Source organism: Schistocerca americana, chromosome X, assembly GCF_021461395.2.
Source record: "Schistocerca americana isolate TAMUIC-IGC-003095 chromosome X, iqSchAmer2.1, whole genome shotgun sequence".
Classification (NCBI taxonomy): Eukaryota; Metazoa; Arthropoda; class Insecta; order Orthoptera; family Acrididae; genus Schistocerca; species Schistocerca americana.
In genome coordinates, this window is record NC_060130.1 from 13,100,419 (window position 1) to 13,244,597 (window position 144,179).

Below are 144,179 nucleotides of genomic sequence, written 5' to 3' on the forward strand. Positions count from 1 at the left end.
CCCCCTACAGCATAGTCGTCTGTTGACAATACTGTACATCCTATTTTGTTTCCCTTCTTGGCAAGCCATACATTGCTTACATTTCAGCAAGATAATGCCTGTCCGCACACAGCTTGTCCTCATGCTTGCCAAACCCTAGCTTGGCCAGCAAAGTTGCTGGATCTCTCCCCAATTGAGAATGTAAGGAGCATTATGGGCAGGGCCATTAGACCACCTCGGGATTTTGACTATCTACCGTGACATTTGAATAGAATTTGGCATGATGTCCCTATGTTGGACATCCAACAACTCTATCAGCCAGAGCCAAGCTTGTATAAGGGCCAGAGGTGGACCATCTCATCCAATTTGTGATGCTCTTTCTCTTGAATAAATCATCCAGTTTTTTCTGAAACTGTAATTATTTTTCTGTCTTCACATGTATGTCACATTTACTGATTTCAGCCCTATTTGGTATTTGGATAATTCCTTCAGTACCTAAGTGTTTTTTTTGAGTATATAGTATTTGACAGTTTTTTTTTTTCAGTATGCTTGTCTGCTGCCCATTGCCTGCTCTAACTGGTTAGTAGCAATCTGTCCTATTTCATATTGTTGGAATTAACTTTTGACACTCAATATTTATGATGCAAGCAAACTGTTATTGCCACTTGACATGATGGTGAATGGTACTCTGTTAGCCATTGGCACAAATGGATTGACATGATAAAACAAGGGTCCACAGCTTTTACAAACTTTTTGGATGTGATAAATACAGCTTACTGCTGTCAATACTTTTCTTAATTACAATATTGATCGTTTGTTATTTTCAAGCATACATTTCAGGTGCCACGACACCTTTGAATTACTGCAAATGGACAAAGATGACCAGACTCATTTCTCTTCAGTAGAAACAACTATTGACAAGAGAAGAAACTTGATGTCATTCAAATCTACTTTTTCATTGGTAGAGATCTTTCACTCATGGGATTAGCAGCAGAGATTAAAAAGAAGCAGCAGCAAACAGATCCAAGGCATCCATTGTTTGGAACTCATGTTCTTCCATCACAACTCCTTATAATAGTATCAGCTCTGGAGAACTAAGTCCCGATTCATTTTCTTGTAACAAAATAGACTGCCATTACCTTGCAGTTAAAAATGGGAAGCTTTACATGAATGTCCTACATGCAGTTTTTTTATACTTGTGCTCTTTGAGTTCCTGTCCTAGAATACATTAAAATATTAAAAAATGTGTAAATTAATCTTTGAAACAATCCAAAGCTTTCAATGGAAACCAGGAAAGACTTAGAAACATTATCATTAAAAAAAAAAAAAAAATCAAGGAAAGGTAATGTAAGGAACAATCAGGAAAAGTCTGCTGTACCCTTCCTGTTGTGTACTGTTATTGTTATTCTTAATTTTTTAAAATTTGATAATGGCCATTAAAGACCACGCAGAATAGCAATTGCACATTACTAGAAGCTGGCTTTGCATTCTTCCTCCAACAGCCCGTTGTATTTGCTCAGCGTAGAAGCCTTTAAAGTTGTAACTCTGGTCGGTCTGAGACGCCGCCTAGATTTAATCCAGCCTGTCAAAGATCCCTTTGTCATTCCCCTGAACTATGTCAGAAACTTTAGGGTTCTTTCCAAGAGTATTAAAAATCTGTTTTGTCAACCTGACCTTCAAACTTTCGTCTTCCTGACTCGACAGGTGCAGGCAGTATTTCTCGATTTCTGAACAGCTTTTGACTTAGTGCCAGATTGATGCTTATTATCAAAATTGCTACCGTGAGGGGTATCGAGTGAAATTTGTCACTGTAATTGAGGATATTTTGGTAGGAATGACTTACATGTTATCTTGGCTGGGGAGTCATCATCTGATGTAGAAGTAACCTCAGATGTGTCATAGAGAGGTATGTTGTGACCATTGCTGTTCATGTTCATGTACATTAATGACTTTGCAGACAATATTAATAGTAAAGCACTCTTTTCACAAATAGTGCATTTATCTAGAATAAAGTGCAGTCTGAAAGAAATTGTACAAACATTCGTCAGATCTTGATAATTTCAAACTTTCTTTTAAATGTTCAGACATGTAAAATCGTGCATTTTGCAAAGTGAAGAAAACGCAGTGTGGTATGACTACAGTATCAGGGTGTCTTGCTTGGATTAAGTCTATTCGTACAATTACCTGGGTGAAGCACTTTGTAGGGATATGAAATGAACAGTCATATGGGCCTACTCAGGGGTAAGGCAGGCGAAAGAGTGAGATTTTTTTTTGTAGAATACCATAGAAATGCAGTCATTCTACAAATCGTTTGTATGATCCATCCTAGAATATTGCTCAAATGTGTGGGACCCATATCAAAATGGATTAATGGGGAATTGAACGCATGCAGAGAAGGGCAGATCAAATGGTCACAGGTTTGTTTGACCCAAGGGAGAGTGTCACAGAGATGCTGAAATAACTGAATTGGCAGACGCTTCAGGATAAGATGTACACTATCCTAAGAAAGTATGCTTACCAAAAGACGACTCTAGGAATAAGCTACAACCTTGTAACTATTGCTCCCATAGGAACCATGAGGACAATATTAGATTAATTACAGCATGCAGAGAAAGATTTAAATGGTCTTGAAACATGAACAAGCTTTAATATCTGGTACAGTGAGATGTACCCTCTGTCATACTCTTCATAGTGGTTTGCAGAGTGTGGATGAACATGTGGATAGCATCATCAAGAACGCAATCGATGTGTATCTGAAACTTGAGCTTCTCCTAGATGTGTAGTGTCACAAACGTTTTGACATTATTATACATACGTCTGCCACTGGGGCAATCACAGGTAATGACTAATTTGGCAGTAATATGCAGTGCTAGATTTGTTAAAAGAAAAAAAATAGACTTCTTAACATGTATTTATGGTAAGTAGCACTCTATCATTTCCTATATTTCTAAGTTCCTACCGAGAGTTTCCGTAGTTTGATTTAGACTTCTGAAAAAGTTATAACACTTTTCTGAGCTTTTTAAAAGTGTGAATACAACATTTGCATCTTACCGCTTCAACTAGAGCAAAAGTTCTATTGTACCACATCTCAAAATCTTTGGGTCCAATTTTTTTCGTCATCAGCGGTATACTGTCACAAATCAAGCCTTGGTTATGTGTATTGTTAGATTTTGTTTATTATTATTTATGTGGGGTGCATGAACAATGCAGCTGACTGGGATTCACCTGCTGCAAGTCATAGACTGACCGCTGCTGTGTTCACTGCCTGGGTCAAAGGTGCTGAAAGGATGTGCTCATTGATGCTATGGAGACACTGTTCTGTGTTTTATTTTAACGACAATTATTGTCAGTTTTTTCTTGTTTTGTTTATAAGAAAGGAATGAGGACATCATTAGATCTTTTGAAGAGTACACAACATAAATCACAAAATGTTATTTCTGTATTAGCAAAAAATTGGACTACATTGTATCAATATAATGGAAGGAAACATTCCACGTGGGAAAAATTATATATAAAAACAAAGATGAGGTGACTTACCGAACAAAAACGCTGGCAGGTCGATAGACACACAAACAAACACAAACATACACACAAAATTCAAGCTTTCGCAACAACTTGTTGCCTCATCAGGAAAGAGGGAAGGAGAGGGGAAGACGAAAGGAAGTGGGTTTTAAAGGAGAGGGTAAGGAGTCATTCCAATCCCGGGAGCGGAAAGACTTACCTTAGGGTGAAAAAAGGACAGGTATACACTCGCACACACGCACATATCCATCCACACATACAGACACAAGCAGACATATTTAAAGACAAAGAGTTTGGGCAGAGATGTCAGTCGAGGCAGAAGTGTAGAGGCAAAGAAGTTGTTGAAAGACAGGTGAGGTATGAGTGGCGGCAACTTGAAATTAGCGGAGATTGAGGCCTGGCGGATGACGAGAAGAGAGGATATACTGAAGGGCAAGTTCCCATCTCCGGAGTTCGGATAGGTTGGTGTTGGTGGGAAGTATCCAGATAACCCGGATGGTGTAACACTGTGCCAAGATGTGCTGGCCGTGCACCAAGGCATGTTTAGCCACAGGGTGATCCTCATTACCAACAAACACTGTCTGCCTGTGTCCATTCATGCGAATGGACAGTTTGTTGCTGGTCATTCCCACATAGAATGCGTCACAGTGTAGGCAGGTCAGTTGGTAAATCACGTGGGTGCTTTCACACGTGGCTCTGCCTTTGATCGTGTACACCTTCCGGGTTACAGGACTGGAGTAGGTGGTGGTGGGAGGGTGCATGGGACAGGTTTTGCATCGGGGGCGGTTACAAGGATAGGAGCCAGAGGGTAGGGAAGGTGGTTTGGTTATTTCATAGGGATGAACTAACAGGTTACGAAGGTTAGGTGGACGGCGGAAAGACACTCTTGGCGGAGTGGGGAGGATTTCATGAAGGATGGATCTCATTTCAGGGCAGGATTTGAGGAAGTCGTATCCCTGCTGGAGAGCCACATTCAGAGTCTGGTCCAGTCCCGGAAAGTATCCTGTCACAAGTGGGGCACTTTTGTGGTTCTTCTGTGGGGGATTCTGGGTTTGAGGGGACGAGGAAGTGGCTCTGGTTATTTGCTTCTGTACCAGGTCGGGAGGGTAGTTGCGGGATGCGAAAGCTGTTTTCAGGTTGTTGGTGTAATGATTCAGGGATTCCGGACTGGAGCAGATTCGTTTGCCACGAAGACCTAGGCTGTAGGGAAGGGACCGTTTGATGTGGAATGGGTGGCAGCTGTCATAATGGAGGTACTGTTGCTTGTTGGTGGGTTTGATGTGGACGGACGTGTGAAGTTGGCCATTGGACAGGTGGAGGTCAACGTCAAGGAAAGACGTTGACGTTGACCTCCACCTGTCCAATGGCCAACTTCACACGTCCGTCCACATCAAACCCACCAACAAGCAACAGTACTTCCATTATGACAGCTGCCACCCATTCCACATCAAACGGTCCCTTCCCTACAGCCTAGGTCTTCGTGGCAAACGAATCTGCTCCAGTCCGGAATCCCTGAATCATTACACCAACAACCTGAAAACAGCTTTCGCATCCCGCAACTACCCTCCCGACCTGGTACAGAAGCAAATAACCAGAGCCACTTCCTCGTCCCCTCAAACCCAGAATCCCCCACAGAAGAACCACAAAAGTGCCCCACTTGTGACAGGATACTTTCCGGGACTGGACCAGACTCTGAATGTGGCTCTCCAGCAGGGATACGACTTCCTCAAATCCTGCCCTGAAATGAGATCCATCCTTCATGAAATCCTCCCCACTCCGCCAAGAGTGTCTTTCCGCCGTCCACCTAACCTTCGTAACCTGTTAGTTCATCCCTATGAAATAACCAAACCACCTTCCCTACCCTCTGGCTCCTATCCTTGTAACCGCCCCCGATGCAAAACCTGTCCCATGCACCCTCCCACCACCACCTACTCCAGTCCTGTAACCCGGAAGGTGTACACGATCAAAGGCAGAGCCACGTGTGAAAGCACCCACGTGATTTACCAACTGACCTGCCTACACTGTGACGCATTCTATGTGGGAATGACCAGCAACAAACTGTCCATTCGCATGAATGGACACAGGCAGACAGTGTTTGTTGGTAATGAGGATCACCCTGTGGCTAAACATGCCTTGGTGCACGGCCAGCACATCTTGGCACAGTGTTACACCATCCGGGTTATCTGGATACTTCCCACCAACACCAACCTATCCGAACTCCGGAGATGGGAACTTGCCCTTCAGTATATCCTCTCTTCTCGTCATCCGCCAGGCCTCAATCTCCGCTAATTTCAAGTTGCCGCCACTCATACCTCACCTGTCTTTCAACAACTTCTTTGCCTCTACACTTCTGCCTCGACTGACATCTCTGCCCAAACTCTTTGTCTTTAAATATGTCTGCTTGTGTCTGTATGTGTGGATGGATATGTGCGTGTGTGCGAGTGTATACCTGTCCTTTTTTCACCCTAAGGTAAGTCTTTCCGCTCCCGGGATTGGAATGACTCCTTACCCTCTCCTTTAAAACCCACTTCCTTTCGTCTTCCCCTCTCCTTCCCTCTTTCCTGATGAGGCAACAATTTGTTGCGAAAGCTTGAATTTTGTGTGTATGTTTGTGTTTGTTTGTGTGTCTATCGACCTGCCAGCGTTTTTGTTCGGTAAGTCACCTCATCTTTGTTTTTATATAGGACTACATTGTATGATAGAGATGAAAAAGAAACTGTGATTAAATTCTTTCTGTGTTAGATTCCTGAACCTGCCGATCTTTGAGAGAGAGAGAGAGAGAGAGAGAGAGAGAGAGAGAGAGAGAGAGAGAGAGAGGGGGGGGGGGGATGGGATTTAATTGTATCTCCCCATGCAGCTGTAGCATTTTGGCATGTCGTACATTGGTCAGATCATCAGTAGCTTGGAGGACTCGTATGTAGGACAAAAATCAGCAGCTGTAAAAGGCAGATTTTTTTTCCAACTACAACCAATTCCTCCATTTTACAACAGCATAAATGAATGCAGCTCTTTTTCCCCAAATTTGCTGCTTCAGAGTATTAGTGTCATAATGAAGTCTTTTAAGAATTAGGGGCACAGACAGATTAATAAATACAAAGGAAAGCAGGAATATTCAATTTGCTCGAGGCTACCAAATGAAAGAAGAAAGGGGGGTAGGGAGGAGAAAACAAGATCACGTAAGAAAGAAATAAACTGCTGATTGTTTGCATCATTCCTAGACTCAAAACCCTAAGCAAAAGAAACAGTGATGATAGCATTGATTTAAAATGATGTCAGAAAAGACGGCAGCTAATTCTAGGTGATGCTCCATAAAGCCATGGTCTCACGTTGTCAAACCCCTGCAGGATTGTTTGAGGGACAATGATTTGACATTGATTGTTAAGTCAGAAAGGCAATGCATCTTTGACTGAAGAAACAATCAAAAATATATTCTTTTAATGGAATATTTACATTGCAGTGTACTGATCTGAGAAACATACTGAAAAGAAACATGACTATGTTGAGAAATTTTCATTTTGTATTTTCTTATATTTGTAATCACAGTACATGAAAAAAGTGACACTCGACATTTGAGTTAACTGAAAGATGAAAGATTAGGGTTTCATGCCCTGCCGATCCTTGTCCCCAAACGGGGACAGCCCGCAAACAGAATTCTACCAACCAGCTTGGACTGAAAACATAACACACAAGAATCGTGCCCGTGAGTGTAGATGACACTCGGAATATCACGCAACACGGATACCCGAGGATGGTGTCTGTCAGAGCACATTGCAGATGAAGCACGAAGGCAGAGGGAACAAATTACAGACCTGCTCCATCTGACGGTCAGTCTCAAGTAGCACTTTGTAAAAGCAACAACTAATGTCACCGAAATATGCGAGGAAGACAATGATGTCCGACTGTGCAAAGGACAACTCAGGAATTTCAGCAAACTTCTGGAAAAACCTGAAGAATTAAATTGACAGAAACCTGTTCTGGATTGGTAACTTACAAAATAAAACATTTTCAATCTCTGGACAAGTCACACACAAGAAAGATAATAGGCCTTTAAAAAAGAGGATACCATACAGTGTAAAGCTGAAACATGTAAATTGGTCTGGCCAATATGCTCTACACCTGAGCAAAAATGTCAATGAAGTGGTGCACCTTTTAGGAACTGTTAAAAAAGTGTCATTTTACATCAATGAACACAGCAATGACAACCTGATCCTAGGAGAAAAGAGCTGATACACACTATTTATTTAAGAATGAACACTTCACCTCAACTTTTCACAGCACGGGACCATCAAAAATTGAAACAATAGAGCAACACAGAGGACACTACCACACAGCTGGGGGAGGGCACAGAGAGAGAGAGAGAGAGAGAGAGTTTAATGACCTACTTACTCACTTTTTACTGGCAACAAGATAAGAGTGCAGGTGGTGTCATATCAAAATTGTAGAGAACATGCACGAGAAAAAGTTTTTAACAATAGCAAATTAACGTACTTGCTAGTGCTTATTTTTTGTTTTAAATATCTCTCTCAAACTGATCAGGTATTGGAAAAAGAAAGATAAATATTTTGAATTAAGACTTAAAACAGGATGGAAACGGGTACCATATTGGCCTGAATATAAGATACACCATTTCTACAAAAAATCTCCCATAAAAACTGGGACTTTTATGAATCATAGAAACCTCAACTGTAGTGCTTTTTCTTAAGTTTGAAATGAAACAAAAATATCACTACAGTTTGTAAATCAATTGTTGTGTATGAGGTAGCAATGCAAACATTCTCTTTGTTGCTATCCCATTTAGGTAGTGACTACAGAGGGATCCAGAGAAGTGTAGACATTTTCTGATTGTTATTACCTTTGGAACAAAGTGTTATATGGCTGCAATTTTGAGTGGTAGCATAAACCACTGTTTTCCCAACAGATCTTGTCGTGTGGGTTTCCAGCAGATGACAATGCAGCACTGAATGAAATACAACTATTGTTTGAGCAATGCAAGGATGTACTGAAACAACAATTTATTGTATTTGGTATAAATTTTAAGCAGACAATACTGTTTAAAATGTGCACAAGGAAAGGTCCTCCGAACAAGAACATCAACCTCCAGGTTCCAGCACTGCTGTATTGCAACATTTTTCTAGATCATCTCAAAAATCTATGAAGCAGGATCTATGGGGAAGTGGGGTAAGCTGATCAAGTGCATGATAAATTCTGAAGACTGCAAAGTGGAAAGTGTACATTCCAAGATTATTTCACACTATGAATGAGGACAACCCGAATCGAAGGATGGAGCACTACGAGTGGTCTGAAGGCATGCTTCACGAAGATGATGGTTTGCAGGGAAGGTTATCTGGCCTAATGAGGCACAATTCAACCTGAATGGTAATGTAAACTGTCATAGCTGCATGTATTGGGCTGCTGAAAATCCTCATGTTCACATGGACAAACATGTTACTTCACATGGTGTTAATGTGTGGTGCAGTCCGTCATAGTATTGTTTCTCTGACCCATTCTTCTTTGAAGGTACATAACTGGTGAGGTGTATCATATGCTGCAAACATTGATTTTATTAGCCATCCAAGAGGTGTTTGGAAACAAAAGATTTTTACCTACAAGACTGTACTCCGCCTCACCACCACAGAGATATCAGATTCTACTTAGATGAAAATCTACGTGGGTGACGGATAAGTCGAAGAGGAGCTGTCAAGTGCCCACCAAGGTCACGGGACCTTACAATTCTCGACTTCTACCAATGGGGGACCTCGACAAACAAAGTTTACCAACAGAACCCAGCTACACTGAATGAGATATGAGAAACCATCAAGACATTCTGTGCAGCTACCACACTGGCAACACTGACAGCTGTACTTCAGTCAACAATTCAGCAACATTGATGTTGCTTGGCTGCTAACAGGTGTCACTTTGAACACACAAAATGATCTTCCTCCCATGCAAGAATTTTGACACTATGCCATTTTGTTCCATCAATATTGACTATCAAAGAGAGTCTACATTTTTCTGGACCCCTCCGTATTACCATTCTCACAGTTTCACTATTTTAGACAATGGGACAGGCACAGTTTTTCTCTAACTAAAGAATATAATTTATTCTTCACCAATGAAGCACAACATTGAGAGAAAATTTTGGAATTCCGTACAGTTACGTTGCAAATTTCAAACTCACAGTTATTCATCTAACAGATGTGCTTTTTAAAGGTACGGTTCAAGAAATGCTGCACATGCAATGCCCGGGATTGTAGCGACGGCACTGTACTTTGGGAGGAGAGTGACAAAAATACTGACAGTGACAAAACAATGAATGTTAGTGAAGTTAAGAGTGTCTTACATGAAAACTGCAACTGAAAGCTTTGTTTTGGTGTGTAATTTATCTACAGTGTACTACAAAAAAAAGTGGTTAAGGGTAAATCACATTTTGAAAAGCTTTTGTAAATGGGCAACTTGACAAATTATTTTTAATTAAGTTTCTCTCTTTTTCGAAATTAAAGGTGCAACTTATATTCAGGCCAATTCGATGTGTGTATAATTTATGATAACTACGAACAGACTTTGAAATTTGCCTACGTCACACCAGGTATACTTAACTTATTTCACTGACCCACACAGATGCTCATGTCCGGTGGAAGTCTCCTCTAGTTCCCCCACTTTTGGTCAGAAGCATTATTTCAGATATCACAATGTCATGACTCACAGCTTTGCACATATCGTACACTGTTAAGGCAGACACCGATACAGCAGTGAGAGCTTCCATCTCCACGCCTGTCTGCCCTCTACACTTTGCTGTGCCAGTTATAATCACACAGTTGAGAGCAGAGTCCAGTTCAATGTCCACAGCCACAGAGGAGAAAGATATATTATGACACAGAGGGATAAAACTGGACGTCTGCTTGGACCCCACAATTCCCGCCAGGCGAGCAACGCTAAGTACGTCACCTTTCTTCAGGCCATTTTCTCGTACGAGTTTCATCAGTTCGGGTCCCACAAAAACCTTTGCTCATGCTGTAGCAGTCCGTTCTGTCACCAGCTTCGAACCCATGTCGACCATTTTCGCCCTGCCGGTCCGGTCAACATGAGTCAGACTTCCAGACTGTGCTCCCAAACTGCAGAAACGGCAAGAGAAGACAGAGGGCTGTGCTCTGTGTGTTTGTCTTGTTAGGAGTCCTGCATTGCACATAATGCTTGGGGTACAGGGAAGCAAAAGAAACTGTTTTCTAGATTCAGTCACTACACTCAAATTATGTGACAACAACTGAGACATCTGTGTTTCCAACACAAACAGGGGCGAAATGTTGGTGTCTGAGAAGAAGTACTTTTGAAAATCTTGTTTCTGAAGGTTTAACAACTTCCAACTCTGTGCCTTCATGACATCACTACAGCCATCAAGTTCAGTGCCACCTGGAACAAAAATACAAGCTGTAACAAAGAACTCTTCATAATCTGAAAATAGGTTAACTACAAAAGAATTTTTAAGCATTTGTGTTGAAACACCCCCGATTAATTCCTTTACTGGATTTTGGGTAATTTACCGAAGCCACCAAACAGTTAATTATTATGATATATGACCGTGTGCTTAATGGATGAAAGGCTATTGGTTGTTCTGCGAATGCGGCTGTTCTGAGACAGAATAGCTAATGATTGAAAGTTTGTCTATTATTAAGTATCACAAAGGTTGCGATGTACAACTGATATATATTTCCTACTAACACACAAATTCTGAGGCAGTTGTTACCTTTGCCTTACACGTCTAATTGCGGTTATCTCTTTTTACTGATTGCTGATTTTCAGTACTTTGTCACACGCAATGCTGATGGTTAACATTCACAACAATCCTCACTGCAATCCATGGTTGTTGCTGGCCGACGCGGTTGACGTGAAACACGTAATTCGGCACTTGTCACTTTCTGTTTCTTATCACTCGCGAATCGGCATTAGTGAGAGTCAACCCCACGACGATCAGGGGGACGTGCTCACTCGTCATACTCCAGTGAATTTTACCGTTTACAACTCACTCGACCACCATTCTTGCCCGTCTTTCCCACTCTACTTCTCACTCGACACTCTACCATACTACTGCGCACTCAGCACTAGTCTCACTGCCTACTGCAGCGCTCGACAATCGACTCCTGTCCGCTATCGACCTGGGCATCAGATACTAGCATCTATGTTTGTGGGATCACGGATCCCTTACAGTGTTCAAGACAAGTTCTTTGAACCTTAATGATCTGTGATGATTCTTTTCTTTCCTAAGCTAAGGTCGAAAATCTGTTTTGTCTGCAGAAGTGTGCAATATGAATATTACATAAAGTTGATAGGAACATCTCACATAAATCTCCTCAGTGGCTGTAGATTTCACAATCTTGCAGGAGTGGATACAAGTGGAGGTCATAGCAATGATGATAACTACCAAACACTTCCCAAACAACATACTATACTGGGGTGCCCTTAAGAAGGCAGCAGTGTGGTGCATTCTGTGCAGAAAGAGATGGGGAATGTTTTATGGTGCTGTCTGTGTGTTCTCTCTCTCTCTCTCTCTCTCTCTCTCTCTCTCTCTCTTTCTCTCTGTCCCACAACTCACATTTCAGCCACTTCCAACCCTCGTATCTGGCACAGGCCACTGTGTCTGCTTCTGACTCTGCCTAGTAGAATTTATGCGGTCGGAAAGCTATCGCTGTTGCTTTCTAATGTAATACTTGTCATGTTTCCTTTATGCCAGCCATTGTGAACACTAATGGCTAAGTAACCTCACCATACCTAAATGCCTTGTATCGTACACGCACTGCAAAATGCACACTACAGACAGATGTGGCAGAATGACACGATGTCTTTATATTTTTTACTTCACCAATTTCCAAATGCACACATAACTTTTGGAGAAGGAGGTAGCGTGGAAACAGAAGTGTGTCAAAAATGCCAAGTTCTTCCAGCAATGACAAGCTACATGTAATAAAGGACACTTTTCAGTTGCTCGTGCTAGGGTCTGCCCACAAGGACATGCTTTTGGTCTGATTGACAACATTCCAGCTGGGTAAAGCTGCACACCACTGGGTTGAACATACCAGCTGTCAACAACAGATCCGATACAACAACAACAGAAAGAATGACTTCCCGAACACAGTTGGAAATCACTGATAGAAACAGCATTCCCCTCATTCACATGTGTTTGCAGACCTCTGTTCAGTCATAATGTTTATTGAAATAATGATGGTGAGCACACACTTTGACAGAGTTCAACTTGGTTGTTACGTGATTGTTCAGCTTTTTCCTTCTTTCCTCCTCCCTTTTCTCTTCCCAAAATCTTTTCATTCTTTGACTGTGTTCTTGTTTCCTTTGATATGTACATATTTTCTCTGTTTTCTTCCTTTCCTTTACTTCAAGTTTTATGTTCATAATTTTGTTTCTGAATTTGTCTCTTTCATTCATCATTTCCATTCTGATTCCTGCTTGTTTGTAGCCTTCTTCTATTTCTTGAAACCAACTGGTTTTTTTGATTAAGGCATTTACTACATCCTAAATCCCTTTGTGAATCTGTCGCTATTCATTGTGTGTATGTGTCCACAGAATGTTAGTCGGTGTTTTCTGATTGTGACTGAGTCTGCCTCTGTGTTCATATAATTCTCTGGTTGATCTCTTCATTCATATACCATCTCTGTGCACTGCTCCTAAAAATTTTCTGAGGATTTTGCATTGTATTCTTTCTGCTTTGTGGTGCCTGGTCCTCAGATTGTGGTCATTTCTGATGCGAAGAGTGCTTCTGATACTATAACTGTATTGTAGTGCATGTGTTTGCCTTGTACTGAAATGTTTCTTTTATTATAGTGTGTCCATGTCAGTTTGTACACTTTCTGAAGTTCTTTTGTTTGTTCTATGTTTTCTTCCTTCTTTGATCCACCTATTTGTATTGTTACTATTATATTGAATAATTTAATATATTTTTGTGTGTTTATTATTGTTATTAAAATTGTAGATGTCTGTCGTATGCTAACAGCGAGGTTGCTAGCGAGTTGCATTTTTGAGGGAAGCTGGGCGAGGGAGGGTGGAAACAATAACAAATCGTCACTCCCCCCGTAGCAAGACTGCAGCACAAGAGGCAGGAGTGCCATCTGTTCCCTTCGACGTTTCTGTCTTGCTTTGCCACCTATCAGTAAGTGATGAACCAGCTAAATCTGGACTTTGCTGCCACAAATCAAGAAGCAATGGCTCGGAGACAGCATGAGCTCATTGTCCAACTGACGGGTGGAAGCAACACAACAGCAACAGCAACACCAACACCAGTCACACCACCAGTGAATATACTAGAGAGGCCCTCAATATCACCGCAGTAGTCCTCGAGCTGGAAGTGTGAGCTCCGTGGAACAAAGATGGACCTTGGAAGCTGGTGGGTCCAAAATGCAATCAGCAGCAACATACACGAACAACTGAGCCTACTGACTCACACGGCAAATGCAGCGTGCTTTTACCAACACCAGTTCCGAGCATCGGTAATATGAGGGACCATACAAACAATTCTGCAGCACCTCAACTACACAACACTACCCCAGCCGCTACGCAGAACACTACACCGACTGGCTTCCCACTGGTCAAAGTACACAATTACACTTGCCTTGGCAAGCTAAACAATACATTTGTAGAATCCCACGAACGCTGACTGCAAATTTGTATGTCCGTCTGGTTATTTGACCTGTTGTGCTGCCATTCGCAAACAGCATTCCTGGAGGTGTTTTCCTACAGGATAACACTTGCTCACATACTGCTGTTGTAAGCCAACATGCTATAGTGTGTCAACATATTGCCTTGGCTTGCTCGATAACCAGCTCTACCTCCAATCGAGCACATATTGGACATCATCTGATGACAGCTTCAACGCATCCACAAACATCATTAACTGTCCTTATATTGGCCAACAAAGTGCAACAGGCATGGAACTCCATTCCACAAACTGACACATGACACGTGTACTACAGCGTACCAGAATTTACATTTACATTTGCTGTGGCTTATCTCACACTTACATTGATCCCTGATCCTGCAACATTAATCACTTTACATATGTTGTCTCAACAAATATATTCCTGGTATTTCATTACTCTACATTAATTATTTTTTGGTGTTGCAAATTTTTCCGTCAGTGTACCTGGCCTTTCTTTAACCATCCCTGGTGCAATGCAGAATTTTCTTCCCAGTAGCGAGAAAATGCTGTTATTCCAATTTTGAAATCAGATAAATTGCCTCTTCAAACGGACAGCTGTCGTCCAGATTGTTTACTCAGTGTCCTGCAAGTTACTTGAACATATGGTTAGTCGAAGGCTGTATTGTGTCCTTGAATCCCCGGGTCTTTTGGCTTCGATCCAGTGTGCTTTTCGCCAAGGGCGCTCTACTGAAGATAATTTAGTCCACTTGAAGTGTGTTATCTGAACAGCTTTTGCTCAGCATCAGTTCCTTGTTGCAGTTTTCATTGATCTGCATATATATCTTATGATACCACATGGTGCCATAACGTCCTTGCCACCTTAAAGGAGTGGGGCCTCCATGGTCCACTCATGATTTTTATCCAGAACTTTCTTCCATGTCACACTTTTTGGGTACAGGTTGGTGCCTCCTGTAGCATCCCCCCCTGCAGGAGACGGGGCTTGCACAAGGTTCTGTTTTGAGTGCCGCTCTCTTTTATGTGGCTATCAATGATCTGGTGGCAGCTGCATGACATATGGTGTCCCCATCTTTTTTGTTCATCCGCGACGGCTATTGCTGGAGGCAGAATGCAGGGAGCAATACACTAAGCACAATCCTGCGCTTTCACTCATAGCATCCATTTTTTGGCTGCCATGACCTACGTTATGCATTTCTGCCATTGTGTTTTTTAGGACCGGTCTTTTATGCCTAGTTGACATGGCTTCCCCGTCTTTGTCAACTAAAGCAGACATGTAGGTCGCACCTGAATGCTCTTCTATGCCTCAGCGGAGTGGTCCACTCTACTTTGATATGGCTGTATGCAGCATTGGTGCAGTCACACCTAGATTACAGGAATCTCTCATATGACTTTTTATCAGCTACGACATTACGCCTGGATTCAATACACTATTGTGGGGTAAGACTGGTAACAGGTGCCTTTGGACTAGGCAGCAGTTCCACTATTGTGGGTTCTGCACCATCAAAAATTGATGGCAGCTGCTCGCCCATAGTACCCTAACTGTCATCTCCTCTTTCCAGATACGAGATTTACCTCCGAAAACGGCAACACAGGTCTGGGGTTACGATCACCAAGTTTGAGCCTTGGTCCAGCACACAGTTTTAATCTGCCAGGAAGTTTCATATCAGTGCACGCTATGCTGCAGAGTGAAAGTCTCATTCTAGAAAACTCTTTAACTGTAATTCTCTTTACATATTGGCTATTTTCTTCTTATATGGGGGACATGGTCTCATCTGAGAAGTGAAAGCAAGCCTGTAAAAGAAAGGGGGGTGGGGGTAGTTCTCAATTCTTGAGCAGTGACACTTTTTTTTTTTTTTTTTTTTTAAAAAAAAAAGAAAGATCCTTTGTAATTTGGGTGAGTTTATGTTCAATCCTTGCACCCAATTTACTCTTTCATCTACCTACTTTTTTTCTCGTCTAGCAGAACGATATTTATGACCGTTGCTTGATACCTGTTTGTATCACTTACACTGCTGGTATTTATGAATTCTTTAGCATTTGACTCCGGAAAGACCATTTTTCTTTGTAGTGAGGTCTTGCCAACAGCAAATTTTCTGGATGGAAAGTTGCCAATCTGCTCATATACTTTGAAATTTAAAAGTAAATCTAGCAATGCTAGAATGTATACAAAATACTGATATACCCATTATCAAGTTGTTGTTTAAAGATTCGTGACTTTTAAAACTTACGTAGATTATCTTTTTCATGATAGAACTTTACATAAGAAGTTATTAAGAACATTGTGAATATCACATGATGAACAATTGAATGACTAAAGCAGTGTTATCAACCCTCATTCATTGACACATGTAATAAATTCATCGAGGCAGTGAAGTCCAGAGCTGTTGTAAAAATTTCTGAAATTAAAAGTATATATTACCTAATGAAGGTAGTATTTTGGGGTGAAAGAGCACAATAACTATTATTTTTGGAATGTAATAATTCACTATGGCTTCATTTTAATTCTAATAAGTTTCACACTGTAATGAAACATTGTCTAAATGCCTCTCTCTCTCTCTCTCTCTCTCTCTCTCTCTCTCTCATTTGTTATAACTTACCGCTGTTATTTTGTATTTGTATTGCAGTCATTACATTAAAATTGGCTATATTGATTCTGCAATTTATACTATTATGTTATTGCTAAGAATTGATTTAAAGAATAAACGTATATATTTATTTGTAAGATTTTGTAAATTTATACCACTGGAACTCTTTCAAAATATTTGATTGCGTAATACTGCCAATAAATACAATGACTTTCTTTCTTCTGTTTATGATTGTAATAGATGTTGGACACGTTGATTCCAAGTATGTTATACAGAAACGCAGTGATTTTTTACAAAAGGCAAAACTATGTGTTCGAAGAATTGTGGAGAGGAGGGTACGTGATGTATTTTAAGTAGGTTATAAAGAGTGACTATAACAACAAAAACAATATATTATTGATAAAATTATTCAATTGAATAGATAAAAAATCTACTCACCAAGTGGCAGCAGAACATACACATAAAAGACTGTTATGATTGGCAAGCTTTCGGAGCCAGTGGCTCCTCCAGACAGAAGCATTGAAGGGGAAGAAAGAAGGGTAAAGGAAAAGGCCTGGAGAGTTCCAGGAAAAGGTGTAGATTTTGGGAAAGTCACCCAGAACTGCGGATCAGGCGAAAAATAGAAATGACACATGTCATATACCAGCTATTATGTAAACACTGTTCAGCTTTCTACATCTGCATGACTACCACCAAATTATTAGTTACGATAAATGGGCATAGGCATAGTGTATATACTGGAAACTCACAATATCCTGTTGCAGGGCATGCTCTACAACATGGCATACGTGACCTCGACACTTGTTTCACCACACATGCCACCTGGATTCTTCCGCCATACACCAGTTTCTCAGAACTCCGCAGGTGGGAACTAGCACTACAACGTGTCCTTGGTTCTCACCACCCACCTCGCTTTAATTTACGTTAATTTCTGCTGTCTCAGCCTTTCTTCACTGTAATTACTCTTTGCTTCACTCCGTTTTAGCTTTCTACATCTTTCATTGTCTTTCCCGTCTATTTTCACTACCCCCTCCCGCAGCTGTTGTATACAATACGCTTAGCTTCTCACTCTTATTAACTCATGTACAGTTTTAGTAGTAATCTCTGTCTTGCATATTACCCTGTCTTCCACCTTTAAGCTCTCAGGTTTCCGAATCTTGCCCGATGCAGTCCCCAACAATTAGTCTTTCCTTCTCATCCTGTACGGTAAGTCACCCATGACCCACGGTTCTGGGTAACTTTCCCAAAATCTACCCCTTTTCTTAGACCTCTCCAGTCCTTTTCCTTCACCCTTCTTGCTTCCCCTGCAACCCTTTAGCCTGAAGAAGGAGTCACTGGCTCCAAACGCTTGCCTATCACAACAGTCTTTTATGTGTGTGTTCTGCCACTGCTTGGCGAGTAGATTTTTTATCTATCCAATTAAATAATTTTATAAAGAGTCTCTGTGTGTCATGTTTTTATTGGTATACAACTTGTTATAAACAAAACTTATTTTTACCATTTAATATGTTTCCAGATATTTACCAGTGGGAAAGATGAAATTGGGTTGATTGTACTTGGTTCTGACAAGACACAGACTCTACTTGATTACCCAAATGCGAGTGTGGAATTTCCTCTTGCACTGCCTACATGGCAGATGATATCCTTTGTGGAGAAATCTTTACATGAAAGAGAAATAAAAACAGATTGGATAGATGGTGTTGTTGTTGGCATGCAAGTCTTGAAAGATGAGCTAGAGTAAGTATTTAAAGCTGTCTGTTTCATGACATTCCTGGAACATGTTCCAGAATGTGTGTTACACAAATCACAGCGACATAGTTGTGACTTTATAAATTTGAATCAATATGTTTTTGTAATGAAAAGGAAACAGAAGGCACAATACCTGCAGAAATAGGAAATTTTTTTGTGTGATTTTACTGTATGAATGTTTTTTACAGTTTTTCAGCTCAATAATTAAGGAGGTATTGATACAAGGCTTTGCCAAAAATCAATTTGTCACCTACAATTCCAGCCCTGTCACTGGCATTCTCTATCCCCACAACATGACTGGGCCACCATGAAAGCAGCCACATCATTGTCAAATTCACTGAAACTACTGCATAGCAATTTACTTGAGTATGGCTGCTGTTGTGGTCTTCAGTTTGGTTTAAGCACTGCGTCAATACCTTCTCTTCATAGCACTCGGAGGTCGCGATCTGCGACTGTTTTTACAAATGGCAAGAGAACTTTTCCTCTAGTTGCTTGTTTTTCAGTGAAAGATGCAAATATTTTAGAATGTAGTGCCTTATGTATATCTGTTAGAATAGCCACAAGGTCTGAAAGTTATTTTCAAATGATTGAGCTCTTCTACAGAGTATTGAAATTCACAGATTCTTCCAACCTGGTCCACCAATGTCTTACATACTCCTCTTCCTCCATGGATTGTTTCCAGCATTTGGAGATGAAACATTAGGCACCAAAACGTGCCTTATAACCAAAATCTAATGAACATATAATTAAATTAACCAAAGATGTAATGTTGCACTCTCAGGTAAGACTGATCTTGAATGCAAAGCCTAAGTGGAAATTAAATGTACGCTGCAACATTCATCACACTTTTTGTTATTGAAATTATTCACAGTGCCATAGGGAGAACTGAGTTTATGTGTTTTGTAGAGTCAGATACACGCTGTGGCGCAGGGTGCTGTCCGTTATTCTCCTGACTATGATGTGCAGGAATGGTAGTCTTCCTTCTTCTTTGGTCTCCATAGTGAATTTGATTTTGTGGCGTGTGGAGTTCAGATGTACAAAGAAGTCAAGAAGTTTGTCTCTTCCATGAGGCCAGATGACAAGTGTGTTATCCACATAACAGAAGAAGAAGAAGAAGAAGAAGAAGAAGAAGGATTTCCATTTGGATGACATCAGGGCCTCTTCCTCAAAGTGCACCGTAAATATATCCACAATCTCTGGTCAGAGTGGGCTGCCTATTGTGACTCCATCTGTTTGCGGGAGGGGGGTGTGCCACGAGTCAGTGAAGTGGGAAAGCTGACCAAGTAATATGTGTGACGTGTCATACCTCGACCGATATTGAGAACAGAATAAAAAATTCAGAGGCATTACTTTTCAGCACTCCCATGCATATTCTGTATGCAAGATAAGCTTATGGAGCAGGTTTCTCATTCAGAAATTCTATTTCGGTGTTGATTGTTTACACGAAGACCGTGTTAAGCACAATGGAAGAAGGAGAAATGTTTATCAGCATTCCAGATTTGGCAGTGGCAGGCTCATGGTCTGCTGAGACTCTGGTTTATTGTTTCACTATATTGCTGCTTGCATTGCTCAGAATCTCATTTTGTGCGAACATAGAATTGGTAGGTTCAGGAGGGCCATGCTAAATGCCTTGCAGGGCCTCAGTAGTGCCACCCAACTAGAACCTGAGAGGGCAGACAAGTGTTTGCTCATGCGTACGTGATCCTGCAGTGAAGTTGTGTACATTTAGTCAGGAAGTGGGCTTGTATACAGTGAGACAAGTATCCACACAGACAATGTGATGGCATCTGGAGCAGCACAGACTGTCAACCCCTTAATGCAGCTCTAGAGAGAGGTGAACTGACAGCGGTGCAACTAACAACAATGCCAGACACAGGAATGGCACTGTGTCATTGTACCAGATGAGTCTCGGTTCTGTAACATCGTCACAATTGATGTACTTGTGTGTGGAGGCTCTGATGCCAACAGACCTGGCCAGATTGTACCTGTCATTCCCATGCGGGTCCAGCATGTGATGTGATGGTATGGGGTGCAACTGGATACATGTCACAACCTGTGGTTCACATAGCCAGTAATTTGGACAGCAGCCACTGCATTTGTGTTTTGTTAAGGCCTATCGCTGTGCCGTATTTTCAAGGGCTCCATGATGTTATCTTTTAACAAGATAATGCAAGACTACACATCACCTGAGCTGTACTGAGCTACCTCGATACAGAGAGTGTTCCACTGTTGCCATATCCAGCATTTTCTTCAAATCTGTCACCTGTGGAGAACATCTGTTCACAGGATGCCAAGAGATGGGTATGCCACCAGTCGCCAGCCACCAGTCGCCAACCACTACAGTTGATGAACTCTGACATATGACATACAGTTGAGTAGCATGAATTAATGTACCCATGGCTGTAATCCAACCTCGATTTGATATCCAGTGTGATGAGAGCTGTTCTGCTGTTCCAGTTTCAATACTGAAATTCATATATTATTTTTATGCTATCCTTACCAGATTGGACTGTGGTGTCATACAGCATAAAATACCTTACAACATGTTGAATCAGTGATGAGAAGTGTAGAACAGCCAGCAGGGGAAAGATGTTGGCAATGAGACAGCTTTTATGTAGAACAGCAGTACAGTGTTTTACAGTGCATAATGCTTCCTCAGATTGAGAACAAAATGTGCGGTTTGCTGTCATCCATTTTCACAAACATAGCCTTGAAAAATAATGTTGACATTACTGTGCATTTCACTCTGAGGCATATTGCACTCTGAGAATGTTCATCGAATTCAGTTACTTTGTATTATATTTCAGTAACAGTGACATAATAGCAAATTGGACTGTATGAGTTTTTATGGATTTTTTTTCCAGAGACACACTACCATTTCTTCAGATTTATTTAATTTGGGTATAAATCCTTTCCAGCATATATGCTGTACACAAAATGTTGAACATAAAATATAGCTATCTGCTGATTTAACATCTTGCTGAGTATACCAGTACAATGTTTTGTTGTAACAAATAGTTCAATGTATTTTACACACTTATAAACTTATTTATACAGTTATAGTAATTTATACCATTACATTAATGTTGTACCTTAATGTTCTGGAAGACGATATTATAAGGAACCTCATACTTTTCCTGGATGATAGAGTTGTCTATAATGAATTATTGCCTGAAAAAGATCTGTACAAATTTGAGTCAGATCATAACATTTCAAATTGGTCCAAAGATGGGCAACTGAGTTTAAGTTTTCAGAAATGTAAATTGGAGCACATCACAAAACAAATAAAAGACAGAATTGTATGACTACATTATCAAATAATCACAGTTTTAATTGGTCAACTCATACAAATATCTGGATGAAATGAAATGGTGACATAGACTCACTTGTAGGCAAAGCAGAATGCAGACTTCAATTCGTTGGTAAGATACTGGAAAATGCAATCAGTCAATAGAGGACATTGCTTACAGAATACTTGTGTGGCCCATTCTAGAATATTGCTTAAGTATGACCCATAACAAATAAGGCTAATGGCAGACATTGAATGTATACAAAATAGTGTAGCATGATTGATCATAGATTTATTTGATGCATGGGAGAGCACCAAGAAGCTACTAAAAATTGGAAATGCCAGACAAGTGAAGATAGACGCCAAATATATGACAAAACCCAACTTATGAAATTTCAGGAACATGTATTAAGCGAGGTATTTAGGGATTATACAATAACCGCATATGTATCACTCCTATAGGGACCATGAAGGCAAGATTAATTACAGCATGCACAGAACCATTTAAAGAATCATTCTTCCCACACTCCACATGAGCACTGAATGGGGAAAAACCATAATGTGTGGTACAACAATGTACTTTGTCGGACAAACCCACAGTGGTTTATACAGTGTGCATGGAGACATGGAATCAGTTGACAGTAGTGGTAATGGTTCATATTGATTCCCATTTCTCTGTTTCAGTAGGTGATCTTATGCCTCTAATTATTTTTTCATTGCTATCTTAACTTGCATTCTTCAATTCAGTTTATTAACCCTTCTTATCTCTTTGTATTAGGGCAAATGTACAGTTAACTTTTAAGGAATTTGTATTTTCAATTTATCAACTGGAGTTTTGTTTCATATGCAGCAGAAATGTTACAAATTATTTGTTTCAGTTTTGCTGTTTCACAGGTGCCCTGAAAAAAATAAAAGATTGCGAAAGTGTCTTAATGACAACCGATGGCCTCATATTGACAAGACAGCTGGTTGCCTTGCAGAGGGCAGGGCTTGACGGTCTGAACATCTGCTTAGACACCCTGCAGTCCCAATGCTACAACCAGATCACGAGGAGGAAAGGCTGGGAGCGTGCCATGGCTGGCATAGATCTAGCCTTGCAACTTGAATACGACCCTGTGAAGGTATTACTAGTGCAGCTGTCATCGCATGCAGACTTTCATAAGCAAGAGATATAAATCTGTTGTTAAGAATATCAATACAAGAATCACCATTTTAAAGCAGTACGCCCTCACCCTCGACTCCATCCCCGCTCCCACCCTCACCCCTGTCTCCACACTGCAGCTGAAAGTGAAGGAAGGTATATTAAGACAGAAGAAGTAAATTTTAGCTGAAGATGCTAACAGTTTCGTAGTTTATACAACATAAAAAAGTATGCCTTGCAAGTTTACCTATTAAATATCTTATATTTTCCTCCCAAGAGAGTCTTATGAGACTCAAGATCTTTACAGTTTCTCTTTTTTTCTTTTGTGTCTTTAGTTTAAAATAAGTTTCCTCTATTGTGGTGTTGTTTTGAAAAAAATACTCAATTGTTTGGAAAAATTATTCTTAATTCTGTAGTCACACTTTTGTTGTGTCTAAGTACTACTGGTTTCAGTAGCGAGTACCAGCATCAGTTCATCTTATTATCAAAAATTTCTTTGCAAAATAAAAGCTGACCACTGTGGCCGAGCGGTTCTAGGCACTTCAGTCCGGAACCATGCTGCTGCTACGGTCGCAGGTTCGAATCCTGCCTCAGGCAGGGATGTCCTTAGGTTAGTTAGGTTTAAGTACTTCTAAGTCTGGGGGACTGATGACCTCAGATGTTAAGTCCCATAGTGCTTAGAGCCATTTGAACCATTTTGCAAAATAAAAAGCTTCTGTACAACTGCAAACTAGACATACCATTTTCAGGGTGCAGTTCACATCTATTGAAAGCACAACAGTGACCTTTACTTTTAGTAGATAAGACACCTACTGGGGTAAGTGACTTGATGAATGCACACAAGAAGTTGTCATTTATTCCATATGTAGCTGCCATGCAGAATCATATTTTGTATTAGTTTGTCCTTACTCTTCCAAAAGGTTAAACCTTGTCTCTGCAGCCACAGCTTCCTCTCTTCAGCAGTTGTTTTCATCTCCATGTGTGAAGAAAATCCCATTCATTGATCATATTGTTTAAGTAGGATGTTCTCAGTCATCCCCTTGTTTTCTTACCTATGATCTTGCCTTCAGAAATGTTTTTTAAAAGATTATCATCTCCAGTTAAGTGTCCAGTGTATTTTGCTTTGCTCTGGCCTATAACTTTCAGTGGTTCCTTCTTCTCTCCTATTTCCTTTAATTTTTCTGTCAATGCAGCTAGTTCTTGTACTTCTCCTCCAGAACCACATTTCAGCAGGTTTGAGGTGAGCTTCCTTTGGCTTTTCTAATGTACAGATTTTGCATCTGTGTGTCAGAACACTCCACACAAAGGTCTTTACAAATATTTTCTTAATGTGGGAGCTGATATGTTTATTCAGTTGCAGCTTCTTCTTATTTTGGAAGGAACTCTTCACCTGTGCTATTCTTTTCTTGAATGCCTTGAAATATTGATTGTTTTCTTGCAAAATGCTACTGAGATAGTGAATTTCAGTTCCTTTCTTGAGTTGCTCATTGCCTGTTCTTGCGTCAGTCCTGCCTCCACCTCCTTTCTTGTCTGTAGCCATAAATTTTGTCTTCTTTGTATTCATTTTTAGCTTTAGTTTTACCATTTCTTGATTTAAGGCCTGAAACATTTTATTTAGTTCCTACTCTGATTTACTATTGTGATGTCGTCAGTCTGCAGTGTATATGCATGCAATTAAGTCTCCATATCGACATCATGCTCCAAAAACCACCTAACTGTGTGTGACAGGGGGTACGTCTCATGCCACCAACTGACCCCCTCTGCCTTGTTCCACTTGTGAACAGTGTTTGGGAAGAATGACTGTCAGTACGCTTCTGTATTATCTCTAACTTCTCAAATTTTCTTCTCGTGATCATTTCGTGAATTGTATATGAGAGAAACTATTATGTTGTCAGACTCTTCTCGGAAACTACTCTCTCGAAACATGGGTAGTAAATCTTTCCGTGATGCACAACTGCTCTCTTATGGCATCTACCACTGGAGTTGCTGAGCATCTCTGTAATGATCTCACAGTGACTAAATGATTCTGTGACAAAACACTCCACACTTCATTGGATCTTCTTTCTCTCTTCTGTCAGTCGTACAGGGTAAGGACACAGGGGTAATTTACATTCACTTAAGATTCTTCCTGTGGATGTTAGTCTGGCATCTGCTTTTCTATTGCTGTTTTGTGTGATCATTCCGCTTTAAGGTTGCTCTGAATAGTTACTTCTAGATATTTTGTGGTAGATTCTGTTTCCAGCAATTTGTCATTAATAGTGTAGTTGTACAGTATTGGATTTCTTTTCCTGTGTGTGTGTGTGTGTGTGTGTGTGTGTGTGTGTGTGTGTGTGTGATATGTTACATTTATTTATGTGCAGGGTCAACTGCCAGAGCCTGCATCATTCACCAATCCTTTGCAGGTCATTGTGCAAATTGATACTGTCTTCTGTTGTTGACACTTTCTTATGGACAAGTGTAATACCTGTGAACAATATTAAGGAGCCTCTGACACTTTCTACTGGATCATTTATATACATTGTAAATGTAATGGCCCTATCACATTTCCTTGGAGTATTCCAGAAATTACCTTTTGATTCTTGTCATCTTTTCTTTGTTGTTGTTATTACTTCCTTGATGAACATATTAAGGAAGTAAGGTGATAGAAGGCACCCGTCTCTCACTGCCCTTCTGGTTTTCCTTTTTTCATATCCGGTTCAGTACTCTGACTTTTGTATATACTCAAAATTAATCATCTGTCCTTCCAGTTTGGACATTACTTTAAGGAATGATGATATAATGGTAATCTGTTTATTAAACAATATTTTAATGATACACTATGCTTTCTGATCATATAGTGGCTTGATGATGGAATTTGATACTGAAATTAGTAATCATTAGACAAAATAAAAGTGAAGCTATAATAAAAGAAAGTAATATTTTGGATCATGTCAGTCGTTGTTCCAAACAACTGCACGTCAGGAATAGGTTCAAATGGCTCTGAGCACTATGCAACTTAACTTCTGAGGTCATCAGTCGCCTAGAACTTAGAACTAATTAAACCTAACTAACCTAAGGACATCACACACATCCATGCCCGAGGCAGGATTCGAACCTGCGAACGTAGCGGTCACTCGGTTCCAGACTGTAGCGCCTAGAACCGCATGGCCACTCCGGCTGCCTAGGAATAGGTACTAAATTATTTGTCCGCTGATGACCTCACAGCTTAGAACACTAAAAAACAAATGTTAATTGTTTGTTATGTGCCCTGGTAGAGTGTACAACTGTTTACAGCTCACGATTGGTTGTTGGAGCTTGGGCGTTACTCACATAGTGTATTTGGTGCACAGTGCAGAAAAAGGCAGTGTCCAGAAAAAAAAACAAGTGTAAAGGCAAAAGTTTCATGACAGGATGTTGTGTCACCATACTTGGAAGACAATTATAGCCAAAGACAGAAATTTAAAAGAAACTGGCTCATTTGAGCTGTGGAGACCTAGTCGAGGATTCTCAGTAGATAATTGTTAGCACAGTAGAATTTATAAAGAGACAATGTCAGTTCATGTGAGGGAAGGTTGATTGGTAAGTACCTATCAGCTTTCTCATAAAACTCACAATTTGAAGAATACACATCAAGGAAAAGGTAGAAGTCCAACAGTGTCAAATCTAGACAATAATATCGATCATCCAACAGTTTTGCAAAATCCCCAGTTGTACTTACTTTACTTACTTACTTACTAACTTACTCAGATTTGCTGTGTACCATACAAGGAACTGGTTTCACAGAGTTCACTCGATCAGCTGCCAAGTTCTCACCTTCCTCCAAGTTTGTGTCCATGCATTGAAGATTCATTGCAAAAGTTCCAGGTGTTAAAAGGTCTTCCTGTACATCTGTATCTGTCCATTGATTTCCACAACAGTGTTGATTTTGGGATTCTTCCACCTTACATGTATAGAACATAACCTGCAATCTTCAGTCTTCTTTCAACAATAATTTTGTGCAGGCTGTGTAGACCTCGTATTCTCAGCACTACATCGTTTGTAACTTGGTCGGGTTAACATCTTCAGAATTCATCTCTAGCATTGTTGGTGAAAAATATGGAGACTGTGTGCTGATTTTACTGACATTTTCCAAGTCTCACAAATATAAACAATAAAGGAGTACAGGCAAAGCTTTGTTGACATATTACAGACCTAATTGCCATATGGACTGATTTTCCAGTTCTGCTGGTGATTTCTGCATCTGTGACCTCATTATTACATATAAAGCTACCGAGATATGGCAATCTGTCAACATCTTGTAGTATCTTCTATTGCACTGTAATCGGGGAAGAGACGAGTAATTTCCACTTACTTTGCACATTCTGTTTGCCTTATCTCTATTAATTTTCAGCCGTACACAATAGGGCATTTAATGAGAAAGCAGATAAAAATTAACTTGATGCCTTCCAAGGTGACGGTCTCTACTAAGTATCTACTCCTTCAAGTCTGACTATGTAAGTGTAGACCAGAGATGGTTTAAATTCAGAGAAATAGTATCGACATCAATTAAGAGATATATACCAAATAAATTGAATGGATACCAAATAAATTAAAAGGGTGGTGCACAAAATATGTCAAAACTCAGCTGCAGAAGCAATGAAAAAAAGCATGTCAAAATTTAAAAGAATGCAAAATCTCCAAGATTAGCGATGTTTTACTGAAGCTCGAAACTTAGGGTGGATTTCAGTGGAAGATGTGTTTAATAATTCCCATAGTGAAACTTCGTTTTGAAATCTGGAAGAAAATCCAAAGAGGTTCTGGTTGAATGTATAGTACACCAATGGCAAGACTTAACCAATACCTTCACTGCGCAATAGCTGTGGTAATGTTACTGATGACAGTGCTACTAAAGTAGAGTTACTAAACACGGATTTCTGAAATTTCTTCACCAAAGACAACAAAGTAAATATTGCAGTATTCAAATCAAGAACAACTGCAACTGTGAGTAACTTAGTAGTAGCTCTCCTCAGTGTCATAAACCATTTATGTTTCTTTCAGAGAATGTTGATACAATAGCTCCATTAGAAATCATATATAGCCGCTCATTTGATAAAGATCCATACCTAGAGACTGAAAAGTTGCTCAGGTCACACCAATGCTCAAGAAAGAAAAGAGGAGTAATCTACTAAATAACAGACTCATATCACTAATGTTGATTTGCATTAGGATTTTGGAACATATATTGTGTTTGAATATTTTGAATTATCTCAAAGGTAATGATTCATTGATAAATAGCTAAGATAGATTCAGAAATATCGACCTTTTAAAACACAGCTAGCTCTTTAGTCACACAAAGTAATAAGTGCTGTCGACTGGGGATCTCAAATTGATTCCATATTTGTAGATTTCCAGAAGACTTTTTGAAACAGTTCCTCACAAGCATTTTCTAATCATATTGTGTGCCTATGGAGTATTGTCTGAGTTGTACAACTGGATGTGTGGTTTCCTGTCAGAAAGGTCACAGTTCATAGCAATTGATGGAAAATCGTCATGTAAAACAGAAGTGATATCTGACATTCCTCAAGGAAGTGTTATAGACCACCTGCTGTTGCCGATCTACATTAACAATTTAAGAGAGAATCTGAGCAGTCCTCTTAGATGATGCTATCATTTACAGTCTCGCAAATCATTTACTGTCTTGTAAAGTGATCAGATGATCAAAATGAACTGCAAAATGATTTAGGCTACCTATCCATATGATGCAAAAAGTGGTAACTGACCTTAAATAATAAAAATTTTTATGTCATCTGCACGAGTAGTAAAAGGCATCTACTAAATTTTGTTTACATGATAATTCACACAGATCTAAAGGCTGTGAAGTCTACTGAATACTTAGGAATTACATTTACAAATAACTTAAATTGGAATGCTCACATAGATAATGCGGTGGCAAAGCAAACAAAAGACTGTGATTTAATAGTAAAACATTTAGAAGATTAGGATTACTAAAGAGACTATCTACAACTATACTTGTCTGTCCTCTTTTGGAGTATTCTGCATGGTGTGGGATCCTTACCAGATTGGACTGACAGAGGACATCATTTAAAAGTTCAAAGAAAGGCAGCTCATTTTGTATTATTGGGAAACAGGAAAGTGCATGCCACAGATATCACATGTGAATTGGGGTGGCAGTCATTAAAGCAAAAGCATTTTGCTGGAGCAGGTTCTTAAAATTTCAATCATCAACTTTCTCCTCCGAATGTGAAAATATTTTGTTAGAGCCCTCTTACATAGGGAGAAATGATCATTGTAATGAAATAAGAGAAATCAGAGCTTGTACGGAAATATTGAAGTGTTTGTTTTTCCTCAAATGCTGTAGGGGAGTGGAATGGTAGATAAATAGGTTGAGGGTGGTTCTCTGAACCCTCTGCCAGCATTCAATTGTGAATTACAGACTAGTCATGCAGATATAGATAATGTAGATAGGCTTTCAATATTGTGCACCTATTCTCTAATTTTATACATTGCTCAAATACTTTCGTGGCGCTTTGGAGTGACCCCTTTAAAATAAAAATTTACCAGTCTTCTTAATATGTATTTTGGTAATGAGGTTGATAAGAAGTTACAACAATACTTTCTTATTACTCCCCAGTTTTGGGTTTTATTAATGAACAAAATCGCCACAGTGTTCCACAACAATTACGGGTTGAAGTTTCCTGCTGATGGAACCAATATGATTTTCTGTGTTTCTGAGCATACAGGTTGTGTGCGCTGTTTGGAGTCTGGTGTATGCTGAATCAAATGTTTTTATTGTTGTGATCTTCCATCTGAAGATTGGTTTCATGGAGTTGCCCATGCTAGCCTATCCTGTGTGACCCTCTTCACCTCTGCGTAACTACTACAGCGTACAATAACTTGAACTTGCTTACTGCAGTCAGTTTTTGGTCTCCTACAGTTGTTACCCCCATTATATTCACAGATGACCACATATTGTGGAAATTGCATATTGTAATGTAGGATGCAATAATAACGTACGGAAAGTTTCTGTTGAAAATTACGAATTATTTAGGAATAAAGCAGATGGCTCACCAAAAGGCAGAAGCACTGTCTCATTGATAGGCACACGAACAAAAGGTTTGTAGAATGAGATTTTCACTGTGCAGTGGAGTGTGCACTGATATGAAACTTCGTGGCAGATTAAAAGTGTGTGCCGGACTAAGAGTCAAACTTGGGACCTTTGCCTTTTGTGGGCAAGTGCTCTACCATCTGAGCTATCCATGCATGACTCACGACCCGTACTCACAGCTTTACTTCCACCAGTACCTCGTCTTCTACCTTCCAAGCTAAAAGGTACGTTGCTTGGCGAGCTTCCACAATGCACTTTCTTTTTCTAGCTGTAGGGAAAACATGCGCGCGCGTGCACACACACACACACACACACACACACACACACACACACACACACTCTCACTCACATGCACATGCATGTCTCCTTATGTTGTGGTCGCTCAACTGCCAGCTCTTTACTGGCCCATGGTGAGTGTTCTGGAGTGAGGTAGGGCTTTAGAGTGGGGTAGGATGGGGTGGGTTGAGGCAATGTGAGGGATGGAGAGAGATGGGAGGGGTTTGGAGGGCAGCATTTAGTGGCTCGTGGGAGAGTGGGGAGCCATCTGTGGGTTAGCTAGGGGTGCAGGTAGAGGGGTCAGGCGACAGACAGCTGGGCACTCATAGACTAGGGTGTGACATGAGATAACAACACACAACTAGCTGATTGGGAAGGGGGGAGAGGGGGGGGGGGAGGGGGGGCAGGGGCGTGTGTGTGTGTGGGGGGGGAGGGGGCAGGGGGGCTGGTAGTTAACTTGGATTTAGGCCAGGAAGCAAAGGATGTGCTGTAAGTATGGCTACGAAAGTTGAGTATTCTTAAATAAGATCAGCTGGTGGCAATGTATTGGAAAGTAACTGGCACACAAAGTGCAATTTTGGCTCCTTTTTCTTTGTGAATTTTAAATAGTCTGCAGAGCAAATTGAATTAGGAGGATCAGGCATTTGTGTGGGTCTAGGAAAGTAAATTGTAGAGCCAGATAAAAGGCGCGCAAGACAGGAGGGGTACTACTGCTCATCACTGCTGTATCGTGCTACTAGTACATGTCAGTGTGAGTGCACCGAGAGTGGTGTTGCCGTACATGCGTCTTTAAATTGGTCACCCACTGATCATTGCAGGCTGGCTGCTGGATTCTGTCTCTGGGAGCCAAGCGTGTGGCGCGGTCGCTGCCATGCCATCTGCTGGTGACTCGCACATATATTAGTGTGGAACAGTGCTGACTGATTCTCTGTGTGATTCTAGTTTGTAATGTGCACATCAGTGTTCTGTGTCTTGTTGAGTCCTTAGAGGCATATTGTTCGGAGGTTATTATTAAAGCCATATTTGTGCGACTTGGATCACACTTCAGTATTACTTGGTTATTACATCACCACAAACATATGGACCGGGAATGTACATGCTTTGACAGTTTGCTACGTCTCTCTCTTCTAGGACTGACATGGTAGCTGCCTTGCATTTCTTAATGACTCTGACCTTGTCAACCACAAACCGAATCTTAGTACAGTCATGATTTCCCTGAAGAGATTACATGACAGCAGAGACTTGTAAAATTGTGTTACCCATTTCTCTAGCCAGTGAAGATTCATTCTGTACCTTCAGATACAGTGTCATGTAGGAGTAGAACAGCAAGAAATACGTAGCTCCTCTAACCGTAATGACAGTTTATCACCTCCCAACACTACATGTGCCAATGTTTCAGTGCATTTTTGAATATGTTTGTTAACAGATTCATCAACACAACAAAAATTTACGATCTCAGTAGCATCTTATTTCTTAACTCATACTTTACTATTCATCAGAATCTTCATCGCTGCTCTTTGATTCGTCAGAGCTCCCTGCCGTACTTTGTTTTATTTCATAGTCAGAATTAGGTGAAATACCACCTACCGTATTTACTCAAATCTAAGCTGCACTCAAACCTGAAAAATGAGACTCGAAATAAAGGAAGGAAAAAAAAAATTCCCGAATCTAAGCCGCACCTGAAATTTGAGACTCGAAGTTCAAGGGGAGAGAAAAGTTTTAGGCTGCACCTCCAAATCGAAACAAAGTCGGTCCATTGTAATATGAGACACAATTTAGGTCGAATGAATGACGATACAGCTACAGTAGTTTGGTTCGAGTCGTAAGCTTAGCACTTAAGCTTTACCAGGTAGCCTTTGCTATGCGTCAGGCCCTCCGTCCGTATTTATACTGGTACCCTTCCTTTTTCACGTGCTTCGTCTGGTTTGAATCAATTGCTTATTTTGCTTTGATCTGATAAGTGCCGTTTTCCTTGTTATAGGCGTTTATGTCACTCTAAGCTGAAAATACATTACTGTACTGTGTCATGCATTGTTTGTCGCATTCTGATAGTGCGTGTTTGCGGCCTGTCGTCACTCGCGGCATGGCTTGCTTTTATGCACGCTACCACCGCCTACAATTAAAAAAAAAAAAAAAAAAAAGAGAGAGAAATCATCTCATTAGCGAAACAATGGCAAGAGACTATTTGTTGTTACTTACACTGCTGCTTTCTTTGATAATGATCAACAAGAACCAAATAATAGACTGCGTATGATAGAACATGTTCTGAACGAGAGTTAGGCGAAAATTTATCTCCGTTTGAAAATCTTTGCGGCCGCTTCTTTAGTACATCAAATTCTGCACAGAAATTAGAGTCATCTTAGATTTAAAAATCTAGTCAGTTGCTGTGCTTCAGTTCTGACTGTATCACTATTAGGCATAAGAATAATACGAATATAAACATGACACGATACGTATATTCTTCCACATTTGCTGTTGTCTCACTCTAGTTTCGTAGTTTATTAGGCAGACAGGATTTAAATAAGATAGCAGCAAACACGAAAGAATACGTGGCAACATGTTTATATTCGTATTACTCTTATGATGAAGAGAATACTGCATGTGATTCACATTTCATCAGGTTCCTATAAGCAACCATCTCTTCTCACAGGTAGGAAAAAATTCAGAACGTAGAGTTGGCCATATTGACAAACATCTGAAACAGTCTTGCCAGTCGGATTTTTGTAATACATTGAAGTTCTGCTACATTCGAAGATGAACAATGCGGAATTTATATTTACTTCGTTGGATAATGTGTGAAAATCGTCTTTCACCTTTTTTTTTAATTTATTTACTGACGCAGAGGTTTTGGCGCAAGTATTTATCTTTGTGCCTATGAAGCATGCCTGTGTTGCGCTACATATATTCGACGGCAAAAGTTAGTTGTGGCAGCACCTACCGACATTTTTCAGAACTTCCACTTGCTTTGCACTCGATTCTAAGCCGCAGGCGGTTTTTTGGATTACAAAAACCAGAAAAAATGGGGCTTACATTTGAGTAAATACGGTACATCCTCTCCTTTGGATTCAACTTCTTAAGTATTATCTTTCAAGTCAACACCTGCTAATCTGTGAGACCGAAATGATGAGCCATACTACTCTATTTCACTGTGCCTGTTTGTTTCATTTGTATAACATTTTATTCCATCATAGATGCTGCACTTACAGTTTCATATATGCATTGCAGCAGCAGACACAATAAAAGTAGCAATCAGCAGTGCTTAGTTTGTGAATGGGTAAAAAATATGCCGTTGTCCCAGTTCCACATATCCCCAAAATTTGATTCTGCCAAATTCTGTACTCTCTGAAATCGAATGTTTAATCCAAAGATGAAAGTGAACAAGTTTGATGCAGTATTGCTAATATTGTTTATTACTCATCTTGCTGGATGAAGTGCATACTGTGTCCTTTCTGAAAGGTTTGCAGAAGTAATGCACATACCAGTTTTCTAAAAACTTACATTGAGATTGTGCTCTCCTTCCTCTTGTACAAATTAGTAGAGCCCTTCGGATTACTCCACAATATGCCTCTTGGCAAGGTGGTAACGACAGTATTATGAAAAGGATAGATTGGCACTCACTGTATAGTGTAGATGTTGTGTTGCAGGCAGGGGAAAAAAAAAAAAAAAATACACCACCCATTAAACACGTAAGCTTTTGGTGCAAACCTCCCCCCCCCCTTCCCACACACACACACACACACACACACACACACACACACACACACATGCGCGCAAATGCAGATCACACATACATGACCACGGTCTCTGGCTGCTAGGGCCAGACTGGGAGCAACTGCGCATCATGGGAGAAACAACAGTCATATGTGTGTGTGTGTGTGTGTGTGTGTGTGTGTGTGTTTTGTCCACTTACGAAGAAGACTTTCTGATCGAATGCTTACGTGTTTAGTAGTCTTTTTGTTGTGCTTGTCTGTGACCTAACATTTCCTGTGTGCAGTGAATAGCAATGGATCTTTTTTATAATATGGTCATTATTCCAGCCTAGATTTTCTATTGTTTGTTTCCTTTTAAGACCTTATAGAGACAGTTACTGACAATTTCTTTTTTCTTATTGGAGAAAAGTAAAACCATATGGGGGCAGACGTAGATTGTGAATGAATATGGAATAGAGTATTTTTATTCTCCCTGTATGCAGTGTCAATAACGTCACCTCACACACTTCATTTCTGGCAGCACCTCCTCCTCAACACATGACTGTCCCCCACCACCTCACCATAGTCTTCAAGTTACATCCTATAGCACTTCTGGGTGGACAAATAGATGAAGGATGTAGTTTAAAACAGTATAACTAAACTTAAAAGCCGAACTGCCCTTTTATAGAGCCTGCCATCATTATTTAAACATACTAAACAACATCAAAACAGTCAAAAGAAATTGTTTTTCAAAAGAGCAGAAAATTGTAATGAAATTCATGAAAGGATTGTTTTAAATTGTTATATCTTAAATCTGTCAGCATTTCCCAAGATTTTCTGGCTTAATTAAGACTAGGTCATGCCACCACAGTGGTCAAACAGTGGACTTGCCTTCGAGAGGACAACGGACCCGAGTCCCACCGGGCCACCAAAATTTGGGTTTTCCTTGATTTCCCTAAATGATTTAAGACAAATTCTGGGATGGTTCCTTTGAAAAAGATGACATTCAGCTGAGGAAGCTACACAGTGCTGGTGGAAGCACGAGTATTTCAGAGCACACCATCCATTGCACATTGTTAAACATAGGGCTCTGCTGCAGACAACCCCTGTATGTTCCCATGTTGACAACACAGTTGAATTACAATTTCTGTGGCTCAGGAGCATTGAGATTGGGCAGTGAATCAATAGAAATGTGTCATCTGGTTGAATCATTCGAGTTTCGCATTACACCTGCGTGACGGTTTTGTGCACATACACTGTCAACAGAGTGAATTGGTGCTTGAAAGGTGCACTTTGCTACAGACTTAGGCCAGTGGGAGCAATATTATGCTATGGAGGACATTCACCTGGTCTTCTATGGGTCCTGTGGTAGTAACTGAAGGCTCCATAACAGCTTTGTTCTGTGTGAACATTATTGTGCACTGTCCGCACCCTGTCCCTAATGAAGGTGACATGTTTCAACAATATGACTTTCAGTGTCACGAGGCCAGAATCAAATTCACCCCTTCTGAATCTGATGGAATACATCTGCAATGCTATCAGATACCAGTTCTGCACCCAGAAACCACTGATCTGCAATTTATGGGAATTACATGACCTGTGCTTAGACATGCGGTGCTGCATAATGCTGGGAACATACCTCACATAATGCTGGGAACATACCTGAAATTTGTTGAACTTGTCCCACACAAAATCACTGCTGTATTGTGTTCCAACAGTGGACAAACACATTATCAAACATGAGGTCATAGTGTTTTGTCTCATCAGTTTATATATTCAATGCTTGAATGAAAGGTGTGCTCTTTTCCTTTTTTCTGCCATTGCGTGTATGTGTAAAGCAGGATGTTCTACCATTTGGGCTTGTTTATATGATGGCTGTCAGTATTACCACCTGCACAGATACTAAATGCTCCTTTTGTGAAGACCTTTTATCTTGAGAACACTTTTAACTTTGTTTCACAAATGGCAGCACAGTTTCAAGAAAGCTTCTTAATTTCATGTAATAGTTAAAATAATACCTTCAGCAAAAGATGTGTGCATTGGAGTGGGGAAAAAGATTGAAGATGTATGTAGTTTAATTTTCATAAATTGTTAAGAAGGTTAACAGCTTGGCATGCTAAGATAAATTCAGACATTCTCTAAAAAGAGAGAAAAAGATTAATTTAACAGAATCAGTGAGGTATACAAATATAACAACAGACTTGTAGAACCATTATTTTGTAGGTTAGATTAGATTAGATTCAGCTTTTGTTCCAAGACCCAAAACATGAGACGATTCTCATGGGTGAGTAACATGCCAGAAAGTATAACATAAAAAATATAAAACATTTGAATACCCTGATCATTTGTCAGGAGATTGTCAAACTAGGTGAATACAATACAAACTGGAACAGCTAATATTTTCAGAATTGATACGCTGTCAGACTGAAACATTGTTATGCACTATTAATAAATTTATCAAACAAAAAGTACATAATCTTGACTGTTATGGCAAAGTGCTCTCAGAACTGAAATCTAACAGACATTCTTATTTAAGCTGGCCTAACAGCCACTGTTAAGATATTCATCTATCGAGTAGGATGAGTTATCTATCAAAAAGTCTTTCAAACTCTGTTTAAACCAGGCTTTATCTGATACCAAGTTTTTAATGGTGTCTTTCTTCCACAGATAAATTGTGTTGTAATGCGAAGTTTTAATGAAGATGAAGTGTGCAGTTTTGTGGAGTTAACAAAAGAGAAAAATGTTGATGTAAGATTTATCGAGTACATGCCTTTCAGCGGCAACAAATGGAATGATGGGAAGATGGTCTCATTTTGTGAAATGCTCCAAATAATTAGAAAGCAGTGGCCTAATTTTGATCCTCTTCCCAATAGGCCCAATGATACCTCAAAGGTACGTGCAGTATTACGTATGAACGTACATTGAAAATAATTTAATGTTTATGACTTACTACCAATCACAAGAATACTTCACATCTGCTGGTGGTATGAGAGATAGACTGGTTTAGTTACATATTTCTCATCCCATTCAGTAAGTCTGTCCTGGCCTGGGTTTCTCTGCAGCTTTTCTGCAACTCTCCCCATTTCCTAAACCTTGACAATCCTTTTCTTTCTTCCCTTTTCCTTCCCCTTATTGTTTCTGCCAGAAGAAGAAGCCACTGGCTCCGAAAGCTTACACATTTCCATAACTTTAAGGGGAGTTAGAAGGGGAAAACATTCTTTTTCACTTTTTCGGGTTTTTATCTGATTATAAAATTTGCCATTTTCCAAATAAAATGATATGTATATTACTTATAAACTTGTGTGAGAAGTATTTCATTTTATTTTCTAAAATATAATATACACCAGTTGAAAATGTTAAAATTTTTACATGCATTACTTCAAGACCTAATAAAATCGGTAATTTTTTATATACAGGGTAGTCCATTGATCGTGACCGGGCCAAATATCTCACGAAATAAGTGTCAAACGAAAAAACTACAAAGAACGAAATTTGTCTAGCTCGAAGGGGGAAACCAGCTGGCGCAATGGTTGGCCTGCTATAAGGCGCTGCCATAGCTCAAACGGATATCAACTGTGTTTTTTAAAATAGGAACCCCATTTTTTATTACATATTCGTGTAATACATAAAGAAATATGAATGTTTTAGTTGGACCACTTTTTTCAGTTTGTGATAGATGGCACTGTAATAGTCACAAACATATGTCTCATAATTTTAGACGAACAGTTGGTAACAGGTAGGTTTTTTAAATTAAAATACAGAACCTAGGTACATTTGAACATTTTATTTCGGTTGTTCCAATGTGATACATGTACCTTTGTGAACTTATCATTTGTGAGAACGCATGCTGTTACGGCGTGATTACCTGTGAATACCACATTAATGCAATAAATGCTCAAAATGATGTCTGTCAACCTCAATGCCTTTGGCAATACGTGTAATGACATTCCTCTCAACAGTGAGTAGTTTGCCTTCCGTAATGTTCGTACATGCATTGATAATGTACTGACGCATGTTGTCAGGCATTGTTGGTGGATCACGATAGCAAATATCCTTCAACTTTCCCCACAGAAAGAAATCCGGGGACGTCAGATCCGGTGAACGTGCGGGCCATGGTATGGTGCTTTGACGACCAATCCACCTGTCATGAAATGTGCTATTCAATACTGCTTCAACCGCACGCAAACTATGTGCGGGACATCCATCATGTTGGAAGTACATCGCCATTCTGTCATGCAGTGAAACATCTTGTAGTAACATTGGTAGAACATTACGCAGGAAATCTGCATACATTGCACCATTTAGATTGCCATGGATAAAATGGGGGCCAATTAACCTTCCTCCCTTAATGCCACACCATACATTAACTTGCCAAGGTAGCTGCTGTTCCACTTGTCGCTGCCATCGTAGATTTTCCGTTGTCCAATAGTGCATATTATGGCGGTTTAGGTTACCGCTGTTGGTGAATGATGCTTCATCGCTAAATAGAACACATGCAAAAAATCTTTCATCGTCTCGTAATTTCTCTTGTGCCCAGTGGCAGAACTGTTCATGACATTCAAAGTCATTGGCATGCAATTCCTGGTGCATTGAAATATGGTACGGGTGCAATCAATGTTGATGTAGCATTCTCAACACCGACGTTTTTGAGATTCCCAATTCTCGCGCAATTTGTCTGCTACTGATGTGTGGATTAGCTGCCCCAGCAGCTGAAACACCTACTAGGGCATCATCATTTGTTGCAGGTCATGGTTGATGTTTCACATGTGACTGGACACTTCCTGTTTCCTTAAATAATGTAACTATCCGGCGAATGGTCCCGACACTTCAATGATGTTGTCCAGGATACCGAGCAGCATACATAGCACAAGCCCCTTGGGCATTTTGATCACAATAGCCATACATCAACACGATACCGACCTTTTCCGCAATTGGTAAACGGTCCATTTTAACACGGGTAATGTATCACGAAGCAAATACCGTCCGCACTGGCGGAAAGTTATGTGATACTACATACTTATATGTTTGTGACTATTACAGCAGCTGGCCGAAGTGGCCGAGCGGTGCTAGGCGCTAGTCTGGAAACGCACGACCGCTACGGTCGCAGGTTCGAATCCTGCCTTGGGCATGGATGTGTGTAATGTCCTTAGGTTAGTTGGGTTTAAGTAGTTTTAAGTTCTAGGGGACTGATGACCTCAGAAGTTAAGTCCCATAGTGCTCAGAGCCATTTGAACCATTTTTGACTATTACAGCTTCATCTATCCCAAAGTGAAAAAGGGGTCCAGCTAAAACATTCACATTTCTTTACGTACTACATGAATATGTAATAAAAAATGGGGGCTCCTATTTTTAAAAAATGCAGTTGATATGAGTTTGACCTATGGCAGTGCCATTTAGCAGGCCAACCATAGCGCCATCTGGTTTCTCCCTTCAAGCTAGACGAATTTCGTTCTTTGTAGTTTTTTCATTTCATGCTTATTTCGTGAGATATTTGGCCCGGTCACTATCAATGGACTACCCTGTAGAAAGCTGTGGATTGCTGTGTTATAAAGGTTAAATTATGTGTTTGCATTGGTAGCACTGTCAAAAATAGTATCGTATCTTTTCATAGTATAAACATGCTTTGTATATCAAAGTGCTAACGTTTTTCCGAGGAGAAGTGATGAATAGACTGGTAAATCTCTCAAAAAGTATGACTCCAAAATGAAGTGTTTTTAAGAAATGTGGGTTTCATGGTAATAAATTTTTGAATAAAGAGAAACATTGTGTTCAGCATGTGGTGTGTGAAGTTGCAGACAATGAAATACTGGCAAACTCATGAGTATCTAGCGAAACACCCATTAGTGCTTCGAAGATTAAAATAAAACATAGTGATAACACAGTTATCTCAAAACAAAACTCATGTAAACGGTAGGTTAGGTTATATTCTGATACATTTACACATCCTAACAGGGGTGTTATGTGAATGTGTGTGCTGTATGTATGTGGAGGGCCAGTTAGTTTACATGAAGACATTGAGGTATCAAATGGACTAGCCAGGAAACTTACCATTAATTCTGCCATTTGTAAATACACTCATTCATTTTGGAATTCTGATAAGTGTAAAGATAATTATTTTGACGTAAATGTTAGGTGGTTTTATGGATTGAGAGCTATTGGCAAAGGACACACTGCAGCAGAAACAATGTGTGTCGTGATGTATATGCCACGCCCACTTTGTAAAATGGACAAGTATGCAGGATTTATTGGAGCTGCTGTGAAATCCACTGCATGTGAGTCAATTAAGGGTGCTACAAATGAAGCTGCTGAAATAAACGATGGTATGATTGTCATATCAGTAGCTTTTGGGGCACTTGGTAGAAGCGCAGCTGCAGTTCTAAGAATTCTGTTGCTACAGTGACCAGTGTTGATACTGGAAAGCTAATAGATTTCCAGATTTTAACCAAACATTGTTATAAGTATAAATCAGGGAATGAAGAAGGGCATATCTGTGACAGAAATTATGAAGGACAACTAGTCGTACGGAGGCCTGTGCAGCTGTTGAAATTTATAATCGATCTGTAAACTAAAGGGGAGTGTGTTACACTAAGTTCTTAGGTTATGCAGACTCAAATGCATATAACAGTGTAGTAGCCACTCAGCCTTATGGTGAGAAGCTTATCACAGAACTGGAATGTGTTGCTCATGTCCAGAAGAGGATGGATACCAGATTGAGGAAGTTGAAACAAAGTTTGAGAGACAAGAAACTTTCAGGTGGTAAGACCATAAGAAGCAGGCTGACAGACAACATGATTGATGAACTACAACAGTATTATGAGATTGCCATTAGAAATAATACTGAGGATTTGTTGAAAATGAAGCAGGCAGTATGGGCTACCTTCTTCCAGAGACTGTCAGCTGATGATAAACCAGTACACCATCTTTGCCCTCCTAGATCTGGTTCATGGTGCAATTACCGCAATGCCCAGTACTCAAACAGGTCATACAGCCATAAACATTCTATCCCAGCAGCAGTTGTGGATATCATAAAACCTGTTTACAGAGACCTGGCAATCCTGAATTATTGAAGAAGTGTCTGCATTGTCAGACTCAAAATCCCAGTGAGTCGTTCAATAATCTTATTGTGTCAGTGTCGTTGTAACTGCCATCTGCGTCACGTCTGCTGTGCAGCGAGCTATGCTAATTGAAGTATTAACTCTATTTTTCTTACTTGTCACTTCCTTTTCCGTGTGTTTTTGCTTTTAGGAAGCTTTAATTGTCGGGTGCTAGTAATAGTGTTCCATAGATTTCGTGTTTGTTTTGAATACAGTCAGAGAGAGTCCGTTTAGTCAGCCATAGTGCCAGTAGTGCTAGTGTTTGTTTTCAATACAGTCCAGAGACAGGTAGTGCTATTTTCATTGTTTTCTACAGGAAGTGTCTAGTAACCACAGTTTAGTCAACTATCAGCCGCCTTTAGTGAATTAGCAGTCTAGTTATAAGTTGATTAACTCTCTACAGTAAATTGATTTCTTATGATGGATAGGATGTGTGACTGCTGTGTACGGACACAGGAGGAGCTGGCCACTGTTCGCAAACAGCTGAATGTGTTGAAGCCGCGGTTAGCCATCTTCAGGCTGCTGCCTCAGAGTGTAGCGGCAGTGGGGAGTCTTGTGCGTTGCATGGTACACACCAGGTGTTACATTACATGCTTCACCCACTGACCCTGCTGTCAAGACATCTTTGCGGCTACCGGGCACGGTTGGGCCACCCTCTTCCCAAGGGGAGTGGCGGGTTCATCGGCATTCGCGGCGCATGAGGCGGAGGGTCAGTGTGGAGGCTGGCCGTGTGGCATCGCCCGTTCTGCTTGTGAGTGGACATGTGGCCACTCCTTCAGCAAGGTCCAAGGAGGCACATGGGGGGAGGGGTATATTAGTTATTGGGAGCTCCAACGTTAGGCGGGTGATGGAGCCCCTTAGGGAAATAGCGGAAAGGTCGGGGAAGAAGGTCAGTGTTCACTCTGTCTGCTTGCCGGGGGTCTCATCCGAGATGTGGAGGAGGCCGTGCTGGCAGTGATAGAGAGCACTGGGTGCACCCGACTGCAAATTGTTGCTCATGTCGGCACCAATGACTCCTGCCGTCTGGGTTCAGAGGTCATCCTCAGTTCGTACAGGCAGTTAGCGGAGTTGGTGTAGGCGGAAAGCCTCGCGGGGTGGAATCTGAGCTAGCTACTTGTTGTATCGTTCCCAGAACCGATAGTGGTCCTCTGGTTTGGAGCCGAGTGGAAGGCTTAAACCAGGGGCTCAGACGATTCTGCGGAGATCTGGGGTGCAAATTTCTTGACCTCCGCTATCGGGTGCAGAAATGTAGGGTCCCCCTGAATAGGTCACGCGTGCACTACATGCAGGAAGCGGCTACAAGGGTAGCGGAGTATGTGTGGAGTGCACATGTGGGTTTTTTAAGTTAGAGAACTCCCTCCCTAGGCCCGACGAGACACCTCCTGAGATGCGGCAAGGTAGGAGTAGACAAAATGCAGCAGGGAATAACAATATTAATGTGCTAATAGTAAACTGCAGGAGCGTCTATAGAAAGGTCCCAGAACTGCTCTCATTAATAAACGGTCACAATGCCCACATAGTACTAGGGACAGAAAGTAGGCTGAAACCAGATGTAAACAGTAATGAAATTCTAAACTCAGATTGGAATGTATACCACAGAGACAGGCTGGACAGTGAAGGGGGAGGCATGTTTAATGCGATAAGAAGTGCAATAGTATCGAAGGAAATTGATGGAGATCCGAAATGTGAAATAATTTGGGTGAAGGTCATGGTTAAAGCAGGCTCAGACATGGTAATTGGATGTCTCTATAGGCCCCCTGTCTCAGCAGCTGTTGTGGCTGAGCACCTGAAGGATAATTTGGAAAATATTTCGAGTAGATTTGCCCACCATGTTATAGTTCTGGGTGGAGATTTTAATTTGCCGGATATAGACTGGGAGACTCAAACTTTCATAATGGGTGGCAGGGACAAAGAATCCAGTGAAATTTTTTAAGAGCTTTATCTGATAACTACCTTGAGCAGTTAAACAGAGAACTGACTCGTGGCGATAACATATTAGACCTTCTAGTGACAAACAGACCCGAACTATTTGAAACAATTAACGCAGAACAGGGAATCAGCGATCATAAAGCGGTTACTGCAGCGATGATTTCAGCCGTAAATAGAAATATTAAAAAAAGGTACGAAGATTTTTCTGGTTAGCAAAAGTGACAAAAATCAGATATCAGAGTACCTAATGCCTCAACACAAAAGTTTTGTTTTAAGTACAGATAGTGTTGAGGATCAGTGGACAAAGTTCAAAACCATCGTACAATATGCGTTAGATGAGTATGTGCCAAGCAAGATCGTAAGAGATGGAAAAGAGCCAGCTTGGTACAACAACCGAGTTAGAAAACTGCTGCGGAAGCAAAGGGAACTTCACAGCAAACATAAACGTAGCCAACACCTTGCAGACAAACAAAAATTACGTGAAGTGAAATGTAATGTGAGGAGGGCCATGCGAGAGGCGTTAAATGAATTCGAAAGTAAAGTTCTATGTACTGACTTGGCAGAAAATCCTAAGAAATTTTGCTCTTATGTCAAAGCGGTAGGTGGATCAAAACAAAATGTCCAGACACTCTGTGACCAAAAAGGTACTGAAACAGAGGATGATGGACTGAAGGCTGAAATACTAAATGTCTTTTTCCAAAGCTGTTTCACAGAGGAAGATTGCACTGTAGTTCCTTCTCTAGATTGTCGCACAGATGACAAAATGGTAGATATTGAAATAGATGACAGAGGGATAGAGAAACAATTAAAATCACTCAAAAGAGGGAAGGCCACTGACCTGATGGGATACCAGTTCAATTTTACACAGAGTATGCGAAGGAACTTACACCCCTTCTTGCAGCAGTGTACCGTAGGTCTCTACAAGAGCGTAGCATTCCAAAGAATTGGAAAAGGGCGCAGGTCATCCCCGTTTTCAAGAAGGGACGTCGAACAGATGTGCAGAACTATAGACCTATATCTCTAATGTCGATCAGTTGTAGAATTTCAGAACATGTATTATGTTCGAGTATTATGATTTTTCTGTAAACTAGAAATCTACTCTGTAGGAATCAGCATGGGTTTCGAAAAAGACGATCGTGTGAAACCCAGCTCGCACTATTCGTCCACGAGACTCAGAGGGCCATAGACACGGGTTCCCAGGTAGATGCTGTGTTTCTTGACTTCCGCAAGGTGTTCGATACAGTTCCCCGCAATCATTTAATGAACAAAGTAAGAGCATATGGGCTATCAGACCAATTATGTGATTGGATTGAAGAGTTGCTAGATAACAGAACGCAGCCTGTCATTCTCAATGGAGAGAAGTCTTCCAAAGTAAGAGTGATTTCAGGTGTGCTGCAGGGGAGTGTCGTAGGACCGTTGCTATTCACAATACACATAAATGACCTTGTGAATGACATCAGAAGTTCACTGAGGCTTTTTGCGGATGATGCTGTGGTATATCGAGAGGTTGCAACAATGGAAAATTGCACTGAAATGCAGGATGATCTGCAGCGAATTGATGCATGGTGCAGGGAATGGCAATCGAATCTCAATGTAGACAAGTGTAATGTGCTGCGAATACATAGAAAGAAAGATCCCATATCATTTAGCTACAATATAGCAGGTCAGCAATTGGAAGCAGTTAATTCCATAAATTATCTGGGAGTATGCATTAGGAGTGATTTAAAATGGAATGATCATATAAAGTTGATCATCGGTAAATCAGATGCCAGACTGAGATTCATTGGAAGAATCCTAAGGAAATGCAATCCAAAAACAAAGGAATTAGGTTACAGTACACTTGTTCCCCCAATGTTTGAATACTGCTCAGCAGTGTGGGATCTGTACCAGATAGGGTTGATAGAAGAGATAGAGAAGATCCAACAGAGAGCAGCATGCTTCGTTATAGGATCATTTAGTAATCATGAAAGCATTACGGAGATGTTAGATAAACTCCAGTGGAAGACTCTGCGGGAGAGACGCTCAGTAGCTCGGTATGGGCTTTTGTTGAAGTTTCGAGAACATACCTTCACTGAGGAGTCAAGCAGTATATTTCTCCCTCCTACGTATATCTCACGAAGAGACCATGAGGATAAAATGAGAGAGATTAGAGCCCGCACAGAGGCATACCGACAATCCTTCTTTCCATGAACAATACGAGACTGGAATAGAAGGGAGAACCAATAGAGGTACTCAAGGTAGCCTACACCATCAGGTGGCTTGAGGAGTATGGATGTAGATGTAGATGTAGACCAAAAAATGTTTTTCTTGTAATGAAGACACTAAAGTGGGGGTCAGTCATGCTGTTATTGCTTTTAATGATGGCAACATTGGTAGCGTGAAAGTGCTACAACATATGGGAATTAATTCTGGAGCAAACTGCATCAGAGAATTTGAAGGGATGGACAAGGTTTGCACTGGTAAAGCAGAGTATGCAGCACAGTTGGCCACTACGGAGTCCAGAAAGAAGAAAACAAAAAAAACTTAAAAAAGATCAAGAGGATGATATACAGTATGGTGCAGGGTGCTTCTGAGTGACTAAAAATAAAATGTTAAGCATATATTGAGTTACAGTCTATTGAAACTTTAAAAACTCTTCCTGAAAATTTACATTTTCTCTTGCATTTTTCCCTAAATCTCCGAAACTACGGCAAGTAGCAAATTCAAATTTTCAGGGAGTAATGACATATGTATCCTGAGTCTTCTGAACTAAAAGAAAAGCATAATGTTATGTATAAATAAAATTATTTAGAATAACATACAAAAAGGTACACAAAATTTTAACTGTGTAATTAAAAAATTGTATTTCCAAAAGCAGTGGCTGAAATGCAATTATTGTAAGACTCAGAACATATAGTTTAATGTCCTGTAAAAGTTTCTTGTCAATGGCTACAGTTGTTCCTGAAGTACGGGAAAGTTAAGTCACTAAATGTAACATTGTCAGGATAGGGCGTTCAAACTCCCCTTAATGCACATTTTCTCCTTCCTCCACTTGGTGAGCAACACATTTATAGTATTTTCACAACAGCAGTACCTATTTTCTTACAATTTCTTTTTGCAGGCATACCATGTCCCGGGCTTCAAGGGACGTGTGGGATTTATTACCTCAATGAGTGAACACTTCTGTGGCACGTGCAACCGTTTACCGATAACAGCTGATGGCAATTTGAAGGTGTGTCTCTTTGGGAATTCAGAGATATCTCTCAGGTGAGTGATGAAACATAGAATAATCATGTCCAAGTGAAAATTCATGCGAGGAAACCATAAAATTACTAGAAGACTGACAGACTGATCAGTATTTTACCTTCAGGAGGTGAAATTCCAAAACTTCTTATAGACACATTTGTTCCTCTTGTCCTCACATTAGTTGTGGAGTCCGAGTGACCTTCCAGACCTTCAGAAACTTATCCCTCTTTCCTCTCTCATGAAGGAACTGATAGTTCCAAATGCTGAGTATAGAATAATACTTTCAAACTGTTTGCCATGCACATTAGGTATGTGGTTGGTATATGGAAGAGATAAACTGCAGTTAAATTCAGCAGGTATGAAATGAGTAATCTTTTCTTGAAGTTTTCATCTTGCACCCTCCTCCCTCCCAGACATACAAACCAGATACCTCTAGCTAAATAATTTGTGAGTATATATAATTTGCCTCTGTCAACATCATGTTACACTAACCTATTTGTTAGATTAAATTAAAGGAAAGTAATCAGAACTGGAAATTATGTAAAGACATTTTTAGCTATGTCCCTATGTTGTATTAAAGTTAACACAGTATTTCTGTCCGTGTGATGGTAACTATGATTCGCCAGCCACCGTTGCCGAGCGGTTCTAGGCGCTTCAGTCCAGAACTGCGCGACTGCTACGGTCGCAGGTTTGAATCCTGCCTTGGCTCAGATGTTAAGTCCCATAGTGCCCAGAGCCATTTGAACTGTGATTCATGATTATCAGAGTCTATATGTTCCAAATAAAAATTGGAACTTCATGTGTATAAATGTACAAATTATTAGACAATGGGACCAACAACTGACACTTTTAAATTGATGACTAGACTAAGAGATTAATAATAGGAAAAAAACTGCAAGATACTTGGCGATAAGTTTGTTTCAGGACAAGGTAAGGGGGGTGAGGGGTGGGAAAATCAGCTCTCTCTTTGTGAGCATACCAGAAATCCTTTATCAACCGAAGGTAAAATAAGATATAAAAATACAGGGTCAAACAATTAATTTAAGTATCTTAAAAACCAAATGACTAATAAAATTGGAAGCTAAGAAAAGTAAGTTCGTAGTAAGTAGGGTGAAACACAGGGGGCTGCAACATATTGCCATTGTTGTTTGACTTGTCTATCAAAGAAAAAAGAAATGGATCAAAAGAAAATAAAAGTGAGAATGGAAATGTATCAGAAGCAAATAGGAATAAGCAAGGAACATATTCTTTAATACAAAAAAAAAAAAAGTGACATGTGAGGCAGATGTTCCTACAATTTTATGTTCAAAGCACAGCAGTCTGTGAAAGCAAAATATTTATGACATTGAAAAAAGAAAATCAATGAGTGAAAAGTGTGTGTAGGTGAATTGTGGTGAAAGACTGGATATTGGAACTTCTGTTAGGCTGCCCAGTATTAGTTAACTTGGTAGTAAAGGAGCAAGTTTGCAAGGGCAGATAACTGTTTGGCTACGTAAAATAGAGTGGGAGTATGGAAAAGCTAGTCCAAGATAGGATGAAAAAGATAACAGCAACTTAAAAAATGAATTGATAAGTTACCATGAACCCCATTCCAATCTAGTGAATCCAGTGGTTGACAATATCTTGTGACATTCGCCTATAAGGCTCAAACAATAATTGCTAAATAAAATTACAAAATGTTGACAAGACTGTATCTAAGCTGTCACTCTCTTTTGAAACAAGGGTGTTTAAACCAAGAAACACGCAGGAAAGCAGGGACAACTCGCACACTAGAGGAGGATGGGAAGTATCATTGAAGGAGTGAGCATAAACCGTGTGGAATATGTGTGGTACAAGTAAAAAAAAAAAAAAAAAAAAAAAAAAAAAAAAAAAAAAAAAAAAAAAAAACGAAGAAGAGGAAGAGGAAAAGTCTTGATCTGGAAACAAGGGAATAAAAATTTGCCATGTGAAGAGACAATATGATACTGTGCTGATGAGTGTGTACAAGTGGTGATATACAATATACATAGATAAAGGAACTCTGCATTGGGCCCAGAAGACCACGCAATGCTCTTCGAGAGATGTCCTCTACTATAAATCTATGGAGAGTTAGGGGGTCAGTATACAACTCTCCAGGCTGTTATCAACTTCCAGAAGTTGAAGACACTACTTCTCACTTGAGTATCTCCTCAGCTGGAACTACAAGCAGAGTGTACCCTATTCCAGTCTGTCCACCGAGCAGAATTTCCCGGCTCTACAAGGAATTGAACCTGATCGCTTTCTATGGCACGCCTGTGGCATACTGACTGTGTGGCTGTGGCAAGAGTCATAATATACACTTGTGAACAATTGAGTTATAACTATTCTGTTTATTGGGGAGAGAGTATGTATATAGCCACTGTGAATGAAACAGTTTAGTGTATCATAACTGTAATGTATTCAGACCTCGTACTTGTTGTGTGAGAGCGCAGTGTCTTAGACACTTGTAGTGTTTGGCTTAGCATGTACTAACCGGTGTGCCTTACTTTCTAGTATTTTTAATTGTATATCATTACTGGTGCCTCTGGCACTTTTGTGTTGCAATAGCAATAGCTTGCAATAGCAAACATTGAGTCAACCATGGTTTTTGGATTAGAAGTAGAGGTCAGCTGGGTTGACATTGGGAATAGAGTGATGGGAAGTGGACAATAAGCAGTTATATCAAAGGGTGCATTATTTGATATGTTAAGGTTAATTACAAAATGTGAATTGGAGAATTTTTCACGTTGAGCAGAAGTAACTTTACAGGACCAGGTGTCAAATTACACATGATCAGTGTGAATCCCTATAGTCAGCATGAACACTGGCACACAGAATAATTTATAGGTAGCCTTGCTGTATATAAAAAATCAGATTTGTGCTGAACTGTCATGAACAAACTGTCACTTCTCTGGAATAAATAGACTCTGATTTGTTAATTACATCTGTGTAAATGAAAAATATAGGAAAACATAGATTGCTGCTTACTGCAAAGGAGACATGTTACATTGTAGACAGGCACAATTAAAAAGGCACTTACACAAAGCTTTCGGCCACAGCCTTCATCAGCAAAAGAGATACAGAGAAACACACACATTCATACACACAGGCAAGCACATGTCACACACATATGACTGCCAACTCCAGCAGCTTGCCCCTAGCTGCTGGACTTGGCAGTTTTTTTTCTCTGTGTGTGTGCAGGGAAAGATAGATCACTATTTACCATAAAGAAAACAAAGTTGCACCAGGCACAACACACAAGCAATCATTACGTATCCTGTTTCAGACCTCACGCCCTCCTTTTTTAACTTAGCGCGTGCCTTTCGGCTTCCTCTCATTGTGTCTAGGCTGTCTTGTCTAGACACAACAATTTTTGGCGACAAGTCAACGGAAAGGGTCTTGTTCTTTCAAATTGCTTACATTTACTTGTGTCATGGTTTCGCCAGATGTACTGTCCGAATTTTATCACTTGCAGAATCAGCAGACGCAGGCGTTATTGGATGCCCTTGGACGGCTCGTCCAGGGTCAACGTGAACTGCACAATGATGCGGCAGCCACCGCTCTACTACTACTGCAGCCACAACTCGCAGTTGCACCGCCTTTTAGGCCGTTTGACCCAGCTAAGGAAACATGGACGGAGTGGTCACGCCAGTTTGGATTTCATCTCGCCGCCTACAGAATTCAAGGTAACGAGCGGCAGCCTCATTTATTGGCATGTGTAGGGGTGCAAACGTACCGTGTGATAGTGAAATTATTTCCCCAATGCGACGTAGCAACTCTGTCCTACGAAGAACTTTTGTCTGCTTTAGATGCCTATTTCAAGGAAACAGTTAATGTAGTTGCAAAAAGGTATACGTTCTTTCGTACAAAACGTACGGCCGGTCAAACTAATAGGGAGTGGGTTGCAACATTGCAAGGCCTACAAGGGATTGTGCTTTTGAGTGTGAATGTGGACTCCCTTATTCAGATACAATGGTCCGTGATGCAATTGCACAGAACGTTTCTGATGTTCGTATATGGGAACAGATTTTGAAACTAGTTAATCCCTCCCTTCAGCAAGTGATAGACATATTAGATAGACAAGACACACTTCACTTTGCTCAGGAATCATTTGCAACTTCGCCAGCCGTGTGTAACATTAACCAGCCCGCCGGGCGCGCTGCACGGCCCGGTAAACTGCCCTCGCGCACGTCCACGCAGCTGCCACTGTGCTCTAAACCAGGTGTGCCACGACAGCATACAACTGCAGTAAAATCATGCCCGCGGTGTGCTACTAGACATTCGCGTGAAAATTGCCCGTCACGCCAAGCTATTTGCTTTTTCTGTAATAAGAAAGGACATGTTCAAAGTGTTTGCCAGAAAAAGCTCAGATCAGACAATCACAACCATTCCAGGCCTTTTGCTTCGCGCCGGAATCGAACCAAGGACACTCAGGCTCGTGGACCTTCGCCCATGGACATTCATGTAGTGAATTCCACCCCGTCCAGTGCCACTTTCTCAAACAGTGACAGTGTTCGTCCCACACAAAGTGTGCGTCGTCGTCGCCGGAAATCACGTCAATTAGCAAGTGATGCTGTACCTGTATCAGTTCAAATTGCACGAGACAGTTGCTCTTGTCGTCAGCAGGACAATAAACTTTTTGTAGATTTGGATTTTAATGGAATGGTCATACCATTCCAGCTCAATACCGGAGCTGCAGTTTCGTTGCTCAATCACGACACGTACAAACAACTGGGCAAACCTCCGTTGCGTGCCGCAAATGTTAAGTTAAATAGTTATTCAGGTCAGAATATCCCCTGTGTTAGGACAGTGCAGCCTTCTTGCAACATACAAGGGACAAACAAAACTTGTCTCATTTTACGTTCTTCGTTCTTCTACTGCAGTGAACTTGTTTGGTTTCGATTTATTTCAGTTGTTTAACATGTCTATAGTAAATCAGGTCCTATCAGTGAATCAGACTGTGCCTTCAGACAGTGTTTCTCGTCTGTGTGAAGAATTTGCAGACATTTTTGCGCCGGGCTTAGGTTGCGCTAAAAACTATGAAGCACATTTGGAACTGAAAGTCAACGGGCAACCGAAATTTTTCAGAGCGTGCAATGTTCCTCACGCATTGCATGATGAGGTTGCAAGAACATTACACAATTTAGAATCACAAGGTGTAATTGAACGTGTGCAGGCTTCTCTCTGGGCCTCACCATTAGTAATTTTGCCCAAACCTTCCGGAAAACTGAGACTTTGTGTGGACTTCAAGGCCACTGTGAATCCACAACTAGTGTTTGCAACTTTTCCATTACCCCGCCTGGAAGATCTTTTTGACAAACTGTGCCCGGGTAAATATTTTTCAAAGTTGGACGTCACAGATGCGTACTTCCAAATACCAGTGGACGAAGAATCCCAGCGCGTCTTGGTGGTTAACACGCATCTTGGTTTGTACCGATTCAAAAGACTGCCATTCGAGTGTGCATCCGCCCCTGCATTGTTTCAGCAATATTTACAAACTGTTTGTGCATCAGTCCCAACTGCTGCGAACTATCTGGACGATATTGTGATCTCCGGAAAGACAGCAGACGAGCATTTAGCACACCTACGAACATTATTTCAGGTATTGCGACAAAATGGTCTTCGCTTGCGGAAGGACAAATGTGTGTTTTTTGCTCGTGACTTACCATACCTGGGACATGTCATCAATGCCCAAGGCATACATCCGAGTCCAGAGCACCTCCGTGCCATACAAGACTTGCCTTTGCCGCAGAATTTGAAGCAGCTACAGAGTGTGTTGGGTAAAATTAACTATTATCATCGCTTTCTGCGCAATGCCTCTTCCATTTCAGCTACGATTCATAGCTTACGCCGTAAGGGTGTTCCGTTCGTCTGAACGACGGAATGCGAACGCGCCTTTCGCCAGTTGAAATCGGCGTTGCTTTCTAATACTTGCCTTACGCCATTCAATCCCCAGAAACCCCTTTTGTTGATGGTAGATGCATCAGATTTCGGGATCGGTGCTGTGCTTGCGCACAAAGATGGGTCGCATGATCGCCCTATTGCCTTTGCATCCAAATTGCTCTCGTCTGCGCAAAGAAATTATTCACAGATAGAGAAAGAAGCTTTGGCTCTCGTGTTTGGTGTTACTAAGTTCCATGATTTCTTGTATGGTCGTCACTTTACCATCATCACAGACCACAAACCTTTGATGTCGCTTTTTCATCCGAACAAGCCTGTACCTCCGCGTACAGCGCAGAAATTCATTCGCTGGTCTATTTTCCTCTCGCAGTACCGCTACGATATCTTGTATCGGTCCACTGCTAAGCACGGAAACGCCGATGCGTTGTCCCGTTTGCCTGTTGCTGAGGATAGAGCATTCGATTCTTCTGAACTTGCTTGCATGTTCATTGATTCGGAAACCGATGACGTGGTCGACTCGTTTCCGATTGATTTTCGTCGTGTAGCTACAGCCACAGCTGCTGACCCGGTCCTTGCTACCGTTTTGCATTTTGTTGCTACGCAATGGCCTTTGTCAAAGTCTCGGATCGAGGATCCGTTGGTTTGCTGATTTTTTGCTCACAAGGAGAGACTTTTTGTTCGACGCGGTGTTTTGTTGTTGCGTTCTGATAATGATCAGTCCAGAATCGTGGTCCCACGTTCGTTACAGTCCTCTGTTTTACGGCTTCTTCACCGAGGACATTGGGGTATAGTGCAAACGAAACAACTTCCTCGTCAGCACTGTACTTGGTTCGGAATCGATGCTGCAATTACGAATATGTGTTCTTCTTGCGTGGCGTGTGCCAAAGAACAATCCACACTGCCGCGGAAAGTCTTTGCATGGCCAAGAGCCACTTCCCCTTGGCAACGCTTGCACATCGATTTTGCTGGTCCATTCTGGTATGCTCGGTGGTTTGTTCTGGTAGATGCCTTCAGTAATTTTCCTTTTGTTGTCCGGATGTCTTCCACGACATCAACTGCCACCATCCAAGCGTTGTCTGCATCTTTTGCATTGAAGGTCTTCCGCAGACTATTGTTTCCGACAATGGCTCACAATTCATGTCCGCAGAATTTCAGTCATTCTGCCAGGCCAATGGTATTCAACATCTGACATCCGCGCCGTTTTCGCCTCAGTCAAACGGTGCCGCTGAACGATTGGTCCGGACTTTCAAGTCACAGATGTTGAAGTTGAAAGAGTCGCATTCTCGGGAGGACGCGTTGTTGCTCATTTTGTCTTTGTATCGCTCTCAGCCCCGAGATGGTCGCTCGCCAGCTGAGTTGCTCCACAGTCGTCCTCATCGAACCTTGATGTCTTTGCTGCACCCGCCGCATCAGGTTCCTGTGCAGCGGCAGACTTCTGCTTTTGCTCCAGGCGACGTTGTATTTTATCGCAACTATCGAGGTTCACGGCGTTGGCTCGCAGTGCACATTCTTTGCTGCCACGGCCGCGTGATGTATTTGGTTTTGGGGGCCTCTGGTGAGGTGCGTCGGCATCTCAATCAGCTGCACCTCTGTCGTCGCACGGGTTCTGCCGCTCCCCGTCTGCTTTCAGCGACGGTGCCATCCGGTCAGCGCCCTGGGGACCCATCTACTGGTTCGCCTCATCCCCAGGTGTTACCAACGATGCCTTCCATTTTGCCCCATGGCGACGCGCCGCTGCCGCCTCCGTCGCCGCCGCCTGTCCAGCTGGTGCCGCCCGCAGTGGACGCTTCGCTGCAGCCACCAAGCGCCTCCCTGGGTCACACGCCGCCGATCGCTTCCCGTGACCAGCTGTCCTCCGCCATGGAACTCTTGCCCGCTCCGGACCACATGGCGTCTTCGCGCGTCGGGTACCCCGACGCAATGGAGGTCGACCCTTCGGCCCCTCCTGTCTCTTTACGGGCACATACACCGCATGTTGACGTGCACCCTGGACTAGGTTTTCAGGTGTTTCCTAGCTCCCCTTGGACCAAATGGCCGCGTGCGGGTGGCACAGCCTCGCCTGTTGTTAGGCTCCCCACCTCATCGCATACGTCAACATGGGGTTCTCCCCACGGCGGGCGGAAGCCTTATAACACGACCATTCGCCGATTTGCAGGGGAGGAATGTGGTGTCACCGCCAGACACCACACTTGCTAGGTGGTAGCTTTAAATTGGCCAGGGTCCATTAGTACATGTCGGACCCGCGTGTCGCCACTGTGTGATTGCAGACCGAGCGCCACCACAAGGCAGGTCTCGAGATACGGACTAGCACTCACCCCAGTTGTACGGACGACTTTGCTAGCGACTACATGGACGAAGCATTGCTCATTAGCCGAGCCGATAGTTAGAATAGCCTTCAGCTAAGTCAATGGCTACGACCTAGCAAGGCACCATTAGTAACATTGCATGTATATAAAGAGTCTCACTTGTATCACCACAATCTCCAGATGTACCAAAAGGATGGATTAAAGTTAAGTATTCCAGAAGCTACGTACTTTTCTTTATAGCATTCATTACGTATCCTGTTTCAGACCTCACGCCCTCCTTTTTTAACTTAGAGCATGCCTTTCGGCTTCCTCTCATTGTGTCTAGGCTGTCTTGTCTAGACACAACATGAAGCATGCAGGAAGGTCGTCTGTCTGATGATTTGCGGTACATATTGCCAAGGTGGCAGGGAGCAAAATAAGGAGTGATCAAAAAACTTCCATTTTAAGGCTGCATAGTTCAGATCAGATCAGTATGCCACACACACACACACACACACACACACACACACACACACACACACACACACACACACACATATCCATCCACACATATACCCTGCTTGTGTCTGTATATGTGCGGATGGATATATGTGTGTGTGTGTGTGCGAGTGTATACCTGTCCTTTTTCCCCCCTAAGGTAAGTCTTTCCACTCCCAGGATTGGAATGACTCCTTACCCTCTCCCTTAAAACCCACATCCTTTCGTCTTTCCCTCTCCTTCCCTCTTTGCTGATGAAGCAACTGTGGGTTGCGAAAGCTTGAATTTTGTGTGTGTGTTTGTTTGTGTGTCTATCAACATACCAATGCTTTCGTTTGGTAAGTTACATCATCTTTGTTTTTAGATATATTTTTCCCATTTGGAATGTTTCCCTGTATTATATTATATATCAGTGCTTTCCTCTCCCACAACTATCCTGCAGACCTTGTCCACAAACAGATCTCCCAAGCAATACATTCCTCCCCACCCAACAACAATGGTACTACCCCCAGACCACACAGAAGCATCCCCCTTGTCACCCAATATTATCCTGGCCTCGAATACATCAACTAATTACTCCGCCAGGGATATGACTTTCTCAAGTCAAGCCCTGAAATGAGATCATCCCTTGACAATATTCTCCCCACACCACCCAGAGTTGCCTTTTGCCAACCCCCTAACCTCCGTATCATCCTTGTCAAACCCTACAATATTCCCAGACCACCTTCTCTACCCTTGGATACGATACAAATGTTGGGAAATGTGTCAAAAGTGAATGATAAATGTCACCAGATGATGTACCTTGTCATGCTTGCAGTGGTAGAGCCTCTCGGTCTGTCACACTTGATCATCCCAACCCAAGTCAAGTATTCATATCATTGTGGCTACGGACACACATGTGCGACTTTAGTGATGGCGTTCAGGATTTGAGTCTTGCATCTGGCAGGCAGTATTTTTTCATTGTGTTTAACAATTATGTATTTATATTGAAGTTTATTATTTTATTTACCGATCTTGCAGTTTCCTTGATTTCTTGCAAAGTACAGTACAAATCAAAACCTACCGTATTGCATAAAAAGTAGATGAGTATAAACTTCAGAATAGCATCATTGCCATTAAATGACCTATGTTTTCTTTACTAACTAATGTCTGTAAACAAAAAGAGGACAGAAGCAAAAAACACAAAATCAGAACTGCTTTTGCTTGATTACAGCAGGGACAGTAATTTTGTAACATCTACATTTACAACAGATCATATTTACAAAATGTTTTCGAAATTTGCTCTGTTTGCTCAAATGAAAGTATTGCACTGCTCAATCATTCCTTTACACTCAACCCCGACTGCTGCACATGCTGTGGGGTATGTCATCTGGTTATGTCATATGTTCAGTGTTTCTCGCCAATTTTTGGGGTATTTTGAAATGTACAAAAAGGCAAATGCAGAAAATTATCACATTTGGCTGCACATTACCTGCGTCACAGAAAAATAATGTATACGAATCTTCTCAGATTTTCCACTGAATAACTTTGTGCAAGCCTCACAATATTTCAGCAACACAACTGTTCGTCATCTTCAGGTAGTGGTGGGTCCTGTCATCACTGCTGCAAGATGTGACTGGTGATATTTGCACAGCAGAATTGAAATTTGTCAGGCTAGAAGCAGGAGTACGAAGGCACTCCCAGTTGGATGGAAATGCCATTCATAGTAGCCTTCTGCTTATGTGTTGTGGGCAATGACTGCACTTCTGGACACTCGTGTGGTTAAACGCTGAATTAACTCTCTGCAAGGTGCTGCATCAGGTCATACATCGGAGGATCTGGTTTCTACTGTTTTAATTTCATGGCAGTCAGTGCTGGATTCTGGGCAGTGCTTAGTCAAAATTCCATATTCCTGTTGGTAAGATTGCCCACCGTATGGATACATGCCTCATTCTTAAAAACACAATCCTAGAGTGATGATCCTGAGAATAAAATTTCAGTCCTCTTGGGAAACATGTGGTGCCCTGTATTCAGGCAGTGCTCTGCTACCACTAATTTACTGGGTGGCATTTTTGTCAGCGCTGTTGAACACAGTGTTCTTGCACAATGTGAGGTGTCTGCCCTATATAAGATTTCCCATAATGGCATCAGATCTTATATATGATCTGTGTTTTCTAAGGTCAAGATTGTCTTTAACTGAACACAAACAATTCCTTAGTTTTGCTGGTAGACAAAAAACACACTTGATTCTGTTTCTCTTAGTGATTCTTTCTATTTTTGAAAACATGCCGCTGAAATATGGTAGGAAAGCCATTTGCAGTGCTTGTCTAAGTAACTTCATTTACATCCCTACACTGAACTTGCTTTGCTCAGAACACATTGCAAATCTGTTTACAAGAATAAACATTCTGCTGGAACACTGTTCTTAGGTGTTACAGTTCACCAGGCAGACTGTCGGTATCTGAGATCACGTGTGCTCTATGTGCCAGGGAGTGTAAGACACCACCACATTGTGCAGGGTGACGGCAACTTTTGGACCGCAAATATAACTCTGCGTGTATCAGTTTGCAGTAGAGACTAAGCCCCAGTGTTCTGTCAGCTTTTCTTCTAACCGTGACATCCAGGAATGGTAAGCTGCTATCTTTTTGTACTTCCACAGTGAACTGAATATTTAGATGGACCGAGTGCAAATGCTGCAGGAACATAGGTAGTGTCTGTATTATGTGGGCCACACCACAAATGTCTCTTCAGCATTCTGCCAGAAGGAGGAATGTTGGATATTTACTAAGGGAAATAGAGGATCTCCCATGGGAACACTGTCCACTTGATTAAAGTAGTTGGTGTTACATAAGAAATAGGATGAGGTATGCACATTTTTAAACAGCACCACAATTTCTTTCTCAAACTTGCTGCTAATAACCTCTAATGAGGGCTGCAGGGCACTTTTGTAAGTAATGATATAACATTTGAGCTAACTAAAAGATCTGAAAGTTCTAGTTTAAGCATTTTCAGGTATTCTATGAAATCCTCTGAATTCTAAATATGATGGTCATAGTCATCCACATGATAAATTTCAAAGCTGTCATGTGGAAATTGCCAGTTCCATCTTGCAGCAGTGATGGTGGAAATCACCATCACCTGAAGATGCCAAAACGTTGTGTCACTGAAATATTGAGGGAGGGACTTGCATAATGTTATCTGGTGGGGAACCCAAAGTGTTTTTGCAACAGATCTATCAGGCAAGCCTGAAAAGTCACATATACTCCAAGCAGTAAGTACCTATTGTAAAATGGTCACATTAGTGAGCTTCGCAATTAATTAACAGTTTATCAATAAATTTGGCTTCATTTTGCAAGAAATTGTGCTGTGTTCCACTACTCCCTCTTCAACAAAACTAATGTCAGTTTCTGCTCCACCTCTTCAGCCCGAGATCCTATGTATACTCTTGAGCATTTGTGTAAGATACCTGTTTATTTATAAAAATAAAAGTAACTTCTATCATGACTTTCCCATTTTTGTCCAGTGGGTTTGTTATCCTGCTGTTGCCTACTGCAGACTACAAGATTACTGTTGAAGATTTCTGTAAAGTTTTTCTTCCTTTTTAGTGTACCAACATTTCACTGTGTGGTGTTGGCCTGGTACTGTTTAACGGGTGTTTTAACTGTTGTTTCAGAGATGCAATACGAAGCAAATGCAGTGAGGATGACTTGCTTGCCATGATTGGGGCAGCAGTGAGAAGAAAGAAGAAACAACATGCAGGTAAGATACATTACAGCAAATGTAACTCTATAGATAGAAAGAAAATTTCTGCTTAACAAGTCATAGCAAACATAAGAGCAAAACAGAACGAAAAACAACAGTGATAGAACCTGAGTTTTTTGTGTAAAATTGGATTTAATTTTTTATTTAGTATTCATTCTGATTAATGCCCATTGGTCAACAGTACATTTCAGCCCTAGAATTTGGTTCTGCAAGGTCCACCAGATAACCATATATGGCTGTTGTAACTCCTTTATTGGACTTCAGAAGTTTTCCAGCAACAAATCTTTTTTTTTTCTTTCTTTCTTTTTTTTTTCTTTTTTTAAAAATAGCTAAAATGCAGAAAACATCATAAAGGAAACACTCACAGAAAAGCGTCAGTGTCCTTGAAACAATGGAAACTCCAGTAGGAATATCAACAATGTTGGAAAAGACAGATTACTACTTACTGATGAAGGCTGTGGCTGAAAGCTTTGTGTAAGTTTCTTTTAATTCTGCCCATCTGCAGCCTAAGGTATCTTCTTTATGGTAAGTAACAGTCTGTCTTTTCCTTCATTATTCATTAGTGTTCTTTGTTTTTATTGCTGTTTAGCAAGCATCGTGTGGTACATAAGGGATGTGAATAGCGTCAGATGTTGAATCATCACTCTGGAGGATATGAAGGTGCTGCATATTGGTGTGAGACAGCATTATCTGATGAGAGTTTGAAAGAAACCTCATTGTGGATGTCCATTTGGTCGCCTGGTTAAACCTTGCAACATCTGTATTTTTGGAGTATTTGGATCTGACAGTGGCCTGATGTTGGAAAGTAAGGGCATACTCATCATCAATCTTCCAGTTGACTACATCTGACCGCTACAAGGGAGCATCACTGTGTAGTGTACTGAGTACATTGTAATCTGTTCATGTCTGTGACTGCCATCTGAGAACAAGTACAGTAAACTCTCGTGCAGCTACACTTTTGGCTAGCTAGATTGACGCTTGACAAGTTTCAATTTGCATGCACCTGGAGCCAAGCATTTGCTAGTGTTTTTTGGCAATCTACTGCTAATCAGTGCACTGGTGCGTGTCAAAAGTCCAAGTATCATCAATTCGTGCGTGTGTTGGTTGAAGCTCTAGTGTGTTTCTTATTCGTATGCCACTGCCATCTATTGGAACTCCTTGGAAGTACAGTACATACAGTATTGTTCTATGCAGCGCAACGTAGCCCTGTCGAAACCGACAATTAGAGTGCGCCGCCTAACACTTTCCACTTGTTGTCGGTACACCAAAGCTGAGTGTTTAACAGTGAACGTACAACACCCTGTTGTGTTGCCACGTGGGCTTGGGTAGAACAGAGGAAATGGCATAGATGTATCGAATGCTTTCATTTGATGGCTGCCACAGCCTGGTTTCAAAAATCAAAAGTTTGTCTAGTGCATCTCGAGTGTTGTCAAGTTTTGCATCTGTGTGTTTCTGATTTGAGGTTTTGTGCTCCCACTATGTGCCTTAAAGTGTCCAGAGATAAAAGGGGCCAAAAACCATAAAGGACTCAGTCGAGTGTCTGTAAAAAGAACACTGAACGTGACTACGGGCACAAAACATAAAACAAATGTGATCTTGTTGGAAAAAGAGCTTCACACTTTGCAGAGAATTGATGCTGGTGAGCCACCCACAAAAGTTGCTGCAGAGTAGGAGTACAATTACTGATCGGAAGACAAATCGATCAGGAATTGAAAAATTTTGTTCCATCCAAGCATTGGGCAGCGCAGTGAAATCTTGAAAAACAATGAGAAAAGGTGCACATCCTCAGTTAGAAGAGGCATTATTTTTGTGGCACGAATAAATAAGAGCCAAAGATGTGTCAGTTTCACGTCCTCTACTTTGTCAAAATGAGCTGATGAGCTGATTGAAGGAAAGAAGCAAGAATTCCTCGGAAGTAATGGCCGGCAGGATTGTTTCAAGAAGCGGCATGGCATTCATGAAATTGCCATCAGTGCCAAATCATTATCTGGGGATGAAGCTGCTACGCTGATTTTAAGAAGAAACTGCACGCAATCATTGACAAAGGAGGTTATACTGGCAATCAACTTTACAAATGTGATGAGACTGAGTTGAATTACAAAATGCTGCCAACGAAAACCCTTGCCTCTAAAGAAGAAGAAATGGCTTCCGGGTACAAAAAAATCAAAGAAAGATTTACTGTCCTCACTTGCAGTAATGCCACTGGCAATCATAAACTGTGTCTTACTTTAATTGGTAAATCCAAAACACCAAGAGCATTTAGACACCAACCAACCAGCTTTGCCACTGAGGTACACGAATCAGTCTTAAGGCATGTATGAACAGTGCCATCTTCAGAGAGTGGTTCCAGGCAGAGTTTGTTCCAGCTGTAGTAAATTACATGGAAGGAAAAGGACTTCCTTGAAAAGCGCTACTTCTTGTGAATAATGCTCCTTATCACCCAGGTGATCTGCAAGACGGGGATATCAAAGTTGTATTTCTCCCACAAAATGTCACATCTCTATGTCAACCGATGGACCAAGGTATTCTTGAGGCGATAGAAAAACATTACAGACGCAAGATGCTGGAATACTTAATAGGTGTGATTGATGCTGCAGATGATTTTGTGGAAGCTCTTAAAAAAATCGATGTTTTAAGTGTCATTCATTGATTGCTGAAGCTTGGAATCTAATTCCTCCAGTTCCTCTTGTTAGGTCTTGGAAAAAACTCTTAGATCGTAAGGCAACCTAAGTGGTGGGAAGGAGGAGGCAACACCGAAACTCAAGCTGACATAATTTTGGTGAATTTACTGGAGAAGCTGGTTGTAAAGACACACACTTCGAAGACATTGAAGAGTGAATGGAAAATGGCATTTTTTCATGTGACTGAGGATGAAATCGTCCAAATTGTGACCGATCATAAAGCGTTAGAAGACTATGTTTCTGATGATGAATCAGAGAAAAATATTCCTCACACATTCTGTTACGAAGTGATCCAAACTGCCCTGGAGTACATCAGCCAACAGGAGGAGACGATTTATCCTGAAATAGTTTGATTTCAATGTTGGAGATGTATTGTTGCAGCAATAGTTTCTCAAGCAAAAAAACAAAAAAAAAAAAGACATTCGTGACTTCGTTACCAAAAAATAAACTCTAATGAATCCTAGAACTTCTATGTCCATAACTTAAAAGGTTTCTTTTTTTTAATTTTCTTGAAAGTTCCTCTAGACAGACTTTTCGTTCCTTTGAGTAATCTCTAGATTTGTTTCACAATTTTGTTCAGTAGTTTATTTTTTATTCAAAAGAGCAGGTAATAAAATTAAAACTCCTGTTTTTTCCTGCTGCCAAATAAGGGAGATTTTTTCTGTAAGAATGCAAAATAAACGAGCTTTGTTATACAGCATTTAAAAACTTTGAGTTTTCAATCATAGTTTGGTGCCTTTTTAACATGTCAACACAATTTTTTCAGTAAAAAAGTACAGGGTTATTTGCAACCGTATCAGAAACGTTTTACATACCCTACGCACGTTTTACGATCGTATTTCGCAATATTGACACAATTTGTAGTGTTCACATGTGAAAACAGGGGGACTTTGATTTATCTGAAATTTTCGTTATCGGAACCGGCCACCGTCCTGATCATTTCGGATAAACAGGAGTTCACTGTAATAGACTCCTTGCAACATGCTGTGTCATACAGCTAGGAAGTGGTGCCATGATCGAGAAGTATGGACTGCTAATGAATGGTGTCACATTATGTTCACTAATGAGTCCCAGTCCTGCACTGCTCCAAATGACTATCGTGGAGAAGTTTGACAGTGACCCGGGGAGATTGGGAGAGGTCCCATTCTTCCACATTTTTTGGGGGGGGGGGGGTCACAAAGGAGTCCCATGGTGTGGGGAGCCATTGGGTATGACTTCAAGTCACGGCTTGTAATGGCCGAGGGAACTCTGATGGTACAGCAGTGTGTAATAGTATTGTGGTGCTATTTTTCAACAGGCCAGTGCTTGTCCACATGTAGTATGTGTCTCTTTAAATTGTCTGTGTGATGTTGATATACTCCTGTGGCCAGCAAAATCCCCATATCTGTCCCCGATAGAACATTATGGGACCAACATGGACGTCAACTCCGTCCCACTGCCTGTATCCATGATTGCAATGTCCAGTTACAACAGTTGTGGATCACCTTTCTCAGGAGGGTATGCAGCAGCTTTACGACATCCTCCCGCACTGTCCAGGCCAGACAGGGTGCATTGCTGTATTGATAAGTGGGCTCAAACTGATAAGTTCTGTGTAAATTTGACTCTGTTTTGTTATCACTGAAATAACATCACATACCCTCTAAATTAGCTATGTTTCAATTTGTTTTCTCCCCACCTTCTGAGTGTCTCACTTTTTTTCAAGCAGTGTAATTTAAGACAGACATAAGAATATGAAAATGGGATGGCACATCACATTGCTATTCAACTATGCCCCTAAGAAAATGGTAAGGTAATGGAGAAGAGCAGGTGCACTATTACACTGACTAGAACGTAAACTTAAAGATAGAATTATATTGTGTAACCTATACCGATGACATAATACTAATTGACAAAAACATTACTGTTGTGCTAAAGCAATTTGAAATATTAAGGGAGCAAGCTAGGAAAATTGGACTACTAATTTCACCTGGAGAAAAAATTCTTGGCTGATACCAAAATGGCACTAGTTGAACTTATGTAGGCAACAACATAGTATTTGGTGTTAAAGAGTTTAAATAATTAGGTGAAAAAGACCACTGAACATCATAATGAAAAGAAGGCCATAGAATACAGACTTCAGAAAATACAAACTGTCTCTCAGTTAACTAAAAGTATTTTTCCTGGAACTCTAAAATCTAACATTGTACAACAGTGATCAAATTAGAATTTCTTTATGCATGAGAGAGACTCTTTGTCCAACACAAGACATGAAAACAGCAAACTGAATTAGAAGAATGTAAAATTGTAGTAAAAATCTTAGGCCCAAGAATAAAAGATGGAACACATCACACAGAACCCAGCGTGAAATCTCCATCAAATTCCTAAAAACTCTTGTTACAATGTGTCTCCAAAGAATCCAACTTGTGGGACATACAGAAAGAATGTGTCCAAACAGGCAGCTCATTGGATTCCCACATACTTGAAAAATAAGATCCAACTGATGAAAACAAACAGGAAGAGACCTTAAGAAATTGGAATCACTACATTTACAGTATTCTGATGTAGTGATGAGTCACACAGAGTGCAGTTTCACAGTAGCTTGATCCATGCTTGTACTTGTGTATGTAGTATATGCAAGTGTGTACAGCGTCTATTCTGGTGCACTCACAATATGCTAATTTAGTGGCCGAGCAGTAAACCGGATCCCTACTCGGTTCCAGTGTGCTGTGCTAATTATTCTTCTTCACTTGACATTTATGCTTGGAGCTGCAAGAGAGGTCATTTTGCAGATAGTGCCACAAAAACAACAAATTCTCAGATATCAGTTTAACTTACACGCTTCAACATCATAGACAACATTTCACATTAATATGTTGCAGAACACTAGATTAGTGTTAAAATTGCCAGAGTAAACATTGTTCTCCATGTGACAGATTGTCACCCGACGTCCAAAATCGATAAATTTTATATCTCTGCACAGAGAAGCAGCTGGTTGGTCATTGTCATGTGTGGTGCTAATCAATGGGTCGAGCTCGTTGCTGGCACAGCGCCACCACAGAGTAAGTGGCCCCTCATCCCAGCAGGTGGCGATGTTTTAACACCCGTATAGCTCCCCAGACTTACCACGTCTGTGGATAACTCCGTCTCTGCACAGAACTTCCCACATTTCCCACACAGTGGGCCATAGTGTCTTTTACACACAATAAATCTTCAAACTTATTTCATTGGCTAAGTTAAATTTCGAGTGTGACATGCTATTTAGTAAAAAATAGCAAACGGTAGACATGGATGTTATTGTGACTCTTTCCTAAGGCAACATTTGTGTATTACACTTGTAGAAGTGCACTGCAAAATAAAACAGTAGACCGTAAGTTCAAACAATGGAAACTCCAGGTTGGAATATCAGCAGTGTAGGAAAAGATAGAGTGCTAATTACCATAAAGATGGCACGTTAAAATGCAGACAGGCACAGTTAAGACACTTACACATAAGCTTTTGGCCACAACCTTCATCAGAAAAAGAAATAGAAATACACACCATTCATTCACACAAGCAAGCACACCTCACACACACATGACCGCCAACTCCGACAGCTCAGAGCAGAATGCTAGTCTGTAAGTTTGCTACACAATAAAATAATTATTCTGAGCTACAAGAAAAATGGATTCAAAGAACTAAACTGCTTGAAGAAAAAAAAGGGAAGCTCCCTGAAGCAACGTAGTTTCACGAGTGTGCATACCAGTGGTAAATTATGAGAGTCGCAACTCTCTGAAATGGATACAAAGGCCACCAGATTGCATTAGCTTTGTTTGTGTCTTGGATTGTTACCATGAATGGTAGGAGCTATAAGAGATGTGAAGAGTGTAAGATGTTGAGTGATCCCTGTGAAGGACACAGATGCCCTGTACTTCTGTGAGTCAGCATTATCAGCATGTAATAAAATTTGAAGGGGCCTAATTGTGTGTCTCCATTTGCCAGGCTGATTGAATTATGCAATATGCAGATTTGTGAGACATTCAGATGTGGTAGTGGCCCCATGTTGGACTGCTTGGGAACGTAAGGGCAGCGTGCTTGTCAGCAAGCTTCCAGTTGACCGTGTCTGACGAGCCCATGGGAGAATCGCTGTAATGTACACTGAGCACATTGTAACCCTTTCACACCTGCACCTGTCATGTGATCAGCAGTGAGTCACATTCTGCAAGACCCGCGATTGCAGTTGTCAGTCAGTATGACAACGACATAGGGAGAGGGCGTGTGGGGCAGCATCGGATATGACTTCAGGTCACTCTGACAGCACAGCAGTATGTCATGAACATCCTACATCCTCATTTGCTACCTCCATGTCCAACGGAGTTACAAGAGACAGAGCAGTGAAAACATATCCAGTTGTTGACTCACAAAATGGTTTTGAGCTGTGACGCATATAGTCTTAAGTGAATCATTCATACAAAAAGAAAAGAAGAAGAAGCTAAAGTCAGAATGTGAAAAAATTGGAGAATGGAATAGATATTTGAAGACTTCACACTTGAAACTCCCAGTTTTCCTATTGTGAAAGTGCCTTTGTGACCATATGCATTTCACTGACGATAAACTTTTTTTTTTCCCCCTGGGTCTTGGCTCCATATTTTTTCATCCAGTTGAGTCAGAATACTTGCATAGTATTTGTGAGGTATTGTTTCAGTCTTGCAAGCTAATCTAAAATACAAATCCCTTTTGCATCCTAGAAAACAATGACCACTCTTTCTCTCTGATGAAGTCACCTTGGCTATTTTTGTGCAACTGCTGTTTCATTTCGGTCATCTCTCATCCACGGGAACAGATTGGTGCATAGAATCAGTTGTGTGTCAGATTGTCCCAAATTGTTTTTCACATTAGGTTGTAGTGAGGCTTCAACAGATATGCCACTCACTTTCTGGTACAGCCACGGCATCAACTGTTTTGCACATCTTTTTAATTACTGATCTTGCAATATCACACTGTGTTCTTTCTCAGCATTTTCATATTTGATTGTAATTCTAGGAAATTGTTCATGAGTCATCTTACAGACATATGCCACATATGAATTCAGCCACCCATTCCTTAACTGTTGACTATGAAGGAACTCCCCTCATGAACCATGGACCTTACCGTTGGTGGGGAGGCTTGCGTGCCTCAGCGATACAGATGGCCGTACCGTAGGTGCAACCACAATGGAGGGGTATCCGTTGAGAGGCCAGACAAACATGTGGTTCCTGAAGAGGGGCAACAGCCTTTTCAGTAGTTGCAGGGGCAACAGTCTGGATGATTGACTGATCTGGCTTTGTAACATTAACCAAAATGGCCTTGCTGTGCTGGTACTGCGAACGGCTGAAAGCAAGGGGAAACTACAGCCATAATTTTTCCCGAGGACATGCAGCTCTACAACTAGACTAGAAGAAGAGATCGGTTGGTAGGACATGTTTTGAGGCATCAAGGCATCACAAATTTAGCATTGGAAGGCAGCATGGAGGGTGAAAATCGTAGAGGGAGACCAAGAGATGAATACACTAAGCAGATTCAGAAGGATGTAGGTTGCAGGAGGTACTGGGAGATGAAGAAGCTCGCACAGGATAGAGTAGCATGGAGAGCTGCATCAAACCAGTCTCAGGACTGAAGACCACAACAACAACAACATGAATGAACTGACTCCTAATAAGTAAGATGATGCCTGTAGAAAAGTACAGCAAGACAGTAATCTCAAAAAAGGACAAGGTAGACAGCACATTCTGTAGGACATATTAAAAATGATTGGTAAAAGAGACTTGGCGTGTTAAATGCAGCTTTTGATTACATGATAATTGAATTGGATAGATAAACAATCTACTCGCTAAGTGGCGGCAGAACACACACATAAAAGAAGATTATAATTAGGCGAGCTTTCAGAGCCAGTAGCTCATTCTTCAGGCAGAAGGGTTGAAGTGGAAGGAAGAGGGGTGAAGGATAGGTCTAGGAAAAAGGTTAGATTTTGAGAAAGTTACCCAGAACTGCAGATCAGGGGAGACTTTCCAGATGGGATGAGAAGGAAAGACTGATTCCACATCTACATACATACTCCACTAGCCACCATATGGTGCATGGCTGAAGGTACCCTGTCTCACTACAATAGTCTGAATAAAATTGCTTGATAGTTGACATCAATCACTTGCTGCAACAATGTTGCCATATTGGCTACCAGCTACCGTTTGGTTACAGGTGACAACAAACAAGCGGCTCACTTCACAAATTATGTTAAATGTTTAACACAGAGCAATTTTTCTAGTGGCTGGTGCAAGGTATGTCAGAAATGTTGGATACTCTGTTGACTATTGATTTAAAGTGACCAGTGACTGAACTGGGGCAGACAACGCGTTTTGTATCCCTGACTGTAAACTTGTGTCCTAACCCAGCTGAGAAAATTGTGGTCAACAGTCTGCAGCAGTACTAATATCATTATCGCTTTGTTCATGGCGATTAAAGCTAACCCTTAAGGGTAAACTCAAGACAACAAAAACTCAATTTCAGGGCTGAAAGCAAATTGAAATTTCTCCGTGTCATTTGTTACCTGTAACTATCCTTAAACTAGCTGCACATGCTGCCATGTTTGAAACCAGTGAACAGTCCGTGTGGGCCCTTAGTCGTGGATTATAGATGACTGAGACAGATTCCAAATGAAGAAATAATGACAAGATGAAAAATAAGACCAAATAGAACAGTCAAAACAATGATGAAAAATGATGCAGCGAAGTATTAAAAATAAAAAAATACATTTAAACCAATTAATTGAATGAAAATAATAATCACACTCATTTGGTTAGATTTGGAATTAAAAATTTTGCTACATTGATGAGATTCAAACCTACGACATGCTACACATTAGATTAATCTGCCAACCATTGTGCTATGCCACAGCACTGCATGAAGTATTTATATATGTGAATGTAGTGACCCAGTTCCAACTATGAATTGCAACCTTAAAAATTTCAGTTTCACGCAGTATAGTGAAAAGCTTATCTAATGTAAGATGATCTCTGTGAATATGATAACTATAAGTATGATACTGAATTACACCTTGTGCTGATTTATTCAGTAGTGTTTGGTTAGTGCTATGAATGAAATATGTGTCTTTCATTAGCATTGTTAATGTGTGTTGTTTTTGGTGTAGTTATCATGTGTCATGAAATACATAATAAAAGTGTCGGGCTCATAATTCGGGATACAAATACATCAAGAAAGAATGCTGTACCAGGAATTGGAAGTGACTGGACAATTTTGGTGGAGTTTGGCAACAGCAGACAGTTCAAGTGTGACGCTGACAACTCTTATTGGCGTTTGAAGTGCCAACTATCAAGTAATTTTAATTCGACTGTAGTCAGTTCCTTTCCCGTTCCATCTGCCAATCGAGTGGGGAAAAAGTGAATGTCTATATGCCTCTCTATGAGTCCTAATTTGTCATCTCTTATCTTCGTGGTCCCTATGCGTAATGTATGTTGGTGCAAGCAGAATTGTTCTGCAGTCAGCACAGTGTTCCTCAAAATCCCTCCAGGGATTCCCATTTGAGTTCCAGAAACATCTCCATAATACTTGTATGTTGTTGTTTCAACCTACTGTTAACAAATCTAGTATCCTGCCTCTGAAATACCTCAATGTCTGCTTTAATTTGACCCCTTGTGGATCCCAGACACTCAAACTGTACTCAAGAAGAGATCACACTAGCACCCTATATGTGATGTCCATCACAGCTGAGCCACACTAGTAAAATCCACCCAACAAACGAAAGATGATTATTCACCTTCCCTACCATGACCCTCACAAGTTTGTTCCATTTCATATCACATTGCAAAGTTATGTCCAGATATTGAAACAATATGACTTCTTCATTCATGACACTACTAATGCAGGATTCTGGCATTATGGATTTGTTTTTCCAACTCATTTGCAGTAACTTATACTTTTCTACATTTAGGGTTAGCTGTCATTTATTGCACCAACTGGGAACTTTGTCCAAGTCATCTTTTATCCTCCTAAATCACTCAACAATGACACCTTCCATACACCACATCATCATCAGCAAACAACCATAGATTACTGTCCACTTTGTCCATCAGATCAGTTATGCACATAGAAAATATGAGTAATAGCGCTCCTAGCACACATCCCTGGAACGATCCTAATGATACCCTAGTCACTGATGGACACTCACCGTCGGGATAATGTAGTGGGTTCTATTACTTCAGAAGTCTTTGAGCCACTCACATGTCTGGGAACCTATTCCATGTGCTTGTACCTTTGTTAAAAGTCTGCAGTGAGGCACTATGTCAAATGCTTCTCGGAAATCAAGAAATATGGAATCTGGGTTTGTGAATTTTGTGATGGCAAAGTTAGAGGAGCAATGCATCTGCATTAAATTTTGCGTGAAACTCAAGAAAACCTTTACAGAGACACACCAAATGATGCAGGGAGCCTATAGCGATGAGTGCTTAAGCCATACTCGGTGTTACGTATTATTCACACGTTTTAAAAATGGCTTTACAAAAGTCAAAAATGATCCTTGTTCAGGACGCTCTTAGATGTCCCCTGATGACGCTTGTGTCAGGAACGTCAACGAAATTGTGTGTGCCAGTCGAAGATTCACTGTCCGAGAGATTGTAGAAGAATGTAACATTTCAATTGGATCATGTTATGAAATGACACAGCATCTTGGAATGCATTGTGTTGCCGCCAAGTTCATTCCACGGCTCATGAGTCAAAACCAAAAAAACTTTTTGGATCTCACAAAAGAGAATGAGATGTTCCATGTGAGAATAGTATGACCCCTGCAGACTTCTTTTTATTTCCAAAGTTGAAAAGGATGAAGTTTTGCAATGGTAGATGAGATAAAAGAAAATTCGCAGACAGCACTTTATGCGACCCAGCAAGAGGTGTGTCAAGACTGCTCCTGGAAGTGGAAATGATATTGGAAGCAGTGTATCAATTGTGGAGGAGAGTATTTCGAATGAGACAATCCATAGTAACTAAAAGATAAGCATAGAAAATTTTGTGGACAAAGTTCTGGAATTTTTTGAACAGACGTCGTATGACAAAAGAGCATGCTGAGTTGCCCATGAGTGATGCTTTGTACTGATTTGTGGACATAAACTTATTGGTCACTATGAAACTGATTAGATTCAAACCCAGAATATGTACAAGAATTCTGCAGCAAACTGATGTTACGGATTGGTCTGTAATTTCGTAGGTCTGTTCTTTCGCCCTTCGTATTTACAGGAGACGCCTCTGTATTTTTTTCCCCAGTTGCTTAGGTCTTTCTGCTGGGTGAGAGATTCACAATAAATACAAGCTAAGTAAGGGTCTAGTGCCATATAGCACTCTTTGTAAAACCAAATTGAGATTCCATCTGCAACTGGCGACTTATTTGTTTTTAATTATTTCAGGTGTCAGGGATGCTTACGAGGGTGGTTTGAAAAGTTCTTGAAACAGAATAGAAAAAAAGTACTTATGTCACTGAAACTTTTTTGTTTTTCAATGTACCCTGCTTGTAGATTAATTCGCTTGGTCCAGCAGTGTTCCAATACCTTGATGCCATCTCGACAATGATTTTCCTCCAGGCCTACAAAAGAGTTGTCAACTCAGGCTACCAATTCTTCATTTAAGTGAATCTTCATCCACAAAGAAAAATTTTCAGTTTAGGGAAGAGGCACGTGTGGCAACAATTCATACCTTAGTTTGTGTAATTTTACCATGGCGATGGCACACGCGTGTGAGCGTGCATTGGCTTGATGCTAGATGACTTTCTTCCTTATTAAACCTGGCCTTTTTCGCATACCTTTTGTTATAATTTGTCCAGAAGGTTAGCATAGTATTCTCCAGTAATTGTTTGCCCAGTGGGGAGACAATGTACAAACAGAATCCCCTTCTCATCCCAGAACACTGATGCCATGATCTTCCCCGCTGAAGGAATTTGGTGGCGCATCCCAGAACACTGACGCCAAGTCCTTCCCCGCTGAAGGAGTTTGGCGGCGGAGATTCAGCATGTTTCCACTGCTTTGATTGTTGCTTTGTCTCTGGGGTATAGTAGTAAAACAAAGTTTCTTCGTGGTCACAAACCAGCACAAGAGATCTTGTTTGTTTCTCCTAAAACAGGCCAAACATTGTTGTGATATGTCCATTCTCATGCGTTTTTGACCCAGCGTCAAGAGTCGCGGCACCCATCTTGTGAATACCTTTCAGATACATCTGGCAAGCGTGAGCAATTTCATGCCCTCTAAATTGGTGATCCTCCTTGATCATTATGCGCACTTTTGCAATGATTTCTAGAGTAGTGACACATCTTGGCTGACCTATTCATGGATGATCATCATCTAAGCTCTCCTGACCAAATTTAAATTCATTTATCCACTTGGCAACAGTTGAAGACAAAGGAGCAGAGTCCCCTGGTGTATTCTGGAAATCGGCATGAATGTCCTTCGCTTTCATACCTTTCTTTATGAAGTTCTTAATTACTGCTTGAATCTCGACCCCCCCCCCCCCCCTGTACCGTCCCGTCATTGCAGATCACTACACAGGAACAACAACAGAGCCGTGTCACTGCCACAGCTCTCTTCCAAGAGCACTGACATGGCATGTGTTTACAGGCAACAGTCCAACGAATATCATGTGAACAACTTGTGCTAGCGCTGGCCTCTTGTGGTGATTGTTGTTAGGTGTCTTTGTGCTATTGTCAAATGACGGTATGTTTATATGATTCTCTTGCATGAATGATTTCTTGAATGCAAAATTTAAAACATTTATCTCCTACTGCCACACCAGACTGGTCAAGTGACTTGATGGAAAACTTTGACTCACTTAGTGATTTTACATAGGACAATAATTTCCCCTGCTTCTCAGCCAGATCTTTTGCTGAGGTATGACAGTGGTAGTAACCTTTCCTTGTTGGCATTTGGCATTCTCTTTTGAACTAAGAGTGCAGTAGCTTTTCCTTCCTCAGTATTTTCTGAATTTCATTGTTAAACCACAGTGGCTCTTTTGCATCCATAATTCGTTTACTAGGTACAGACTTGTTGAGAGTGCAATTCACGATCTATTTAAGCTTTGACCATAATCTCTCTATGTCCATCTTAATGGAACTAAGTGATGTCAGTTCTGTCTAAGTGAGATGCTAACATCTGCTTATCTGCTCTTTCTGGCATGAACATTTTCCTAGCCTTCTTGACTGATTTATTAATTTTTGTAATCTTAGTTGTTATGATGTTATCATGATTATTAATCCCCATCTCTATGCTGAAGCCATTGATGATATCTGGGCTGTTTGTAACTACAAGGTCTAAGATATTTCCATTGCATGTGGCATGCCAAACTAGGTGCTCAAGACAATTTTCGAAAACCACATTCAAAAGTGCTTCACAAGATTGACTGCACCCCCTGAAATAAAGCCATAGGCTACCATCTATACTCAGTAGGCTAAATTAACCTCCAACTAGCATTGCATGATCTAGGTATTTACGTGCTACTGTCTGTAGACTTTCTTTGAATGGCTCCAAAACTGTCATAGCAGAACTGGGTGGATGATTAAAACATCCATTAATTAACGTGATTTCACATAGACTTGTTATAGGCAACCAGGTAACTTCACTGTCACAATCAGCTTTGGCCTCAATAGAGACAATGGACACTCCCTCTCCTACAGTGTCTAACCTGCCTTTCCGATATATATTCCATTAATCACTAAATATGTGAGAGCTTTCTACTCTGGGTTTCAGCCAGCTCTCAGTCTCTGAGAATAATTTGAGTGGGAAACTTTCCTGGATGGCAGTAAATTCGGAAACTGTGTTACAAGTACTTTGACAACTGATAAAATTTTGACAATCTACACTGGAGTGAATTCAAAAGATAAACCTCAACCAACATTGAATGTATCTTGGTGATAAAGAGCCAAAATAAATAAATTGATGATTTTATTCCATTTCATCTGATTGAATGAAACACACACAGCATAACTACTCAGAAAACAACTATAGTGCGGATTACATTTACTATCATACATGTAGCACTCTGAGAACATTTCACCTTGTCATAGTAGTCCTGTGTTTTGGAACTAGGCAGTGCTTCATTTCACAAAGCGAAAGGAATAGCTTGTGTAAAAAAAAAAGAAGAGGAAATAGTGGTTGCTGGTGTTTTTAACACTATCATTCAATTTAGTTCCTACTGTGAACTTTGCAGCTAGGATATGTAAATGCTCTGAGACTGCTATTGATAATATCTTTATGAACAAATCTAGGGGAAAAAAGTCATATCACAAAACCAATAGTAAATGGACTATCTGATCACGATGTGCAGCATCTTGTGTTAAATGTTGAAACTTGTCAGGATAAAAAAATATTAAATCTGAGTACAGGAGGATAATAAATAAGCCAGAAATTGAGGAATTCAGGAAATTGCTCAAAGACATGAACTGGAGAGATGTTTACCTGACTCAAATGGAAAATACAAAGCATTTATTAATAAAGTTACCTCCTCTTTTGAAAATTGTTTTCCCCTAAAGGTAACTCAGATCACACAGAAGTCAAAAGATAAACCATGGATTACACAAGGAATAAAGATATCATGTGGGGCAAAAAGGAGACTGTATCTACTATCTAGGAACATTTCTGATATTAGAATTGTAATGCATTGCAAAGAATACTGCAAAATATTGAATCAAGTAATCCAGAAATCGAAGTAACTTTATTAAGAGAAAAAGATGATTATATCTGGCAACAAAATAAGAACTGTATGGGATATAGTGAAGACAGAGAGAAGTGGGGCCAAAAAGGAAGTGGAACAGATAGCTCTAAAAGTAAATGAGACTTTGGTAACAAGTGCATGTAGTGCTGTAAATCTCTTAAGCAAGACTTAATTTTTGTTACTGACGGCTTGGGGTTATCAGGTTCGGTGAATGGTGCAATGGAGTATCTGGGACCAGTCTTTGAAGAACATCGTGTAGAACTTATTCGAGGAACTTTGAATTCCAACCATTGCTTCTCAGTATACTTACTCCTCAATGAAATTTGATGCAAGTTATATATCTATATTTCCAACAAATAGCTCAATACATATTATCAATACTAGGAATAAGAACAATCTACATAAAGACCTAAAATCACTTATGTTGGTCCAAAAGGGGGCCCAATATTCAGGAACACACATTTTCAATAAATTACCAGCAACCATTAAAAACTTGGTTTCAGATAAAGCACAGTTTAAACAGAGTTTGAATGACTTTTTGATAGGCAATGCCTTCTACTCTACAGATGAATTTCCTAACAGAGACTGTTAGGCCAGCGTAAGTAAAAATATGTTAGATTTAAGTTTTGACAGTACTTGGTTGCAACAGTCAATATTAGGTATTTTGTGTATGCTAAATTTATTAATAGTGCATAACATAAATTTATTAATAGTGCATAACAATGTTTCCCCCCCCCCATGAACCATGGACCTTGCCGTTGGTGGGGAGGCTTGCATGCCTCAGCGATACAGATAGCCGTACCGTAGGTGCAACCACAATGGAGGGGTATCTGTTGAGAGGCCAGACAAACGTGTGGTTCCTGAAGAGGGGCAGCAGCCTTTTCAGTAGTTGCAAGGGCAACAGTCTGGATGATTGACTGATCTGGCCTTGTAACAATAACCAAAACGGCCTTGCTGTGCTGGTACTGCGAACGGCTGAAAGCAAGGGGAAACTACAGCTGTAATTTTTCCCGAGGGCATGCAGCTTTACTGTATGATTACATGATGATGGCGTCCTCTTGGGTAAAATATTCCGGAGGTAAAATAGTCCCCCATTCGGATCTCCGGGCGGGGACTACGCAAGAGGATGTCGTTATCAGCAGAAAGAAAACTGGTGTTCTACGGATCGGAGCGTGGAATGTCAGATCCCTTAATCGGGCAGGTAGGTTAGAAAATTTAAAAAGGGAAATGGATAGGTTGAAGTTAGATATAGTGGGAATTAGTGAAGTTCGGTGGCAGGAGGAACAAGACTTCTGGTCAGGTGACTACAGGGTTCTAAACACAAAATCAAATAGGGGTAATGCAGGAGCAGGTTTAATAATGAATAGGATAATAGGAATGCGGGTAAGCTACTACAAACAGCATAGTGAACGCATTATTGTGGCCAAGATAGATACGAAGCCCACGCCTACTACAGTAGTACAAGTTTATATGCCAACTAGCTCTGCAGATGACGAAGAAACTGAAGAAATGTATGATGAAATAAAAGAAATTATTCAGATTGTGAAGGGAGACGAAAATTTAATAGTCATGGGTGACTGGAATTCGAGTGTAGGAAAAGGGAGAGAAGGAAACATAGTAGGTGAATATGGACTGGGGGACAGAAATGAAAGAGGAAGCCGCCTGGTCGAATTTTGCACAGAGCACAACATAATCATAACTAACACTTGGTTTAAGAATCATGAAAGAAGGTTGTATACATGGAAGAACCCTGGCGATACTAAAAGGTATCAGATAGATTATATAATGGTAAGACAGAGATTTAGGAACCAGGTTTTAAATTGTAAGACATTTCCAGGGGCAGATGTGGACTCTGACCACAATCTATTGGTTATGGCCTGTAGATAAAAACTGAAGAAACTGCAAAAAGGTGGGAATTTAAGGAGATGGGACCTGGATAAACTAAAAGAACCAGAGGTTGTACAGAGATTCAGGGAGAGCATAAGGGAGCAATTGACAGGAATGGGCGAAATAAATACAGTAGAAGAAGAATGGGTAGCTTTGAGGGATGAAGTAGTGAAGGCAGCAGAGGATCAAGTAGGTAAAAAGACGAGAGCTAGTAGAAATCCTTGGGTAACAGAAGAAATATTGAATTTAATTGATGAAAGGAGAAAATATAAAAATGCAGTAAGTGAAACAGGCAAAAAGGAATACAAACGTCTCAAAAATGAGATCGACAGGAAGTGCAAAATGGCTAAGCAGGGATGGCTAGAGGACAAATGTAAAGATGTAGAGGCCTATCTCACTAGGGGTAAGATAGATACCGCCTACAGGAAAATTAAAGAGACCTTTGGAGATAAGAGAACGACTTGTATGAATATCAAGACCTCAGATGGAAACCCAGTTCTAAGCAAAGAAGGGAAAGCAGAAAGGTGGAAGGAGTATATAGAGGGTCTATACAAGGGTGATGTACTTGAGGACAATATTATGGAAATGAAAGAGGATGTAGATGAAGATGAAATGGGAGATATGATACTGCGTGAAGAGTTTGACAGAGCACTGAAAGACCTGAGTCGAAACAAGGCCCCCGGAGTAGACAATATTCCATTGGAACTACTGACGGCCATGGGAGAGCCAGTCCTGACAAAACTCTACCATCTGGTGAGCAAGATGTATGAAACAGGCGAAATACCCTCAGACTTCAAGAAGAATATAATAATTCCAATCCCAAAGAAAGCAGGTGTTGACAGATGTGAAAATTACCGAACTATCAGCTTAATAAGTCACAGCTGCAAAATACTAACACGAATTCTTTACAGACGAATGGAAAAACTAGTAGAAGCCAACCTCGGGGAAGATCAGTTTGGATTCCGTAGAAACACTGGAACACGTGAGGCAATACTGACCTTACGACTTATCTTAGAAGAAAGATTAAGGAAAGGCAAACCTATGTTTCTAGCATTTGTAGACTTAGAGAAAGCTTTTGACAATGTTGACTGGAATACTCTCTTTCAAATTCTAAAGGTGTCAGGGGTAAAATACAGGGAGCGAAAGGCTATTTACAATTTGTACAGAAACCAGATGGCAGTTATAAGAGTCAAGGGACATGAAAGGGAAGCAGTGGTTGGGAAGGGAGTAAGACAGGGTTGTAGCCTCTCCCCGATGTTGTTCAATCTGTATATTGAGCAAGCAGTAAAGGAAACAAAAGAAAAATTCGGGGTAGGTATTAAAATTCATGGAGAAGAAATAAAAACTTTGAGGTTCGCCGATGACATTGTAATTCTGTCAGAGACAGCAAAGGACTTGGAAGAGCAGTTGAATGGAATGGACAGTGTCTTGAAAGGAGGATATAAGATGAACATCAACAAAAGCAAAACAAGGATAATGGAATGTAGTCTAATTAAGTCGGGTGATGCTGAGGGAATTAGATTAGGAAATGAGGCACTTAAAGTAGTAAAGGAGTTTTGCTATTTGGGGAGCAAAATAACTGATGATGGTCGAAGTAGAGAGGATATAAAATGTAGGCTGGCAATGGCAAGGAAAGCGTTTCTGAAGTAGAGAAATTTGTTAACATCCAGTATAGATTTAAGTGTCAGGAAGTCATTTCTGAAAGTATTCATATGGAGTGTAGCCATGTATGGAAGTGAAACATGGATGATAAATAGTTTGGACAAGAAGAGAATAGAAGCTTTTGAAATGTGGTGCTACAGAAGAATGCTGAAGATTAGATGGGTAGATCACATAACTAATGAGGAAGTATTGAATAGGATTGGGGAGAAGAGAAGTTTGTGGCACAACTTGACCAGAAGAAGGGATCGGTTGGTAGGACATGTTCTGAGGCATCAAGGGATCACCAATTTAGTATTGGAGGGCAGCGTGGAGGGTAAAAATCGTAGAGGGAGACCAAGAGATGAATACACTAAGCAGATTCAGAAGGATGTAGGTTGCAGTAGGTACTGGGAGATGAAAAAGCTTGCACAGGATAGAGTAGCATGGAGAGCTGCATCAAACCAGTCTCAGGACTGAAGACCACAACAACAACAACAACAACAACAACAACAACAACAACAATATTTCATTCTGACAGCGTATTAATTCTGTAAATATTAGCTTCTCCAGTTTACTGTATTGTATTCACCTATTTTGACAATCTCGTGACAAATGATCAGGGTAGTATTCATTATATTAAAATGTTTTGTGTTATACATTCTGACATGTTCCACACCCTTGAGAATCATCTCATTTTTTCGGTGTATGTAACGAAAACTGAATCAAATCAAATGCAATCACCATCTCTCATCATGTAATAACTTCACTTCTTCTTCTTCCCTTGTCGTCTCCTGTTTTTCCAGTACTCATCCATCTCCTCCTCATGTTTTTCCCCCTTTATTCTATTCGTGTTGTTCTCAATCCCCTATTTCTTCTGCATCGAAAGCCTTTTATTTTTATTTTTATTTTTATTTTTATCGAGGTGAGTCTTTATGGACTGTGTGGTAACAACCGACTTCACTGTAGTGTCCAGGTCTTGTTCTTGCTCCAGCTTTGACTTCCTGCCAGTATCTTCTGAGCCCCTCCAAGAAGTACCTTTTTATGCCCTTCAGATAAGGGTCCTCACTGTCTTTCGGATGTTGATGCCATGTTAAAACCTTGGTAGTTGGTCACCAATCTTCTAAATTTGTTCCTTTCAGGAATTTCTCTCTGAGATACCAATCTGCTTAAGATCTTTTTCACATTCTTTGAACCATCTCGGCCTCGTTTTCTTAGATGGGATGAAACTCTGTATTCTTTTTGATAGTCGATCACCGTCCATTTTCATGAGATGACCATAAAATAACAATCATTTCTTTGTAATGGATGCTGTGATAGGTTCTGTCTTGCTGCACGATTCCTCATTTGCTCTCATTCGCCATTGTCCATCGACCCATATATTACCTTAGGATTTTCCTTAATATCCTACACTCACACTTTTCCAGCCGCTCAGCTTGACCTTGTCTATTCGTGGTCAAAGTTTTGGATGCTTATAAGCCCTCAGGTTTTACAACTGTATTATAATGTTGGAACTTGGCCCACATACTCATAGACTTTTTGCTATAAGTATTCTTTGTCAGTTGGTATGCTTGGTCTAACTTCCTCATCCTGGCAATTGCTTCTTCTTTTAATCCATTCTCCTGGTGGATGACTTCACCGAGATACCTGAAATTCTTAACTCATCCGATTTTTTCCCAGGTTGGTTATCATCCATTCAGGTCCATCACAGATGTTCGTCATATATTTTGTCTTTTGAATAGAGATCTGGAGTCTAACTTTTTTCAGCAATTTCTGACAGCCTATTTATCTTGTTGACTGCTGACTCTATGTTGTTAGCAAAAATGGCCAGGTCAGCCGCAAAATCTAAGCAGTCAATGCACACCCCTTTGTTCTTAGGACCAAGTCTGAACCACTCTTCATTTGTTTCTTCTTGGGCTAATAACTTTCTCCACTCTCGAGTGACCTTTTCCAAGACACAATTGAAAAGGAGAGGGATAGTCCATCTCCTCGTCTTATGTCCGTTCTGATTGTAAAGGGAATTGATACCTCACCCATAAATTTAAATTTTGACGCTGTGTTAGTAAGAGTTTGTTTGATCAGCTTTCTTGAGGTATTATCCATCCCAAACTTTTCCAAAATATTCATTAATGCCTGTCAGTCGATGGAGTCATATACTTTTTGAAAATCAACAAACATGACCACATAGTTATTTCTTCCAGTTTTTTGGACCTGATGATGTTCTTCAGGCTAAAGATCTGTTCTGCGCAAGAATCGCCCTTTCGGAAACCAGCTTGATAGTCCCCAATCAGTTGGTTACAATGACCTTCTATTCTATTCTGTATCACTTTGGAGAGAATCTTATATGGAACAGATACTAATGAGGTACCCCTATAGTTATTGACATTCTATTTATCACCTTTTTTGTGTAGACGATGGATTAAAGCTGACTGCCATTCAGTTGGTATCATCCCAGCTCTCCAGATCTCCTCAAAAAGTTGGACTAGTATATCTAGAGTTTCATTATTTGCCAGCTTCAGTAGTTCCACCACTATTGAATCCTCTCCAGCTGCCTTATTATTCTTAAAGTTGTTGATGATCTCTTTGGTCTCCTCTTTACTAGATGGAGATTAGGGGTAGTTTGTGGATTGGGGCACATGCAGGGAATCTTTCTTTCGGTTCATCACAATTAAGTAGGTTTTCAAAGTAACGAGACATGATCTTGCAGTTTTCTTTGTTGGTCAGGCCGAGTGTGGTGTGCATACTGTAAGACCTTCAGTACACACACCATCAGATTATTTGACTTGTTGCTCTAACGAAGTAAGCGAGTGTCAGCAATATGTCTCGTGGTCTTATCATGGTGTGTTTATCTTCTGCCATTCGGTCAGATGATAGAAATGCCACTTGCATGCTTAGAGTAGCAGATTGACGGTGACCAACTTTAAACAGAATTTGATTAATTTTCACACACATTTACTAAAATAATAACAAATATAAAAATTACTTAACTTGGTTCTGGATGCTATTTACAATTGACAATCTGAAGTTCTTTGGGATTGGTACGTTAATCTTATTCTCACATATATCTCAGATACTTGACAAAAGTGTCTATACATTTATCTTCATGGCTATGTACAGGAATATGGTAATCTTATCAGACGCAGACTGAATCTTGACTATGGACTGGTACAGACAATTGTAGAACTCGACGGACTGGTACAGACTAATGCAGACTGGTACAGACTAATGCAGACTCATACAGACTGGTGCAGACAAATGCAGACTGACTGATCGAAGGTCTTTACACTCGTTATAATACCTCGCACGTTCATGTATCACTGCGCGAGTGTGATGCGCGAGGAGAAAATGTTCTATGTTAGCAGCAATCTCATTGGCTGCGTTACATATTAATACGCGGATCGGCGGAAGCAGAATTTTGTCCGTCTCTATGGCAGCGCCATCTCATAGTGCGGAGATGGACGAGCGCTGCGCCTGCGCTGTTTTGCTTAGCGGGGCGCACTCTAGTGGGAAATTTGTGTACGCGCTGAATATGCGGAACTATGTACACAACACTGAGCTTTCCATTTTCGTCTCTAAAACAAAAACTAGGGGCTTGGTATCCTTTCAAGTTCGATTTGAACGTCTGATAGAAGTCTCTGACATTGTTTATCTGGAAACGCTGATCGATCTATTCTAACTGCTGTTTCTCATGCAATTGCTTAGACCTTCATAGAGTTCTGGCTGCATATTTTCGAACTTCATGGAATACATCAAAATCATCAGGACTCCTGGTAGAATTCCACTTTTTCCATGCACTTGCTGTTTAGGCCACCACCTCACCACAAACCTCATTCCACCATGTATGATTCCTCTTTTTAGCTGTCAGGATTGTAGTATTAGCTGCTTGTTGGATCATGGAGGCAATGTCTGCCCATTTATGGGATTCAACTGTCAGTTACTGGTGGCATTGTTCCAATATGTTTTGATTGATTTTGATCTTCGCAATATCATATTTATGAATTTTATTTCCGGTTTTCACGGTCTTATTGAGAGGGATGAAATTAATTTTGATCTTGGAGAGGTGATGATCCTTTTAAATTCAGTATTTTATCTGTAAAAAGGTTTCTTTCTATTATTTCTGATTGTTTGATGTTGTTTCTTTCTTATTTCTGTAATCCATGCTATCATTGAGTCCTTCTTCCAGTACTACTCATTCAGTAGAGGTCTCTAAAAAAAGATTAATCTTCTTTTAGCCATTACTTCTGATATTTTCTCAAAATTTTTGTAGATCTCCTCATTACTTCTCATTTTCCAGCCATCTGTAGCTTGTATTGCAATCATTATTTTCTAATAATGCTCCTTTGAGGAACCTCTGTTCTGTCCAGCTTATAGTTCATCATTAGGCATCCTCATCCATATAAACATCCTGGTCATACCACTGTGGGATAGTGTTTTAGTTTTGTTTTTTTAGTTGTACATTTCTTGTTGTAAATATCCTTTGTAAAACGATTTGCTCTCTCCAGTTTGCTGACTCTTGCATCTACTGTTAATTCTTCTAGTCCATTTTGTTGTACAGTTTGTCCAATATATTTAAATTTACTTACTAACGCTATTTTACATTTTTGTTTTTCTAAGAATGTTGATGCATTGTTTGAAATTGTCATCAATGTTGTTTTTTCGGCTGAAATTTTGGGACCAGCTCTCTTTGCTATTTCTTCCAAAAGATTTCTTTCAATAACTGTCTGTCAGATTTTTTGAAAGTATATCAGAATCATCTGCAGAAGCCAGGCAGTTTACCTTAATTCCATTTGTTATTCGTCCTAAAATTATTGGTTCAATTTTGTAATTTTTTTTTCTCCAAATTCCAGATACTTTCTATTTTTTCTAGAATGCAGTGTTACAGTAAAGGTGATAAACTGTCCCCTTGTCTAACACCAGTTTTTATTTCAAATGGTTGAGATACTTCTCCCATAAATTTAGCTTCAGTCACCCTATTTGCTAGTGTTTTGAGGATTATGTTTGCTTTAACACAAAATTCTTTGATGATTTTACCCATAATTTCTCTGCCTACCAAATCAAATGTTTTCTTGAAACCAATACGTGATACTATTATTGGTTTGGTGATTAACAGTCTGTGGAGAATTATCAATTTTCTAATAAACATCTGTTCTGTGCAGGGTCTTCCCTTTCTAGAGCTCCTTGAGATTCTCCCAGTTATTTGTCTAAAGTTTCTACAACTCTGTCCAGAGAATTTTTGATAATATTTTGTATACCACTGGCAGAAGTCAGGCATCTCTGCAATTGTTGACATTTTGTGTGTCCCCTTTTTTTCATAGCTGTGGATTAATGCTTTCAATAATCTCTTCAGCTTTCCAAATGTTCTCAAACAGCAGTTGTAGATCATTTGTGTGTTCTGACTATTTCAATAATTTTGCTGTAGTGGAGTCTTCATTTGTTGCTTTGAAGTTTTGGAAGATTTGATGGCTTCATGAATTTATTGCTCTGTTAGTGGAAAATCTTCCTCCAGATGTTGTGGGACTGCTATTATATATTGCTACAATGTGCTGTTATTATTGTTGTTGTTGTTGTTGTTGTTGTTTGGTTGCCTGTTCTTCAGCACTTTCTTTCTGTTTCCTTTATCTATTTGCCGCCATTTTAGCCCATTTACCGGTATTTTCAGCTTGTTCTTCACTTATTTGACCTTTTGGTGGCTCCTCTTGAAGAGATCTTATTTCTCAGCATTTAAAATTACATCATCTGCTGCTCTTTCGCAACTGAATTTCATCATGTCCATCTTCCTTGACTCAAGATCCTGAATTTTCATCCTTAATTCTTGAACAGTCTCATTTCTCTTTTTGTGTTTTCCAGATGAAGAAACTTTTGGTCCTCAAAGCTAAGATTAGTATCAGTTTTTTTATTTGTTTCTGCCTATGGCTGCTATATCTCTTTAGTTAGAATATTTTCTCTCTCTGTATTTGATTATAGTCTAAGTCTGAATATTTTTATAAGTACATTTATTGCTATAGCAATGAGTAAAATAAATTGTATTGCACTGCCTGTAGCATGTAGCACCATTTTGACTTTTAGTCCTCTTGCTGTACAAAAAGTAGCTTTGATGATTACTTAATGCAAGTATTTTGTAAGAGCTGTGGAACGGTTAGTATCTGTTTATATTTTTCTGATTAATTCAAGCTCGTCAATGCACATCCTGTGTTAAGGAAATATTTGCACTGAATTTACTGTGTGTTAAATATAAGCAGTGGATCCATTGGGGTAGTCTGTTTGGTAGAAATATGTCAAGGTGAACAAAACAGGAGATGGTGAAGGAAGAGAGGGAAAAGAACAACATTTGCTTCTCATCAGCATTATAACTGGGTTGCAACATTCAGTGAAAATTATCTGTGACAGGAAGTTGTCATAAATACATTTTTTGAAGAAACTTTATGTTTGTATAAGCATTTATTAAATTTAAAAAGTTGGATTTCATCTGTTAATACAAAAGATAATGTTTTGCATTGCAGGCATGATGAACCTGTCAAAGATGAAGAATCGGCCAATGATTCTTATTGGAGGATAACAGTATGTATAACTTAAACTTGAGATTCTTGAAAATAAAGCTAGTCAGTATTTCTTAACAGTACTGATTTAAATACATCTAAAAGATCGCTGTTACCTAAATGAAAGTTGACGGGCAAAGTCTTAGTGGACATTTGTATAAAATTGTCATAGGTGTTATTTACAAGAAGAGTAAGTAGTTTCAATAGGAATGTGGTGAGACATTTAACAAATGTCATGACCACACATTAATAGGACCTTATAACACTACCATTATGATATTAGTATGCTTTTACGTAAATAACAGAAACCCTGTCTCTATGTTGCCACGTATAACCCTCTTACTAAAATTTAGTTTAGTTTTAAAATAAAATACACTATCGAAGGATAGTCCTGTTTACAGGAAAAGATAATCAATAGAGTTATCCTTCTTACAGGATTTACCGTGTGTTGCGTTTAATGGATAAGTAAATTGGACTATTCACTTCTTTTCCTAAGATCTTACCCAGTGGCAAGATAGGAACACAGTATGAATAATAATATACTGAAGCTAGGAAAACTCATTTCCAAGTTCATTTAGTGGTTTAAAACATGTACTTAATGGTCACCAACCTATCCTGGCAATGAAATAGTGAAGTATTGGAGAAGCAGAAATGTGAATTTTGCCTACTTTCTTGCTACTGTTTAGTTTGGCTCTTCAAATAAATTACCCCACTTAAACAATTTTGGGCTGCATCTTTATACATTATGTTTTTAAAAAAGAAAAAGCCCAGTAGATAACTTCAAGGAAGGTAAAAAAAATTAGCCGGGGTGGGGGGGACTACCTTTAGAAAAGCACTTTCCATAATCAAGAAACTTAAATACTTAGACACTAAAGCACACACTTTTTAACTGAACATTTCACTTAAAGAAAACCTCTTTCTTGGTGGAATTTACTTTCAAAAGCTATTATTGTTTGAAATAATTCTGTGTAGCCATCTAACAGGTTCTAGTAACTTGGCTTCACTCTGATTGAATTTTATGTAAGCAAACCATAACACTTTGCAATAGTTAAGAAAACATTTTTATTATTTACACTAAAGCAATTTAAATGGTGCCTCTTTATATTAACTTGGCACTTCATAAGTCTGTAAAACAGGACACTCGGATTAATCAAACACCAGGAAGGAACCCTATACAGATGTATGATTAGGATGAAATAACAGGGTGAGCCAGTTTCCGTAAAGTTCAAGAATGATTATTAAAACACAGTTTAAATTAATGGTTCATGCTGTACAAAGGTAAAAATAGAAAAAAATCTTATCTGGTGGCTGTAGGCTTGAGTGTGGTGAACAGTTATGATGGCTACACTACCCACACTACGGCCTGCAAGTTTCTTGCTGTATGGGCTCAATTTCTCTTCTTGGCTTCATTCAGTTTTACATACAGTAGCTCAACAACTCGCAGCTATGCTGTAAGCTGTTTGCAGTCTTCAACCGAGGCATTTTTATGAAAATTTGCAGGCAAAGCTTCTGCTCCACAAAGGAGTTACCTCAATCACTGCTGCCTTCAGACTGTGTGACTTACTTCCCGAACTTGCTCAAGGTAGCACGCCAATTCGCCTTTCGCACCTCTTCCGTGCGCCACAGCCATTTTCGTTTCAAACAAAAGCACACTGGTTTTTACATAACACCTATTTCTTACATTGTTCCTAAGCATGACCATTTCTTAAATTGTCAAATTTACATCAACATGAACAATTTATACACACACATATTTTTAAATACAAAATGTTATCAAAACATTATTCAGACACTTGGTATCCTTTGTAGAGGACTTGGGCAGGTTTGTCCCATCCTAGTACACATTATTTTGTTACTTCCCTTCAGATATTCCATTTAGCTACATCTACAATAATTCCCAATGTTCTGACTTTTGAGGTGTCCAGTGTGGGTTGCTCTCCACTTCCTGGGTGTATTGTATCTAGTTAGCTTTTTCAAATTTCCATGAGGGTTTATCAATGTATTTTGTAACTGATATTTCAGCACCAATGATAACTTTTGTGAGCCAATGTACACTCCTTGAAAAATGTTTAGGTACTACTATTGAGTGATTCAGTGGTAATTTGTTCTCATCAGTGGAAAAGATGGATGGGTCAGGTTTTGTATCAGTTTCCATCTGCCTGCCCAAAACTTTTTAAATTCCTTGGCATCAAACTTAGATAATTTCTTGTGTGTTGATCCATTCGAACAATGGTTCTCTATTTTTGTCTCTATTTATGTATCTCCAGGTTGTGTTTTGGAATTAAAATCTTAAACATATACGTGCTGTCTAGTTGCTGTGTGTAAGACTAGTGTCAGACACTTTCCGTTAGGTGATTTGTGGACTGATGTAATAACCAGGCCTTTGAGTTTTATCCTAATTACTTCTACATCACTAATTTTCTGACAGCTTAAGCCAGCATAATCCAAGAGCTGTTTCTTTTTTCATTTATTGTGGATGCACCTAACAATTGAGAGGAGTATTGATATTGCTTTATATTGCGTAATCTTGCATGTAGCTGCTGAATTATCACCTAAATGCATTTCCTTTAGAGCTATAATACTGATGGCATGCTCATCATTTAATTTGCTTTGGTAACTGCATTTGTCACTTGTTAATCCTACGTTAATTTGCATAATATGGACACCTTGCCTGATAATTTTTGACTGTAAGCTCTGAGACGTGCTAGACCATCTTTTGTGTAGAGTTTTTGCTGTCTGCTCCTGCAGTCACACAGCCTTGGTGCACCATCTCAGGGGTTGTCTACATGCCCCACAACAGTCTTTTTGGTGTCCAGTGTGAATGATTCACTGGTAAATATCCTGTCCCATACACTTTTGTTTGTAGACAATACTACTGTGTTAGCTGACAATAGAAACCCTGAGCCAGGAAGCAGTAGTCTCAGTACCTCAGAGAATTAGTTTCAGGTAAAGTATATGGGTCTAACATATCTAAAATGCACATGGTTTAGTTTGGAAACCACACAAACAGCCAAATGTACACACCCGCAGTAGCTGCTAGGGGTGGGGGGGCAGAGTGATTGGAGAAGACAGTACATGGTCTGAATGGGAAAAGATTGGTGGGTACAGAAGAGAGAAGGGAAAAGGTAAAGTGAAACAGTGGGAAACAAATTAGCAGAGGTTTAGGTCAGGTGAATGGCACTAGATGTGCTGGAGAGACAATTTCCACCTGTGTAGTTCAGAGAAACTTGCACTGGAAGGGAATATCCAAATGGTATGTCTAGTGAAGCAGTTGTTGAAGTGGTGTACTGCCTCTTGGCAACTGCAATGTCAAGTCTGTGGTTTGCCACAGTTTGGTGCTAGACATTACTGCGAGTGAACAGTTGGTTACTTGTCATCCCTACATGGAAAATTGTATGGTAATTGCAGCATAGCTGATTTTTAACAGGTTGCTTTTGCACATGATCGTGCCTTTTATATGGTGGGAGATGCCTGCGACTGGACTGCTGTAGGAGGTGGTGGGTGGATTTGTGGGACAGGTCTTGCACCTGGGTCACTCACAGGATTAGTGGCGGACAAGTATGTTCTCTAGATTGTGCAGGCCGTGGAACACTACTTTGCAGGACATTGACCGTGAAAAACAGAGATTGCATCGGGATTGAATACAAAACACACAATGCCAAGTTAAGTACAAGAAGAGTGAATCTTCTAAGAGTTTGTGCTTCCAGCGTCTCCTGGTAGACCAGTATTAGATTCCGATGCACCAGTGCAGGTTTACTGTATCCCTTGGACTTTCATATTGACCGTGAAACACAGAAATTGCATCGTGATTGAATAAAAATGGCACAATGCCGACTTAAGTACAAGAAGAGTGAATCTTCTAAGACTTTGTGATTTGAGCGGCTCCTGGGAGACCAGTATTAGATTCCGACGAACCAGTGCAGGTTTACTGTATCCCTTGTACCTTCACATTGACCATGAAACACAGAAATTGGATCGGGATTGAATAGAATAGGCACTATGACGACTTAAGTACAAGAAGAGTGAATCTTCTAAGATTTTGTGCTTTGAGTGGCTCCTGGGAGACCAGTATTAGATTCAGATACACCAGTGCAGGTTTACTGTATCCATTGGACTTTGAGATTGACATGGAACACATAAATTGCATCGGGGCTGAATACAAAAGGCAGAATGCCGACTTAAATACAAGAAGAGTGAATCTTCTAAGAGTTTGTGCTTTGAGCGGTTCCTGGGAGACCAGTATTAGATTCCGTTTCACCAGTGCAGGTTTGCTGAATCCCTTGGACCTTCACATTGACCATGAGACACAGAAATGCATCAGGATTGAATACAAAAGGCACAATGCCAGCATGAGTACAAGAAGAGTGAATCTTCTAAGAGTTTCTGCTTTGTACAGATTATGGAAGACCAGTATTAGATTGCGATGCACCAGTGCAGGTCTGCAGAATCCCTTGGACGTTCACATTGACCATGAAACTCCGAAATTCCATCGTGATTGAATACAATTTGGCTCTAATCCGACTTATGTACAAGAAGAGTGAATCTTCTAAGAGTTTGTGCTTTGAGCGACTCCTGGGGGTAAAGTATTAGATTCCGTTGCACCAGTGCAGGTTTACTGTATGCCTTGTACCTTCACTTTGACCATGAAACACAAAAATTGGATAGGGATTGAATAGAATAGGCACAATGACGACTTAAGTACAAGAAGAGTGAAACTTCTAAGAGTTTGTGTTTGAGCTGCTCGTGGCAGACCAGTATTATATTCCAATGCACCAGTGCAGGATTACTGTATCCCTTGGACTTTCACAGTGACCGTGTAACACAGAAATTGCATTGGGATTGAATACTAATGGCACATTTACGACTTAAGTACAGAAACAGTGAAACGTCTATGAGTTTGTAGTTTGGGCGTCTCCTGGGAGACCAGTAATAGACTCCGATTCACCAGTGCAGGTTTACTGAATCCTTTGGACCCTCACATTGATCATGAAACACAGAAATTGCATCGGGATTGAATACAAAAGGCACAATGCCGATTTAAGTACAAGAAGAGTGAATCTTCTGAGAGTTTGTTCTTTGAGCGGCTCCTGGGAGACCAGTATTAGATTCCGATGCAGCAGTGCAGGTTTCCTGTATCCCTTGGACCTTCTCATTGACCGTGACACACAGAAATTGGATCGGGATTGAATACAAAAGGCACAATGCCGACTTAGGTACAAGAAGACTGAATCTTCTAAGATTTTGAACTTTGAACGGCTCCTGGGAGACCAGTATTAGATTCCGATGCACCAGTGCAGGTTTACTGAATGTCTTGGACCTTCACAATGTGCATGAAACACAGATATTGCATCAGGATTGAATACAAAAGGCACAATGCCGACTTAAGTACAAGAGGAGTGAATCTTCCAAATGTTTGTGCTTTGAGTGGCTCCTGTAATACGTGTATTAGATTCCCATGCACCAGTGCAGGTTTACTGAATGCTTTGGACCTTCACATGGCCAGGATGCACAGAAATTGCATCGGGATTGAATACAAAACACCCAATGCCGACTTAAGTACATGAGGAGTGAATCTCCTAAGTGGTTGTGCTTAGAGCGTCTCCTGGGAGACCAGTATTAGATTCCGCTGCACCAATGCAGGTTTACTCTATCCCTTGGACTGTCACATTGACCATGTAACACAGAAATTGGAGCGGGATTGAATACAAACGGCTTAATGCCGACCTAAGTACAAGAAGAGTGAATCATCTAAGAATTTGAGTTTTGAGCGGCTCCTGGGAGACCAGTATTAGATTCCAATGCATCAATGCAGGTTTACTGTATCCCTTCGACTTTCACATTGACCATGATACACAGAAAACGCATCGGGATTGAATTGAAATGGAACAATGCCGACTTAAGTACAAGAAGAGTGTATCTTCCATGCGTTTCTGCTTTGAGCGTATCCTGGGAGACCAGTATTACATTCCGATGCACCAGTTCAGGTTTACTGTATCCCTTTGACCTTCATATTGACCATGAAACGCAGAAATTGCACCGCAATTGAATACAAAAGACACAATGCCGAATTAAGTACAAGAAGAATGAATCTTCTAAGAGTTTGTGATTTGAGCGGCTCATGGGGGACCAGTATTAGATTCCGGTGCACCAGCGCAGGTTTACTGTATCCTTTCGACTTTCACATTAACCACGAAACACAGAAATTTCATCTGCATTGAATACGATAGGCTCTACGCCGCCTTATGTACAAGATGAGTGAATCTTCTAAGAGTTTGTGCTTTGAGCGACACTTAATGGGTAAAGTATTAGATTCCGATGCTCCAGTGCAGGTATACTGTATACCTTGGACCTTCACATTGACCATGAAACACAGAAATTGCATCGGGATTGAATACAAAAGGCTTAATGCCGACATAAGTACAAGAAGAGTGAATCATCTAAGAATATGAGTTTTGAGCGACTACTGGGAGACCAGTATTGGATCCCGATGCACCAGTGCAGTTTTACTGTGTCCCTTGGACTTTAACATTGACCATGAAACACAGAAATTGCACTATAATTGAATACAAAACACCGAATGCCGACTTAAGTACAAGAGGAGTGAATCTCCTAAGAGGTTGTGCTTAGAGCGTCTCCTGGGAGACCAGTATTAGATTCCGCTGCACCAATGCAGGTTTATTCTATCCCTTGGACTGTCACATTGACCATGTAACACAGAAATTGGATCGCTATTGAATACAAATGGCTTAATGCCTCTTAAGTACAAGAGTGAATCATCTAAGAATTTGAGTTTTGAGCGGCTCCTGGGAGACCAGAATTAGATTCCAATGCATCAATGCAGGTTTACTGTATCCCTTCGACTATCACATTGACCATGAAACACAGAAATTGCATCGGGATTGAATTCAAATGGAACAATGACGACTTAAGTACTAGAAGAGAGAATCTTCTAAGAGTTTGTGATTTGAGCGGCTCCTGGGGGACCAGTATTAAATTCCGAAGCACCAGTGCAGGTTTATCGATTCCCTTGGACTTTCACATTGATCATGAGACATAGAAATTACATCGGGATTGAATACAAAACACACAATGCCGACTTAAGTACAAGAAGAGTGATTCTTCTACGATTTTGTGTATGAGCGGCTCCTTGGAGACCAGTATTAGATTCCGATGCACCAATGCAGGTTTACTGTATCCCTTGGACCTTCACATTGACCATGAGACACAGAAATTGCATCGGGATTGAATACAAAAGGCACAATGCCGACTTAAGTACAAGAAGAGTGAATCATCTAAGAGTTTGAGCTTTGAGCGTCAACTGGTAGACCAGTATTAGATTCCGATGCACCAGTTCAGGCTAACAGTATCCCTTGAACACTCACATTGATCATGAATTTGAGCAAATGGCATCGCGATTGAATACAAAAGGCACAATACCGGCTAAAGTGCAAGAAGAGTGAATCTTCTAAGAGATTGTGCATGAGCGGCTCCTGGGAGACCAGTATTAGATTCCGATGCACCAATGCAGGTTTACTGTATCCCTTGGACCTTCGCATTGACCATGAGGCACAGAAATTGCATCGGGGTTGAATACAAAATGCAAAATGCCGACTTTAGTACAAGAAGAGTGAAGCTTTTAAGAGTTTCTGCTTTGAGCGGCTGCTGGGAGACCAGTATTAGATTCCGATGCACCAGTGCAGGTTTATTGAATCCCTTGGACCTTCAAATCGAACATAAAACACAGAAATTGCGTCGGGATTGAGAACAAAAGGCACAATGCCGAATTAAGTACAAGGAGAGTGAATCTTCTAAGAATTTGTGCTTTGAGAATCTCCTGGAGTCCAGTATTAGATTACGATGTACCAGTGCAGGTTTAGTGAATCCCTTGGACCCTAACATTGACCATGAAACACTGGAAATGCATCGGGATTGAATACAAAAGTCACAATGCCGACTTAAGTACAAGAATAGTAAATCTTCTAATAGTTTGTGCTTTGAACGGCTCCTTGGTGACCAGTAGTAGATTCCTATGCACCAGTGCTGGTTTACTGTATCCCTTCGACTTTTGCGTTTACCATGAAACACAGAAATTGCATCGGGATTGAATTCAAAAGGCAAAATGCCGACTTAAGTGCAAGAAGAAAGAATGTTTTAAGAGTTTGTGCTTTGTGCGGCTCCTGGGAGACCAGTATTAGTTTCCGATGCATCAGTGCTGGTTTACTTTATCCCTTGGACCTTCACATTGACCTTGAGAGACGTAAATTATATCGGGATTGAATACAAAAGCACAATGCCGACTCAAGTACAAGAAGAGTGAAGCTTCTAAGAGTGTCTGCTTTGTGCGGCTCCTGGGAGACCAGTATTAGATTCGGATGCACCAGTTCAGGTTTACTGTATACTTTGGACCTTCCTATTGACCATGAAACACAGAAATTGCATCTCGATTAAATACAAAAGGCACAATGCCGACTTAAGTAAAAGAAGAGTGAATCTTCTAAGAGTTTGTGGTTTGAGCGCTCCCTGGGAGACCAGTATCATATTCCAATGCACCACTGCAGGTTTGCTGTATCCCTCCGACTCTCACATTGACCATGAAACACAGAAAAACATCGGGATTGAATACAAAAGGCACAATGCAGACTTAGGTACAAGAAGAGTGAATCTTCTAAGAGCTTGTGTTTTGAGCTGCTCCTGGGAGACAAGAATTAAATTCCGATGCACAAGTGCAGGTTTGCAGCATTCCTTGGACCTTCTCATTGACCATGAGACACTGAAAATGCATCGGGATTCAATACAAAATGCACAATGCCGACTTAAGTACAAGAAGAGTGAATCTTCTAAGTGTTTGTGCTTTGAGCGGCTCCTGGGAGACCAGTATTAGATTCCGATGCACCAGTACAGGTTTACTGTATCCCTTGGACCTTCACATTGACCAAGAAACACAGAAATTGGATCAGGAGTGAATACAAAAAAGCACAATGCCGACTTAACTACAGGAATAGTGAATCTTCTAAGAGTTTGTGCTTTGAGCGGCTCCTGGGAGACCAGTATTAGATTCCATTGCACCAGTGCTGATTTACTGTAGCGCTTAAACATTCACATTGACCATGAAACACAGAAAATGCATCGGGATTGAATACAAAAGGCACAATGCCGATTTAAAGACATGAAGAGTGAATCGTCTAAGAGTATGTGCTTTGAGTTTGTCCTGGTAGACCAGTATTAGATTCCGATGCACCAGTGCAGGTTTACTGAACGACGTGGACCTTCACATTGGGCATGAAACACAGAAATTGCATCACGATTGAATACCAATGGCACAATGCCGACTTATCTACAATTGTAGTTAATCTTCTAAGTATTTGTGCTTTGAGCGGTCCCTGGTGGGCAAGTATTAGATTCCAATGCACCAGTGCATGTTACTGTATACCTTGGACCTTCACATTGACCATGAAGCACTGAAAATGCATCGGTATTGAATACAAAGGGCACAATGCCGACTTCAGTACAAGAAGAGTGAGTCTACTCAGAGTTTGTGTTTTGAGCTGCTACTGGGAGACCTGATATAAATTCCGATGCACAAGTGCAGGTTTATAGCATTCGTTGGACCTTCACATTGACCATGAAACACAGAAATTGAATCGGGATTGAATACAATAGGCACAATGCTGACTTAAGTACAAGAAGATTGAAACTTCTAAGAGTTTGTGATTTGAGCGGCTCCTGGCAGACCAGCATTAGATTCCGATGCACCAGTGCAGGTTTACTGAATCCCTTGGACCTTTACATTGTCCTTGAGACACATAAATTACACCGGGATTGAATACAAAACGCACAATGCCGACGTAAGTACAAGAAGAGTGAATCTTCTAAGAGTTCGTGCTTTGAGCGGCTCCTGGGAGACCAGTATTAGATTCCAATGCACCAATCGACTTTTACTGTATCCCTTGGAACTTCACATTGATCATAAAACACAGAAATTGCATCGAGATTGAATTCAAAAGGCAAAATGCCGACTTAAGCGCAAGAAGAGTGAATGTATTAAGAGTTTGTGCTTTGTGCGGCTCCTGGGAGACCAGTATTAGTTTCCGATGCATCAGTGCTGGTTTACATTATTCCTTGGACTTTCGCATTGACCATGAAACATAGAATTTGCTTCGGGATTGAATACAAATTGCACAATGCCGACTTAAGTACAAGGAGAGTGAATCTTCTAAGAGTTTGTGCTATGAGCGGCTCCTTGATGACCAGTATTAGATTCCGTTGCAACAGTGCTATTTTACTGTATCGCTTCGACTTTCACGTTTACCATGAAATACAGAAATCGCATCGGGATTGAATACATAAGGCACAATGCCGACTTAAGTACAACAAGTGTGTATCTTCCAAGTGTATGTGCTTTGAGTGGCTCCTGGGTGACCAGTTTTAGATTCCCATGCACCAGTGCAGGGTTACTGAATCCCTTGGACCTTCACATTGACCATGATGCACAGAAAATGCATCGGGATTGAATACAAAAGACTCAATGCTGACTTATGTACAAGAAGAGTGAATCTTCTAAAAGCTTCTGCCATGTACGGCTACTGGGAGACCAGTATTAGATTCCAATGCACCAATGCAGGCTTACTGTATACCTTGGACTTTCACATTGACCATGAAACAAAGAAATTGCACCGCGATTGAATACAAAAGACACAATGCAGCATTAATTACAATAAGAGTGAACCTTCTAAGAGTTTGTGATTTGAGCGGCTCCTGGGAGACCAGTATTAGATTCCGATGCACCAGTGTAGGTTTACTGTATCCTTTGGACCTTCACATTGACCATGAAACACAGAAATTGAATCGGGATTGCATACAAAGGCACAATGCCGACTTAAGTACGAGAGGAGTGAATCTTTACGAGTTTGTGGTTTGTGCGGCTCCTGGGGGACCAGTATTAGATTCCGATGCACCAGTGCAGGTGTACTGTAACCCTTGGACATTCACATTGACCATGAAGCACAGAAATTGCATTGGGATTGAATACTAAAGGCACAATGCCGACTTAAGTACAAGAGGAGTGAATCTTCTAAGAGTTTGTGGTTTGAGTGGCTCCTGGGGGACCAGTATTAGATTCCAATGCACCACTGCAAGTTTACTGTATCCCTTGGACATTAACATTGACAATGAAATACAGAAATTGCATCGGGATAGAATGCAAAAGACAGAATGCAGCCTTAAGTACAAGTAGAGTGAATCTTCTACGACTTTGTGCTTTGCGCGGCTCCCTTTAGACCATTATTACAATCCGATGCGCTATTCTAGCTTAACTGTATCCCTTGGACCTTCATGTTGACCATGAAACACAGAAATTGCACCGTGATTTGATACAAAAGACACAATGCCGTATTAAGTACAAGAAGAGTGAATCTTCTAAGGGTTTGTGATTTGAGCGGCTCCTGGGAGACCAGTATTAGATTCCGATGCACCAGTGCAGGTTTAATGAATCCCTTGGACCTTCACATTGACCATGAGAGACAGAAACTACATCGGGATTGAATACAAAAATCACAATGCCGACTTAAGTACAAGAAGAGTGAATCTTCTAAGAGTTTCTGCTTTAAGCGACTCCTGGGAGACCAGTGTTAGATTCCAGTGCACCAGTGCAGGTTTACAGTATACCTTGGACCTTCACATTGACCATGAAACACAGAAAATGCATCGGGATTGAATACAAAAGGCACAATGCCGACTCAAGTACAAGAAGAGTGAATCTGCTAAGAGCTTGTGTTTTGAGCTGCTCCTGGGAGACCAGTATTAGTTTCCGATGCACCAGTGCAGATTTACTGTATCCCTTCGACTGTCACATTGACCATGAAAAACAGAAATCGCATGGGGATTGAATACCAAATCCTTAATGCCGACCTAAGTACAAGAAGAGTGAATCTTCTAAGAATTTGTGCTATGGGCAACTCCTGCGAGACCAGTATAAGATTCCAAAGCACCAGTTCAGGTTTACTGTATACTTTGGAGCTTCCTATTGACCATGAAACACTGAAATTGCATCGCGATGAAATACAGAAGGCACAATGCCGACTTAAGTACAAGAAGAGTGAATCTTCTAAGAGTTTGTGGTTTGAGCGGCTCCTGGGAGACCAGTTATTGATTCCGATGCACCAATGCAGGTTTAGTGTATCCCTCGGACCTTCACATTGTGCATGAAACACAGAAATTGCATCGCGATTGAATACCAAAGGCACAATGCCGACTTTAGTACAATTAGAGTTAATCCTCTAAGAGTTTGTGCTTTGAGCGGACCCTGGGGGTCAAGTATTAGATTCCGATGCACCAGTGCAGGTTACTGTATACCTTGGACCTTCGCATTGACCATGAGACACTGAAAATGCATTGGGATTGAATACAAAATGCACAATGCCCACTTAAGTACAAGAAGAGTGAATCTTCTAAGGGTTTGTGTTTTGAGCTGCTCCAGGGAGACCAGAATTAAATTCCGATGCACAAGTGCAGGTTTGCAGCATTCCTTGGACATTCTCATTGACCATGAAACACAGGAATTGAATCGGGATTGAATACAATAGGCACAATGCCGACTTAAGTACAAGAAGAGTGAATCTTCTAAGTGTTTGTGCTTTGAGCGGCTCCTGGGAGACCAGTATTAGATTCAGATGCACCAGTACAGGTTTACTGTATCCCTTGGACCTTCACATTGACCGAGGAACACAGAAATTGGATCAGGATTGAATACAAAAGGCACAATGCCGACTTAACTACAAGAATAGTGAATCTTCTAAGAGGTTGTGCTTTGAGCGCCTCCTGGGGGACGAGTATTAGATTCCATTGCACCAGTGCTGATTTACTGTAGCGCTTAAACATTCACATTGACCATGAAACACAGAAAATGCATCAGGATTGAATACAAAAGGCCCATTCCGACTTATTTACATGAAGAGTGAATCGTCTAAGAGATTGTGCTTTGAATTTGTCCTGGCAGACCAGTATTAGTTTCCGATGCACCAGTGCAGGTTTACTGTATCCCTCGGACGGTCACATTGTGCATGAAACACAGATAATGCATCGCGATTGAATACCAAAGGCATAATTCCGCCTTAAGTACAATTAGAGTTAATCATCTAAGAGTTTGTGCTTTGAGCGGCCCCTGGGGGTCAAGTATTAGATTCCTATGCACCAGTGCATGTTTCTGTATACCTTGGACCTTCACATTGACCAAAAAACACAGAAATTAGATCAGGATTGAATACAAAAGGCACAATGCCGACTTAACTACAAGAATACTGAAACTTCTAAGAGTTTCTGCTTTGAGCGGCTCGTGGGAGACCAGTATTAGATTCTGATGCACCAGTGTGGGTTAACTAAATCCCTTGGGCTTTCACACTGAGCATGAAACACAGATAGTGCATCGGGATTGAATACAAAAGGCAGAATGCCGACTTAAATACACTCCTGGAAATGGAAAAAAGAACACATTGACACCGGTGTGTCAGACTCACCATACTTGCTCCGGACACTGCGAAAGGGCTGTACAAGCAATGATCACACGCACGGCACAGCGGACACACCAGGAACCGCGGTGTTGGCCGTCGAATGGCGCTAGCTGCGCAGCATTTGTGCACCGCCGCCGTCAGTGTCAGCCAGTTTGCCGTGGCATACGGAGCTCCATCGCAGTCTTTAACACTGGTAGCATGCCGCGACAGCGTGGACGTGAATCGTATGTGCAGTTGACGGACTTTGAGCGAGGGCGTATAGTGGGCATGCGGGAGGCAGGGCGGACGTACCGCCGAATTGCTCAACACGTGGGGCGTGAGGTCTCCACAGTACATCGATGTTGTCACCAGTGGTCGGCGGAAGGTGCACGTGCCCGTCGACCTGGGACCGGACCGCAGCGACGCACGGATGCACGCCAAGACCGTAGGATCCTACGCAGTGCCGTAGGGGACCGCACCGCCACTTCCCAGCAAATTAGGGACACTGTTGCTCCTGGGGTATCGGCGAGGACCATTCGCAACCGTCTCCATGAAGCTGGGCTACGGTCCCGCACACCGTTAGGCCGTCTTCCGCTCACGCCCCAACATCGTGCAGCCCACCTCCAGGGGTGTCGCGACAGGTGTGAATGGAGGGACGAATGGAGACGTGTCGTCTTCAGCGATGAGAGTCGCTTCTGCCTTGGTGCCAATGATGGTCGTATGCGTGTTTGGCGCCGTGCAGGTGAGCGCCACAATCAGGACTGCATACGACCGAGGCACACAGGGCCAACACCCGGCATCATGGTGTGGGGAGCGATCTCCTACACTGGCCGTACACCACTGGTGATCGTCGAGGGGACACTGAATAGTGCACGGTACATCCAAACCGTCATCGAACCCATCGTTCTACCATTCCTAGACCGGCAAGGGAACTTGCTGTTCCAACAGGACAATGCACGTCCGCATGTATCCCGTGCCACCCAACGTGCTCTAGAAGGTGTAAGTCAACTACCCTGGCCAGCAAGATCTCCGGATCTGTACCCCATTGAGCATGTTTGGGACTGGATGAAGCGTCGTCTCACGCGGTCTGCACGTCCAGCACGAACGCTGGTCCAACTGAGGCGCCAGGTGGAAATGGCATGGCAAGCCGTTCCACAGGACTACATCCAGCATCTCTACGATCGTCTCCATGGGAGAATAGCAGCCTGCATTGCTGCGAGAGTTGGATATACACTGTACTAGTGCCGACATTGTGCATGCTCTGTTGCCTGTGTCTATGTGCCTGTGGTTCTGTCAGTGTGATCATGTGATGTATCTGACCCCAGGAATGTGTCAATAAAGTTTCCTCTTCCTGGGACAATGAATTCACGGTGTTCTTATTTCAATTTCCAGGAGTGTACAAGAAGATAGAATCTTCTACGAGTTTGTGCTTTGAGCAGCTGCTGGGAGACCAGTATTAGATTCCGATGCACCAGTACAGGTTTATTGAATTCCTTGGACCTCCAAATTGAACATGAAACACAGAAATTGCGTCGGGATTGAAAACAAAAGGCACAATGCCGACTTAAGTACAAGGAGAGTGAATCTTCTAAGAGTTTGTGCTTTGAGCATCTCCTTTGGTCCAGTATTAGATTCCGATGCACCAGTGCAGGTTTAGTGAATCCCTTGGACCCTAACATTGACCATGAAACACTGCAAATGCATCGGGATTGAATACAAAAGTCACAATGACGACTTAAATACAAGTATAGTGAATCTTCTAAGAGTTTGTGATTTGAGCGGCTCCTTGGTGACCAGTATTAGATTCCTATGCACCAGTGCTGGTTTACTGTATCCCTTCGACTTTCGCGTTTACCATGAAACACAGAAATTGCATCGGGATTGAATACATAAGGCACAATGTCGACTTAAGTACAAGAAGTGTGAATCTTCCAAGTGTATGTGCTTTGAGTGGCTCCTGGGAGACCAGTTTTAGATTCCCATGCACCGTTGCAGGGTTACTGAATCCCTTGGACCTTCACATTGACCATGATGCACAGAAGATGCATCGGGATTGAATACAAAACGCTCAATGATTGAAGTAGGAGAAGAGTGAATCTTCTAAGAGTCTCTGCCATGTACGGCTGCTGGGAGACCAGTATTAGATTCCGATGCACCAATGCAGGCTTACTGTCTCCCCTGGACCTTCACATTGACCATGAAACACAGAAATTGCACCGCGATTGAATACAAAAGACACAATGCCGCATTAATTACAATAACAGTTAATCTTCTAAGAGTATGTGATTTGAGCGGCTCCTGGGAGACCAGTATTAGATTCCGATGCGCCAGTGCAGGTTTACTGAATCCGTTGGATCCTCACATTGACGTTGAGATACAGAAATTACATCGGGATAGAATACAAAACGCACAATGCCGACTTAAGTACAAGAAGAGTGAATCTTCTAAGAGTTTGTGCTTTGAGCGGCTCCTGGGAGACCAGTATTAAATTCCAATGCACCAATCGAGGTTTACTGTATCCCTTGGAACTTCACATTAATCATGAAACACAGAAATTGCATCGAGATTGAATTCCAAAGGCAAAATGCCGACTTAAGTGCAAGAAGAGTGAATGTTTCAAGAGTTTGTGCTTTGTGCGGCTCCTGGGAGACCAGTATTAGTTTTCGATGCATCAGTGCTGGTTTACTTTATCCCTTGGACTTTCACATTGACCATGAAACATAGAATTTGCTTCGGGATTGAATACAAATGGCACAATGCCGACTTAAGTACAAGAAGAGTGAATCTTCTAAGAGTTTGTGCTTTGAGCCGCTCCTTGGTGACCAGTGTTAGATGCCGATGCACCAGTGCTGGTTTACTGTATCCCTTCGACTTTCGCGTTTACCATGAAACACAGAAATTGCATCGGGATTGAATACATAAGGCACAATGCCGACTTAAGTACAAGAAGAGTGAATCTTCTAAGAGTTTGTGCTTTGAGCCGCTCCTTGGTGACCAGTATTAGATTCCGATGCACCAATGCAGGCTTACTGTATCCCTTGGACTTTCACATTGACCATGAAACACAGAAATTGCACCGCGATTGAATACAAAAGACACAATGCCGCATTAATTACAATAAGAGTGAATCTTCTAAGAGTTTGTGATTTGAGCGGCTCCTGGGAGACCAGTATTAGATTCTGATGCACCAGTGCAGGTTTACTGAATCCCTGGGACCTTGACATTGACCTTGAGAGACATGAATTACATCGGGATTGAAAACAAATGGCACAATGCCGACTCAAGTACAAGAGGTGTGAAGCTTCTAAGAGTTTCTGCTTTGTGCGGCTCCTGGGAGACCAGTATTACATTCCGATGCACAGTGTAGGTTTACTGTATCCTTTGGACCTTCACAATGACCATGAAACACAGAAAATGAATCGGGATTGCATACAAAGGCACAATGCCGACTTAAGTACAAGAAGAGTGAATCTGCTATGAGTTTGTGCTTTGAGCGTCTCCTGGGAGACCAGGATTAGATTCCGATGCACCAGTGCAGGTTTACTGAATCCCTTGGACCTTCACATTGACCATGAAACACAGAAAATGCATCCGGATTGAATACAAAAGGCACAATGCCGACTTAAGTACAAGAGGAGTGAATCTTCTAAGAGTTTGTGGTTTGAGCGGCTCCTGGGGCACCAGTATTAGATTCTGATGCACCAGTGCAGGTTTACAGTAACCCTTGGACATTCACATTGACCATGAAGCACAGAAATTGCATCGGGATTGAATACAAAAGGCACAATGCCAACATAACTACAAGAAGAGTGAATCTTCTAAGATTTTGCGCTTTTAGCAACTCCTGGGAGACCAGTATCAGGTTCCGATGCACCAGTTCAGGTTTACGGTATACTTTGGACCTACCTATTGACCATGAAACACAGAGATTGCATCGCAATTAAATTGAAAAGGCACAATGCCGACGTAAGTACATGAAGATTGAATCTTCTAAGAGTTTGTGGTTTGAGCGGCTCCTGGGAGACCAGTTTTTGATTCCGATGCACCAATGCAGGTTTACTGTATCCCTCGGACCTTCACATTGTGCATGAAACACAGAAATTGCATCGCGATTGAATACCAAAGGCACAATGCCGACTTTAGTACAATTAGAGATAATCTTCTAAGAGTTTGTGCTTTGAGCGGACCCTGGGGGTCAGGTATAAGATTCCGATGCACTAGTGCAGGTTACTGTAACTCTTTGACCCTCACATTGACCATGAGACACAGAAACTACATCGGGATTGAATACAAAATGCACAATGCCGACTTATGTACAAGAAGAGTGAATCTTGAAAGAGTTTCTACTTTAAGCGACTCCTGGGAGACCAGTATTAAATTCCGATGCACCAGTGCAGGTTTACTGTATCCCTTTGACTTTCACATTGACCATGAAACACAGAAATTTCATCGGGATTAAATACAATAGGCTCTATGCCGCCTTATGTACAAGATGAGTGAATCTTCTAAGAATTTGTGCTTTGAGCGATTCCTGATGGGTAAAGTATTAGATTCCGATGCACCTGTGCAGCTATACAGTACACCTTGGACCTTCACATTGACCATGAAACACAGAAAATGCATCAGGATTGAATACAAAAGGCACAATGCCGACTTAAATACATGAAGAGTGAATTGTCTAAGAGTTTGTGGTTTGAGCTGCTACTGGGAGACCCGATCTAAATTCCGAAGCACAAGTGCTGCTTTAAAGCATTCGTTGGACATTCACATTGACCATGAAACACAGAAATTGAATCGGGATTGAATACAATATGCACAATGCCGACTTAAGTACAAGAAGTGTGAATCTTCTAAGAGTTTGTGCTTTGAGCGGCTCCTTGGAGACCAGTATTAGATTCCAATGCACCAGTGCAGATTTACTGTATCCCTTGGACCTTCACAGTGCCCATGAAACACAGAAAATGCATTGGGATTGAAAACAAAAGGCACAAAGCCGATTTAAGTACAAGAAGAGTGAAACTTCTAAAAGTTTCTGCTTTGAGCGGCTCCTGGCAGACCAGTATTAGATTTCGATGCACCAGTGCTGGTTTACTGTATCCATTCGACTTTCGCGTTGACCATGAAACACAGAAATTGCATCGGGATTGAATACATAAGGCACAATGCCGACTTAAGTCCAAGTAGTGTGAATCTTCCAAGTGTTTCTTCTTTGAGACACTTCTGGGAGACCTGTATTTGATTCCCATGCACCAGTGCAGGTTTACTGAATCCCTTGGACCTTCACATTGCCCATGATGTACCGAAATTGCATCAGGATTGAATACAAAAGGCTCAATGCCGACTTAAGTACAAGAAGAGTGAATCTTCTAAGAGTTTGCGCTTTGAGCGGCTCGTGGGAGACCAGTATTAGATTCTGATGCACCAGTGTGGGTTAACTGTATCCCTTGGACTTTCACATTGACCATGAAACACAGATAGTGCATCGGGATTGAATACAAAAAGCTGAATGCCGACCTAAATACAAGAAGAGTGAATCTTCTACGAGTTTGTGCTTTGAGCGGCTGCTGGGAGACCAGTATTAGATTCCGATGCACCAGTGCAGGGTTACTGTATCCCTCGGACCTTCACATTGTGCATGAAACACAGAAATTGCATTGCGATTGAATACCAAAGGCACAATGCCTACATAACTGCAATTAGAGTTAATCTTGTAAGAGTTTGTGCTTTGAGCGGCCCCTGTGGGTCAAGTATTGGATTCCGATGCACCAGTGCAGGTTACTGTATACCTTGGACCTTCACATTGACCATGAAGCACTGAAAATGCATCGGGATTGGATACAAAAGGCACCAACCAATTAGCATACTGCCTGCTGTTTCCAAAGCACTCGAATATATTGTTCATGACCAAATCACTGAACACTTGCACGAATTCAGCCTATATCACAAATTTCAATCCGGTTTCCGTAAACATCACAGCACAAACACTGCTCTAATTAAAGTATTAGATGACCTGAAATGTGCCATTGACAATCTAAAGGCAGCAATATTGACGCTACTGGACTTCAGCAAAGCTTTTGACACTGGTAACTTTGACATATTGCTCAAAAAAATGCAACAGCTTAATTTCTCTGTTAGTGCAGTGAGATGGTTTGAAAGCTACTTAAAAGACAGACAGCAATGTGTTGGCTGCGTAAATGAAAAATCTTCCTGGAAACATCTTTCCTCGGGACTGCCACAAGGATCAGTCTTAGGACCACTTTTGTTTTCTTTATATGTCAACTATATTTCGTCGGTTCTGTCCTGTAAATATCATTTCTATTCCGACGACCTCCAGCTCTACCTAAGCGTCAGACCTGAAAACGTAAACACTGCAAACGCTCAGATGAATGATGATCTGTCTTCGGTAGTGACATGGGCGAAAAGCCTGGGGCTTAAACTAAATGCAAAGAAGACGCAAGTAATCTTAATAGCCCATCAGAAATTAATAAGTTCAGATCTCCGCGAATGGCTACCTTCTATTCTGCTCGATGGTACTCCAATACCATATCAGAAAACAGTGAAAAATTGGGTGTAACTTTGGATGAGCATCTCAACTGGGCGGAGAATACAGTCGCAGTGTGCCGAAAGACGTCTGCTTGTCTCTATGCTCTCAAAAAGTTTCAGAACATATTTCCACTGGACTTGAAACGCCAGCTCGTGCAAGCACTCTTTCCACCGAACCTCCACTATTGTGATGTGATTCAACAAGGCACGGGTAGTGAAAAGAAAATACGGCTAGAGATAACCATGAATGCCTGTGTGCATTACACCTGCAACATTCGCCGATATGATCATGTTAGTGCTTCATACTCCGAGCTAAAGTGGCTGCGGCCGGACAAATTGCGTGACTACCACACTCTATGTCTACTTCACAAACTCTTCGTCGCGCAAGCACCCCAGTACCTTGCTTCAGAGATGAAAAACCTGTCGTGCCATCATAATCGAAACACGAGGTCACTCTTATTTGGTATCCTAACTGTGCCCACTCACAAAACAAAAACTTTTGCAAACTCCTTCTCAGTTGCCGCTGTCAGCATCCGGAACAAACTGCCCCTTACCTTGCGCAAAAATCAATCTCCTGCTGCTTTTAAGAAGAAGTTGAAGCATTTCGTACTATCATCCTCATAAAGTTCTCCACAAAATTAATGTACCAGGCCAATCCTCTCATCTGTCAAATAGCAAAGCTAGCGTCTCCGATCTTGCTCCTGAGATGCCTTCCCATTCATCTATCTCTATTAGCCAGGCAATCCTCTTTTCCTTTATATTTCCTTAATTATGTTTCATCATGTGTATTCTTCTCCTCCGTTCACAATGAGTGTCCCTCATACTCCCTGCTGCCAGCACTCCTATCTAAAATTTGTCTCTTCAATAATGTCTAATTATAACAGTACTTATGATCTTCGAATATAAACTCTATATGTATATATTTTTCCAGGTGTACCTTTCTAATTGTTTATTTCACTTTTTGTAGAAATGTAGTTTAACATGCCTACTTAAACATATGAATGTAAAATAATTAGGATGCCTGGATAGATGTAAGAGAGGGCCTGATGGCCCTAATCTTGCCAGGTTAAATAAATCAATAAATAAATAAATAACTTAAGTACAAGAAGAACGAATCTTCTAAGAGTTTCTGATTTCAGCGGCACCTGGGAGACCAGTATTAGATATCGATGCACCAGTGCAGGTTTACTGTATCCCATGGACTTTCACATTGACCATGAAACACAGAAAAAGCATCGGGATTGAATACAACAGGCACAATGCCGACTTAAGTACAAGAAGAGTCAATCATCTAAGAGTTTGTGCTTTGAGCGGCTCCTGGGAGACCAGTATTTATTTCCGATGCACCAGTGCAGGTTTACTGTATACCATGGACCTTCACATTAACCATGAAACACAGAAATTGTATGGCGATTGAATACAAAAGGCACAATGCCGACTTAAGTACAAGAAGAGTGAATCTTCTAAAACTTTGTGATTTGAGCGGCTCCTGAGAGACCAGCATTCGATTCCGATGCACCAGTGCAGGTTCAGTGAATCCCTTGGACCTTCACATTGACCATGAAACACAGAAATTGCATTGTGATTGAATACAAAAGGCACAATGCCGACTTAAGTACAAGAAGAAAGAATCATCTAGGAGTTTCTGCTTTGGGCGGCTCCTGTGAAACCAGTATTAGATTCCGATGCACCAGTACAGGTTTACTGTATCCCTTGGACCTTCACATTGACCATGAAACACAGAAATTCCATCGGGATTGAATACAAAAGGGACAATGCCAACTTAAGTACAAGAAGAGTGAATCTTCGAAGAATTTGTGCTTACAGCGGCTACTGGGAGTCCAGTATTAGATTCCAATACACCAGTGCAGGTTTCCTGTATCTCTTGGACCTTCACAATTACCATTAAATTCAAAAACTGCATCGGGATTGAATACCAAAGGCACAATGCTGACTTTAGTACTAGAAGAAAGAATATGCTAAGAATTTGTGCTTTGTGCGGCTCCTGGGAGACCAATATTAGATTCCGATGCACCAGGCAGGTTTAATGTATCCCTTGGATCTTCGCATTGACCATGAAACACAGAAATCGCATTGGGATTGAATGCAAAAGGCACAATGCCGACTTAAGGACAAGAAGAGTTAAACTTCTAAGAGTTTGTCCATTGAGCTGCTCCTGGTAGACCAGTATTAGATTCCGATGCACCAGTGAGGGTTTACTGTATTCCTTCGACCTTCACATTGACCATGAAACACAGAAATTGCATCGGGATTGAATACAAAAATCACAATGCCGACTTAAGTACAAGAGGACTGACTCTTCTTGCATTCCATGAATTGAACCATTCCTGTGAGATCAGTTTTAGATTCCGATGCTTCAATTCAGGCTCACTGTATCCCTTGGAACTTCTTATTGACGATGAAACACAGAAATTTTATTGGAAATTAATGTAAAAGTCACAATGCCGACCTAAGTACAAGACGACTGACTCGTCTTACTCTCTATGTTTTGAACCTTTCCTGTGGGACCAGTTTTGATTACGATGCTTCACAACAAGTTTACTGTATCTCTTGGACCTTCTTATTGACGATGAGCCACCGATATTACATCGGAATTAAATACAAAAGGCAAAATGCCGACTTAAAATCAAGAAGACTGACTCTTCTCACTGCCTATGATTTGAACCTTTCCTGTGAGACCAGTTTTACATTCCGATGCTTTACTTCAGGTTTAATGTATCCCTTGGATCTTCTTATTGACGATGAAACACAGAAATTGCATCGGAATTAAATACAAAAGGCACAATGCCGACTTAAGAACCAGAGGACTGACTCTTCTTACATTCTAAGATTTGAACCTTTCCTGTGAGACCAGTTTTAGATTCCGATACATCACTTCAGGTTTACCTTATCCCTTGGACCTTCTTATTGACGAAGAAACGCAGAAATTGAATTGGAATTAAATACAAAAGGCACAATGCCGATTTAAGTACAAGAAGACTGACTCTTCTTTTTGTCTATGATTTGAACCTTTGCTGTGAGACCAGTTTCGATTCAGATGCTTCACTTCAGGTTTACTGTATCCCTTGGACCTTCGTATTGTCGATGAAACACAGAAATTGCATAGGAACTAAATACAAAAGGTAGAATGCCGACTTAAGTACAAGAAGGCTGTCTCTTCTTACTGACTATGATTTGTAACCTTTCCTGTGAGACCAGTTTTGATTCTGATGCTTCACTTCAGGTTTACTGTATCCCTCAGACTTTCTTGTTGACGATGAAACACAGAAATTGCATCGGAAGTAAATACAAAAGGCACAATGCCGACTTAAAAACAAGTAGACCGACTGTTCTTATTGTCTATGTTTTGAAAGTTTCCTGTGAGACCAGTTTTGATTCCGATTCTTCACTTCAGGTTTACTGCATCCCTTGGACCTTCTTATTGACAAAGAAACACAGAAATTGCATCGGCATTAAATACAAAATGAACAATGCCGATTTAAGTCAAGAAGACTGACTCTTCTTACTGTCTATGATTTGAACCTTTCCTGTGAGACCTGTTTAAGATTACGGTGCTTCACTTCAGGTTTACTGTATCCCTTGAACCTTCTTATTGACGATGAAACACAGAAATTGAATTGGTATTAAATACAAAAGGCACAGTGCCGACTTAAGTACAAGAAGACTGACTCTTCATGATGTCTATGCTTTTGAACCTTTACTGTGAGACCAGTTTTAGATTCCGATGCTTCACTTCAGTGTTAATGTATCCCTTGGACCTTCTTATTGACTATGAAACACAGAAATTGCATCGGAATTAAATACAAAAGCCAAAATGCCGACCTAACTACAAGAAGACTTACTCTTCTTACAGTCTATGCTTTGAACCTTTCCTGTGAGACCAGTTTTAGATTCCGATGCTTCACTTTGGTTTACTGTATCCATTGCACCTTCATATTGATGATGAAACACAGAAATTGCATCGGAAATAAATACAAAAGGAACATTGCCGACCTAAGTACAAGAAGACTGAGTCTTCTTTCTGTCTATGATTTAAACCTTTCCTGTGAAACCAGTTTTAGATTCCTATGCTTCATTTCAGGTTACTGTATCCCTTGGGCCTTCTTATTGACGATGGAACACAGAAATTGCATCGGAATTAAATACAAAAGGCACAATGCCGACTTAAGTACAAGAGGACTGACTCTTCTTACATTCCATGATTTGAACCTTTCCTGTGAGATCAGTTTTAGATTCCGATGCCTCACTTCAGGTTTACTGTATCCCTTGGACCTGCTTATTGACGATGATACACCGAAATTGCATCGGAATTAAATACAAAAGTTACAATGCCGACTTAAGTACAAGAAGACTGACTCTTCTTACTGACTATACTTTGATCCTTTCCTGTGAGACCAATTTTAGATTCCGATGATTCATTTCAGGTTTACTGTATCCCTTGGAACTTCTTATTGACGATGAAACACAGAAATTTTATTGGAATTAAATACAAAAGTCACAATGCCGACCTAAGTACAAGACGACTGACTCTTCTTTCTCTCTATGTTTTGGACCTTTCCTGTGAGCCCAGTTTTGATTCCGATGCTTCACAACAGATTTACTGTATCCCTTGGACCTTCTTATTGACGATGAACCACCGAAATTAGGTCGGAATTAAAAACAAAAGGCAAAATGCCGACTTAAATTCAAGAAGACTGACTCTTCTCACTGCCTATGATTTGAACCTTTTCTGTGAGACCAGTTTTACATTCCGATGCGTTACTTCAGGTTTCCTGTAGCCCTTGGATCTTCGTATCGACGACGAAACACAGAAATTGTTTCGGAATTAATTAAAAAGGCACAATGCCGACTTAAGAACCAGAGGACTGACTCTTCTTACATTCTATGATTTGAAACTTTCCTGTAAGGCCAGTTTTAATTCCGAAGCTTCACTTCAGGTTTACTGTATCCCTTGGACCTTCTTATTGACGAAGAAACACAGAAATTGCATCGGGAATAAATACAAAAGGCACAATGCCAATTTAAGTACAAGAAGACTGACTCTTCTTACTGTCTATGATTTGAACCTTTCCTGTGAGACCTGTTTTAGATTACGGTGCTTCACTTCAGGTTTACTGTATCCCTTGGACCATCTTATTGACGATGAAACACAGAAATTGCATCGGAGTTAAATACAAAAGGCACAATGCCGACTTAAGTACAAGAAGACTGACTCTTCTTACTGTCTATGTTTTGAACCTTTCCTGCGAGACCTGTTTTAGATTACGATGATGCACTCCAGGTTTGCTGTATCCCTTGGACCTTCTGACTGACGATGAACCAGAGAAGTTGCATTGGAATTAAATACAAAGGCACAATGCCGACTTAAGTACAAGAAGACTGACTCTTATTACGTTCTATGTTTTGAATCTTTACTGTGAGACCTGTTTTAGATTCCGATGCTTCACTTCAGGTTTACTGTATCCCTTGGACCTTCTTATTGACGATAAAACACAGATATTGCATCGGAATTAAATAGAAAAGTCAAAATGGCGACTTAAGTACAAGAAGGCTGGCTCATCTTACTGTCTTTATTTTGAACCTTTCCTGTGAGACCCGTTTTATATTCTGATGCTTCACTTTGGTTTACTGTATCCCTTGGACCTTCATATTGACGATAAAACACAGAAATTGCATCGGAATTAAATACAAAACGCACAATGCCGACTTAAGTACAAGAAGACATAGTCTCCTTACTGTCTATGATTTGAACTTACCTGTGAGACCAGTTTTAGATTCCTATGCTTCATTTCAGGTTAACTGTATCCCTGGTACCTTCTTATTGACGATGAAACACAGAAATTGCATCGGAGTTAAATACAAGAGGCAAAATGGTGACTTAAGTACAAGAGACTCTTCTTACGTTCTACGATTTGAATCTTTCCAGTGAGACCAGTTTTGATTCCGATGTTTCACTTCAGGTTTACTGTATCCCTTGGATCTTCATATTGACGATGAATCACAGAAATTGCATCGGATTTAAATACAAAAGGCCCAACGCCGACTTAAGTACAAGAGGACTGACTCTTCTTATATTCTATGATTTGAACCTCTCCTGTGAGACCAGTTTTAGATTCCGATGCTTCACTTCAGGTTTACTGTATCCCTTGGACCATCTTATTGACGATGAAACACAGAAATCGCATCGGAATTAAATACAAATAGCACAATGCCGACTTAAGTACAAAAAGACTGACTGCTCTTACTGTCTAGGTTTTGAACCTTTCCTGGGTGACCAGTTTTGATTCCGATGCTTCATTTCAGGTTTACTGTATCCCTTGGACCTTGGCCAGCCGAAGTGGCCGTGCGGTTATAGGCGCTGCAGTCTGGACCGCTAGACCGCTACGGTCGCAGGTTCGAATCCTGCCTCAGGCATGGATTTTTGTGATGTCCTTAGGTTAGTTAGGTTTAACTAGTTCTAAGTTCTAGGGGACTAATGACCTTAGCAGTTGAGTCCCATAGTGCTCAGAGCAATTTGAACCATTTGAACCTTGGACCTTCTTAATGACGATCAAACACAGAAATTGCATCGGAATTAAATACAAAAGGCACAATGCCGACTTAAGTACAAGAGACTCTTCTTACGTTCTACGATTTGAACCTTTCCTGTGAGACCAGTTTTGATTCCGATGTTTCACTTCAGGTTTACTGCATCAATTGGAACTTCTTATTGACGATGAATCACAGAAATTGCATCGGAATTAAATACAATAGGCACAACGCCGACTTAAGTACAAGAGGACTGACTCTTCTGACGTTCTATGATTTGAACCTTTCCTGTGAGACCAGTTTTAGATTCCGATGCTTCACTTCAGGTTTACTGTATCAGTTGGTCCTTTTTATTGATGATGAAACACAGAACATGCATCGGACTTAAACACAAAAGGCACAATTCCGACTTAAGTACAAGAAGACTGACTCTTCTTACTTTCTATGTTTTGAACCATTCCTGTGAGGCCAGTTTTAGTTTCCGATGCTTCACTTCAGGTTTACTGTATCCCTTGGACCTTCTTATTGACGATGAAAGACAGAAATTGCATCAGAATTAAATACAAAATGCACAATGCCGACTTAAGTACAAGAAGACTGACTCTTCTTACTGTCTATGTTTTGAACCTTTCCTGCGAGACCTGTTTTAGATTACGATGCTTCACTTCAGGTTTACTGTATCCCTTGGACCTTTTGACTGACGAGGAACCACAGAAGTTGCATTGGAATTAAAAACAAAAGGCACAATGTCGCCTTAAGTAGAAGAAGACTGACTCTTCTTACTGTCTATGTTTTGAACCATTCCTGTGAGACCAGTTTTGATTCCGATGCTTCACTTCAGGTTTAGTGTTTCCCTTGGACTTTCTTATTGACGATGAAACACAGAAATCGCATCGGAATTAAATACAAAAGGCGCAATGCCGACTTAAGTACAAGAAGACTGACTCCTCTTACTGTCTATGTTTTGAACCTATCCTGTGAGACCAGTTTTAGATGCCAATGCTTTACTTCAGGTTTACTGTATCCCTTGGACCTTCTTATTGACGATGGAACATAGCAATTGCATCGGAACTAAATACAAAAGGCACAATGCCCACTAAAGTACAAGAGGACTGACTCTTCTTACATTCTATCAATTGAACCTCTTCTGTGAGACCAGTTTTAGTTTCCGATGCTTCACTTCAGGGTTAATGTATCCCTTGGACCTTCTTATTGACGATGAAACACAGAAATTGCATCGGAATTAAATACAAAAGGCACAATGCCGACTTAAGTACAAGAAGACTGACTCTTCTTGCTGTCTATGTTTTTGACCTTTACTGTGAGACCAGTTTTAGATTCCGATGCTTCACTTCATGGTTAATGTATCCCTCTGACCTTCTTATTGACGATGAAACAGAGAAATTACATCGGAATTAAATACAAAAGTCAAAATGCTGACTTACGTACAAGAGGACTGACTCTTCTTACTGTCTATGTTTTGAAAATTTCCTGTGAGACCAATTTTAGGTTCCGATGCTTCACTTTGGTATTGCTGTATCTCAAGGACCTTCATATTGACGATGAACACAGTAATTGCATCGGAAATCAATACAAAAGGCACATTGCCGACCTAAGTACAAGAAGACTGAGTCTTCTAACTGTCTATGATTTAAACCTTTCCTGTGAGACCAGTTTTAGATTCCTATTCTTAATTTCAGGTTACTGTATCCCTTGTACCTTCTTATTGCCGATGAAACACAGAAATTGCATCGGAATTAAATGCAAAATGCACAATGCCGACTTAACTACAAGAAGACTGAGTCTCCTTACTGTCTATGATTTGAACTTTCCTGTGAGACCAGTTTTAGATTCCTATGCTTCACTTCAGGTTTACTGTATCCCTGGTACCTTCTTATTGACGATGAAACACAGAAATTGCATCGGAAATAAATATAAAAGGCACAATGCCGACTTACGTACAAGAAGACGGACTCCTCTTACTGTCTATGTTTTGAACCATTCCTGTGAGACCAGGTTTAGTTTCCGATGCTTCACTTCAGGTTTACTGTATCCCTTGGACCTTCTTATTGCCGATGAAAGACAGAAATTGCATCGGAATTAAATACAAAATGCACAGTGCCGACTTAAGTACAAGAAGACTGACTCTTCTTACTGTCTATGTTTTGAACCTTTCCTGCGAGACCTGTTTTAGATTACGATGTTTCACTTCAGGTTTACTGTATCCCTTGGACCTTCTGACAGACGAGGAACCACAGAAGTTGCATTGGAATTAAAAACAAAAGGCACAATGCCGCCTTAAGTTCAAGAAGACTGACTCTTCTTACTGTCTATGTTTTGAATCTTTACTGTGCGACCAGTTTTAGATTCCGATGCTTCACTTCAGGTTTACTGTATCCCTTGGACCTTCTTATTGACGATGAAACACAGAAATCGCATCGGAATTAAATACAAAAGGCACAATGCCGACTTAAGTACAAGAAGACTGACTCCTCTTACTGTCTATGTTTTGAACCTTTGCTGTGAGACCAGTTTTGATACCGATGCTTCACTTCAGGTTTACTGTATCCCTTGGACCTTGGCCAGCCGAAGTGGCCGTGCGGTTATAGGCACTGCAGTCTGGAACCGCTAGACCGCTACGGTCGCAGGTTCGAATCCTGCCTCAGGCATGGATGTTTGTGATGTCCTTAGGTTAGTTAGGTTTAACTAGTTCTAAGTTCTAGGGGACTAATGACCTCAGCAGTTGAGTCCCATAGTGCTCAGAGCAATTTGAACCATTTGAACCTTGGACCTTCTTAATGACGATCAAACACAGAAATTGCATCGGAATTAAATACAAAAGGCACAATGCCGACTTAAGTACAAGAGACTCTACTTACGTTCTACGATTTGAACCTTTCCTGTGAGACCAGTTTTGATTCCGATGTTTCACTTCAGGTTTACTCTATCAATTGGATCTTCATATTGACGATGAATCACAGAAATTGCATCGGAATTAAATACAATAGGCACAACGCCGACTTAAGTACAAGAGGACTGACTCTTCTGACATTCTATGATTTGAACCTTTCCTGTGAGACCAGTTTTAGATTCCGATGCTTCACTTCAGGTTTACTGTATCAGTTGGTCCTTTTTATTGATGATGAAACACAGAAATTGCATCGGAATTAAACACAAAATTCACAATTCCGACTTAAGTACAAGAAGACTGACTCTTCTTACTGTCTATGTTTTGAACCATTCCTGTGAGACCAGTTTTAGTTTCCGATGCTTCACTTCAGGTTTACTGTATCCCTTGGACCTTCTTATTGACGATGAAAGACAGAAATTGCATCGGAATTAAATACAAAATGCACAATGCCGACTTAAGTTCAAGAAGACTGACTCTTCTTACTGTCTATGTTTTGAACCTTTCCTACGAGACCTGTTTTAGATTACGATGCTTCACTTCAGGTTTACAGTATTCCTTGGACCTTCTGACTGACGATGAACCACAGAAGTGGCATTGGAATTAAATACAAAAGGAACAATGCCGACTTAAGAACAAGAAAACTAACTCCTCTTACTGTCTATGTTTTGAACCATTCCTGTGAGACCAGTTTTGATTCCGATGCTTCACTTCAGGTTTACTGTTTCCTTTGGACTCTTTTATTGCCGATGAAACACATATATTGCGTCGGAATTAAATACAAAAGCCACAATGCCCCCTTAAAAACAAGAAGACTGACTCTTCTTACTGTCTATGTTTTGAACCTATCCTGTGAGACCAATTTTAGATGCCGATGCTTTACTTCAGGTTTACTGTATCCCTTGGACCTTCTTATTGACGATGGAACATAGCAACTGCATCGGAACTAAATACAAAAGGCGCAATGCCGACTTAAGTACAAGAGGACTGACTTTTCTTACATTCTATGAATTGAACCTCTTCTGTGAGACCAGTTTTAGTTTCCGATGCTTCACTTCAGGGTTAATGTATCCCTTGGACCTTCTTATTGACGATGAAATACAGAAATTGCATCGGAATTAAATACAAAAGGCACAATGCCGACTTAAGTACATGAAGACTGACTCTTCTTGCTGTCTATGTTTTTGACCTTTACTGTGAGACCAGTTTTAGATTCCGATGCTTCACTTCATGGTTAATGTATCCCTCTGACCTTCGTATTGACGATGAAACAGAGAAATTGCATCGGAATTAAATACAAAAGTCAAAATGCTGACTTACGTACAAGAAGACTGACTCTTCTTACTGTCTATGTTTTGAAAATTTCCTGTGAGACCAATTTTAGGTTCCGATGCTTCACTTTGGTATTGCTGTATCTCAAGGACCTTCATATTGACGATGAACACAGTAATTGCATCGGAAATCAATACAAAAGGCACATTGCCGACCTAAGTACAAGAAGACTGAGTCTTCTTACTGTCTATGATTTAAACCTTTCCTGTGAGACCAGTTTTAGATTCCTATGCTTAATTTCAGGTTACTGTATCCCTTGTACCTTCTTATTGCCGATGAAACACAGAAATTGCATCGGAATTAAATGCATAAGGCACAATGCCGACATAAGTACAAGAAGACTGAGTCTCCTTACTGTCTATGATTTGAACTTTCCTGTGAGACCAGTTTTAGATTCCTATGCTTCACTTCAGGTTTACTGTATCCCTGGTACCTTCTTATTGACGATGAAACACAGAAATTGCATCGGAAATGAATATAAAAGGCACAATGCCGACTTAAGTACAAGAAGACGGACTCCTCTTACTGTCTATGTTTTGAACCATTCCTGTGAGACCAGGTTTAGTTTCCGATGTTTCACTTCAGGTTTACTGTATCCTTTAAACCTTCTTATTGCCGATGAAAGACAGAAATTGCATCGGAATTAAATACAAAATGCACAGTGCCGACTTAAGTACAAGAAGACTGACTCTTCTTACTGTCTACGTTTTGAACCTTTCCTGCGAGACCTGTTTTAGATTACGATGTTTCACTTCAGGTTTACTGTATCCCTTGGAGCTTCTGACTGACAAGGAACCACAGAAGTTGCATTGGAATTAAAAACAAAAGGCACAATGCCGCCTTAAGTACAAGAGGACTGACTCTTCTTACTGTCTTATGTTCTGAATCTTTACTGTGAGACCAGTTTTAGATTCCGATGCTTCACTTCAGGTTTACTGTATCCCTTGGACCTTCTTATTGACGATGAAACACAGAAATCGCATCGGAATTAAATACAAAAGGCACAATGCCGACTTAAGTAAAACAAGACTGACTCCTCTTACTGTCTATGTTTTGAACCTTTGCTGTGAGACCAGTTTTGATACCGATGCTTCACTTCAGGTTTACTGTATCCCTTGGACCTTGGCCAGCCGAAGTGGCCGTGCGGTTATAGACGCTGCAGTCTGGAACCGCTAAACCGCTATGGTCGCAGGTTCGAATCCAGCCTTAGGCATGGTTGTTTGTGATGTCCTTAGGTTAGTTAGGTTTAACTAGTTCTATGTTCTAGGGGACTAATGACCTGAGCAGTTGAGTCCCATAGTGCTCACAGCCATTAGAACCATTTGAACCTTGGACCTTCTTAATGACGATCAAACACAGAAATTGCATCGGAATTAAATACAAAAGGCACAATGCCGACTTAAGTACAAGAAGACTGACTCTTCTTACTGTCTATGTTTTGAACCTATCCTGTGAGACCAGTTTTAGATGCCGATGCTTTACTTCACAGTTACTGTATCCCTTGGACCATCTTATTGACGATGGAACATAGAAATTGCATCGGAACTAAATACAAAAGGCACAATGCCTACTTAAGTAATAGAAGACTGACTCTTCTTACATTCTATGAATTGAACCTTTCCTGTGAGACCAGTTTTAGTTTCCGATGCTTCACTTCAGGTTTAATGTATCCCTTGGACCTTCTTATTGACGATGAAACACAGAAATTGCATCGGAATTAAATACAAAAGTCAAAATGCCGACTTACGTACAAGAACACTGACTCTTCTTACTGTCTATGTTTTGAACATTTCCTGTGAGACCAGTTTTAGATTCCAATGCTTCACTTTGGTATTACTGTATCCCTTGGACCTTCATATTGACGATGAAACAGAGAAATTGCATCGGAAAGAAATACAAAAGGCACATTGCCGACCTAAGTACAAGAAGACTGAGTCTTCTTACTGTCTATGATTTAAACCTTTCCTGTGAGACCAGTTTTAGATTCCTATGCTTAATTTCAGGTTTACTGTATCCCTTGGACCTCCATATTGACGATGAAACACAGAAATTGCATCGGAAATAAATATAAAAGGCACAATGCCGACTTAAGTACAAGAGACTCTTCTTACGTTTTACGATTTGAACCTTTCCTGTGAGACCAGTTTTGATTCCGATGTTTCACTTCAGGTTTACTGTATCCCTTGGATCTTCATATTGACGATGAATCACAGAAATTGCATCGGAATTAAATACAATAGGCACAACGCCGACTTAAGTACAAGAGGACTGACTCTTCTGATATTCTATGATTTGAACCTTTCCTGTGAGACCAGTTTTAGATTCCGATGCTTCACTTCAGGTTTACTGTATCAGTTGGTCCTTTTTATTGATGATGAAACACAGAAATTGCATCGGAATTAAACACAAAAGGCACAATTCCGACTTAAGTACAAGAAGACTGACTCTTCTTACTGTCTATGTTTTGAACCATTCCTGTGAGACCAGTTTTAGTTTCCGATGCTTCACTTCAGGTTTACTGTATCCCTTGGACCTTCTTATTGACGATGAAAGACAGAAATTGCATCGGAATTAAATACAAAATGCACAATGCCGACTTAAGTTCAAGAAGACTGACTCTTCTTACTGTCTATGTTTTGAACCTTTCCTACGAGACCTGTTTTAGATTACGATGCTTCACTTCAGGTTTACAGTATTCCTTGGACCTTCTGACTGACGATGAACCACAGAAGTGGCATTGGAATTAAATACAAAAGGAACAAAGCCGACTTAAGAACAAGAAAACTAACTCCTCTTACTGTCTATGTTTTGAACCATTCCTGTGAGACCAGTTTTGATTCCGATGCTTCACTTCAGGTTTACTGTTTCCTTTGGACTCTTTTATTGCCGATGAAACACATATATTGCGTCGGAATTAAATACAAAAGCCACAATGCCCCCTTAAAAACAAGAAGACTGACTCTTCTTACTGTCTATGTTTTGAACCTATCCTGTGAGACCAGTTTTAGATGCCGATGCTTTACTTCAGGTTTACTGTATCCCTTGGACCTTCTTATTGACGATGGAACATAGCAATTGCATCGGAACTAAATACAAAAGGCGCAATGCCGACTTAAGTACAAGAGGACTGACTTTTCTTACATTCTATGAATTGAACCTCTTCTGTGAGACCAGTTTTAGTTTCCGATGCTTCACTTCAGGGTTAATGTATCCCTTGGACCTTCTTATTGACGATGAAACACCGAAATTGCATCGGAATTAAACACAAAAGGCACAATTTCGACTTAAGTACAAGAAGACTGACTCTTCTTACTGTCTATGTTTTGAACCATTCCTGTGAGACCAGTTTTAGTTTCCGATGTTTCACTTCAGGTTTACTGTATCCCTTGGACCTTCTGACTAACAAGGAACCACAGAAGTTGCATTGGAATTAAAAACAAAAGGCACAATGCCGCCTTAAGTACAAGAGGACTGACTCTTCTTACTGTCTATGTTCTGAATCTTTACTGTGAGACCAGTTTTAGATTCCGATGCTTCACTTCAGGTTTACTGTATCCCTTGGACCTTCTTATTGACGATGAAACACAGAAATTGCATCGGAATTAAATACAAAAGTCAAAATGCCGACTTACGTACAAGAACACTGACTCTTCTTACTGTCTATGTTTTGAACATTTCCTGTGAGACCAGTTTTAGATTCCAATGCTTCACTTTGGTATTACTGTATCCCTTGGACCTTCATATTGACGATGAAACAGAGAAATTGCATCGGAAAGAAATACAAAAGGCACATTGCCGACCTAAGTACAAGAAGACTGAGTCTTCTTACTGTCTATGATTTAAACCTTTCCTGTGAGACCAGTTTTAGATTCCTATGCTTAATTTCAGGTTTACTGTATCCCTTGGACCTCCATATTGACGATGAAACACAGAAATTGCATCGGAAATAAATATAAAAGGCACAATGCCGACTTAAGTACAAGAGACTCTTCTTACGTTTTACGATTTGAACCTTTCCTGTGAGACCAGTTTTGATTCCGATGTTTCACTTCAGGTTTACTGTATCCCTTGGATCTTCATATTGACGATGAATCACAGAAATTGCATCGGAATTAAATACAAAAGGTACAACGCCGACTTAAGTACAAGAGGACTGACTCTTCTTACATTCTATGATTTGAACCCTTCCTGTGAGACCAGTTTTAGATTCCGATGCTTCAAGTCAGGTTTACTGTATCGCTTGGACCTTCTGACTGACGAAGAACCACAGAAGTTGCATTGGAATTAAAAACAAAAGGCACAATGCCGCCTTAAGTACAAGAAGACTGACTCTTCTTACTGTCTATGATTTGAACATTTCCTGCGAGACCTGTTTTAGATTACGATGCTTCACTTCATGTTCACTGTATCCCTTGGAATTTCTGACTGACGAAGAACCACAGATGTTGCATTGGAATTAAATACAAAAGGACCAATGCCGTCTTAAGTACAAGAAAACTAACTCCTCCTACTGTCTATGATTTGAACCATTCCTGTGAGACCAGTTTTGATTCCGATGCTTCACTTCAGGTTTACTGTTTCCCTTGGACTTTCTTATTGACGATGAAACACAGAAAATTCGTCGGAATTAAATACAAATGCCATAATGTCCACTTAAAGACAAGAAGACTGACTCTTCTTACTGTCTATGTTTTGAACCTATCCTGTAAGGCCAGTTTTAGATGCCGATGCTTTACTTCAAATTTACTGTATCCCTTGGACCTTCTTATTGACGATGGAAAATAGAAATTGCATCGGAACTAAATACAAAGGGCACAATGCCGACTTAAGTACAAGAGGACTGACTCTTCTTACATTCTATGAATTGAACCTTTACTGTGAGACCAGTTTTAGATTCCGATGCTTCACTTCAGGGTTAATGTATCCCTTGGACCTTCTTATTGACGATGAAACACAGAAATTGCGTCGGAATTAAATACAAATTTCGTAATGCCCACTTAGAAACAAGAAGACTGACTCTTCTCACTGTCTATGATTTGAACCTTTCCTATGAGACCAGTTTTAGATGCCGATGCTTTACTTCAGGTTTACTGTATCCCTTGGACCTTCTTGTTGACGATGAAACACAGAAATTGCGTCGGAATTAAATACAAAAGGCATGATGCCGACATAAAAACAAGAAGACCGACTCTTCTTACTGACTATGTTTTTAACCTCTCCTGTGAGACCAGTTATTGATTCCGATGCTTTACTTCAGGTTTACTGTATCCCTTGGACCTTCTCATTGACGATGAAACACAGAAATTGCATCGAAGTAAAATACAAAAGGCACAATGCCGACTTAAGTACCAGAAGACTGACTCTTCTTACATTCTACGATTTGAACCTTTCCTGTGAGACCAGTTTTGATTCCGATGCTTCACTTCAGGTTTACTGTATCCCTTAGATCTTCATATTGACGATGAAGGACAGAAACTGTATCGGAAGTAAATACAAAAGGCACAATGCCGACTGAAGTACAAGAGGACTGACTCTTCTTACAATCTATCATTTGAACCTTTTCTGTGAGACCAGTTTTAGATTCCGATGCTTCACTTCAGGTTTACTGTATCCCTTGGACCTTTTTATTGACGATGAAACAAAGAAATTGCATCGGCATTAAATACAAAAATCACAATGCCGACTTATGTACAAGAATACTGAGTCTTCTTACTGTCTATGATTTGAAACTTTCCTGTGAGACCAGTTTTAGATTCCTATGCTTCATTTCAAGTTTACTGTATCCTTTGTACCCTCTTATTGACGATGAAACACAGAAATTGCATCGGAATTAAATACAAGAGGCACAATGCCGAGTTTAGTACAAGAAGACTGCCTCTTCTTACTGTCTATGTTTTGACCTTTCCTGTGAGACCAGTTTTTATTCCTATGCTTCATTTCAGGTATACGGTATCCCTTGTACCTTCTTATTGACGATGAAACACAGAAATATCATCGGAATTAAATACAAGAGTCACAATGCCGAGATTAGTAAAAGAGGACTGACTCATCTTACTGTCTATATTTTGAACCTCTCCCGTGAGACGAGTTTTAGATTCCGATGCTTCGCTTCGGGTTTACTGTATCCCATGGACCTCCTGACTGAAGATGAACCACAGAAGTTGCATTGGAATTAAATACAAAAGGTACAATTCCGACTTAAGTGCAAGAAGACTGACTCATCTTACTGTCTATATTTTGAACCTCTCCCGTGAGACCAGTTTTAGATTCCGATGCTTCACTTCAGGTTTACTGTATCCCTTGGACCTTCTTATTAACGAGGAAACACAGAAATTGCAACGGAATTAAATACAAAAATCAAAATGCCGACTTAAGTACAAGAGGACTGACTCATCTTACTGACTATATTTTTAACCTCTCCCGTGAGACCAGTTTTAGATTCCGATGCTTCACTTTGGTTTACTGTATCCCTTGGACCCTCATATTGACGATGAAACACAGAAATTGCATCGGAATTACATACAAAAGGCACAATGCCGACTTAAGTACAAAAAGACTGACTCGTGTTACTATGTATGTTATGAACCATTCCTGTGGGACCAGTTTTGATTCCGATGCTTCACTTAGGTTTACTGTATCAATTGGCCTTTCTTGTTGAGGATGAAACACAGAAATTGCGTCGGAATTAAATACAAAAGGCACAATGCCCACTTAAAAACAAGTAGACTGACTCTTCTTACTGTCTATGCTTTGAACCTTTCCAAAGTGACCAGTTTTAGATTCCGATGCTTCACTTCAGGTTTACTGTATCCCTCAGACTTTCTTATTGACGGTGAAACACAGAAACTGCATTGGAATTAAATACAAAAGGCACAATGCCGACTTAAGTACAAGAGGACTGACTCTTCATACTTTCTACGATTTGAACCTTTCCTGTGAGACCAGTTTTGATTCCGATGCTTCACTTTAGGTTTACTGCATCCCTTGGATCTTCATATAGACGATGAAACACAGAAATTGCATCGGAATTAAATACAAAAGGCACAATGCCGACTTAAGAACAAGAAGACTGTTCTTCTTACTGTCTATGTTTTGAACCATTCCTGTGAGACCAGTTTAGATACCGATGCTTAACTTCAGGCTAACTGTATCCCTTGGACCTTTTTATTGACGATGAAACACAGAAATTGCGTCGGTATTAAATACAAAAGGCACAATGTCGACTTAAAAACATGAAGACTGACTCCTCTTACTCTCTATGTTTTGAACCTTTCCTGTGTGATCATTTTTAGATTCCGATGCTTTAGTTCAGGTTTACTGTATCCCTTGGACCTTCTTATTGACGATGAAACAAGAAATTGCATCGGATTTAAATACACAAGGCACAATGCCGACTTAAGTACAAGAGGACTGCCTCTTCTTACATTCTATGATTTAAACCTTCCTGTGAGACCAGTTTTAGTTTCCGATGCTTCACTTCAGGTTTACTGTATCCCTTGGACCTTCTGACTGACGATGAACCACAGAAGTTGCATTGGAATTAAATACAAAAGGAACAATGCCGACTTGAGTACAAGAAGACTGACTGTTCTTAATGTCTATATTTGAATCTTTACTGTGAGACCAGTTTTAGATTCCGAAGCTTCACTTCAGGTTTACTGTATTCCTTGGACCTTCTTGTTGACGATGAAACACGGAAATTGCAACGGAATTACATACAAAAATCAAAATGCCGACTTAAGTACAAGAAGAGTGACTGATCTTACTGTCTATATTTTGAACCTTTCCTGTGAGACCAGTTTTAGATTCCGATGCGTCACTTTGGTTTACTGTATCCCTTGGACCTTTATATTGTCAATGAAACACAGAAACATCATCGGAATAAAATACAATAGGCACAATGCCGACTTAAGTACAAGAAGACTGACTCTTTTTACTGTCTATGTTTTGAACCTTTCCTGTGAGACCAGTTTTAGATTCCTATGCTTCATTTCAGGTTTACTGTATCCCTTGTACCTTCTTATTGACGATGAAACACAGAAATTGCATCGGAATTAAATACAAAAGGCACAATGCCGACTCAAAAACTAGAAGACCGACTCTTCTTACTGTCTATGTTTTGAACCTTTCCTGCGAGACCTGATTTAAATTACGATGCTTCGCTTCAGGTTTACTGTATCCTATGGACCTCCTGACTGACGATGAACCACAGAAGTTGCATTGGAATTAAATACAAAAGGTACAATTCCGACTTAAGTACAAGAAGACTGCCTCTTCTAACTGTCTATGTTTTGAATCTTTACTGTGAAACCAGTTTTAGATTCAGATGCTTCACTTCAGGTTTACTGTATCCCTTGGACCTTCTTATTAACGAGGAAACACAGAAATTGCAACGGAATTAAATACAAAAATCAAAATGCCGACTTAAGTACAAGAAGACTGACTCATCTTACTGTCTATATTTTGAACCTCTCCCGTGAGACCAGTTTTAAATTCCAATGCTTCACTTTGGTTTACTGTATCCCTTGGACCCTCATATTGACGATGAAACACAGAAATTGCATCGGAATTACATACAAAAGGCACAATGCCGACTTAAGTACAAGAGGACTGACTCTTCATACTTTCTACGATTTGAACCTTTCCTGTGAGACCAGTTTTGATTCCGATGCTTCACGTCAGGTTTACTGAATCCCTTGGACCTTCATATTGTCGATGAAACACAGAAATTGCATCGGAATTACATACAAAAGGCACAATGCCGACTTATGTACAAGGAGACTAAGTCTTCTTACTGTCTATGATTTAAACCTTTCCTGTGAGACCAGTTTTAGATTCCTATGCTTAATTTCAGGTTTACTGTATCTCTTGGACCTCCATATTGACGATCAAACACAGAAATTGCATCGGAAATAAATATAAAAGGCACAATGCCGACTTAAGTACAAGAGACTCTTCTTACGTTTTACGATTTGAACCTTTCCTGTGAGACCCGTTTTGATTCCGATGTTTCACTTCAGGTTTACTGTATCCCTTGGATCTTCATATTGACGATGAATCACAGAAATTGCATCGGAATTAAATACAAAAGGTACAACGCCGACTTAAGTACAAGAGGACTGACTCTTCTTACATTCTATGATTTGAACCCTTCCTGCGAGACCTGTTTTAAATTACGATGCTTCACTTCATGTTTACTGTATCCCTTGGACCTTCTGACTGACGATGAACCACAGATGTTGCATTGGAATTAAATACAAAAGGACCAATGCCGTCTTAAGTACAAGAAAACTAACTCCTCTTACTGTCTATGATTTGAACCATTCCTGTGAGACCAGTTTTCATTCCGATGCTTCACTTCAGGTTTACTGTTTCCCTTGGACTTTCTTATTGACGATGAAACACAGAAAATGCGTCGGAATTAAATACAAATGTCATAATGTCCACTTAAAAACAAGAAGACTGACTCTTCTTACTGTCTATGTTTTGAACCTATCCTGTGAGACCAGTTTTAGATGCCGATGCTTTACTTCAAATTTACTGTATCCCTTGGACCTTCTTATTGACGATGGAACATAGAAATTGCATCGGAACTAAATACAAAAGGCACAATGCCGACTTAAGTACAAGAGGACTGACTCTTCTTACATTCTATGAATTGAACCTTTTCTGTGAGACCAGTTTTAGATTCCGATGCTTCACTTCAGTGTTAATGTATCCCTTGGACCTTCTTATTGACGATGAAACACAGAAATTGCGTCGGAATTAAATACAAATTTCGTAATGCCCACTTAGAAACAAGAAGACTGACTCTTCTCACTGTCTATGATTTGAACCTTTCCTATGAGACCAGTTTTAGATGCCGATGCTTTACTTCAGGTTTACTGTATCCCTTGGACCTTCTTGTTGACGATGAAACACAGAAATTGCGTCGGAATTAAATACAAAAGGCACGATGCCGACATAAAAACAAGAAGACCGACTCTTCTTACTGACTATGTTTTGAACCTCTCCTGTGAGACCAGTTATTGATTCCGATGCTTTACTTCAGGTTTACTGTATCGCTTGGACCTTCTTATTGACGATGAAACACAGAAATTGCATCGAAGTAAAATACAAAAGGCACAATGCCGACTTAGGTACCAGAAGACTGACTCTTCTTACATTCTACGATTTGAACCTTTCCTGTGAGACCAGTTTTGATTCCGATGCTTCACTTCAGGTTTACTGTATCCCTTAGATCTTCATATTGACGATGAAGCACAGAAACTGTATCGGAAGTAAATACAAAAGGCACAATTCCGACTTAAGTACAAGAGGACTGACTCTTCTTACAATCTATCATTTGAACCTTTCCTGTGAGACCAGTTTTAGATTCCGATGCTTCACTTCAGGTTTACTGTATCCCTTGGACCTTTTTATTGACGATGAAACACAGAAATTGCATCGGAATTAAATACAAAAGGCACAATGCCGACTTAAGTAAAAGAAGACTGACTCTTCTTACTGTCTATGTTTTGAACCTTTCCTGTTTGATCATTTTTATATTCCGATGCTTTAGTTTAGGTTTACTGTATACCTTGGACCTTCTTATTGACGATGAAACAAGAAATTGCATCGGATTTAAATACATAAGGCACAATGCCGACTTAAGTACAAGAGGACTGCCTCTTCTTACATTCTATGATTTGAACCTACCTGTGAGACCAGTTTTAGTTTCCGATGCTTCACATCAGGTTTACTGTATCCCTTGGACCTTCTGACTGACGATGAACCACAGAAGTTGCATTGGAATTAAATACAAAAGGAACAATGCCGACTTGAGTACAAGAAGACTGACTCTTCTTAATGTCTATATTTGAATCTTTACTGTGAGACCAGTTTTAGATTCCGATGCTTCACTTCAGGTTTACTGTATCCCTTGGACCTTCTTATTGACGATGAAACACGGAAATTGCAACGGAATTACATACAAAAATCAAAATGCCGACTTAAGTACAGGAAGAGTGACTCATCTTACTGTCTATATTTTGAACCTTTCCTGTGAGACCAGTTTTAGATTCCGATGCGTCACTTTGGTTTACTGCATCCCTTGGACCTTTATATTGTCAATGAAACACAGAAACATCATCGGAAAAAAATACAAAAGGCACAATGCCGACTTAAGTACAAGAAGACTGACTCTTTTTACTGTCTATGTTTTGAACCTTTCCTGTGAGACCAGTTTTGATTCCGATGCTTCACTTCAGGTTTACTGTATCCCTTGGATCTTCATATTGACGATGAAACACAGATATTGCGTCGGTATTAAATACAAAAGGCACAATATCGACTTAAAAACATGTAGACTGACTCCTCTTACTGTCTATGTTTGAATCTTTCCTGTGTGATCAGTTTTAGATTCCGATGCTTTAGTTCAGGTTTACTGTATCCCTTGGACATTCTTATTGACGATGAAAAACAGAAATTGCATCGGATCCAAATACAAAATGCACAATGCCGACTTAAGTACAAGAGGACTGGCTCTTCTTACATTCTATGACTTGAAGGTTCCTGTGAGACCAGTTTTAGTTTCCGATGCCTCACTTAAGGTTTACTGTATCCCTTGGCCCTTCTTATTGACGATGAAACACAAAAATTGCATCGGAATTAAATACAAAAGCCAAAATGGCAACTTAAGGACAAGAAGACTGACCGATCCTACTGTCTTTATTTTGATCCTTTCCTGTGAGACCCGTTTTAGATTCCGATGCTTCACTTTGGTTTACTGTATCCCTTGGACCTTCATATTGTCGATGAAACACAGAAATTGCATCGGAATTACATACAAAAGGCACAATGCCGACTTATGTACAAGGAGACTAAGTCTTCTTACTGTCTATGATTTAAACCTTTCCTGTGAGCCCAGTTTTGATTCCGATGCTTCACAACAGATTTACTGTTTCCCTTGTACCTTCTTATTGACGATGAAACACAGAAATTGCATCGGAATTAAATACAAAAGGCAGAATGCCGACTTAAGTACAAGAACACTGACTCTTCTTACTGTGTATGTTTTAAACCTTTCGTGTGTGATCAGTTTTAGTATCCGATGTTTCATTTCAGGTTTACTGTATCCCTTGTACCTTCTTATTGACGATGTAACAGGGAAATTGCATCGGAAAGAAATACAAAAGGCACATTGCCGACCTAAGTACAAGAAGACTGACTCTTCTTACTGTCTATGATTTGAACCATTCCTGTGAGACCAGTTTTGATTCCGATGCTTCACTTCAGGTTTACTGTTTCCCTTGGACTTTCTTATTGACGATGAAACACAGAAAATGCGTCGGAATTAAATACAAATGCCATAATGTCCACTTAAAGACAAGAAGACTGACTCTTCTTACTGTCTATGTTTTGAACCTATCCTGTGAGACCAGTTTTAGATGCCGATGCTTTACTTCAAATTTACTGTATCCCTTGGACCTTCTTATTGACGATGGAACATAGAAATTGCATCGGAACTAAATACAAAAGGCACAATGCCGACTTAAGTACAAGAGGACTGACTCTTCTTACATTCTATGAATTGAACCTTTTCTGTGAGACCAGTTTTAGATTCCGATGCTTCACTTCAGTGTTAATGTATCCCTTGGACCTTCTTATTGACGATGAAACACAGAAATTGCGTCGGAATTAAATACAAATTTCGTAATGCCCACTTAGAAACAAGAAGACTGACTCTTCTCACTGTCTATGATTTGAACCTTTCCTATGAGACCAGTTTTAGATGCCGATGCTTTACTTCAGGTTTACTGTATCCCTTGGACCTTCTTGTTGACGATGAAACACAGAAATTGCGTCGGAATTAAATACAAAAGGCACGATGCCGACATAAAAACAAGAAGACCGACTCTTCTTACTGACTATGTTTTGAACCTCTCCTGTGAGACCAGTTATTGATTCCGATGCTTTACTTCAGGTTTACTGTATCCCTTGGACCTTCTTATTGACGATGAAACACAGAAAATGCATCGAAGTAAAATACAAAAGGCACAATGCCGACTTAGGTACCAGAAGACTGACTCTTCTTACATTCTACGATTTGAACCTTTCCTGTGAGACCAGTTTTGATTCCGATGCTTCACTTCAGGTTTACTGTATCCCTTAGATCTTCATATTGACGATGAAGCACAGAAACTGTATCGGAAGTAAATACAAAAGGCACAATGCCGACTTAAGTACAAGAGGACTGACTCTTCTTACAATCTATCATTAGAACCTTTCCTGTGAGACCAGTTTTAGATTCTGATGCTTCACTTCAGGTTTACTGTATCCCTTGGACCTTTTTATTGACCATGAAACACAGAAATTGCATCGGAATTAAATACAAAAGGCACAATGCCGACTTAAGTAAAAGAAGACTGACTCTTCTTACTGTCTATGTTTTGAACCTTTCCTGTTTGATCATTTTTATATTCCGATGCTTTAGTTTAGGTTTACTGTATCCCTTGGACCTTCTTATTGACGATGAAACAAGAAATTGCATCGGATTTAAATACATAAGGCACAATGCCGACTTAAGTACAAGAGGACTGCCTCTTCTTACATTCTATGATTTGAACCTACCTGTGAGACCAGTTTTAGTTTCCGATGCTTCACATCAGGTTTACTGTATCCCTTGGACCTTCTGACTGACGATGAACCACAGAAGTTGCATTGGAATTAAATACAAAAGGAACAATGCCGACTTGAGTACAAGAAGACTGACTCTTCTTAATGTCTATATTTGAATCTTTACTGTGAGACCAGTTTTAGATTCCGATGCTTCATTTCAGGTTTACTGTATCCCTTGTACCTTCTTATTGACGATGAAACAGAGAAATTGCATCGGAAAGAAATACAAAAGGCACATTCCCGACCTAAGTACAAGAAGACTGAGTCTTCTTACTGTCTATGATTTAAACATTTCCTGTGAGACCAGTTTTAGATTCCTATGCTTAATTTCAGGTTTACTGTATCCCTTGGACCTCCATATTGACGATGAAACACAGAAATTGCGTCGGAAATAAATATAAAAGGCACAATGCCGACTTAAGTACAAGAGACTCTTCTTACGTTTTACGATTTGAACCTTTCCTGTGAGACCAGTTTTGATTCCGATGTTTCACTTCAGGTTTACTGTATCCCTTGGATCTTCATATTGACGATGAATCACAGAAATTGCATCGGAATTAAATACAAAAGGTACAACGCCGACTTAAGTACAAGTGGACTGACTCTTCTTACTTTCTATGATTTGAACCCTTCCTGTGAGACCAGTGTTAGATTCCGATGCTTCACGTCAGGTTTACTGTATCCCTTGGACCTTCTGACTGACGAAGAACCACAGAAGTTGCATTGGAATTAAAAACAAAAAGCACAATACCCCCTTAAGTACAAGAGGACTGATTCTTCTTACTGTCTATGATTTGAACCTTTCCTGCGAGACCTGTTTTAGATTACGATGCTTCACTTCATGTTTACTGTATCCCTTGGACCTTCTGACTGACGATGAACCACAGATTTTGCATTCGAATTAAATACAAAAGGACCAATGCCGTCTTAAGTACAAGAAAACTAACTCCTCTTACTGTCTATGATTTGAACCATTCCTGTGAGACCAGTTTTGATTCCGATGCTTCACTTCAGGTTTACTGTTTCCCTTGGACTTTCTTATTGACGATGAAACACAGAAAATGCGGCGGAATTAAATACAAATGCCATAATGTCCACTTAAAGACAAGAAGACTGACTCTTCTTACTCTCTATGTTTTGAACCTATCCTGTGAGACCAGTTTTAGATGCCGATGCTTTACTTCAAATTTACTGTATCCCTTGGACCTTCTTATTGACGATGGAACATAGAAATTGCATCGGAACTAAATACAAAAGGCACAATGCCGACTGAAGTACAAGAGGACTGACTCTTCTTACATTCTATGAATTGAACCTTTACTGTGAGACCAGTTTTAGATTCCGATGCTTCACTTCAGTGTTAATGTATCCCTTGGACCTTCTTATTGACGATGAAACACAGAAATTGCGTCGGAATTAAATACAAATTTCGTAATGCCCACTTAGAAACAAGAAGACTGACTCTTCTCACTGTCTATGATTTGAACCTTTCCTATGAGACCAGTTTTAGATGCCGATGCTTTACTTCAGGTTTACTGTATCCCTTGGACCTTCTTGTTGACGATGAAACACAGAAATTGCGTCGGAATTAAATACAAAAGGCATGATGCCGACATAAAAACAAGAAGACCGACTCTTCTTACAGACTATGTTTTGAACCTCTCCTGTGAGACCAGTTATTGATTCCGATGCTCTACTTCAGGTTTACTATATCCCTTGGACCTTCTTATTGACGATGAAACACAGAAATTGCATCGAAGTAGAATACAAAAGGCACAATGCCGACTTAGGTACCAGAAGACTGACTCTTCTTACATTCTACGATTTGAACCTTTCCTGTGAGACCAGTTTTGATTCCGATGCTTCACTTCAGGTTTACTGTATCTCTTAGATCTTCATATTGACGGTGAAGCACAGAAACTGTATCGGAAGTAAATACAAAAGGCACAATGCCGACTTAAGTACAAGAGGACTGACTCTTCTTACAATCTATCATTTGAACCTTTCCTGTGAGACCAGTTTTAGATTCCGATGCTTCACTTCAGGTTTACTGTATCCCTTGGACCTTTTTATTGACGATGAAACAAAGAAATTGCATCGGCATTAAATACAAAAATCACAATGCCGGCTTATGTACAAGAAGACTGACTCTTCTTAATGTCTATATTTGAATCTTTACTGTGAGACCAGTTTTAGATTCCGATGCTTCACTTCAGGTTTACTGTATTCCATGGACGTTCTTATTGACGATGAAACACGGAAATTGCAACGGAATTACATACAAAAATCAAAATGCCGACTTAAGTACAAGAAGAGTGACTGATCTTACTGTCTATATTTTGAACCTTTCCTGTGACACCAGTTTTAGATTCCGATGCGTCACTTTGGTTTACTGTATCCCTTGGACCTTTATATTGTCAATGAAACACAGAAACATCATCGGAATAAAATACAAAAGGCACAATGCCGACTTAAGTACAAGAAGACTGACTCTATTTACTGTCTATGTTTTTAACCTCTCCTGTGAGACCAGTTTTAGATTCCTATGCTTCATTTCAGGTTTACTGTATCCCTTGTACCTTCTTATTGACGATGAGACACAGAAATTGCATCGGAATTAAATACAAGAGGCACAATGCCGAGTTTAGTACAAGAAGACTGACTCCTCTTACTGTCTATGTTTTGACCTTTCCTGTGAGACCAGTTTTTATTCCGATGCTTCACTTCAGGTTTACTGTATTCCTTGGACCTTCTTATTGACGATGAAACACATAAATTGCATCGGAATTAAATACAATAGGCACAATGCCGACTTAAGTACATAAAAATTGACTCTTCTTACTGTCTATGTTTTGAACCCTTCCTGTGAGACCAGTTTTAGTTTCCGATGCTTCACATCAGGTTTACTGTATCCCTTGGACCTTCTGACTGACGATGAACCACAGAAGTTGCATTGGAATTAAATACAAAAGGAACAATGCCACTTGAGTAGAAGAAGACTGACTCTTCTTAATATCTATATTTGAATCTTTACTGTGAGACCAGTTTTAGATTCCGATGCTTCACTTCAGGTTTACTGTATCCCTTGGATCTTCATATTGACGATGAAACACAGATATTGCGTCGGTATTAAATACAAAAGGCACAATGTCGACTTAAAAACATGAAGACTGACTCCTCTTACTGTCTATGTTTGAATCTTTCCCGTGTGATCAGTTTTAGATTCCGATGCTTTAGTTCAGGTTTACTGCATCCCTTGGACATTCTTATTGACGATGAAAAACAGAAATTGCATCGGATCTAAATACAAAATGCACAATGCCGTCTTAAGTACAAGAGGACTGGCTCTTCTTACACTCTATGACTTGAAGTTTCCTGTGAGACCAGGAAACACAGATATTGCATCGGAATTAAATACAAAAGGCACAATGCCGACTTAAGTACAAGAAAACTGACACTTCTTACTGTCTATGTTTTGAACCATTCCTGTGACACTAGTTATAGATTCCGATGCTTCACTTCAGGTTTATTGTATCCTTCAGACCTTCTTATTGACGATGAAGCACAGAAATTGCATCGGAATTAAATACAAAAGGCTCAATGACGACTTAAGCACAAGAAAACTGACTCTTCTTACTCTCTATGTTTTTAACCATTTCTGTGTCACTAGTTATAGATTCCGATGCTTCACTTCAGGTTTACTGTATCCCTCTGACCTTCTTATTGACGAAGAAACACAGATATTGCAACGAAATTAAATACAAAAGGCACAATGCCAACTTAAGTGCAAGAAAACTAACTCTTCTTACTGTCTATGTTTTGAACCATTCCTGTGACACTAGTTATAGATTCCGATACTTCACTTCAGGGTTACTGTATCCCTTGGACCGTCTTATTGACGATGAAACGCAGAAATTGGAACGGAATTGAATACAAAAGGCACAATGCCGACTTATGTACAAGAAGACTGACTCTTCTTACTGTCTATGTTTGAACCTTTCCTGTGACACTAGTTGTAGACTCCGATGCTTCACTTCAGGTTTACTGTATCCCTCTGACCCTCGTATTGACGATGAAACACAGAAATTGCATCGGAATGAAACACAAAACGCACAATGCCAACTTAAGTACAAGTAAACTGACTCTTCTTACTGTCCATGCTTTGAACCGTTCCTGTGACACTAGTTATAGATTCCGATGCTTCACTACAGGTTTACTGTATCTCTCTGAACTTCTTATTGACGATGAAACACAGAGAATGCATCGGAATTATATACAAAAAGCACAACGCCGAATTAAGTACAAGTAAACTGACTCTACATACTGTCTATGTTTTGAACCTTTCCTGTGAGACCGGTTTTAGAATCCGATGCTTCACTTCAGATTTACTGTATCCCTTGGACCTTCTTATTGACGACGAAACACAGAAATTGCATCGGAATTAAATACAAAAGGCACAATGCCGATTTAAGTACAAGTAAACTGACTCTTCTTACTGTCTATGTTTTGAACCATTCCAGTGACACTAGTTATGGATTCCGATGCTTCACTTCAGATTTACTGTAACCCTCTGACCGTCTTATTGACGATGAAACACACAAATTGCATCGGAATTAAATACAACGAGCACAATGCCGATTTAAGTACAAGAAAACTGACGCTTCTTACTGTCTATGTTTTGAATTATTCCTGTGACACTAGTTATAGATTCCGATGGTTCACTTCAGGTTTACTGTATCCCTCTGACCTTCTTAATGACGATGAAACACAGAAATTGCATCGTAATACAAACAAAAGGCACAATGACGACTTATGTACAAGAAGACTAACTCTTCTTACTGTCTATGTTTAGAACCATTACTGTGACACTAGTTAAAGATTCCGATGCTTCACTTCAGGTTAACTGTATCCCCCTGACCTTCTTATTGACGATGAAACACAGAAATTGCATCGAAATTAAATACAAAAGGCACAATGCCGACTGATGTACAAGAAAACTGACATTTCTTACTGTCTATGTTTTGAACCATTCCTGTGACACTAGTTATGAATTCCGATGCTTCACTTCAGGTTTACTGTATCCCTCTGACCTTTCGTATTGACGATTAAACACAGAAACAGCATCGGAATTGAATACAAAAGGCACAATGCCGACTTAAGTACAATAAAACTAACGCTTCTTACTGTTTATGTTTTGAACCACTCCTGTGACACTAGTTATAGATTCCGATGCTTCACTTCAGGTTTACTGTTTCCCTGTGACCTTCTTATTGACGATGAAACACAGATATTGCATCGGAATTAAATACAAAATGCACAATGCCAACTTAAGTACAAGAAAATTGACTCTTCTTACTATCTATGTTTTCAACCATTCCTGGAACACTAGTTATAGATTCCGATGCTTCACTTCAGGTTTACTGTATCCCTCTGACCTTCTTATTGACGATGGAACACATAAATTGCATCGGAATTAAATACAAAAGGCGCAATGCCGACTTGAGTACAAGAAAACTGACTCTTCTTACTGCCTATGTTTTGAACCATTCCTGTGACACAAGTTATAGATTCCGATACTTCACTTCAGGTTTACTGTATCCCTCCGACCTTCTTATTGACGATGGAACACAGAAATTGCATCGGAACTAAATAGAAAAGGCACAATGCCGACTGAAGTTCAAGAAAACTGACTCTTATTACTGTCTTTGGTTTTATCCATTCCTCTGACACTAGTTATAGATTCCGATGCTTCACTTCAGGTTTACTGTATCCCTCTGACCTTCCTATTGACGATTAAGCACAGGAATTGCATCGGAATAAATTACAAAAGGCACAATGCCGACTTAAGTACAAGAAAACCGTCTCTTCTTACTGTATATGTTTTGAACCATTCCTGTGACATTTGTTATAGATTCCGATGCTTCACTTCAGGTTTACTGTATCCCTCTGACCTTCGTATTGCCGATGAAACACAGAAATTGCATCGGAATTAAAAACAAAAGGCAGAATGCCGACTTAAGTACAAGAAAACTAACTCTTCTTACTGTCTATGTTTTGACCTGTCCTGTGACACTAGTTATTGATTCCGATGCTTCACTTCAGGTTTACTGTATCCCTCTGACCTTCTTATTGACGATGAAACACAGAAACTGCGTCGGAATTAAATACAAAACGCACAATGCTGACTCATGTACCAGAAGACTGGCTCTTCTTACTGTCTATTTTTTTACCTTTCCTGTGAGACCGGTTTTAGATTCCGATGCAACACTTCAGGTTTACTGTATCCCTTGGCCCTTCTTATTGACGACGAAACACAGAAATTGCATCGGAATTATATAGAAAAGGCACAATGCCGACTTAAGTACAAGAAATCTGACTTTTCATATTGTCTATGTCTTATCCATTCTTGTGACACTAGTTATAGAGTCCGATTCTTCACTTCAGGTTTGCTGTATCACTCTGACCGCCTTATTGGCGATGAAACACAGAAATTGCATCGGAATTAAATACAAAAGGCACAATGCCGACTTAAGTACAAGAAGACTGACTCTTCTTACTGTCGTTGTTTTGAACCATTCCTGTGTCACTAGTTATAGATTCCGATGCTTCACTTCAGGTTCATTGTAACCCTCTGACCTTCTTATTGACGATGAAACACAGAAACTGCTTCGGAATTAAATACAAAAAAGCCCAATGCCGACTTAAGTACAAGAAAATTGACTCTCCTTCCTGTGTATGCTTTGAACCATTCATGTCACACTAGTTTTAGATTCCGATGCGTCAATTCAAGTTTACAGTATCCCTCTGACCTTCTTACTGACGATGAAACACAGAAATTGCATCGGAATGATACACAAAACGCACAATGCCAACTTAAGTACAAGTAAACTGACTCTACTTACTGTCTATGCTTTGAACTATTCCTGTGACACTAGTTATAGATTCCGATACTTCACTTCAGGTTTACTGTATCCCTCTGACCATCTTATTGACGATGAAACACAGAAATTGCATCGGAATTAAATACAAAAGGCACAATGCCGACTTAAGTACAAGAATACTGACTCTTCTTACTCTCTATGTTTTTAACCATTCCTGTGTCACTAGTTATAGATTCCGATGCTTCACTTCAGGTTTACTGTATCCCTCTGACCTTCTTATTGACGAAGAAACACAGAAATTGCAACGGAATTAAATACAAAAGGCACAATGCCAACTTAAGTACAAGAAAACTAACTCTTCTTACTGTCTATGTTTTGAACCATTCCTGTGACACTAGTTATAGATTCCGATACTTCACTTCAGGTTTACTGTATCCCTTGGACCGTCTTATTGACGATGAAACACAGAAATTGCGACGGAATTGAATACAAAAGGCACAATGCCGACTTATGTACAAGAAGACTGACTCTTCTTACTGTCTATGTTTGAACCCTTTCTGTGACACTAGTTATAGATTCCGATGCTTCACTTCAGGTTTACTGTATCCCTCTGACCTTCTTATTGACGATGAAACACAGAAATTGCATCGGAATGAAACACAAAACGCACAATGCCAGCTTAAGTACAAGTAAACTGACTCTTCTTACTGTCCATGCTTTGAACCATTCCTGTGACACTAGTTATAGAATCCGATGCTTCACTACAGGTTTACTGTATCACTCTGACCTTCTTATTGACGATGAAACACAGAAATTGCATCGGAATTATATACGAAAGGCACAACGCCGAATTAAGTACAAGTAAACTGACTCTACATACTCTCTATGTTTTGAACTATTCCTGTAACACTAGTTATAGATTCCGATGCTTCACTTCAGGTTTACTGTATCCCTCAGACCTTCTTATTGACGATGAAACACAGAAATTGCATCGGAATTAAATACAAAAGGCACAATGACGACTTAAGCACAAGAAAACTGACTCTTCTTACTCTCTATGTTTTTAACCATTTCTGTGTCACTAGTTATAGATTCCGATGCTTCACGTCAGGTTTACTGTATCCCTCTGACCTTCTTATTGACGAAGAAACACAGATATTGCAACGAAATTAAATACAAAAGGCACAATGCCAACTTAAGTACAAGAAAACTAACTCTTCTTACTGTCTATGTTTTGAACCATTCCTGTGACACTAGTTATAGATTCCGATACTTCACTTCAGGTTTACTGTATCCCTTGGACCGTCTTATTGACGATGAAACACAGAAATTGCAACGGAATTGAATACAAAAGGCACAATGCCGACTTATGTACAAGAAGACTGACTCTTCTTACTGTCTATGTTTGAACCTTTCCTGTGACACTTGTTATAGATTCCGATGCTTCACTTCAGGTTTACTGTATCCCTCTGATCTTCGTATTGACGATGAAACACAGAAATTGCATCGGAATGAAACACAAAACGCACAATGCCAACTTAAGTACAAGTAAACTGACTCTTCTTACTGTCCATGCTTTGAACCGTTCCTGTGACACTAGTTATAGATTCCGATGCTTCACTACAGGTTTACTGTATCTCTCTGAACCTCTTATTGACGATGAAACACAGAGATTGCATCGGAATTATATACAAAAAGCACAACGCCGAATTAAGTACTAGTAAACTGACTCTACATACTGTCTATGTTTTGAACCTTTCCTGTGAGACCGGTTTTAGAATCCGATGCTTCACTTCAGATTTACTGTATCCCTTGGACCTTCTTATTGACGACGAAACACAGAAATTGCATCGGAATTAAATACAAAAGGCACAATGCCGATTTAAGTACAAGTAAACTGACTCTTCTTACTGTCTATGTTTTGTACCATTCCAGTGACACTAGTTATGGATTCCGATGCTTCACTTCAGGTTTACTGCAACCCTCTGACCGTCTTATTGACGATGAAACACACAAATTGCATCGGAATTAAATACAACGAGCACAATGCCGATTTAAGTACAAGAAAACTGACGCTTCTTACTGTCTATGTTTTGAATTATTCCTGTGACACTAGTTATAGATTCCGATGGTTCACTTCTGGTTTACTGTATCCCTCTGACCTTCTTAATGACGATGAAACACAGAAATTGCATCGTAATACAAACAAAAGGCACAATGACGACTTATGTACGAGAAAACTGACATTTCTTACTGTCTATGTCTTGAACCATTCCTCTGACACTAGTTATGAATTCCGATGCTTCACTTCTGGTTTACTGTATCCCTCTGACCTTTCGTATTGACGATTAAACACAGAAACAGCATCGGAATTGAATACAAAAGGCACAATGCCGACTTAAGTACAATAAATCTGACGCTTCTTACTGTTTATGTTTTGAACCACTCCTGTGACACTAGTTATAGATTCCGATGCTTCACTTCAGGTTTACTGTTTCCCTGTGACCTTCTTATTGACGATGAAACACAGATATTGCATCGGAATTAAATACAAAATGCACAATGCCGACTTAAGTACAAGAAAATTGACTCTTCTTACTATCTATGTTTTCAACCATTCCTGGAACACTAGTTATAGATTCCGATGCTTCACTTCAGGTTTACTGTATCCCTCTGACCTTCTTATTGACGATGAAACACATAAATTGCATCGGTATACAAACAAAAGGCACAATGCCAACTTAAGTACAAGAAGACTGACTCTTCTTACTGTCTATGGTTGGAACCATTCCTGTGACACTAGTTATAGATTCCGATGCTTCAATTCAGTTTTACTGTATCTCTTGGACCTTCTTATTGACGATGAAACACAGAAATTGCATCGGAATTAAATACAAAAGGCACAATGCCGACTCAAGTACAAGAAGACTGGTTCTTCTTACGATCTCTGATTTGAACCTTTCCTGTGAGACCGGTTTTAGTTTCCGATGCTTCACTTCCGGTTTACTGTATTCCTTGGCCTTTCATATTGACGAGGAAACATAGAAAGTGCAACGGAATTACATCTAAAAGGCACAATGCCGACTTAAGTACAAGAAAACTGACTCCTCTTACTGTCTATGCTTTGAACCAATCAGTGACACTAGTTATAGATTCCGATGCTTCACTACATGTTTACTGTTTCTCTTGGACCTTCTTATTGACGATGAAACACAGAAATTGCTTCGGAATTAGAAACAAAAGGCACAATGCCGACTCAAGTACAACAAGACTGGCTCTTCTTACTGTCTATGTTTTGAACCATTCCTGTGACACTAGTTTTAGATACCGATGCTTCACTTCAGGTTTACTGTATCCCTCTGACCCTCTTATTGACGATGAAACACAGAAACTGCTTCGGAATTAAATACAAAAAAGCCCATTGCCGACTTAAGTACAAGAAAATTGACTCTTCTTACTGTCTATGCTTTGAACCATTCCTGTCACACTAGTTATAGATTCCGATGCGTCAATTCAAGTTTACTGTATCCCTCTGACCTTCTTACTGACGATGAAACACAGAAATTGCATCGGAATGAAACACAAAACGCACAATGCCAACTTAAGATCAAGTTAACTGACTCTTCTTACTGTCCATGCTTTGAACCATTCCTGTGTACACTAGTTATAGATTCCGATGCTTCACTACAGGTTTACTGTATCTCTCTGATCTTCTTATTGACGATGAAACACAGAAATTGCATCGGAATTATATACAAAAGGCACAATGCCGAATTAAGTACAAGTAAACTGACTCTACATACTGTCTATGTTTTGAACCATTCCTGTGCCACTAGTTTTAGATTCCGATACTTCACTTCAGGTTTACTGTATCCCTTGGACCGTCTTATTGACGATGAATCACAGATATTGCATCGAAATTAAATACAAAAGGCACAATGCCGACTTATGTACAAGAAAACTGACTCTTCTTACTGTCTATGTTTTGAACCATTCCTGTGACACTAGTTATGACTTCTGATGCTCCACTTCAGGTTTACTGTATCCCTCTGACCTTTCGTATTGACGATGAAACACAGAAATAGCATCGGAATTGAATACAAAAGGCACAATGCCGACTTAAGTAGAAGAAAACTGACGCTTCTTACTGTTTATGTTTTGAACCACTCCTGTGGCACTAGTTATAGATTCCGATGCTTCACGTCAGGTTTACTGTATCCCTTAGCCCCTCTTATTGACGATGAAACACAGACATTGCATCGAAATTAAATACAAAAGGCACAATGCCGACTTATGCACAAGAAAACTGACTCTTCTTACTGTCTATGTTTTGAACCATTCCTGTGACACTAGTTATGAATTCCGATGCTTCACTTCAGGTTTGCTGTATCCCTCTGACCGTCTTATTGACGATGAAACACAGAAAATGCGTCGGAATTAAAAACAAAAGGCACAATGCCGACTCAAGTACAAGAAGACTGGCTCTTCTTACTGTCTATGTTTTAAACCTTTCCTGTGAGAGCGGTTTTAGAATACGATGCTTCACTTCAGATTTACTGTATCCCTTGGAACTTTTTATTGACGACGAAACACAGAAATTGCATCAGAAATAAATACAAAAGGCACAATGCCGACTTAAGTACAAGAAAACTGACGCTTCTTACTGTTTATGTTTTGAACCACTCCGGTGACACTAGTTATAGATTCCGATGCTTCCCTTCAGGTTTACTGTATCTCTGTGACCTTCTTATTGACGATGAAACACAGAAATTGCATCGGAATTAAATACAAAAGGCACAATGCCGACTTAAGTACAAGAAAACTGACTCATCTTACAGTCTATGCTTTGAACCATTCCTGTGACACTAGTTATAGATCCCCATGGTTCACCTCAGGTTTACTGTATCCCTCTGACCTTCTTATTGGCGATGAAATACAGAAATTGCATCGGAATACAAACAAAAGGCACAATGACGACTTATGTACAAGAAGACTGATTCTTCTTACTGTCTATGTTTAGAACCATTACTGTGACACTAGTTATAGATTCCGATGCTTCACTTCAGGTTACCTGTATCCCCCTGACCTTCTTATTGACGATGAAACACAGAAATTGCATCGGAATTAAATACAAAAGGCACAATGCCGATTCAAGTACAAGAAGACAGGCTCTTCTTACTGTCTATGTTATGATCCTTTCCTGTGAAACCGGTTTTAGATTCCGATGCTTCACTTTAGGTTTACTATATCCCTTGACCCTTCTTATTGACGACGAAACACAGAAAGTGCATCGGAATTAAATAGAAAAGGCACAATGCCAACTTAAGTACAAGTAAACTGACTCTTCTTACTGTCGATGTTTTGAATCATTCCTGTGACACTAATTATAGATTCCGATGCTTCACTACAGATTTACTGTGTACCTCGGACCTTCTTATTGACGATGAAACACAGAAATTGCATCGGAATTATATACAAAAGGCACAATGCCGAATTAAGTTCAAGTAAACTGACTCTATTTACTGTCTATATTTTGAACAATTCCTGTGACACTAGTTATAGATTTCGGTGCTTCACTTCAGGTTTACTGTATCCCTCTGACCTTGATATTGACGGTGAAACACAGAAATTGCATCGGAATTAAATACAAAAGGCACAATGCCGACTTATGCACAAGAAAACTGACGTTTCTTACTTTCGATGTTTTGAACCATTCCTGTGACACTAGTTATGAATTCCGATGCTTCACTTCAGGTTTACTGTATCCCTCTGACCTTTCGTATTGACGATTAAACAAAGAAATAGCATCGGAATTGAATACAAAAGGCACAATGCCGACTTAAGTACAAATAAACTGACGCTTCTTACTGTTTATGTTTTGAACCACTCCTGTGACACTAGTTATAGATCCCGATGGTTCACTTTTGGTTTACTGTATCCCTCTGACCTTCTTATTGACGACGAAACACAGAAATTGCATCGGAATACAAACAAAAGGGACAATGCCGACTTATGTACAAGAAGACTGACTCTTCTTACTGTCTATGTTTTGAACCATTACTGTGACACTACTTATAGATTCCGATGTATCACTTCAGGTTTACTGTATCCCTCTGACCTTCTTATTGACGATGAAACACAGAAATTGCATCGGAATTAAATACAAAAGGCACAATGCCGATTCAAATACAAGAAGACTGGCTCTTCTTACTGTCTATGATTTGAACCTATCCTGTGAAACCGGTTTTAGATTCCATTGCTTCACTTCAGGTTTACTGTATCCCTTGGCCCTTCTAATTGACAACGAAACACAGAAAGTGCATCGGAATTAAATAGAAAAGGCACAATGCCGACTTAAGTACAAGAAAACTGACCCTTCTTACTGTCTATGTTTTGAACCATTCCTGTGATAGTAGTTATAGATTCCGATGCATCACTTCAGGGTTACTGTATCCCTCTGACCTTATTGACGATGAAACACTAAAATTGCATCAGAACAAAATACAAAACGCCCAATGCCAACTTAAGTACAAGTAAACTGACTCTTCTTACTGTCTATGTTTTGAAACATTCCTGTCACACTAGTTATAGATCCCGATGCTTCACTTCAGGTTTACTGTATCCCTCTGACCTTATTGACGATGAAACACTAAAATTGCATCGGAACGAAATACAAAACGCACAATGCCAACTTAAGTACAAGTAAACTGACTCTTCTTAATGTCTATGATTTGAAAAATTCCTGTCACATTAGCTATGGATTCCGATGCCTCACTTCAGGTTTACTGTATCCCTCTGACCTTCTTATTGAAGATGAAACACAGAAACTGCATCGGAATTACATACTAAAGGCACACTGCCGAATTAAGTACAAGTAAACTGACTCTTCTTACTGTCTATGTTTTGAACTATTTTTGTGACACTAGTTATAGATTCCGATGCATCACTTCAGGTTTACTGTATCCCTCTGACCGTCGTATTGACGATAACACACAGAAATTTCATCGGAATTAAATACAAAAGGCACAATGCCGACTTAAGTACAAGAAAACTGACTCTTCTTACTGCCTATGATTTTAACCATTCCTGTGACACTTGTTATAGATTCCGATGCTTCAATTCAGGTTTACTGTATCCCTCTGACCTTCTTATTGACGATGAAACACAGAAATTGCATCGGAATTGAATACAAATGGCACAATGCCCACTTAAGTACAAGAAAACTGACTCTTCCTTCAGTCTATGATTTGCACCATTCCTGTGACACTAGTTATAGATTCCGATACTTCACTTGAGGTTTACTGTATCCCTGTGACCTTCTTATTGACGATGAAACACAGAAATTGCATCGGAATTAAATACAAAAGGCACAATGCCGACTTAAGTACAACAAAACTGACTCTTCTTACTGTCTCTGTTTTGAACCATTCCTGTGACACTAGTTATAGTTTCCGATGCTTCACTTCAGGTTTACTGTATCCCTCTGACCTTCTTATTGACGATGAAACACAGAAATTGCATCGGAATTAAATACAAAAGGCACAATGACGACTTTAGTACTAGTAAACTGACTCTTCCTACTGTCTATGTTTTGAACCATTCCTGTGACACTAGTTATAGATTCCGATGCTTCACTTCAGGTTTACTGTATCCCTCTGACCTTCTTATGCACGATGAAACATAGAAATTGCATCGGAATTAAATACAAAAGGCACAATGCCGACTTAAGTACAAAAAGACTGACTCTTCTTACTCTCTATGTTTTGAACCAATCCTGTGACCCTAGTTATAGATTCCGATGCTTCACTTCAGGTTTACTGTAACCCTCTGACCTTCTTATTGACGATGTAGCACAGAAATTGCATAGGAATTAAACAGAAAAGGCACAATGCCGTCTTAAGTACAAGAAAACTGACTCTTCTTACTGTCTATGTTTTGAACCATTCCTGTGACACTAGTTATAGATTCCGATGGTTCACTTCAGGTTTATTGTATCTCTCTGACCTTCATATTGACGATGAAACACAGACATTGCATCGGAATTAAAGACAAAAGGCACAATGCCGACTTAAGTACAAGAAAACTGACTCCTCTTACTGTCTATGTTTTGAACCATTCCTGTGACACTAGTTATAGATTCCGATGCTTCACTTCAGTTTTACTGTATCTCTTGGACCTTCTTATTGACGATGAAACACAGAAATTGCATCGGAATTGAATACAAAAGCACAATGCCGACTCAAGTACAAGAAAACTGGCTCTACTTACTGCCTATGATTTGAACCATTCCTGTGACACTAGTTATAGATTTCGATGCTTCACTTCAGGTTAACTGGATCCCTCTGACCTTCTTATTGACGATGAAACACAGAAATTGCATCGGAATTAAATACAAAAGGCACAATGCCGAATTAAGTACAAGTAAACTGACTCTTCTTACTGTCTATGTTTTGAACTATTCCTGTGACACTAGTTATAGATTCCGATGCTTCACTTCAAAATTACTGTATCCCTCTGACCTTCTTATTGACGACGAAACACAGAAATTGCATCGGAATTAAATACAGTAGGCACAATGCCGAATTAAGTGCAATTAAACTGACTCTTCTTACTGTCTATGTTTGAACTATTCCTGTGACATTAGTTACAGATTCCGATGCTTCACTTCAGGTTTACTGTATCCCTCTGACCGTCTTATTGACGATGTAATACCGAAATTGAATCGGAATTAAATACAAAAGGCACAA

General features: G+C 40.3%; 1 protein-coding gene across 1 annotated transcript; it reads left to right on the plus strand.

Moving 5' to 3' along the window:
- Positions 1-16,949: 16,949 nt before the first annotated feature.
- LOC124554885 (molybdenum cofactor biosynthesis protein 1-like) lies at positions 16,950-84,096 on the plus strand. The gene is made up of 8 exons (XM_047128559.1): positions 16,950-17,078; positions 18,260-18,480; positions 19,254-19,273; positions 22,676-22,902; positions 36,639-36,863; positions 46,095-46,240; positions 58,553-58,638; positions 84,041-84,096. The coding sequence occupies exons 1-8, from the start codon at positions 16,950-16,952 to the stop codon at positions 84,094-84,096; spliced, it is 1,110 nt and encodes a 369-aa protein (XP_046984515.1).
- Positions 84,097-144,179: the final 60,083 nt, after the last annotated feature.

What these genes read in the sequence shown, in the direction of transcription:
- LOC124554885 (XM_047128559.1), top strand. Translation starts at nt 16,950, where the DNA reads ATGACTTTCTTTCTTCTGTTTATGATTGTAATAGATGTTGGACACGTT. An exon ending in GAAGAATTGTGGAGAGGAGG is followed by an intron (nt 17,079 to 18,259) that starts GTACGTGATGTA and finishes ATATGTTTCCAG; the next exon opens with ATATTTACCAGTGGGAAAGA. An exon ending in AAAGAAGAAACAACATGCAG is followed by an intron (nt 58,639 to 84,040) that starts GTAAGATACATT and finishes TTTGCATTGCAG; the next exon opens with GCATGATGAACCTGTCAAAG.